The following is a 111,807-nucleotide window of genomic DNA, read 5'->3' on the forward strand; positions in this document are numbered from 1 at the left end:
CCGATGCGCTGATATTGAATACTTGATTCGCGGATGTTCAGTCTCAATTATTTGTTAATTATTTATTATTATTGTAATTAATCGGCATAAGCTTTGAAACAATGAAATTATACAATTCCTCAACTTTAAAATCCAACAAATAGGCCTGATTTTACAAGCCAACAAAATGTCGATGAAACTGACATAACAGTGAATCATAACAAAGTTCAGGTTGTTATAATGTTTTTTTATTGTAGTCTTAATTTATTTCAATTATACCATGTTTTTATATAAATAAGACTTGCTTTGGGAAATGAATGTACATAAATTGTTGTCCCAAATTAGCCTGTGCATTCCCCACAGGCTAATCAGAGACGTCACTTTCAGCTTTTATTGTAATTTGCAAGTCTCCTCTTCTCATAAATTCATTTTAGACAGAAAGTGTTGTCCCTGATAAGCCTGTGTGCACATGCACTAAACCCCATTTTCCCAGAGATAAGCACAAAACGAATCACAAAATTAAAATGAACCTTAAACAGCAAACAAGTGCTGTGTTTGTCAGAAACACAATGCCACCTATTGCGCCGCTTTGAAGCCATATATTTGACCTTTGACCTTGAAAGATGACCTTGACCTTTCACCACTCAAAATGTGCAGCTCCATGAGAGAAATATCAAGTTGCTATCTTCAATATTGCAAAAGTTATCGCAAAACTTTAACCAAGGTTAAAGTTTTGGGACACACACAATGAATGAATGAATGACAGACAGACAGGCCAAAAACAATATGCCCCTGATCTTTCGATCCGCGGGGCATAAAAACAAACAATATAAAGTAGCCCCACTACCTCAGATCTGAGAGCCTGTTGTGCAGCAAGGAACGTAATGCAGAGCTTCTCTATCTCCTTGATCTGCAGGAAGTTGGCCGCCATGAGGATCTTGTCTGCGGACTGTGTATCCACGGTGATGTTGCTAGAGTAGCAGAAGTCAACGAGCTGGCGTACGGACTCGTCACGGAGATGGTTGCCGAGGGTGATGTCTGTCTTGTGCTTGTTGGATGGCTGATGGAAAAGGTCTCTGTAGGCCCCAAAAATTTTTTTTAGGTTTGTAGTCTGATATTGATGATTGTATATCTTTATATATCTGTATATCTCAGCCAACTTTAACATAAACCCCACCCCGTATCACGGAGATATAATTTGTAAGGTTCATGGACAAACAACACTGCAATGTTTGTATTGATGAGGCTGAAATTGTCTTGCACATATACCTTCATGGTGATGACATATCTCAAGTTTGAAAGTAAGCATTGATAAATAAGGAAGAAGTTCACACACAAATTTACTTGTACAATTCTGCCATGCTGACGGCTAAATTCATACATTTCTTGAATGCATGGATCATTTTTAAACATTTTTGCGGGAATGGATCTGTTTAATGGGCCCGTTGATATGACTGAAAGAGGCCTGGTTCCTTAAGGTGCTCACCTGAAGTATGGGCTGAATGCTGCTAGGACAGTCCTGTGAGCGTGTATGGCAAGACTTCCTACGTGCAGCACCACGTCACAGAACTCCCCTGTCAGGTAGAACTCGCGTAGCATTGACACGACCTGCAACATACATAGTCTAGACAGTTTTCATAGCAACAAAGAACTCCCCTGTCAGGTAGAACTCTCATAGCATTGACACAACCTGCAACACAAACAGTCCGGTCAGTTTTCATAGCAACACAGAACTCCCCTGTAAGGTAAAACTTGCGTAGCATTGACACAACCTGTTACACAAACAGTCCGGTCAGTTTTAATAGCAACACAGAACTCCCCTTGTTAGGTAGAACTCGCGTAGCATTGACACAACCTGCAACACAAACAGTCTGCTGAGTGATCTCTCAGGTTTGTTTTCCAGGCCTGTCTTTGCCAAAACTATTTAAGTTTGTCTTCTGTAAAAAGGTTTTGTATTCCAAAAATGCAGGCCAAGGGGATTATACCACAGGGTGAGTGGTTTTTTAGACCTACTCACTGTGCATGGCAAGTGTGTCTATGCATATTTTCAAGGCATGCAAGATGTAATTGGGGTAAATGTTCTGACCAGATTTCATGAAGATTCTGTAAAAAAATGTGGCCTCTAGAGTGTTCACAAGGTACATGTTGATGATGCACAACAGACGAAAGATAACAAAAGCTCACCATTAATAGCACGTTATGCTCAGGGGAGTTTAAAACTTACCACACATTACTGACACAACATGCAAACACATATCGGATAGATTGTACACAATAACTACCATAATTACTCAAGTTTTCGGACACTTAATTTTCGAACAAATCCCTTTTTAGCCAAAATAAATATTTGTTGTGACTCTAAATTTTCGGACATGCAGGTTTTTCGTAAAAAATTAATGACTCTTAATTTTCTAACAGTATATTTTACAGCGCTATTTTACCAGATGTCTATCTTGTTGTCACTTACACTTCAATTATGCATTTATACACCAGATAAAGGTAACAAGAAACCGTCAGAGAAGGATGATGCTCCCCAAAGGTTTTTTGGTCACAATATTGCACTATATATTCAGACAAAAGGAAACGTCTTGAGGGCACAGTAGTTGGGGGAAAAATAATTTTTTTATAGAAAATTTCAAAGGGCCATAACTCTGAGAAAAATCATCCGACCAGAACCCGCTGATAATATGCACATCTCCTCTTGGTAGTGAAGCTTCCCATAAAGTTTCATTGAATTCCGGTCATTAGTTGCCGAGAAATAGCCCGGACAACAATTGCACTGTATGTACAGTTAATGGAAAATTTCAAAGAGCCATAACTCTGTGACAAATCATCCGACCAGAACCCGCTGATAATATGCACATCTCCCCTTGATAGTGAAGCTTCCCATAAAGTTTCATTGAATTCCGGTCATTAGTTGCTGAGAAATAGCCCGGACAAGAATTGCACTATATGTACAGTTAATGGAAAATTTCAAAGGGCCACAACTCTGTGAAAAATCATCCGACCAGAACCCGCTGATAATATGCACATCTCCTCTTGGTAGTGAAGCTTCCCATAAAGTTTCATTGAATTCCGGTCATTAGTTGCTGAGAAATAGCCCGGACAAAATTGTGCACGAACGGACGGACAGACGAAGCGGCGACTATATGCTCCCCCCCAAAAAAATTTGGGGGGAGCATAATAAAACATGGAAGATGAACGCCTGAGTGGAATGGACAATTACATTTGCAATAATGGGTAAATTATCATGTATATCTGTAATAGCAATGGTTTCATCCAACAGCATTTGAAATGATATTGTTTAAGGCTTCAGTATGTTAAATGTTATTAACTTTTTTGTTTTATAACATTTCAAGTAAGAGATAGAAAAGATTTGAAGTTGTATTTATTTCATAGCAGTACAACACAATACTATTTGTGCACATTGTTTTATTGCTTTTAATTTAATACAATAAAGGACAAACAAACCTACCATTCATGTCTCTAAATTTTCAGACACATGTACAGTATTGTTTGAATATTTTTCGTCTCTAAATTTGTGGACACGAAAAAAAATATTATTGTTAAGTGTCAGAAAACTTAAGGGTAATTACGGTATCCACTATGATTGGAATATTACGCTGTTATGTAAATATGTTTCATTTCCTTATATTTCATAATCATTAACTCTCCAACACTGTGAATAATGGACTGACGAACAAATAACAAACAGCTACAGTATTTGTGTCTTTTAGTCTGATATTACAATATATTACTATTCATGCAACAAATAATTATATGTAGTATTTCATAACAATTATATATACTTAAATAAATAGGGTTCAACAATTATGCTAACCTTGTTGTTCAGTTGGTCACTATGGTAACGCAGAGACAGTGGAGCACTGGTAGCCATTGTTGCTGCTGCTGTTACTGCTACTGCTCCTTTCAGCCACCAAAACATTCATCCTGCAACCACATTTATTAAAAATATAAATTAAACAAGAAATGTGTTTGTCGCAAACGCTATGTCCCCTTCTGTGCCGCTTTGAATTTTTTTTTTGTTGTTTGACCTTTTACCTTGAAGGATGACATTGACCTTTCACCACTCAAAATGTGCCGCTCCATGAGATACACATGCATGCCAAATATCAAGTTGGTATCTTCAATATTGCCAAACTATTCATAAAATGTGCGATTTTGGCCACATATACTTGACCTCTGACCTTGAAAGATGACCTTGACCTTTCACCACTCAAAATGTGCGGCTCCATGAGATACACATGCATGCCAAATATCAAGTTGGTATCTTCAATATTGCCAAAGTATTCATAAAATGAGCGATTTTGGCCACATATATTTGACCTCTGACCTTGAAGGATGACCTTGACCTTTCACCTCTCAAAATGTGCGGCTCCATGAGATACACATGCATGCCAAATATCAGGTTGCTATCTTCAATATTGCAAAAGTATTAATAAAATGAGCAATTTTGGCCACATATATTTGACCTCTGACCTTGAAGGATGACCTTGACCTTTCACCTCTCAAAATGTGCGGCTCCATGAGATACACATGCATGCCAAATATCAGGTTGCTATCTTCAATATTGCAAAAGTATTAATAAAATGAGCAATTTTGGCCACATATATTTGACCTCTGACCTTGAAGGATGACCTTGACCTTGACCTTTCACCACTCAAAATGTGCAGCTCCATGAGATACACATGCATGCCCAAAATCAAGTTGCTATCTTGAATATTGAAAAAGTTATTTCAAATGTTAAAGTTGGAGCAAACAGACCAACAGACCAACGTACAGACCAACAGACAGGGCAAAAACAATATGTCCCCCACTATAGTGGGTTGGGTACATAAAAAGAGTGCCATAATCACTAAGATTAGCCTATCAGAATATCTGAAAGCGTTGCTTAAAAACATACGGAAAACGATTATTATAGAAAAAAATCTATTTCTGAGGCTAATAACTTCGCCAAAAATGGATGGAACAGAATGAAATTTACACTTCATCTGTAAGTCATATAGGTATACTCATGTATACAAAAAATCAGCTCAACATCTGAAAATATTGTGTAAAAAACCTCCAGAAAGTGGTTATTATAAAGAACATTTGTAAGTCGAAGGCCCATAACTTGACCCTTTGCATGCTGGGAAATTTGTTGTCTGCTAAAATGTCTTCTGCTGAATTTCAAAAATTAGCATTTTCTTCGATTTTTTTCAAAGAACACCATCAAAATAGCAAACAGTTTGGATCCTGATGAGACGCCATGTTCTGTGGCGTCTCATCTGGATCCAAACTGTTTGCAAAGGCCTTCAAAATTGGGTTCCAGCACTGTAAGGGTTAACCACAAATAATTGAACCAGAACGAATTTCACTCTTTATCTGTAAAGCATGTATGTAAACCTGCATACCAAAAATCAGCTCAATATCTGAAAGTCTTGCATAAGAAAATGTCCGGAACAGTTATTACAGAGAAAATTGATATATCCACTTTTGTCTCAATTCTCTATGCCTTTTACTTTCTATAAATAGAAGCTGATTGTATCGCTTTAAAAACATTACTTCCCTTGTATAAATAACGTGTACCTGCCAAATGATAAATACAAATTATCTCCCTTTAAAGCTTGTTGCTTTATATTTAGATCAGGCAAACGTCTGTATCTTCGTAAACAAAATCAACAGACCAGAACAAATTTTAAACTTCATTTGAAGGTCATGTATGTGGACTCACATAATTAAAATCAGCTCAATATCTGAAAGCGTTGCATAAAAAAACTCAAGAAAACATTTATTCTATTGAATATTTCTTAGTCCAAGGCCCATAACTTTGCCAAAAATCAATGGACTGGAATAAATTTCACAATTCAACTTTAGGTCATGTAGGTTGACTCACATACCAAAAAACAGCGAAATATCTGAAAGCGTTGCATAAAAAACATCTGGAAAACGGAAAAATATTATTTTCCTTGTCAAAATTACCTGTACCTGCCAAATTTTATTTAACAATTACATGTATCACCCTGTAAAGCTTATTACTTCCCTTAGATCAGTAAAGGACGGTACCTTTGTCAAAAATCAGCTCAATATCTGAAAGCATTGCGTAAAATAACCTCAGGCTCTGGAAAACAGAATGCCAGACGGACAGACAGTGCCACTGCTATATGCCACCCTATCTGGGGCATTAAAATGTTTCCTTGTTATATTCGTAAAGAAAAGGGTAAATACCAGTGTAGAAGTGCCAATTAATTATCAACTTCCATTACACGTAACTTGACAGGTTAGATTTGGGTAAGCCAGTAAGCGTTTAAGAGCGTGTTTAACGTACCGAAATACCCGTTGTTGATAGCTATAATGTTCTTTATAAATTTATAGTTTTTTGCGTAATAATTAAATGACACAAACACCTACCATAAAAATCATATGTAATATAAAGTAATCTATAGGCAAAGAAGCCACTTTGGTGTTAGCTTGTCTAGGGTTTCTACTAAAGCCACATTATTAAGTGGGCGGAGTGATCATAGTCCAGACGAGATGTGCAAATGTATCTCAGTAGACTTACAAATTCTGCCAAGTAAAGAGCACCCTGGGTAAGCTTTATAGGATGTTATGACCTTTAATATACCATTGAAATAGGGGCATAAGTCTGGCACATGACACTGTTTCATAATGATTATCACTATAGCTAAATTTATTATCTGGAGTTGTAGCAAGGTTTTTCTAAGATTTTTCTAAGAACAAATGTCATGGCTGTTGAAACAATGGAAGTACAGTTGTCTGCATCGTCAACATAAAGTAGAAACTATAGTCCACCTTTGTCAAAAATAGCATAAGAATAATTGTTATCAGAAACTTACATGTGGATACTAGCAACACTTTAGAGTCTTACACAACCTGAAACTCATTATTCTTACTATTCAGCAATATGAATATTCACTTTACTATTAAACGAAAAAAAATTAATACAAAAGCGAAATTGCCAAGACACTGCAATTATTGCTACAATATGTGTTAATGGTTTAACCAAAAATACACATAGATAAAGTTCACAGTGCTCCAGCCAGCTTTTCAAAATAGAGGGGAGCTTCCCCAAAAAGGGCACATTTCACGTGTAATTTTGGAAAATAGGGCATTTGGTTATAAATATACTTAAGTATATACTTTGGTTATACTACATACTTATTAATTGTAAACACTAGTGCATTGGATGACTTCATCAATTGTATGCTGTTCCTCATTTTGTGTAATGAAATTACAATAAATATATTACTAACTACATTGGCGCTAAGGAAAACAACTTAGTAGCCAATTGCCTGACCGACTTGGGCTAGGGTCTGACTACACGCATAAGAGATATGTAGATATCATATTTCTTTCATGTGTGCGTGTGTTGGAGGGGGGGGGGGATTTTGATGTTTTTTTATCACCTATCATCATTGAACTGCATGTTAATATTTCAGTTTCAAGTTTCAACATCAGTGGCCTTTTAGAAGATAATGAAATGAAGAAAACATGAAATAAATTCAGGGGTTTCACTGGGTCAAAAAAACGTTGTGACTGTCACTACTTAAATTCGTTGGTTTAAATAACTTTGAGCCAATGTTTGTTCACAATAATAATATTAATTAAAACAAAAATCTATATTGACAAATTTAAAGTCTAAACAATGATCAATGTCACCATGAAGTAGCATCCAGTCTGGAGATTAAAATGAAACATTGCTATTGTTAATAATAGGATATATTTATTTCACAACACGTTATTTCAACTAATGTTAACAACGTTGACAGTTTTGTTAGGTTGCGAAAATATATGACAATATCAACATTACATTTTACTTGTAGAGTGATAAATCCTCCTTCAAAACAAGTACTTTATTTGTTGAAATAACAACTGTCTGCTCCTATTCATGTTAAATTTCATCATGATTGAGGACAGACAGTGTATTAAAGTTCAGAAATAAAATCCAAACACAAATATGTTTTCCATGCCGTAATTTCGGACTAAAAATTAACTGCATATTCGCATTAAAAAAAATAATTAATTTTCGAATGTTAAAGTAACAATCACGCTAAAAAATATAGAATATTTCGTTAAATAAAGCTAACCCATAAACAAGATGTGTTTGTGAAACACAATGTCCCCCTATATGATATTTGACCTTGTAGGATGACCTTGACCTTGTGAAGGATGACCTTGACCTTTCACCACTCAAAATGTGCAGCTCCATGAGATACACATGCATGCCAAATATTAAGTTGCTATCTTCACTATTGCAAAAGTATTCATAAAATAAGCGATTTGGGCCGCATATATTTGACCTCTGACCTTGAAGGATGACCTTGACCTTTCACCATTCAAAATGTGCGGCTCCATGGGATACACATGCATGCCAAATATCAAGTTGCTATCTTCAATATTGCAAAAGTATTCATAAAATGAGCGATTTTGGCCACATATATTTGACCTCTGACCTTGAAGGATGACCTTGACCTTTCACCACTCAAAATGTGCAGCTTCATGAGATACACATGCATGCCAAATATGAAGTTGCTATCTTCAATATAGCAAAAGTTATTGCAAAATGTTTAAGTTGGCGCAAACAGACCAACAGACAGACCAACAGACAGACCAACAGACAGGGCAAAAACAATATGTCCCCCACTAAACAATATGTCCCCCACTACAATAGTGGGGGACATAAAAAATCAATGTTCCTTTTAGCAAAATGCAAAATTTCAACATTAGATATTGTCTGGTCGAATTGATTTAACGAGATACAAAATGCTCGTTTTACATTTACGGGCGAACACGAGATTGGATACGGTGAGCGTTGGAAGCATGACGTAGCTCTCATGAATAATCATTCTGTGAAATCAAAATGAACTCTGGGTAACTGGAATTTAGCGAATGCGAAAATGGCTTGTATAAATTATGCAAATGAGCGCAACCCGAATGAATCCGATTCTGACTCGAAAGCAAAAGTAGAATACATCGTGGAACTATATTTAGATGCTTAAAACTTGCCGAATGCTTGTAATATAACGTTTTTACATCAATGTTACTTGTTTTTAGGGTCTTCCTATTGTAATTAACCATCATATGGTACTACTTGTTGTCGAATGTTTTTATATAGCATAATACAGTAGCCGTATGTATTGGTGAGTGTGATAGTGACTTTAATAGGTATTTTGAATTAAAAATCACTATTTTTGCAAACAAAAAATTATAGCCAAAGAATTCAGAAGTTTAAAAAAATCAATAGTTCTGAGTTTGATTTCATTCGAGTGTGATTGTGCCTAACCAAGTGTGACCTCAGAGATAATCTTTCACAGCATGTTACTATCGTCTGCAACAAAAGGCTAATAAGTGATCTGATAACAAACCATGCCCTTGGGGCTTGTTTGTTCACAATGTGTTCACTTAATACACCCCAGGCAGTCATGTAAGTGTGTTATCTGTGTATTCATGACGATGTTTCTGGCGATTTATACGGCCGAAAAGCATGAATTTAGAGATCAAAAGGGCATTTGACAGAAAAATAGAGGGGCGCTTTCTTAGTGGGCAAATTTCAGAGGGGCGCAGCACCCCTCTATTTATTTATTGCTAGCTGGAGCACTGTTAATAAAATCGTTAACAGTAGTCTGCAAGCAAGTTGTGTCAACCGTCATTTCAGGGAAGCAAAACTGCACGTAAAAGAAGTCGTTAAACTTCGAAAGCAGTCCGTTTATCAAATTTGTGGTGGTGCAGATGTGTTGAAACATATTAAAACACTGAAACGAATGTAGGTTGCTTGATTGACATTTGCTCTTTACCATTTTGAAACGTCTTTTCCGCAAAATCAGGAAATTCTCATTTTCCCCGGAAATTATCTGGGAGCTGTTTTTATAACCTCAAAGATAACATTTAACCTAAAGCATGAGTAAAGATTTTTGGTTAAATTCAACTAAAAACTTATCCATTACGTTGATGTCAGCAGATGACAATACATTTTTTTTATACAAGAATATAACAAATGAAAATGCCATATAGTCTTTTATTGTTTGATGTCTAATTTCGGAAATAACTTTGAGACAAATGCACGTATTTGATTGTTTATAGTTCCCAGAAATATACTTAATGTGGGACTGCTATCCTGTTATATCTGGTAAGTTGAGATCATTCTTTCCTTTAGTTTAATCAATTCCTTAAGATTCAGCCTCCCCTTTTTGTGGAATTTATGACTCCCTTGTTATGTGGTTGTTTCAACCTATTTTCTGGCTGGTTATTTTGGTTGAAATACTTGCCAAATCGATATTCATCGACTATCTCCGGAATACTTTGCAAGATACATTGATTTAATACAAACAAATCACCAATCGTGAATAAATTGCCAGTTGTTGGCAGCATTTCGCAGATAATCAATGTATCAAGATTCATAAATTTATGTCACAATATACTAATTTTACTCTTATGTTAGTTAATGTTAACCCTTCAACGTTATCCCTTACTCTCATAGTATCGGTCCCCCTCATAGTATCGTGCCTTTAACGAAGAAGTGCTGGAAAGTTAATTCTTATCAAATTTTAAAAGTTGTAATTTATTTGATGGCTACCATGACTATTACGACGATCATTCTCATGATTTCCGGTGTTCGTTGGAAAGTAGGTCATATTTATTCCATGGTGATGCTATGATTTTAAATTACGTAACACAAAATTATGTTAGTTTGTTTATGGATTAATAATAGCTTCATCAAATGTTTAATATGCCGCAATTTTTCAATAAAATGTTAAAAATATTTTAAGAACAACATGAGCAAGAGTTTCGTTTTTCCATTAAGTTGCTTTTTTAGAACATAGTAACAAATCTCAGCAACCAACCAGAAGGGCCGATTCTATGAGACAATTTTGAATGACACAGATTACTACTTGGAGCTAAGTCTAGCCGGTACTTTGTCAAAACATTGACGATTTCAATGCAGTTTTCGTTGTTATGTCCAAGAATACACATTAAACTATAGATTTGCATAGACACATGCGTGTTTGTGTATTTATTCACATCCAAAATTCGTATGTATTCATTAAGATTGCCGATACTACCGATAGACATGCTAGTCAAAAACAATGTGTGGACCATTCTCTCCTACCTCTGTTGCTCAGTATTACAATTTGAACAAGGCAAAAACAATCCAAAACTTACAACCATTACTATTCTTTTATCTGCTTTCAGCATTCCCGCAACCAGCAGCCTCAATCTTGTGTTGATGTGAAGAAAGCTGATCTTCAACAACGATGACACATCTGGGATCCAACGATTTAACTGCGAATAAATATTCGGCTGTCCCTGTCATCTTCAAGCATTTTCCCATTTAAGAATGATTTCTGAAAGGGCTAGATTTATCTGCTAGTCGTCACATTTCATGATACTGATTCATAATAAACAACATTAGCCCCACCGACAGCAAGCAATTGAGAAGCATGTTCTCCCACTTTGCGCCTTATTAAATTTAACCCCAAAATAAATAGAGGTTTAGTTGCATTTCCGCCAACATTATGCCCAGCTGCTTAAACCCCAGTACCAGCAGGTCGTTGAGATGCATGTACTCTCACATTGCAACTACCGGTAACACCATCAACCCCTCTAAGAAGAGGTTGAGATGAATGTCCTCCCAAAATGTGTCTAATCAGAAAGAGTTGGAGATTTATGTCCTCCCACAAATCAAGAGGATCGTTGGTTTGAACCTCGGCCCGACCACATAACTTGTGTGGGGATTGGTAACTAAATCCTTTCTTATACCATTCTTCTCGTACCTCTGAATCAAGTAGGACATCTGTGAGTTATCAGCATAACTATGCGCACTTAGTACTTGTAAACATGCTTCGCAAGAATAGAGTGCGTATAATAACTGACCTTCGTAATATTACTGAAATACTTTTGAAAACAGAGAAAACCAAACAAAACGAATAAACAAATTCCTCATACAATGCGCCTTATACCTTTAAATCCACCATCAGCATGAGGTTGATGCACATGTCATCCCAAAACTGCGCCTAATACACTAACCCCATCGGCAGGCGGTTCAGATGAATATTCTTCCTCCTGTTCTGCCTCTAAAACGTCTAATCCCACTAATAGCAGGAGTTTGATATGCATGTCCTCCTACACTGCGTGCGCCTAAAGCCATTAACCCCATCAGCAGGAGTTTGATACGCATGTCCTCCTACACCGCTTTTAATACCCTTTGCCCACACGTCAGCATGAGGTTAAGATGCATGTCATCTCGAACTATGCCTTTTACTATTAACCCTATCAGCAGGAGGTTGACATGCATGTCTTCCTACACTGCGTCTAATACACTTTGCCCACATTTCAGCAGGAGGTTTGGATGCATGTCCTCTCACACTGCGCCTAATACCATTTAATTAACCGTATCAGTAGGATGTTCAGATGCATGTCATAGCATGCAACGCCTACCACCATAACCACATCAGCAGCAGGTTAAGATGCATGCCCTACCACAATGCACCTGGTACCATTTGCCCATATATCAGCAGGAGGTTTAGATGCATGTCCTCCTGCTCTGCGTCTTATACCACTAATCAGCAGGTTGAGGTGAATGTCCTCCGATAATGCGACTTATATCACCACCATCAGCAAGAGGTCGAGATGCATTTCCTCTGCCACTGCGTCTAATACCCTTTACCCCATCAGCCGAAGGTTGAAATGCATGTACTCGCACATTGCGCTTAATACCCTAAACCGATTCAACATGAGGAAGAATGTCTTCCCACACTTCGTCTGATACTCTGAACCCCATCAGCTAGTGGTTAAGACGCATGTCCTTCTTAAGTGTGCATAATAACATTAACCCCATCATCTGTGGGTTTCGATGCATGCCCGCACACATTGCGCATATTACTGAGAATAACACCAACGGAAAGTGGTTAAGACGCAAGTCCTACCACACTGAGCCGAATTCTCTTAACCCATCAGCAGGAATTTGATATGCATGTCCTATTCTCCGTGCGCTTTATACCCTCAACCCCACCAGCAGAACGTTGAGATGAATGTCCTTACACACTGCGTTTTTGTGGTTGTTTTTCAGTGTTGACGAACTATCTGTAAAATTTTAAAATATTTAGCTTTAAACATTTAACATTATCCGTGTATTCCCCTTCAAAGAAGCGGGATTATCTTGCTTTGCATTTGTCCGTCGCTCGGTAGGTCTGTTGGCCGGTCGTTAGGTATTTCGGGTTACTGGTATATACCTTTCGTTTTTGTGCGATAAATACATAACACTTTTACCAACAACCGTGTAAATTGGTATGATTGTTACGTTGGGGAATAAGAAAATGCCTATCGACATGTCAAAGATCAAGGTCGCAGATATTTTACAGAGTATTTTCTGCAAAATATTTAGATAATGCTTGACCTTGGATCATAGACATTGGCATAATGATTACTTCATAGTAAGAAAATATGTCAATTGATTTGAGCACAACAGGCCAAAGATCTAAGTAACATGGTTTTAGTACAGGGCATTTGTTTCTGAACTATTTTTAAGACGCTTGAACATACGATCATTGTAATTGTGCATAGTGGTTACATGGGAAGAAAATAAGACGCATTTTGATATTTTGAGTTCATCGTGTCGCATGAGCTTGTATCAAGAATTGGTTTATTCAAGGTATCTAAAGGATGCACTGACAAACCATCATCTTAATTAAAATATGCTGGTTACTTGGAGGAAAGATTGAAACCTTTTGATTTTGAAGCCAGTGTAACAGCAAGTTAACTACGTCGTACAACTTTGTGTAGTGGTTGCATGGGTGTAAAGATGGACGCTAATTAAAAGTGTGTTGATCGGGACAAAGGTAATGGTCAAGAGTGCCCGTATTATAAAAGTGGTTTCCATACAATATCTCCATAATTCTAAGGAGCATACAAATAAGCATGCTGGGTAATCTTGACACAGGAGATCTAAGGTCAAGGTCACAGGACGACGTTTCCACGAGTCGGGGGTTTCATAATTATCATCATCATCATCATCATTATCATCATCATCATCATCATTCACTTGAACGGTCTGTCCATTAGGGGGCAATGTGGGACGACAACACAGACATCCTCCGCCAGTCAGGTGTGTTTTGGGCTGCTGCGAGTAGCTAACCCATGGTGAGGAACGTAAACTCTCTCACATTGTCCATCCAGCTTTTCTCCTGACGACCTCGTCCGACGACGACCTCCATCTAAGCGTGCCCTGAAACAAAGTTCTGAGAGTCGTGCCTTGTGGCGTGTTAAAACCAAGCCAGCTTTCGTCGTTTGACAGTCGCCAGGAGTGGCTCTATTGGCAAAACAGGTGCTTCTTCCATATTCCGGACGTAGGTCCTGTGCTATATGTAGTAGATGTGGAGCAGTCTTCGGAGACACTTGTGTATCCTGAGTTGTGTGTCCATGGGAAGCTTTCAAGTCTCGCAGCCAAACATTCTGCCACCGATGGAGATGAAGGTGTTGTGTTCTTGGAGGTTCACTGCATGATCTTCTCAAGGGAAAGGTCAAACAGGACTGGAAAGAACAGAAATCCCTGACGAAAGCCCACTAATGTCTTGAAGAAGGTCTATTGAGAAGTACTGCGCTTCTGGCGTTTCTATAATGTTTTTTGATGATTTTCACCAAACCTCCGTTTATTGTTATTTTGATGATGGGCTGTATATGCTTAAGTCGTAAACTTTAGTCTGTTCTGTGCTGTTAATTGGAATCCTCTCAGAAAATGCCAAAGGCCATCAGGTCGAAAGCTTTCTTAAAGTTCATGAAGTTCTGGAAGACATTTACTCGGCTTTACTTTTCAGTCGGTTGGTGATTTGTAGCATGGATTTGTTTGGATTGCTGATGAGGCTGATGGTACGGTAATTCTCTCATAGCTCGAGATTGCATTTTTTCGGTATGGAAACGACAATATACTGGGTCTCCTCCTTTATAAATTTCCTTTCCTTCCCGATCTTCTTGCCTAGTGCCGTCATTGCTGCAATCGTTTCCCTTCCCATAGATTTGCTTGCCTTCCGACTGCGCATGGCCTCCTCCACCACGGCCTCTAGTATGGTCTTACTTTCGTCGTCCGCTTCTGGTCTTTTTTCGTTCTGAAGGATATTGGGATCTTGTTGAAGCGGATAATTATATAGGTCGCTGCAGTATTTGGTTTATCTATTCAGACAGAAGCACTCTCGGTCAGGAGGTTTCTGTCAGCGTATGCTATAACACTGGCCTTGGCTGACTGGTGTTTGTTTGGAATCTTGAGAGCGTTGAAGAACTTCTTACTGCTGCCTGTGATCATCTATTTGTCAATGTTGATACTGTATATATTGCTCCTCAATCAACTCCTCCCTTTCTCCTTGCATCTTCTGCCTAACCATGTGTGTGCTTCCTGGTATACTGTCCTAGAGTACAGGGTGGTGGACTTCGTATGCCTTTACTTCCTTCTTTTGTCGCTGAGGCCCATGATCTCGTCTGTCACCCATTTCTTGTTCTTCCTTCTCTTTCTCCCAAGAACTTCTGCGGCCGATCCATGGCAGCATGACTTTGTTTGTAATAAAATGCCCCGTAAATAAAGATTGCGTTTGATGTTTAAATTTGCGAAAGACATTTTCTACACACATATATATACACACATATATATGTATATATAGCCGAACTGTATTTGTACCTTAATTAAAAAAGAATTACGTCAATATATCAAAGGTCAAGGTCTTACTTTGAGTTCAAAGATTAACGAGAGCGCCGATGGCGTTAAAAGCATAGGTGCAAGATACAGGGAAGAATGGCGTCACGTGGTATAATGTAGTTCGATATCGCCATCCGCGAATTTCTCAAATCAATAATTTCAAACAATAACCGACTATTTAAATAGATAATCTTTCCATTTACATCAGTGTTTGAAACGCTTATGAAAAATAATTACCCAACCCTTTCAAAATTTAAGCACGGACAGATCTGTATCGAACTATTCTTTTCACAAATGAAAATAGACGCTGTTTCGTCTGCGTCAAGAATTTGTCGTAAAACTTGTGGTAAGCGTTAGATGCAGATTAGATGCAGACGTGCACAACAGATTGAGTTCTGAATTCAGATTTCTGAATGCAGATTTTTATAGAAACTCTTCACAGCAGTTACTTCCCTTGCTTCGCCCGGTCAGTAACTTCTAGTATAAGGGAGGCCACTGCGTAGGAGATTGAGATTTATAGTGCAGATAGAATTGTTTTACGAACGAAATTTGTTTTAGGTTATAAGAAGATTTTTTTTACATAAAACGGTCTTAGAAAAATTCACTAAAAACGGTGTCAGCAATATTCTTGGAAGAAAACGTTAGAAAAACGTTTCCAAAAAAAAATGTAAAAATGACCATATACTAAATTAAATAGATATTTCGTCTGATTTTTGATCAGGTAAGGCTTCATAATGGGCAACCGATCGATGTGGATTTTCGAAATCTGGTATATACCATAAGCATAGGTGCGTAAATGCACCTATGCTAAAAACAACTAGCAACATTCTCTTAGTTGATAATATTAAACATTAAACGTGTATTATTATCAATAATGTTTCATCGAAATAATAAATTGTGAACCCGATGATGGGGAATGGCTATACGTTACATGTAATTGTTATGACGTGCTGCACATATATACGCTGCAATTCACAGCTTTTCATAGTTTATCACATATTTTGACTGAATTTAGTCGTTCTGAATATACGCAAAAACACACTTAAATCACTTTAGGACGTATTTGTATCCCCCAACCCTCCCACCCCACCCCACCTCCATTAAAATTCGGCCTTATTTCGGATAACTTGTTAACTGAAATCCTGGTGTTAGTGAATTTTTTTACCTAGGGACTATACATATCGTAATGCCACCATATACAGGCTTAGGAACTGCATTGTTAAAGTATATTACGTGCAAAAATACAGAAAGTAAATCTTCCTGGAACCAGTGTAGACGGGATTAGGAGGCTATACTTTTAACGAAAACTACAAAAATAACAGACGCCTTCTAAATTATTCCATATATTCGCGTTAAAAAAACTTGTTGAAATATGCAAGTAATTCAAACAATCATTAACTATAAAACGTACGTGTCGGCGTATCAAGTCATATAAAAATATTAATGTCGCGCGTTTTAGAAACATCGGACATCTTGAAAGTATTTGAATTAATTATATAAGTACATGGTCAAGGTAGCATAGCTTCTTTGTTGTTGCATGTTTATACAAAAAAATATCGCTTTCTATATAAACAATCACAATAGTAATCTTAAAGTCAGGTATATCTTCGACATAACATTTAACAAATCATATTTAATAAGCACGGTGTTATACATGTATCTTAGTTTTTTGCAGTCCGTTTTAGCTATCATCAAACGCTAAAGTTTGTATCAGTGCTGGCATATCGCACCCGTTTTCGATTAGCACATGTGGTAGTTGCGAACGCCGTTTCGCTAAGTTTCCAAAGTTGATAATGATGCGGAAATAAGGAGACAATGCCGATGCCATATCGATATTGTCACCACCGTCTAAGAAAAAAACACGACTGGGCATGGTCCTTCTGCGATAGTCACATTTTCAGGAACGCCGTCCTCATGCTGAGATAGACATTTCGGCACGATTTAAGGATTTGCTCTAGAGGGAATTTTTATTAAAACAATACACGGTACGCATGTTTATTGTTTGTTACCAGCATGAACATAAGATCATTTATAAGCAAAAATACTATATAGTTTAAAAATACTAATCTAAAACTATAAACACGTTTAAAAACATGAGTAAAGATACTGTAGCATATACAAAAAGTTCCGGAAGATCGCAACATTGAATAAAAATATAATTACAATTCTATAGTACAACATTATATTTTATTATATTCTACAATTACCGTTAAATATGCAACAGATTTTAACTGCATATATAGATTTCTCGATCACTTAAATATAAAAATGTAAACTCTCAGAGACAGCTTAAGATGCCGTGGTGGCAAAAAGAGAAGGGCACCATCCACCCTGCAAAGGCCGGGATGCATGACCCCATTTCCGGTTCGATGACGTCACTGTCTCCATCACAACTGAACGCTGCCATCATGGACATGCTGCATACGAACAACACCGGAAACAGGTGCCAGACTGCCTGTAGAGGTGTGCATATATATATAATCATAGTGTAATCATTTTGTTTTCTTGTAAGTCTAAAAGGAAACGTGTTCACAGATTTTTTACAATTAAAAAAAAAACATACTAACAAAACTGCTTAACTACTATAGATAGTTTATAATGATTAGAATGGCAAGAAAAAAAATCTATAGAAAAACTTTGCTTATGTGCACACGAACGCGGGACCACTTTGAGCTCAAACAACACAAAAATAATAATTTACCAGAGTTAAACAAGCGTTTTGAAAACTGGGAAAAATAATAATATGATACTGAGAACTAGAGCTAGTCGTTATTTTATTAACAATTTAAAAGTTTAAAGATCGTCTTTGGTATTCTATGTCAAAATAGCTATAGTTGTTTAAACTACGAGACACATATGTATACATGTACTTTATAATTTAATGTTGGGAAGGTTATCTTTGTATAAGATCACCACTTTCCCGGCAATTCACCGTCCTACACACAGATTTCCGTATCTGATCGCCACTTACCCGGCAAAGAATCCTTCATAAAGATTCCGGTATAACCCCCCCCCCCTTTACCCGTTACCGCCTCGATCATAGATTTTCGTACATAACCACACTTTCCCTTAATTAAACCGTAATGAAAAAATCCGTATATAACCACACTTTCCGATTATTATGGCAGGCGACCCGATCACGACGGCGGGCCAGCGGAACCAGATGATCAAGATGCTGGCGATCATCCTCGTTCCGGTGCTCATCCTGATGGGTCTCACCGGAAACTCGTTCGGGAGCGCCCTCAGCAGCTACGTGTCCTCTCGCCACATCCGATCAACCCTCTTATTCAGGTTAACATTCCACTACGTTTCTCTTTTTTTTCGGCATAGCTGCTTTACCCAGGATTTCGACTTTTCACGACCTTTGTAATTTTCGAATTACTAGTAAATCTTAAGAAAATCTCCCGTAAGTAACGAAATAGAAAACGTGCAATCTAGAACATGTTGACCCCTTTCATTAACACATATACCGGGTATTCTATGTAACAAATTATCATTATTATATAACACGTTATCGTTTTTTCCGTGAATGTGTGTTTCAAAAGTCATCAGTTGAAATCCAAAAAAATATATCAGAAACATTTGTATTTTGCACCCCTCACTGACCCGTATAGAGTTCTGAAGTTTTTAAAGACGAAATATTCGTTGAAAAACGATAAACAATCATAAATTTCATGTGTTGGTGTGTTTTTCTTAGTCTCGACATGGGCATTCTGATCCGTGCGCTGCAGCGGGAACGCGATGCGAGTGCCCTTTACTTGAGCGCAATCCGACCGGAAACGAAGAACTTCCTGTTGCAGCGCTACCAGGAAACGGATGAGGCGACACAGACGCTTCCTTACTGGCCGAACACCCTTAGCGGCACGCACTCTGACTTCGACTCCAGCGAGTCCTTCATCAAACTTCTCAACAGGCACAGGTAAGAATAGGAGATTTATGTGGGTTTTTTTCATTTGGGTGACTTCAATTTCCGGAACCGCCGCGTACATAAATTTCACAAAAGATTACTACAGTATGCAATGCCATTTCGTAGCTTGTTGTTAAAGGTATTTGAGCGGCGCCCGGGGAAAAGGGGCTTAATGCATGTCCAGTCCGCAAAGGCTAATCAGTGACGACACTCTTCGCTTGTATGGAATTTTTCTTGTAAAGGAAGTCTCACCTTAGCGAAATTTCAGTGCAGGCGGTAAGTGTCTTACCTGATTAGCCAGTGCCGACTGCACATGCATTAAGCTCCGTTTAACCAGAGCGCGACTCTTTAATGCATGTAGCGTAACATATAAGCACTGAATGAGTTATGTTACCATTGTGACGATTATTGAATGTCTACTTCCGGCAGGTATGAATTGGACACGCTGCAGGTGACGTTCCGCGACGAGCTGAACACATACACGGCCTGGATTGAGGTCTTCATCAAGTGGTTCTATCGCGCCATATCGGAGGCCCGGGCAGAGCGGGTAAGTGAGGGGTCGAGTGGTCTATGACCTTATCGGAGGCCCGGTCAGAGCGGGTAAGTGAGGGGTCGAGGGGTATATGACTGTATCGGAGGCCCGGGCAGAGCGGGTAAGTGAGGGGTCGAGGGGTATATGACTGTATCGGAGGCCCGGGCAGAACGGGTAAGTGAGGGGTCGAGGGGTCTGTGACCGTATCGGAGGCCCGGGCAGAGCGGGTAAGTGATGGGTCGAGGGGTCTATGACCGTATCGGAGGCCCGGGCAGAGTGGGTAAGTGAGGGGTCGAGGGGTCTATGGTCGTATCGGAGGCCCGTGCAGAGTTGGTAAGTGAGGGGTCGATGGGTCTATGACGGTATCGGAGGCCCGGGCAGAGCGGGTAAGTGAGGGTCGAGGGGTCTATGACCATTTCAGAGGTCTGGGTACAGCGGGCACTTGAGGGTTGGAGTCGTTCAGACTATATCAGAGGTAAATGCACAGCGAGTAGGTGAGGATCGGTTGGGGTTCTATCAGACAATATCAGAGGCCCGGGCAGAGCGTGGGTCGCGTTGGGGTCGGGGTCTATCAGTAAGATTACCGGGGGTTTACGTGGTTGGGTAAGGGGGCGGGAATTCTTTGATAAATATTATTTTGATTGATTTAAAATATCGGTGTTTATTTGTTTTCATGTTTTCAATATGATATATTGTTAATATGTATTGATTAATTTATGCCAATAACTTCTAACCAAACTCGCCTTATCGAATAAACAAATTAAACGATAGCCAAAATCGTCGCAGTGAAATCCCTCGCTATGTATACAGTGTGGTAGGAGAAACAACTGTGGTGATTTTGTATGGTCAGTTTATATGCGTTCTTATGCACATGTTCATAATTGGCCCGTGTTCGCGAAGATTCGTTATACACTGGTAATATGAAAAAAGCAATACAAACATTCGGTTAGATGTAAAATATCGACAAAGGATATCCCATATCTATTTAAACTGTGCGTTTCCCATATTAGACGTATTAGACTAATTAAAAGAAAATGTCTATCCCACCATGTCTCCACTGTCGCTCTCTCATTCACATATACATAGACGTCTAAGAATCATTAAAAGTAAAGGTTTACCCCATAATGTATCCACTGTCGCTGTCCGATTCACATATTAGAACTATAATACTCATTAAATGTAAAGGTGTATCACAAACTGTCTCCACTGCCGCTGTACCATTTACACATAAGACATTTAAGACTCATTAAAAGTAATTGTGTATCACACAATGTCTCCACTGTCGCTCCCCCAGGTGTGGAAGGCGTTTGTGGCTTATCAGGAGCTGTTGGTGGCCAGGGAGTACCTGGGCCGGGAGCGCGCCATGGGGCTCATCTTCTTTGCCCTCGGGAAGTTTCCCACCAGGGAGGAGTACCTCTACTTTGTCGAGAGCCAGGTAACATGCTGCGATGTAGCGCGGTCTGGAATATAATGTTACAGTCTTTTCTAGAACATAAACCGTAATTATTTTAATGGCAATTCTTATACAACTTTTTTTTGGTTTGCTTGTATAACAATAAGAAATGCTGTGCGTTACTCGCGCAAAAAACTTTGTATCAGGCTGGACGACAGGAAATTACTAGGTAATTAAATAACAGCTCGCATTGAATGAAGTACATGCTATTTAACTCCTTAACAATACACATTTTATTTTTTCTATTATAAGTCTATATTATTCCTTGCTTTCCAATTACCGCCTCCTAGATTATTAAAATGCATACGAACCTTGCTCTTGGAATACGGGATTTAATGCAGGTCCGGTAAGTCGTCCCAAATAAGTATATGCAGTCAACACATACTAATCAGGGACGACACTTTAAGCTTTTATGGTGTGTGTGGGTTTTTTTGTTTGAAGGCAGTCTCTAGCAAAAATCTAGTTAAGGTGAAAAGTGTCTTTCCTGATTAGTCGGTAAGAACTGCATATGCTAATCTGGGAAGACCCTTACCGCACGTGCATTAAGCCCCGTTATCCCAAAGCGAGACTCATATCTGTTATTTATGAACATTGCAAGGACACGGCGAACACGTCGTTTGCCACTGCGCGCCAATATTCGGAAATCGCGCGGGATGTTTATGACGACACCATCAGCGACAATCCGGGTATTATGTCGGTCATCCACGGCAAGCGGCTGGAAATACGGGCCCGATATACCGGGGAGGACAATAACACGACCGGCTCTCTCGCGGAGGCGACCTTCTGGTTCGAAAACATGACTTTCTTCCAGGTAAATTGAAGAGTCACAAAGTAAGAACATAAAGATAAGAACAACCATCAAAGCCATCATATTAATTACCTCTTTGTATTTCAGTTTTCAGTCCTTATAATCTTGATCATCATCCATTTCTTCTAAATTATCCTCATCATAACGACCATGATCATCATGATTACGTTCATAGTTATAATAATCAGATTCTTCATTATCATCATGTTCTTTTTGACAATCAAATCACCGTGAATAACACAATCCTTATCCACTATCTAGAATTTACAACTTATTAGTTTGATATGAGCCTCGCTCGGGTAAATCGAAGTTAAATTCATATGCGTAAAGTGTCATCCTAGATCAGCCTGTGCAGTCCGCACAGGCTTATCGGTGACGACACTTTCAGCTTTTATGGTACTGTTCGTGTAAAGACAGTCTCCTCTACGCGAAATTTTGTCACTGATTATCCTATGCTGACTGCACAGGCTAATCGAGGACGACACTTAAAGCACATGCTTAAAACTCCGTACACCCAGAGCGAGGCTCAAAATAAGATGCACCATGGTAGTCTGCGTTCATCACAGGACATAGTAAATGACGCTCAGACGTCGCTGGCGCTGCGGATAGACTCCCTATTGAAAGAGCAGCAGACGACGGACCTCACGAACATCATCGTGATCTGCGTCATCTTCAGCGCCGTGCTGATCCTGTGTCCCGTCATCGTGTACGCCGTCTACAGCCTCACCGTGGAGATCCAGAGATGCTCCATCCATATCGCCGACAGGTACCAACCGCGCTGCTGGTTTTGTTATTTTGTGTTTCTCAGTTTTGAGCGCTGTCCACATTATATGAGGTGGGTATTGCTCCATCCAAATCGCCGACAGGTCACCAACGCGCTCCTATCTCTTTGGTGTTCATTGTTTCGTGGTTTTAAGTTCGTTATATATTATGTGAGGTGTATATAGCTCCATCCGCATTCGCCGACATGCAATATTAACATCGCCGACAGGTCGGTCACATATGCTGATCTCTTTGGTGTTTCGTAGTTTAAAGTAATTTTACATTATAAAGATATCCATGTGTATTGTTCCATCCACATCGCCGACAGGTCACATCCGTGCTGCTCTCTGTGTTGTTCAATGTTTCGTGGTTTTCAGTCCTTTATATATTAAATGATGTGTGTATTTGTCTATCCATATCGCCGACAGGTCAACACCGCGCTCCTCTCTTTGTTGTGAGGTGTTCCATGCTTTAAAGTCCTTATACCGTGATATGATCCATCCAAATTGCCGATAGGTCACAACCGGGCTGGTCTCTTTTTTTGCTCCGTGTTTCTTGGTTACCATATCGCCGACAGGTCACAACCACGCGGCCTTTAGTCGATTTGTTGTTTGTTTTTTCGAGGTATAAGTCCTTATTACATTATATATATATATATCTGGGAAAACGGGCCTTAATGCATGTGCGTAGATTAGCCTTTACAGTTAACACAGGCTAATCAGGGACGACACTCTCCGCGTACACTGTTACAGTTAACACAGGCTAATCAGGGACGACACTTTCCGCGTACACTGTTACAGTTAACACAGGCTAATCAGGGACGACACTTTCCGCGTACACTGTTACAGTTAACACAGGCTAATCAGGGACGACACTTTCCGCGTACACTGTTACAGTTAACACAGGCTAATCAGGGACGACACTTTCCGCGTACACTGTTACAGTTAACACAGGCTAATCAGGGACGACACTTTCCGCGTACACTGGATTTTTGCTACGAAGATACTTCCTTTGAACAAAAATTTCCATACAAGCGGAAAGCCAAGCAGGTGTTCTTTATGTTGCTTCTTAAACGTGTTCTATATGTCGCTACAGGAACGTGTTCTGTATGAGAAGCGTTCTGTGAAAAACGGGCTTTGTGTATGCACGTTAAATTTCATCCCAGATTAGCCTTCGCACAAGCTAATCAGGGACGATACTTTCCGCTTTTATGGAATTTTTCGTTTTAAGGAAGTCTAGTCCTATTGAAAATCCAGTTTGCGTGGAAAATGTCGTCCCTGATTAACCTGTGTGGAGTGCACATGCTAACTGATTAGCCTGTGCGAACGACACTTTAGCACATGCATTAAGCCCTGTTTTTCCAAAGCGTGGATCATGTCTACAGGACGAAGACTCTGAGTAAGGTGAAGAAGCGCACGGACACTCTGCTAAACCAGATTCTTTCCTGTGATAACGGGGCTTTATGAATGTGCGTAAAGTGTCACCACAGATTGTCATCAATCTTTCACACGAAACTTTCTACATAGACTGGATATGCTTCCGCTAGAAGATACTTCAATTCAGCGAAAATTAGCGTAATAGCGGAAAGTGTCGTCCCTGTTTAGCCTCACCGGACTGCAAAGGCTAATCTGGGAGGACACTAGACGCACATGCATTAAGCCCCGTTTTTTCCAACAAGGACGAAGGCGCTGAGTAAGGAGAAGAAGCGCACGGACACGCTGCTGTACCAGATGCTGCCGAAGCAAGTGGCGGATCAGCTTAAGCAGAACAAGGAGGTGAACACCGAAGAGTTCATGAACGCCACCATCATGTTCTCCGATATCGTCGGCTTCACGCAGATCTCCTCGCGGAGCTCGCCGCTGCAGGTCCGTCTATATGTTATGGTACTATGTCTCAATTGGTCGTTGTCGGCTTAGTTGCTATTTAAAAGTACCCCGGATACTTATAAGACTACAACAATGTACGCCGGGTACGGAAAATACGCTTAAAAGGCCCCCGGACATTATCCATGGAACTTTCTGGTATAGGCTCTTTACCCCGGGTACTTTGTTGTATACTTGAGAGTACCCGGGGTGCTTTGTAGTATACTTGAGAGTACTTTTAAGTAATATCTGAGCCGACGATTACCAATCGAGCGGTATTGTTGGGATCTTGGTCCATACTTAAACATAAACACATTGTAAGCTTTCAGTAAGAAGCAAAGGATAGAATACGAAGCAAATAACGCTCAGGTGTTCAAACTATACAGTCTTCCAATGCTATTTATGGCACATAACATTTTGTTCTTGTGAATGATGATAATTAGGATCGAAGTATTTGTAAACATTGCTGACCCGCCGCCATACTCGGAAAACACATTCTATAATTTGAATAAGACTAAAGAAAAAAATTATAAAAATCAAAATGTTCTGGTTTTCAAAGTATACAGGCTACTAAAACCATGGTGTTTATGTCTTTAATAAATTGCTCTAACCAACGAAGACTATTGATTAGATTTGGTAAATCCAGAGTCAAACAACTTTTAAAAATTGTAAGAATATACTTTTGACATGCTTTTATATGGTCGCAACCATTGTGCTGCTATTTTGAGGGGATAATTGATAACAACAAACTTTTCTCCATATCAAGAGTAGCATGATATTCATTCCACGTCTAATGTATTAGTACTATAATTAAAATTTACCATATTCGTTTCAGTAGTTATTATAACTAAGCCGCTCTCAAGAAAAACCGGACTAAATGCATGTATGTAAAGTGTCGTCTCAAATTAGCCTATGCAGTCCGCACATGCTAATCTTGGGCGAAACTGTCCACCTAGACTGGATCTTTGTTTAAAAAAGACTTCCTTTAAAAGCTTATCTTCCCGGAATAGCCTCTGCGGACGTCAAAGGGGCTAGACTTTACTTTACCCTCAAGCACGAAGCCCGGTTTGGCCAGTGCGCGCCTCTTATACATTTAACTCAACGGCTTTCAGATCGTTGAGATGCTGAACACGATCTACTCGTGCCTGGACGACCGGATAGAGATGTATGACGTATACAAGGTGGAGACGATAGGCGACGCCTACCTCGTCGTGTCAGGTGAAGTCATAATTTCCATATTGACGTTGACTCGATTTTGGTTTTAAAAAGCTCTCCGGGGTAACATTAATATAAAAACATATGAGAACGAATTGGTTGTAATTTTTTAAAGTCCAGAACTTTGACTTGAGCTTGTTCGAGAGAATGTGGTTCAGCTGTATTATATAATAATACAGAGTGTAACGATCCCCCGGTATGTTGTTATACTGTTTTCCCCCTTTAATTAATCCTTTGCATGCTGGGAAAATTGTCGTCTGCTAAAATGTCGTCTGCTGAATTTCTAAAATTAGCATTTTCTTCGATTTTTCAAAAAATACTATTAGAATAGCAAACAGTTTGGATCCTGATGAGACGCCACGTTCTGTGGCGTCTCATCTGGATCAAAACTGTTTGCAAAGGCCTTCAAAATTCGGTTCCAGCACTGAAAGAGTTAATGAAATTACTTATGTGATGCAGGGGTCCCCAACCCAAACGGCAAGCGCCACGCCTCGGAGATCGCCTCCCTGTCGCTGGACATCATGGAGCACGTGAACCGGATGGAGATCCCGCACATTCCCGGAACCTACGTACAGCTCCGGATCGGCTGTCACAGTGGTACGTTCCCAGGTTGACGCGCGCCGTATGGTACATTATATGCCCTTTTGGTTTCGAACTATGATTAACATGGGTTTCTATTTTGCCGCATCTGTCTGACCGTTCATCCGTCTCTAGTTGTGAATATATAGTGTGACCATATGTACGGAACCTAAGCCAGGAGCGCGCAAAACAAAGTCAACTGTAAGAGTCCTATCTTACCAATATCCATTAATATGTGATGTCATGCGAATAGCCATGGTGATATCCCCTTCAGAATAGCAATGATATTACTCCCCCCGCCCCCAACCCGGAACAGCCATGATGTTACCCACCCATCACCTGATTAGCCATGGTCTAACCCCACTCCTAGATATAGCCATAATGTGAATATATGGCGTACCATTTGAATAGTTGTGATAGTCGTCCCACCCACGAATTGCTGCCCCCCCCCCCCCCCGAATAGCCGTTGTGTAACCCCCTTCCTCGAAAACAGCCATGGTATGTCACGCGAATAGCAACGATGTGTCTCTCCAAAAAAAAACATGATGTGACACAGCAATATTTGCGAACGTTAGCCATATATGGGTTTGATATTGTCAGATGGTTCCTATCATACGAATACTGATGAATTGAAACGGTAGTTATTTAAGCCAGCGTGAATAGCCGGCGTGCCCCCCCCCCCCCGTGAAGAGCCATGGTGTAACCCCTTCCCCAACTACCCACGGTGTGTCACGTGAATAGCCATGATGTGTTCCGCAAACGGTCATGATGTGTCTCGACAATAAGAACGATGTATCTCACGAATAGTCACAGTGAGTCTCAAACATAGCAATAATGTGACACACGGATGTCCACAAGATTGAGCCAGGTATGCGTATGATGTTGCCAGATGGTTCCCGGCCTACGAATACCGATGAATGTACCGGAAGTAATGCGCGTGTGCGTGTTTCAGGTTCGGTGGTTGCCGGCGTGGTGGGTACCAAGATGCCGCACTACTGTGTGTTCGGGGAGGCAGTCAACGTGGCGTCCAAGATGGAGTCACTCGGAAAACGTACGGTTTCTATTAGGCGTCGGTCTGGGAAAACTGGGCCGCACACGCTCATCAGGGATGACACTTTCTGTCTAAACCGGGTTTTCGTTAAAAAGAAAATCCATAAAAATGGTAAGCGTCTTCTCCGATTAGCGTGTGAGGATTGCACATGATAATCTGGGAGGAAACTTTACGCAAATGCATTAAGCACAGTTTTCCCAAAACGAGACAAAATTTAAAGACGTAAGACTAGTACTCTGAATATTTTAGAGACTGTATTGATCTAACGGTGCTTGAATATTGGGTCGATTGTATATCTTTTCAGCGTGGATAATAAAACTTTCAAGAATGTTTTGTGGATGACATCAGCAACATAATTGGAACCCATTGTATAAGCAAACATAGATTTTCCTTCAGTTAGAGAAAGCTTTTTGTTTTAAAGACCACAATGGGTTTGCAGTGCTCACTTTGGCCTTCAGAAAATAATAGCCATATTTTTTCCTTAAAAAAAATAATAGCCAAAACAGAAGCAGACTTTTCTGCAAAATGGTACTGAAGGTAAAAAGGAAAAAATGAATCTCATGTTATCAATGTTTAATCAAAAGTATATCTATTGGATTTAAGTTATAATATATACTTAAAAACAAGCATAATATCAGTGTCATTTTCCTATAAAATATTATCATGTCTTTACAATAAATAATACAATCAAGGTTGGGGGTGTGACTTAACAAACCAGACATCAGCTACAGTTACATACATGTTTACTTTAAAACAAAAATATAAATACTTTTATTAAAGTACTATTAATAAAATAAGAAAACTGCCCTTTCAAATTGTTCAATTTTTAAAGTCTATCTAAGGTGCAAGTTCTGGTTAGTACACAACGAAATATTGTCAACCAGACCATCCGTAACACCGCATATGTATTCGTCATTCTATAATTTTTTTTATAAAGAATGCCGAAAGTAAACTAAAATCGACAAACCGTACCGTATCCGAAAACGACTGTCCGAAAATATGTCGAGATACCTATTTTGCACATGAAATAAAATATGCATATCGTTTGACTGCAGAAAATAAAACCCCGTAACCTTGCGAATACGCAATCAATATAGGTTGAAATATTATTTTAAAATTATATATTGCAGTGTTTTACTTTACTCATAAAATTGCGAGATGGCGGACATTTGCAACATGCGTTAAATGGTACTGTTTTCAGAAAGTAGCGCAAGCGTGAATAATTGCAACATTGCAAAACTCAACTTTTTATACTACTTACCTTTTGAAAAGTGTCGAATGTTTTTAACGTTAATTAGTATTTTGAGCAACAAAAACACATTAATTATAGAGAAATAACAAAACCGACTTCTTTATTATAAACAAAGATCTATTAATATATCTTTGGGTATCATTTGAGCAACGTTCGTAAACAAAATAATTACCAACAAAATTGAAATCATTATCCCACATCAAGAAATGTCGAAGCAGACGACAGATAGATTAGAATATACAAAAAGGGTATAATTATAAGGGTTAACAATTTATTTTCAGTTAGGATATAAATCATTACTGTCAGTTTCTTTTTATTGCTATTGTATGTTGAGTTCATATAAATTTTCACGCGATCAATACTTAATCCACTTATAACATATCCGAAAAGACACTGAGTCATAATTGACATGACGCCTTATCAGTGATCGCTCCGCCCACTTAATCACGTGGCTCAGCGGGAAGAAAACCTAGACAAGCTAACACCAAAATGGCTTCTTTGACTGCATATAGATTTACGCGATATTCCGGATGATTTTATGGACTTGTTAAACACCATATTACACTTGTAAAGGGGTTGATGCCATTTAGTTATTCTGCAAATGCAAAAAATATACGATTAAAGAGAACATCAGCTATTTATAACGGGTAAATCGGTACATTAAACAAGCTCTCAAACGCTTGCGCGCTTACCGAAATCGAACCCGTTATTACGTGTAATGGTGGTATTTGCAATAAATTAACACTTCACCGGTATTTACCCGTGTTATTAACAAAATTATTACCGAAACATTCCCCCTTACCCGTGTATTTGACCCGAAATAGCGCTTTATAACTGGGAATTCGGTGAAGTTTTACGCGCTTTCTGACGCCGGGTGGGTACCTCATTCCCACATGTTATTGCGTATAAAAGTGATATTAATCATATTAAACATTGCTTATGGGACATTTATCAATCACTTTAATTTAAAGCGCAAAAACAACACAGTAAGTTTGGACATTGTCTGATATAAAATTAGCGTTGTACGAAATGGAATACGGTCAGGCTATTATAAATTAATAAGGCTACCAATATCAGACGCTCGCGCAGGTACCGACTTCCCGAAGTTACCGCATTTATTGGTTAACTAATATCAGTAATAATAACTATTTTACCATAGCATTTATCGATACGTCTTTATTAAAATAATAACAAAATGGTTTTCACTTGTTTCTGACACACACAGAAACGCGATCTTTAACGGGGATTTCGTAAAGTTACACGAATTGGGTACCAACATTCTCAATTATTTTACATGCACACGTGACATAATACATACTTAATAATGCTTAGTTATTGCTTATATGACATTTCAAGTTTGTGAAATAAATTAATGTTCTATAAAGGGGATCTCGGTAATTCTTGAAGCTTCCACTCGCTCTTGTCAAGACCGCATTGCATCTTTTTTCGGCTTAGGAAACGAAAGTAATTCAATGTCACAAACTAATCTGTCTCTGGATATCGATTGTCCGAGTTACATAATCCCTATTGACACCGTTTAACCATTTTTAATCGTTTTTTTAAGAGGAAAACAAAAGAAACTCGTTGGAATAAAAGTGAACCTAAGCATGCAGCTTGTCTAGAAAATCGCGGACAGGTCGTTGCTAACGAGTGCGCCAGATTAATCGATCGCTGATTGGTGGATCAATTCTAGTGGTCGGAGTGATCATAGATAAGGCGTCATGTCAATTTGCAATAATGTTCTTGAGTTGCGCGCTTATACTTGTGTATTTGTGTGAAAATAAAGAAAAAAAGGAAGTTTAAAAATGGTCGTGATTAAAAAAATTCGCATCACAAGAATTACAAGGACAAAATGGCTTTATTTGTTGAAATATGTACATATGTCACCAAAGACAGTATGGTAATATATGAAATATTACAAGATTGGGATTACAGAAAATACCAGCTGTTACAAGTGTTAAGTCTGGTGAGTTTTCTGTAATCACAATCTTGTAAATTGACAAGCGCAAACACAAAGTGCGATAAAAAGACATCAGAAAACAAAACCCATTGAAATATTGGTATTTTTTGTTATCGCGAATTAGCAGTTTTCATGTCCACCCTTTGTAATACAGCGATTATCATCAGATTGTAAAACTGTTTTTGTCTATTCTTACATTTTCTTTTAAAGCAATCTCACATTCTCGATTATTCTACTACCGACGCGACGACTAAGTATTTGCTAATGCCGTGTCATCACCTTTGATCTGCTTGGACTAATCAGCGTTCAATATTAGCAAAATTTGCCTATGTATTGACGATTGTTTACGCCATTTAGCACCTCAATTAATGCGGTGTCCAACAAAGGATGTCAATAACGCAGAATGCAGCCCTTGAGCTAGACAGGTCCTTTGGTGAGATCGCATCTGTTTACCCCGCGGCGTTAACCCTTTGCATGCTGGGAAATTTGTCGTCTGCAAAAATGTCGTCTGCTGAATTTCTAAAATTAGCATTTTCTTCGATTTTTTTTCCATAGAATACTATCAGAATAGCAAACAGTTTGGATCCTGATGAAACGCCACGTTCTGTGGCGTCATATCTGGATCCAAACTGTTTGCAAAGGCCTTACAAATTCGGTAACAGCACTGAAAGAGTTAATTGAAGCGTTGTTTTGATGTTATGAGACGTTGGTATCTCGCGAATTTCTTTAATACAAGTTACTGGAAAAATAAAAATAAACGACATTTCGAACCAATAAATAAACTTTTCCATCACCAGCATAGCTTTATATTTAGGAACAATTGTCACCTTGGCACTACCCGGTATCTTTGTTTCCGAAAAACTCAACAGCTATACCTTTGTGAAGATTTTAATTTAATTTACATGTTTGCTATTGTATACATGTATGTATATGTAAATGTATCCGGTAAATGAAAAAGCAAAATAAAACTTGTATTAATCTAAGAGTTATATGGAGCATGGTATTGTGTAAAACGTAATAAATGTTACCTGTACGGAGAAAAAACATCATTCTTTCTGTTTCTGCCAAAAAATAAAGATGGTTTCCGTAAAAAAAACAACGTTGAAATCCTAATCATATTCAATTATGACAATTTTTTAACCGGACGTCAATGCACAAAAACTACAAATAAATCTCCAGGACTCAAATACAATTAATGAGGATTACATTGTGTTCATATTATACACGCACATCTTGTGGCAATACGTTTTTAATATCTTGCTTGTTTGCTAATACATGTTTTGTTGTTTTAATAATAGAGACATTCATATACTCAAGTGTTCAAGTGCATTAATTCTGCTTCAGCGTGCAAGATTCACCTGAGCGAGACGACGGCCAACATTCTCACCGAGCTTGGGGGCTTCATACTCAGAGAGCGGGACAACTTTGTGGAAAAGGTAGGAGCTATGAAGGGAAAACTGGCAGTCCGGTAAGCGAAGTGGTTGGTACACGCGCTTCACATCTATGCGACCCGGGCTCAATCCCCGTTTCCGGAAGCATATGAGTTAGGTTGGTGGGCCCAATACCGGACATGTGGGGTTTCCCCCGAGTATTCCGGCTTTCCACACAACACAAGACCACAAACAATTATCTTTCAGTAAAAAAAAAAACACACCAAAGAATGTAAATCGCAGCTATAATTCAAAATTCGTCTAAACCTTCGGAAGTCAAAAAGCTAATAAGGTATGAGTGTGGGGGACACACTCCGGGTCGTCAAGAATGCTACTCCTATAAATATGAGGTCGATTTACGTAAGCGGGGTAGCTTACGTCTAATTATTTGGACTACAAGAATGCATGAGGCGCGACAGGGCATTTTTAATTCGAAATACACACATAAACCCTGTGAATATAAAGATCTGAAATGAACACATTTCATGTGACAGTCAGTGTACTTCTAGTATTTGGTTGCGATTTTGCCGAAGACGATACTGGTTACACGCCTCCATCGTGCACTCACAAACGAATAAATGTAATTATCATATTGATTTTCTACATGTATATACATGTAAGTTGTTCCAGTTGTTAAACTCGCTAAGGTGTAAATAGTTGGTCCAAGTCACCAACTTGATACCCGACGAGAAACACACATCGAGGTGAACATTAACATTATATACGGGGGTCGCGCGTTCTGAAACTCATGCATCAACTTAACCCTTAACGCTAGGCATGAATGGGTTATGTACTTTATACGCAGACTGACCACGACCTGATGTTGGCGTTCAAGGGGAAAGTGCGCACGTTCTGGCTGGTCAGTAAGGAAGGATTCGCCCCTGTCGACCCCGAGTACTGCAACGAAAATGGGGACAAGGTTAGACGCATGTTATAAATGTATACATAGAGATATATTTATTTAAAAATATATATTTTCGTTTCAACACTCTAATGTTTTTTTTTCTTGTTTGATAAAATATTTACAGAAGTTGTCTTTATCCGGAACAAAAATACCCTATTTTTAGTGTTTAATTTGAAACAGAACAATATTAATTAATTATTGGAACATACGTGTCGTTACTGTAATTACTTTGTATTGTGTTTCAGAGTCCCTAAACAGAAGCGTGTGAAGTGGATCCTCATGAAAAGGGCGCTAGTCCAGATGAATGACGTGTGTCAACGATTGTTATGAGCCTGATCGGGTCTTCATTGCTTCATTGAGTTACATTTTGTAGTTCTATAGTTATAGATGATAGCGTTTCTGTTGGGATTAACAGTATTAGTAAAAGCGATATACCTTATTAATTTAAATATTATTATTATTTAATGCGCATGAACTTGTTCGAGGCTTAACCCAGATAATTTCGTTTTCTTATATTTCAAACAAACATTTTGTGAATATACTTTTATAGCGTTTAGTTATGTTGTTCTTTGCGTTTGAAAGAATAAATATTGTGATGAAATCACTTGTGTTTCGTCTTTCAAATAATACGGGCAAAAGCCCGCGAAGCGGGCGTTGACCGTTCATACATATGGGAATTTAGACATAAAATTACATAAGAATACTACATATGGATACGTCTCAAAAAAATTTGCCACGCGACATATATTTTCGCGATGCTATTTATGGCCTTGAACAAATCAAAAACACTTTGACATATGCTAAATCACATGTAAATACATACCTCAGGAAAAGTTATATCAATGACATCATAATTGTGTAGCGAATCGCACTAAATATTCTCGCATTATTTGTTTTTCTTCGCAACCGTTTCAGAATTAAGTCATTACTCAATTATCTCCCCTGAATGCTCTTCTTCAGTGAGTATGAGCCGAAGACTGGTTCACTACATATAGTTACAGTCTTTACCAAACACAATTTAAGTGAACATAACCCGTCTTAAATATATTGCCGAATCTTAGATTTCTGTCGAATTTATTTGCTTTGATCTTTTCGATATCTTATTGTTATTATTATCCTGACAAATCACAAACGCTTGTTAAAAAATTATTTGTTTTAAACATTATAGTTGGCATCTCTATTCTTCCAGTATTCTCGCGGTATTTCAATAACGACACCCTACTGTTTATTTGCCAGAATATGTGACGCATTTTCATTCGCTCTCAGAAAGCATTCTATACATAGATGGTGACGTCACTTCGTTATTGTGAGTAAGACCGGTGTGTACACAATGTCTCAGAAAGACGTTTTACGTGTGATTATGAGCAATATTCTGGTAAGTTGTCGTTGTTATCCACCAGAAACACATTTATTCACAAAATTTAAAGATATTCCGATCTAACTTTTTAGTCTTTTAGCTTTAATTTTTAACGTATTTACACCTCGTCTGCTCGCACTTTACCGATATCCCGAAAGGTTACATATCACTATAATTAGTTTAGGCCTAAAACCACAAAATCCGATACCGTTGGATTTTCGTACTACAATCTTACGTAAAAAATCTTCCAGATTCGAAATCAACAAAAAACAAGACATTTATAAATTGTCTGCATTATTGATCAAATTTTACGATATTTGTTGGTTTCCGTTTTTAGAAGCTGTTCTGCGAAGCCGAAGGCAAGAGCTGAGCATCATACAAGCCATTCTATCCAGCAAAACTGACAGTTTTGGTTTACAGAAATCAACAAAGGAGGGATTCCTGATTTATCAAATTTCCAAGCTATACACACAGTTATTATCTGTGGTGATCTTTATTGGTTCTGCTTGTTTGCTTGGATGGAACATGTGTGAACTTGTATAGAACTTTGAAAAGTCTATATATGTCTATCTATAAACAAAAATCAGCTATTGTATAATAAGATCAGATGTGCAAACAATTTCAAAGAGTTGTTAAATTAACAATTTGAAGGCAATTATGCTGAAAAAAAAAGGAAGTTCCCATGCAAATTTTGTCTGTATATCGACAAGTGTCTGCCGATAATTGTCAAACTAGTAATACAAAACTTACCACAAGTATGTAAAAGCACTAAGTACCTGTGATCATTTTTAGTAAGATAGTGTAATTCTAAACAGTAGCAAATAGCTTGTTTAGTAAATGCATAATGTAATTAATATGATTTCCGTTCTATTGTGTAATTAATAAATTGGTTGTTACTTGTTAATCCATGATAAATGTTTTATGGCTAGTACAAAACCAGCAATGTTAATTTTGTAAAAGGTAATACAATAACACCACTTAGTAATTTCATATACGTAAATATTCTTGAAATGTAGGTTGATGATTGTGTTTTAGTTTTACTTATTTTGTAACTATTATTTTATGTGCAAATAAATGATGTGAAGTGTTTTGTATCTCCACACAATACCACATACCTTTTTATATATGTACTGTGTTATGTGTTATTTGAATGTTTAAATATAAAAAAATGGATTATATAACATGATGCATTGCCATTCTAATATTTGCATTCATATTGTAACTATAGAGCTAAGTGTATGCAGTTTAGACTGTGATTTTAGAATTGCTACAAAATGGCTAGTTTTTTAGTGGCGACAAAATTTAAACTATTCAACAATAGTTTGCGAAAGAAAATTAGAAACCTGCAAGATACCTGTATTTATTAAATATTTTAATTGCGAATCAAGTATGTTGTTATGCTGTTACACATAATTATACATTGATAATAAATAAGAAGACAATTAGTGGTGTTAACGTTTCCCAACAGTAGAAATCATTCTTCTGATGAAGTCAGTGATATACAGACGAAAGCTCCAGGTATGGCTTTCAATACGTAGTGTGTGTTATTTGACAGTCTAAAACTTATTGGATTAAACAAAAATCCTGTCAAATTTGTCAATCAAAATTGATTTGACACATCACATGATTTTGATTATGTTAAATCAGTGTACTGTATGCTAAATGCAACTGCTTTAGCAAGCTGTCAAGTTGAATTGAGACATTTGATGAAACAAACTGTTTCCTGAGTAGGACCAGTACTTAGTGTCTATATGACGTACCATGACGTCGAAAGTCTGCAAGACCTACTAAGTAGATCGAGAAATGTACTTCGACGTACAATTTTCACCGACCCTTGAGTGTTAGCCAATCAGAAGACACCTTACATCTGTTGCTTTTAGAGATTTTTGACATTGAACATTATTATTATTATTTAAACCGAATTATGCCACAATCGACCGCTTACTCATAGATATTGTGCGTATTTATGAAACATTATTATTATTATAATTAATACCAAATTATGCAACTATCGACCGCTAACTCATAGATATTGTGCGTATTTATTGACCTGGCGTGGCGGAATTAACCTCTGACTTATGCAAGTTATGGTTATCACAAAATACCACCAACGGGGAGTTTATAATACATTATTTATCCCATTAATGCTTGGTAACTGGTTACCGTTGGGAATTTCCAACACAGTAATGCGCTGGACGGTCGTGATACTCCGCCCCGCATGATCATTTCAGACGCACAATATGCTGAACAATTTTAATTTTAAAAAGGTAACAATTGAATCTTCTTCAAATTTGTATATAATCTATTTCAATGCATTAAATACTTGAAACTTCTATGTGACGTTATTTTGACATTCTGATATTTTTATTCATTTTGTCCTCAACTAAAGTTTTAAACATTTATTATGAATAAATCTGAAGGAAAAGCGGCTCAAGAGACTAGTGTTTTGATTGGCTGTTCAGAAAATGTGTACGTAGAAGTACAAACATGTATCTCAAAGTTCAAATTGTACTTAGTCGTACAAATATATACTTGGAAGTGTATTTTATATTCATGTCGACGTACTTATTGTACTTCGACGTACATTTCTCTTTTTAACGTGTAGGTCTTCTTGACTTTCAACCCAAATGGTACGCCATAGTATGTCTTTAGGGTTATCTAAAGAATGCTCCCACTTAAAGGATCAATACAGAGACCTCCCAGTGACTAAGCCAGTTAGCAGACACCCCATCCACTATACCACAGACATCGAACCAGCTATAAATTCCTGTGGCTAGAAAACAAAAAAATATATATATGATGCTAGATCTTCAAGCTTGGAACATGTAACTCGTTTTAAGATTGATTTTTTTGGATGCATTACTAAATTATTGCAACAATTATCATATTTTGAACACAATCATGTCCATATATTTAATAATAATACCAGGGTTCGACATTAACTTTTTTTACAGCAAGACCGTCGGACCAGCTCCTCTTAAATTAAAATGTACTAGCCCAAACCTGATGTCTACTAGACCATAAATGACATAGTAAATTAACACAATTGTGTCATGTAACTGTTTAATCAGAATTTATCAGTAAATAATCAGTGAACAGATTTTTTTGATGCATAGAGTAAAACAATAAAATAAAACTCTTTTTTTGCTTTTCTTCGTCAAAGTCAAGCCATGGGAGCTGACTCGATTTTCCATCTAGGATACAATTGACGTTTTCTTGTTTCTTCATATTAAAGTTTCATGTCAGTTTAAGCGTCGGATTCTTTTTTATTTACTGATTTGTCGGACGAAAAGCCGAACTTGAACAAAGCCAATCTTTAAATTACATTCTCTTGTCTGCTACGCAAAAATGTTTACATTGACGATACCGATTTTCGATAGAAGTCATAAAATCATGCTCTTCAGTTTTACAACACTGCAAAAAATCATTAATATGCATTACCCCTTGACCAATGGAAACAAGCAATTTCTGCAGGAAGCTCTCCTTTGTGTCTAAAAATAGCGATGAATCATGTGAATGCTCCGCGTTTATTTATATACACTAGTTTTGTTATAATGTAAATAACGGATACGAGAGTAATTTAACCCATTAAAAATAAAGGTTTTCACAGCAATTAGTAACAGTTACATGAATTAGTATAGATTTTTTATGTACGACCAGTCGGACAAGCTAGCCCGCAGTTTTACTAGCCCGACCACCGATCTTACTAGACAATGTCTGTCGGACGTGCCTTAGTGTCGAACCCTGATACATGGTTATCAAAAAAACTTAAAAAGCTTTTGCCCGTAAATTAGGTAGCACCTATAATCATATTACTCGTTTTACAAGTGGTTTTTATGAAATTGACACATAATTACTTGCACAACTCTCCTTATAAAGTAAAATACTGGACAATTGTTACAGTCCGTTGGAACAGTTTTCATTGAACAATTGAAACCCTGTTGAAGCACTCCTTGAAACAAGGGATGCAACGACGTTATAATTTTGATCATTTATAATTGTAGTTAGTTCCCTTTAAAAGGCTTATGACTTGTAGTACAAGGGAGAGCATTCGTGCAACACTTACGGTACAACATTTATGATTAACCACAATTGAAATTCTTCCTTATCAATTATAAATCTCTGTTTGGGTTTTCTTGCATTTTATTGTTTTATAATAACGATTTATTTCAATCCGTGCAAGACAATAAATTATTTTAAAAGTTCAAAACAAGTAACAACGAACGAAAACTCATTTATACCCTTTGAGAACCCCTCTTGTGTACCATATTTCTTCTAATAACGCGATGGTTACAACCAAAATATTCGTCAGGATCATCAGTTTATATAGTTGTCTTAATCAAATGTAATGAACAATTATTTATCTTCTTCGTAACATTTTAGTTTACGTTAATGGATTGTGAGGCTTGAATACACGAAACAATAGTAGTGTTGAATTTGATTAGCGCTCTTAGCTATGTTTGTACGGTAATGACGCAGAAGACTTGACCTATTAAACTGCACGTATTTTTGTTTACAAGTCATAATCTATATTTAGTAACACCGTAAAAGGAATAATTTATTGTGACGTTCGATAAAACCGATGTTTTCATTGGTCGAATCAGAGAGCGTGACTTAGTGACGTACACAAATATCAATGTTCCTAAACAAACGACGCCATTTTACAAGAAGCGACGAACAAAGAAAGTCAACATATTTAAGACACAAAATAGGCGGCCGTCGCCACAGCTTGACAAGAAAAAGAAAATTTAATTAAAGTTGAACTCTTCCTTCTTGTGTGAACATTACACGTTAGCTAATAGCTGTTAAGACTCGCTTTTAGAACAAGAAATTCTGTGTGTAAAAAATCGAAAAAGGAAAATAAGATATCCTACGAAATTATGAAGGAAGAAATTAAAAGTGCTGTGGACTTTCTCACGAACATTCTGCGCTCAAAAAATGAGATTAACCACGACAAGAGTTCTCAGTTCAATGCTGTTTTACAGAATATCTTAAGTGCTCGTTACCAGGACCATTGGTTTCCAGAGAAACCGTTCAAAGGGAGCGGCTTCAGGTGCATTCGTCTAAATCATAATGTGGACCCTTTGATCTTGCAAGCTGGCAAAATATGTGGACTGAATCATTCAATTCTCGAGTCAACATTTCCACCGGAGCTTACGATATGGGTGGATCCCAGGGACGTTTCGTTTCGTATAGGTGAAAACGGAAGTGTGGGCATCCTTTACCAGTCGGAAAATGATCCGTCCGAGCAGTATGTCCAACAAACTCAGGCGAAACAACAGGAAAAGTGTGATCTCTTGGCAAGCCAGTCAAACCACAGAACCTTCAGCAGTACTTTCATGTCCTGCAAGGAACAGTTCATGAATGTTTTTCCAAGTAACTTGCGAGAATCCGTTCACTATCAGCAATTAGCTGGCTTCATTGCGAGCTAGCTTCTTTTAATGAACAATTTGTTATTCAGGGCATTTCACTGGGCCGCCATTTCACCTATTGGATTTACAAATCGCTCATGTATATGGACTATGATATTGTCATTTGTATATTAAATTTTATAGACTTAATCATGTATTATTTGTGATTTGAGCAATCTCCAGATGGATTTGTGTAGTGCTGTTGTAATAACGTGTGATATTGATAATTCCAGGAATGACAGTTTGAATAATACACGATTATTGTGGTTTTATGTCATTGTGCTGTGTGATGTTTTTAGTCTTTATAGATACCATTGTGATTCCCTACCATGTACAGACTTGATCTGGCACAATTCTTACATTTTAAAACATTACCAGTTGATACTCAGGATGGGCTAGATGTATCATGTATTTTACTGTGTAATATTTCATTGCACAAAGTGCATTTATATGTCTTTCATGTACAATTTACGCATCCTGATCTCGACTAGGAATTAATATTTAATAGTTTATAATATTGGATTGCAATGTGTATTTGACCAAAGTTGCGGGATACTGTGCAAAATCCCTCTCAAGGTGCAAATATGACTTATTTTAATATAAAATATGTGCAAAAATATAAAGATTAAAAATATTAAAAAAATGAATGTTAAACACTGGTTTGTGTGTGGTTTCACCCCATCAGTTATTGTACATACTTAAACATTGGTCGGTTCATATCACACTGTGTCCTACTTGGTTTGCCTTGAATAGACGCATATGTAATATTATATTAGGACTCATTTAGTTCACTAAACCAATGGGTAAACCGTTTATGATTGACACATGTGCTTTATGACTATGTCATAATTTAAGGTTGGCAAGCTGAACTTACCAGATCAAAGAACTCCAAAATTAGCTGAATTTTATTCACCATTCTGCAAAATATTTGTGCGCACGCAGTGGCCAAATTTATTTCAGAACGCGTTATAACAATATACTACGATTGTTTATTTCAATGGTACAAGCATGCACGAGCAGTAATGTAATCATCAGTAACATTACTAAAAATAGTACAAAACAAATAGTATGTTAAAAGTTTATATTATTGCTGCTGATGACCTACATGTATTTAATGTTACTTGAAATATTTAATATATATACTGCCTTTTATTGTGACTGTCGTTTAAGATGCTAGGGCACTAGATAGTATGCGAATAGCCGAATACTACTGGTAGTAGATATCAGGACATTGGCTTTAGATGCATATATTTTATAGTGACTGAGTTATTTTAGTGATCTTTTGACATGTGCACTTGATAATATGGGAATGCTGGTAGATGGCATGACGCCGTAAGCCTATACTGCGTTTTACTTTGGAGATCATTTGAGATTGCCAGTGCACTTGATCATAAATGAGTACAAGTAGTTATAACGGCGTGTTGCGCAATTCGCCTATGGAGCGTTTTGTTCTGCACGTACTATCAATGGGAAGATAAAATAAACCACTGAAAAACCAAGAATGACTAGGCAGCTTGGCAGTTTTTTGCGCATGTGTTTATTATTCGTATTGGGCATTTACCTGGCCAAATGTATTCCTTTAAAAAGTAAATGGTTACGCAAGGTAATTATAATAATTTGTATATCGTTATTAATTCCGTTATATCAATACCTAAAATCTGCCAACCGAGGTGTGATTGAACTAAATATGCGTATTTACATCGACAGCATTATTACAACCGCAGTAGGGTGCAAATCATTCGGTACCGTTCGTCCGTTGTCAGATATTCTAAATGCGCATGTATAATGTTTGAGGTTGTTTTGCGATGCTAGTGCACTTGATAATTTGCGACTGGTGGTAAAAAGCATAACATGGGAAGTATATAATAATATGACTGCGTTTAATTTTGGAGATCATTTGTGATGCTAGTGCACTTGATAATAAATTAGTACAAGAAGTTAGCGACGTGTTGCGCAATTTGCCTATGGCTATGGAGCGTGTTGTTCTGCACGTACTCATGGTGCAGGTTCACAAGGGTGTACAATTTGCCTACGGCTATGGAGCGTGTTGTTCTGCACGTACTCATGGTGCAGGTTCACAAGGGTGTACACACGCGTTGAACAGAATGTAAACATACCATTTAAAACTTTATTTTTGCAATCATCTCAAGTTATTGAACTACATTAGCAAAAATCTTAAGTGCATAAAAGACAGTTTTATTGCATTTTGTGCCGATATCGTAAGATACGAGACATTTTAAGAATACATCATTGACAATCGGTGTATTTCACATTGCCATATTGATATGCAGCAAAAAAAGACTGTCTTTTTTATGCACTAGTTGAAATTCTTAAGAAAATTGTTTAAACAAGTTATTTGAAGAAAAGCACCTGATAACGGTGTGTTTACATCGAATAACGTTCAATTGTGCGACTCACTAAGTCACGTGATCCTGCATCCTGTACTATCAATAGGAACACATTGTGAATATAAAACACACCACTGGAAAACCAAGAATGAAGATAAAAGACACCACTGGAAAACCAAGAATGATTCAGTTTTGGAAGTTTTTTTCTCACGTGGTTATTTTTCATATTGGGCATTTATTTCCTGACCAAATGAACTAGTCTAAAAAGAAGGTGGTAACACAATGTATTTCTAATAATTGTGCGACGGTATTAATATTAAAACCGTAACATCCGTACTTAATATCTGCCAACCCAGATGTGATTGTACTCAATATGTGTTTTTATTATATGAGACTTGTTCTGAGAAAACTGGGCATACTGCAGGTGCGTAAAGTGTCGTCCCAGATTAGCCTGTGCGATCCGCACAGGCTAATCCGGGACGACACTTCCCGCTTTTATGACATTTTTCGTTTAAATGAAGTATCTTCTTAGCAAAAATCCAATTTAGGTGGAAAGTGTCGTCCCTGATTATCATGTGCGGACTGCACAGGCTAATCTGGGACGACACTTTACGCACATGCATTATATCCAGTTTTCTCAGAACGCGACTTATATATAGACGGCAATATTATGACCGCAGAATGAATCATTCGGAACCGATGTTCTAAATGCTCACGTATGGTGGTGAGGAAGGGGTCTAGAAAGACTCCAACTAGTGGTTGGAATGTTTTTCAATGGCATCATTTCGACATAGCCATGTCAAAACAGCGCGTATAATTAAATACTAGTAATGCATCACGTTTAGACCGAATTTCGACGTGATTTGTTGAGGAAAGTGACTTGCAAAAAAAGCTATGGTAATTAACCGAGTTTTGTCACATAGATACTCGAAATTAAGATTGATTGGTACGTGAAAAGCAATGGACCGAACTTATGCAATTCCGTAATCGGGGGTTCGTGATACAACTGCACGAGTAATATAACAACTGCACGAGTAATATAACGTATTGATATACAGCCATAAAAAGGAAATCCAAAAGATCAAGGGTAGAATGGAAAAGCCATTAGTTTTCAGCGATCACCACGTATATAAGCATAATGCGGATTTTATGTTAAAATTATGTATATATTGTTAAAACTGCAAACACATTTTTAATCTAGAGGAAAGGATGGAACGGGTGTTCTTCTTTAGAACCATCTCCTGTCCATACAGCTTCTTCTGCAGGCTCAGAGAGTCGGGCAATACATTTCCCTCTATTAATTGTCTCTGCATTCCTTGAGGACATGTTTGGTCGTTTTGTCTGCTTCTCAAAATGGGCATTTAATAAAGGAAGACACGAGAGCGCGTGTGGTGATTAAGTCTGTCGTGTCATGTTTGCACTCGGAAGATTATCTCCTGAAATAGTCTGTATAGTTACTGGTGGCTTTATTTAGTTTCATTAAGCTTAAGATATAGTTCTTTAACTTTGAAATGTTCTATGGTTAGTACAATATTGCACCAAGCACTTGGAGAAATGCAGAAGTCATAAAAAATGTTGTTTTTATAGCATAATTGTATAAATTATTATATAAACTATAACGATATGAGATAACGGCTCATATATTCATGTAAGTCTCGCTTTGGGAAAATGGGGCTAAAATCACGTGCTTAAAGTGTCGTCCCAGATTAATCGGTGAAGCCTGCACAGGTTGATCAGGGACGACACTTTCCGTCTTAATTGGATTTTCGCTGAGAAGAGATTTAAATAACATTTAATACGGAAAGTGTCGTCCATGATTAGCCTGTGCGGACTGCACAGGCTTATCTGGGACGACACTTATCACACAATCAGTAAGGACCGTTTTCCCGCAGCGCAGCTCGTTTATTATTTTCAAGTTCTTCACAGAAATCGTTTGCAAATGTATTAAAAAAATCGAAACATATTCTTGTTCACGTTTGGAAAAAAGATGATTTTTTAAAATAATTGACATAGAATTAAAAAATAGATTATGTTTGAACAAACGAAATAACACTCGTGAGAAAGAACATATTTAAATATATTGGTTCGTTAAATGGATAAAAATAATTCGAAATCGATGAAATTACAAAGCGTTTGTGACGCCATTCCTCGATGATTCGGAAATTACGGGTAGTATTTACATAGCTTTTATAATTCGTTAATAATTAATAAAGCCTCTGTTGCGAAAAGGCAGCGAAGTGGCATAGTTTTGCTTCCAGTGGTCACGGGTTGTTCGTCTCAAGGGGAAGGCAGTATTTCTTATTCAACTTTAGTTTCCTTATGGTCACAAGTCCACGAATCCAGTAGCACCTTATAAGCGTATGAACGAATGCTTATCGACCTCATTTCTGCTCTAAATATAGCTTAGTTACGAGTCATCTAGTAATGACTTATTATTAAGCATGAACTCATTCACTTATAACTGTTGATGAGAAAATGTCGAAAGATGGAACCCGCCCCGACACATTCGGGTTAGTGACGAGAACGTGATGCACGATCGCCGCGAAATGCATGAGTTTAAAAATATATTTGCATGTGAAAAATAACAGAGAAGATCGTCAATACACATACATAATTAAAAATTATTTTAGTTTGAAAACAAGCATGGTTTTGAAGGTTATTTCGGTATTCAGTAATTTCGTTAATCAGAATATAACTCTATGGTCTGCATCATCCGAAAAAATGATCGAAAACAAACGAATTTGTCGATCTCCGGGTTAATAGATGTAGTAGATCTACTGTAGCCATGGATATGTATGCACTTTCTTCTGTGTTCAAAGCAGTGCTCATCAGTTTCAAAATACTTAACGAAGTTCAGCGCATTTAAAATGCAAGATGCAGGCCCGTACCCAGGCCTTGGGCCCAGGGGCCCGGGCCCCCCCCCAGCTGGCTGTCGAACTATGATTTTTTTTGTAATAATCGGCCCACTGCAATTTTTTCTCTCGTGCATGGGCCCACGGTACACTTTCCCTCAAAACAAAAGAGCAGCTATGTTTTATGGTCCCTGATAAACAAGGCGATTAGCGCTCGCCAATCGAGATAAGCCCCTAGGCAATGTTTTATTATCGCCTTGTACACACATCCCCGATCAGTCCCCAATTGTGATCATGAATGCTTCATCTATCGATGGTTGATGTAAAGTCTTGATGTAACATGTATTTTGATTAGTGCAGCGAATGGAAGCAACTGCTACAGGAGGTCGTAGACTATGGTCTGATAATTGCTGACGCAGGTTTTTTTCCCTTCTTTGAGAAGACCCTTTCCCCTAGACGTATTTCCCCCCTCTAAAAGTTAAATTGTTTTTTATTTGGAAACCTTTTATTGGGAATTTTTAGGTCCCAATATATACTTTTTACATTGATAATAGGGCCCTGAATTTGAACCGGAACAAAAACACTGACAAAGGAATTAAAACTGAGTATTTATAATTTTTTAAAGGAAATCACTGAAAAAGACTACGATGAGATAGTTAACATGTTTGTTGAAAAGAAAAACGGATTCATAAATTTGCAGAGCAACAGATAAGAATTTGGCAGAATTCAGTATTTAAAATAATTGAGTGCCGCAATTTTTTTCCTTAAAAAAGGCAAGGTCTTTCCCAAAAATTCCGATTAAAAAAAACCTGTGACGTTATTGATTTGTGTAAAAAAAATGGTAGAAGCAATACGAGAGTTGATGTGGATAATCGTCAGTTTAAACCTAGTTTCGGAAATCTAAAGCTTTTAATATTGTTGTGAATTCACACTCATGTTTAAAGATTCAGACTTCCGAAATGTGCTGATTTACTTGTTATATTCCATTAATTCATATCACAAAATACGGTTTTCATAAGCATTAAAATTCACCTTGCAAAGTGCCAAATTAAAAAAAGTATATATATATAGGGAGGGGGGACTCCTCCCAAACCCTCCTTAGTTGGGCCCCCCCAGTCAAAAAATCCTGGGTACGGCCCTGAGATGGTGTGTTTATTTTTAAGAAAATCAATGAACTATACTGACAAAGCCAGAAGTATATCTATCCATGTAGAATGGTAGGAACCGCAACTCTGTTTTCATTAAAATACTCACCTAAAGGAGGTAATTTGGAATAAACATGGAGGCTGATGAATGGAAATTTCGAGGAGAAGGAAATGCATTTCTGGTGCTAACAAACACAAGGGTAAGTTGTTGGTGCCTGCAAACTTATACATATCACGTCGTTAAAGATTTTAATGCAGGCTTAATAATTTTCTTGTTTGATAAATAATGTAAAGTCTCAATAAAATGTAATGAACTTCCTAGTGACAGCTGCACATGTCTGTTGATGTAGTTCTGGCTACCTTTTACCTTGATTTACCTTGATCTTCGGGCCGTAATAGACAAAGTCTATCGTGGCCCCTCTTCTTTAAAATGTTATACGCGACATAGTGCGCTACACAGTTGATTTAAATTTTTTCTTATTCCAGTTCTCTTTGTTCAAATTCGATTTGAACACATTCAGGGATGTTGAAGAGACAGTTTCTTCTGAAAGGGCATTCCACATGTTCACAGTCCTAGCTCCAAATGAATTTAGCTTTACATTATGATGACACTTTTTTTTAATGAATTTTAGGTGATGACCTCTCAAGTCCCCTTGAGCCAAGTTAAATATATTGCTCCATTTTAGGTCGTCCAATCCGTAAATAGACTTATACAGAGTAATCATATCACTCCTATCTCTTCGGTACTCCAGAGTTGGTAGACCAAGGAATTTTAATCTTTCTTCATATGGGAGGGTAGAACATGCAGGAACCAGTCGTGTAGCTCTCCTCTGAACATCCTCAATCTTTTTAATGTCCTTTTTAAGATATGGCGACCAAACATTTGATCCATATTCAAGAATAGGCCTAACTAATGATTTATAGAGAGGAAGCAACATTTCCGTTTCCATGTATTCGAAAGATCTGTGAATAAGTCCTAGTATTCTCTGTGCCTTAGAAGTAATGTTTGATATGTGCTCTCCAAAATGTAAATTTTCATTGAAAGTCACTCCAAGGTCCTTCTCAGATTGTGCCGAGTCCAGGTGTATGAAATTTCCATCTTTATCGAGCATTGAATACCTATGCCTTTCATTAGTAGATCCTATATGCATGACTTTGCATTTTTTGGCATTGAAAGAAAGCTTCCATTTCGAACTCCAGTCACACAGGTTGTCCAGATCTTGCTGCAATTCATCACATTGAGTAGTGGTATTAACATTTGAGTAAATCTTGGTATCATCCGCAAAAATTTTGACTATTCCATTGACAACATCTGGCAGGTCATTTATAAAGCAAAGAAAAAGTACAGGACCCAGAACGCTTCCTTGTGGAACTCCGCTTATGACTTTAGACCAATTGGACATTGCTGGGCCTATCCTTACACATTGAGATCGTGCTGTTAGAAAATTCTCAATCCAATTTAGGGTAACACCATGCACACCCAGACAATTTAGTTTAAATAAAAGCCTATCATGTGCCACGCTGTCAAAGGCTTTGCTGAAATCTAGATAAATAACATCTATAGGGGATCCTTCATCAACACTTTCAGCCCATCTGTCGAGAATTTCCAGTAATTGAATATTACATGAACGTTTAGGACGAAAACCATACTGATTGTCTGAAAGTAGGTTCATATTTAACAAGTATGACATTAATTTATCCCGGATGATTTTTTCACAAAGTTTACACACAACAGATGTCAAACTCACAGGTCTATAATTCGATGGTTCTTTCTTATTACCAGATTTAAATATTGGTGCTACAGTAGCCTTCTTCCAATCATCTGGTAATTTTCCTTTTATTAGTGATTCCCTAAATATCATATGCAGAGGTTTTAAAATGTGTCCTTGTGTTTCAAATAAAACCTTTGGATGAAGACCATCTGGACCAGGTGATTTATCAGGTTTTAAGGTTTTCAACACTTTTTGAACATCACTAATGGATATCTCAAAATCACTCATAGAAAACGGTATGTCATTTGGCACTTCCTCATTAAATGCTTCACTTCTTACAAACACACTACTAAAAAAAGAATTCATGACTTCTGCTTTCTCAAAATTTGACTTTGCTTCTGAACCGTCTGCTTTTTTTATTATACTTATACTGTCTCTCGTTTTTCTCTTAGAATTCACATACTTCCAGAACGATTTGTTGTTTAATTTTATTTCCTTGGCGATTTTCCTTTCATAGTCTCTTTTAGCGTCCTTAACAGTGGATGAACACTCATTTCTGGTTAAGGCGTAGACAGCATAGTTCTCCCTGTTTCTCGAATATTTGTACCGCTTCCACGCTTTATTTTTCTTTAAAAATGCTTCCTTACACTTTTTGTTAAACCAAAGGGGGTTTCTCTTGTGTTTATCATTCCGTTTTCTCTTAGGTACATATTTATTGACAAGATCATTAAGCGAGCTCTTAAAAAAATACCACATTTCATCAATATCCTTATCTTTCATATTGTCCCAGTCTATTTGAGCTAATTCTCTGTTGATAGCGTCATAATCCCCTTTATAGAACTGATAACTTTCCGAAACTTCCTCTCCTGTGTAGTAAAGGGCTAATTGAAAGTTCAAAACAGAATGGTCACTTAAACCAATGGGTGGTTGAATGCTTAAAGAATCCTGGTCAATCATGGTCTCTTCGTTTGTGAAAACCAGATCCAAACAACTTGGAGTTTGACCCTCTCGATTTCTAGTGAAAGTCTTGATATGTTGATGTAAATAATTATCCAAAGAGCAATCCAAGAATCTCGTTCCAGAGGCATTGATTGCGTAATTACTGTTGCAGTTTTCCCAATCTATATCCTTGTAATTGAAATCACCCAATAACATGTAATGACTGTAGTTAAGTGCACAGGACTGGGTTATAAGCTTTAAAAGTCTCTCATTATTGGCCTCAGTAGATGATGGGTTACGATAAATCACTCCAATAAGTATTTTATCATCGTCTTTCAGGATTATTTCACACCACACATTTTCATCAAAATTTATGTCTTCAAACAAGTCAATCTTTGTAGCCTTAAGGTTTTTTCTCACTAACAATATGACACCACGCTTACCATTATGATTAGGCATGAAAATATTATAATTTAAAAATGACAAGTTATTAATATTATATTTGTCATAACTGACCTTCGGAAATACTTCACATAGTCCAACAATATCCGGATTTTCAGTTGCAAGATACGCCTCAAATTCTGCGAGTTTATTACTCAAAGTGTCAACATTAGAAAAACAAACCTTCAATCCATGATGAAAGTTCATGAAATTGTTTGTTTGTGGATTCAATATATCTGACTGAACAGACTTTAAACTTTTAACAGGGTAACATTTGGAACTGTTAACAATAACATTTAACTTATTTACAGGAACTTGACTATTTAATCATTTTTGATGGTTCCCCGCATCAGGTACTGCATCCGGAGGGACAACTCTTGTCTGCTCCACAATTTTATCCCGACGGATAACCCACATTTGTCCCGGGTACTCTGTTCTTTTTTCCTCCAAAAGTTTCCTTAAATTTGCGTTGTGTTCCCTCTGTTTCTGAGTAAGGTCTCTCCCGATACCAACCTTCGATAGTTTACCCAACCCTTTTAGTTTAAAAGCATTCCTAAGGATCTCACCTCTCTTTCCTCTGTTTTCAATTCTCACCCTTATTGGACATATTTTGGAGCCATTTTCTGTAATTCGGCCCAATCTGGTTATGTTAGCCAATTGTGAACGTTCCAACTCAATAACTTTAAAGAGATACACGTTATATATGAAAAATCAACAATCATTTGTTACATTTAAAAAGTATTTCAATTATAATATTTGTTTAATATCTTATTATCGACAATGTGAAATAATAGTTTTGATGTTTAGAAAAGTTTTGTTAATTTATTTCTAATTATGGTGGACGATCCAGTTATCAAACACCTAAGAAATTACGTTAAATTACCTAGAAATTGAAAGACTTAAATGACAAAAACAATTTGTTTTAACAAATGACTAACAGTTCAATCATTGAATGATTTATCTTTAAAGTTTTCCAGCAAACTACCTTCAAGAATTCATAACAATGATTCCATGATTATTGTCACCTCTAGCAGACAAAACAAAATGGCGGCCGATGTAAACATGACCTATTACCCGATACTTCATAAATACTACTCCAGTATATACAAAGTCACATGACTATCACGTGACCCGGACTCGGCAAAAAAATCTGCGTCTGCTGCAATCAAAATTGCGAACGGAAATATGCTTTTTGGTGTGTAAATGCACGTTTTGATAAATGCATTCAAAAGGTAATAGCAAAAACACACAAAACGGTGTAATTAACAATAAATGCATTCCTTTAACCTATTTTCGGCGCATTTGTTTCAAGCTAAGTAGGCAAGTAGGTCATGATCTTCATGTGCAACCATTTGTTTATCAATGTGATGTCATGCGCACTTTTGCGCATGTGCATACAGAAGCAAAACAAAACGTTCGATAATAGGTTCTGTTCGATAACAGGTACTTACATGATATATTGACTAGGTCCTCTTAAAAAAAATATTTCAAGTAATGTAGTGCACAGTAAATTGTTCTAGGAATGATTTTATATTTTAAGCTATGATAATGATTCTGAATTTGAAAAAAAAAAGTTAAGAATTATGCTTCCCCATTCCCCATAATGAGGCGAAGGTACCATCCCCAAACAAAGGTGAAAAAAGGCCTAAAGACCAAGAAAGGAAAATTGACTGAGAAGTGATATATGTTCTTCATTGAGAGTGCAATACCTTTTATTGGTGATGAGGAAGAAACAATACATCTGACATTTACATACTTTATTTTAGGATGGAATGGTGTACAGGTTTGCCAAAACAAAACACTGGAGAAAGGGTCTTCTTTCAAAATGCAACAAGGTATTGTTTGTTTGATAGTCATTATTTTAGGACTGCATGGGACAGGGCCCTTTCGATTGTTTTGACTAATTATTATTTATTTTTTTTTGCATATAAACACTTAGATTAATAAAAATGTGCTTTCAGTATTAAATTTACTAAGTTTCTACTTGTAATTATTTTTTTATGGGGGGGGTGACTTTCAATGGAATTTTAATCATTTGGGAAATAATATTTTTCGTCATTAGTTTTAAACAACAAAAAAATGTTGGTTTTCTGTTGTAGCAATAATATAGGTCTGTGAAGTCTGTTAATGTTGATTTGGGTTGCTTTGCAGAATGAAAAAAATGAAGTTATCCATGAAGAAATGAAATTAGTAGTTGACTACATGAAAAATGTCATGCGACCACTGCTTGGGTGTGCATTTGTTGAATTACCAGTAAGTACAAAGTTTGGAATTGATGTTCAGCTATTATCAAATACTGTGTCATCATGCATTTATTGCCTTTTTATGTCCCCCACCACTGTAGTGGGGGGCATATTGTTTTTGCCCTGTCTATTGATTTGTTTGTTTGTTTGTGCAAACTTTAATATCTGCCATAACTTTTGCAATATGGAAGGTAGCAACTTCATATAAAATTGGCATGCATGTGTATCTCATGGAGCTGCACATTTTGAGTGGTGAAAAGTCAAGGTCATCCTTCAAGGTCAAATGTCATATATTTCGGGAGATAGTGTTTCACAAACACATTGCTTGTTCTATTAAGTTTTCAACAATGAATCTAAACTACTTCACAGTATCAAACATCATTCTGTTCTTCATGTGTCAATTTGTTAAATATTAAATGGCCTTTTTCAGAGATTGACAAAAGGACAATATCCAACTTTTTGTCACATATTGAAAAATAAAAGTATATTTTAATTTAAGAGCAAGATATTATGATAACTCTTATGTAGACTCGTACTGAAAACACAGCTTCATATATAAATAATATAATCATAATTTTGAAATTGATGAAATTATTAAGCATTAAGAACACAAATTATGATTGACTAATTTGAAGTTAATGTTTTGTTTTGTACAATTTTGTTGAAACACCGAGATCATGTATGTAAATTATAAAATTACTGTAAATATACAACAGTACTGATGGCTGAGTGGCTTTCGCAATGGTCTTTTTATTAACATGACACTGAGTATAGTCAAGCTAGGGACAACAAAATTTTGGACATTCTCATCTAGTCTTGACATCATAATGGAGCTCTACAGTTCTGTTGTTAAAATTATTGCAACTTCCTTTAACTTTGTGCAAGACAATAGTACATTATATTTACGTTTGTTGTATCTCACAGGTATTGAAGGATATAGCAGGAGGGCTTCCATTCAGTGAATCAGAGATAAAAGGCTTTAGACCAGGTCAGTTATTTGAAAGGTTTATACTACATAATTCCTGTAAAGCAAATGACGTAGATTGTATATTGAAAGTACCTGGTTTGGAACATGTATAAAATCTATAATTATGTGGTAAAACTTGGGCCATTTTAATTGCATAATGGAGCACATACATAAAACTGTTAAATTGTTACATCATTGACAATGCTATTATGTTACATGATTTATCACCAGAACATTGTTATTTTAGTCAAAGAATGTGTCAGCTGAACTGTAATAAAAAATACAGGTGCAAATATTGTATTAAATGTATTATTGTTTACTCATTATATAACCCAGGTAAATATTTTACAAGTACTGTAGCAGTTTTACAAATATGCTGCATTTAGTGCATTAATATAATTGTCAACTATTGGGATCCCAGAAGTGAAAATGCCCCTTTTACCAAAGATTTTTGCTGTGTGCACATTTTATGTGTATCGTCATTTCCTGCCAGAAACTGGTAGTGCTAACTGTTATCGACAGAAAGGTGGAACTGTTAATGGGAAACTGTCATAGGAGTGTTCTATTCCTGGGAATGAGCCAAATATTTTCCATATTTTTCCTAACCAATTGTATTTTTATTCAGAATGTAAAAAATTATAATAATTTTTCACAATTTTCATAAAAGTTCTCTTCATATTTGTACACCTGAAGTGAAGATTTCAAAATTGTCGAGTTAACTATCATATAAAATATTTGAAAATAGAGATTTTAAATTTGTTGAGTAAACTACCATTATTTCAGTTTATTACCATTATGCAACCCTGGATCAATCTCTGTTCTTCGCGCTTGTATGGTTGGTGGTAACGATACACAACAGGTGCGGTTTTCTCCTGGTACTCCTTTTTTCCAACAGAACAAGACTACATAAAAATTGAGTGCCTGAAAGAAGAAAGTTAAAATAAGTGAAAATTGTGTGGTCACAATTTGTCCCAACCTTTGTGAGTCTAGTTTAGTTAATACGATAGGAATGATGGGTCTGTTAGCCGACACAATATCAACTACTCTACAGCACCCTTAATAACCATTTAAAAGCAGCCAAGGATTGATATTTTTATGGATCTTTTTGGGAATCTCAATCGGTCAATTATGGAAGCCAATATGGTGCCCGCTTGGCATTTTCTTTAGAACAGATTTTAGAGCGTTATAATAAGCTTTTGGCTTTCGATGCAATAAAGCTAAAATTACAACTCAATTGCTATTATGTAACATTGTTGCAGCCCAGAGGAAGGGCCAGCATGTGAAGCCATGCACCATTCACCCAGCCACGCTGTCAGCTCTAGTCATGCCAGACCTGTGCTTTGTGAGGGGAGGCCCTGCCTTCACATCACCCACAATCAGTGTGGAGATTAAAGTAAGCTTGATTAGTGTTGATGTAAAATAATGATCAACCAATCAGCAATTAATCTATGAGTATATGAACATATGAACATGACAATCCAATAAATGCACTTTATTTAAAAGTCACAGCAATTTTGTTCATAACCATTTGGGAAATCATGCAGGGCTCCCTCTGGCTCAAAATTTTTTGCAGCCAAATTTATCTTTTTATGTCCCCCACTATAGTAGTGGGGGACATATTTTTTTTGCCCTGTCTGTTTGTTGGTTGGTTGGTCTGTTTGCGCCAACTTTAACATTTTGCAATAACTTTTGCTATATTGAATATAGCAACTTGATATTTGGCATGCATGTGTATCTCATGGAGCTGCACATTTTGAGTGGTGAAAGGTCAAGGTCATCCTTCAAGGTTAGAGGTCAAATATATGTGGCCAAAATCGCTCATTTTATGAATACTTTTGCAATATTGAAGATAGCAACTTGATATTTGGCATGCATGTGTATCTCATGGAGCTGCACTTTTTGAGTGGTGAAAGGTCAAGGTCATCCTTCAAGGTCAAATATATGTGGCCCGAATCGCTTATTTTATGAATACTTTTGCAATCTTGAAGATAGCAACTTGATATTGGGCATGCATGTGTATCTCATGGAGCTGCACATTTTGAGTGGTGAAGGTCAAGGTCATCCTTTAAGGTCAGAGGTCAAATATATGTGGCCCAAATCGCTTATTTTATGAATACTTTTGCAATATCGAAGATAGCAACTTGATATTTGGCAAGCATGTGTATCTCATGGAGCTGCACATTTTGAGTGGTGAAAGGTCAAGATCCAGGTCATCCTTCAATGTCAAATATATGGGTCAAAATTGCTCATGTAATGTCACTTCTGCAATATTGAAGCTAGCAATTTTATATTTGAAATGCATGTGTATCTCATGGAGCTGCACATTTTGAGTGGTGAAGGGTCAAGATCAAGGTCATCCCTGAAGGTCAAACGTCATATAGGGGGACATTGTGTTTCACAAACGCATCTTGTTATGTCTTCATTCATATAATATTATTTTGGATATTTTATGGGTGATAATGTAGAAAACCTTGTAGCCAAAAGGATTTTTTGTAGCCAAATTTGCTTTTTTCTAGCCATTGGCTAATTTGGTGAATGGCAGAGTAAGCCCTGAAATGAGACCGGGGCGTTGTTTTGACGGAAATTACAGATGCTATAGAAATAGGAATAGGAATATTTTTAAGATGATATTTTCAAAGATTCAAATCATAGAGATGAATTAGGAGATGAACTGAATGATGTAGTTTATGGAAAAAAACAACTGCCCCTAACATTTACAGATGACATGAGGTTTAAAGCAAATGGCCTGTCAATTTTTCTGTCCATATGTCTAACCATCTTTCTGTCCACACTATGCTTATCTATATATGACACATTTCCTCAAACATCAACTTGAATACTTGCATGGATGGTGTCTTAGAACACTTTCATGTTTACTTTGAAATTCACCTTCTTTTGGACTTGAATTATTCAGATCATTCAATTAATTATTAATGACATGGCTTCCACTGTGGTCATATGCATTTATTGAATACAACATCTTGTTTTAACGTTAAGGCAGTTCTTTGGGAAAACTGGGCATAATGCATGTGCGTAAAGTGTCATCCCAGATAAGCCTGTGCAGTCTGCACATGCTAATCAGGGACAACACTTTCTGGTTTTATGACATTTTTTGTTTAAATGAAGTGTCTTAGCAAAAATCCAATTTAGGCAGAAAGTGTCGTCCCCGATTAGCCTGTGCAGACTGCACAGGCTAATCTGGGACAACACTTTACGCACATGCATTATGCCCAGTTTTCTCAGAACGCGACTCACTTAGTGGCAGTCATTAGGAAAAAATGTGCACTTGAGATTGGGAATGGGGCTGAATGTTTGCCCAAAATTCAGGCCCTCACACTACTTTGGGGAAAGGGGTCCGCAGCACTTAGGAGGGGGAATTTTCGCGGCGTTTCCATTTTTGGGGAATTTACTTACTCTCTCATTATTACATTTGTACATATTTGCACTATATTCATTGCATTTTTCATATTTTAGTATGTTTGAAAAGATTAAATTGAAATAGAATTGAGATTTAATAATCATGAGACACATCTTTCTATTAAAAAATAAAATAAATATATATTTTAGGGGGAAATTTTCCCCCCAAAAGGGGAAATTCGGCGGCAGATTTGATAGATTGAGGGCCCTGAAATTGTACCCCAAAACACTCAGAACAATCATTTAATATAGATCATTAAGGCCAAAATTTTACCCCACTCTCATTCTCAAAGGAGATATATTTTTGCTCTATAATTACTTAAAAATTTCCCTCTCAATGTAGGCTTTTTTTAAAAAAGAGATAAATTTGAGCAGAAATTGACAAAGCTAAAAGCATTTTGTGTGTGTAAATAATCGCATCATAAAACCATTTTTGAGCATAATCTTACTTAGCATTAGTAGCAAAGCGTTTGATTGATGTTTATAACAAAGTAGACTATAAACAAGTATAATCATCATGCTGATCTGATTAAAAATAAATCCCCTTTTGTCATATAATTCTCTGTCTGAAGGGGCCCTTCAAGTTTGGACTTGCTTTCACAAACAAATGCAGTGTCATTGCAATTGTCATTTTAACATTTTTACCACAAATTAATACATCCTTCACCAATCAATTTAACCAAAACATATATACTGTGGTAGTTTGTTACAAGTTTGTACTTTTGTTATTTTATTTTGTGTCATTTCAGTAAGGTGCAAATATTGATTGATATAATTACAATATTTAATCATATTCTGACAACATGTGTTTTTAGGTTGACTTTTGGAAAAAAGGCAAGCTTTTCTAGGTACCTCAGTGTTGGCATTGGCAATCAAGCTAGGTTAAAGTTTTCTGGTATATTAGTTTCTCAGGAATGGCTGGAGAGATTTCATTTAAATTTAAAACATTTATTCCCCATATTAATTTGACCCCTTCTGCAAAGTTTGGTAACTCTCGTTTGAACTTTTGTTAAAATTATGGGCAATTTTACACTCAATAAGATGTACACTATTTAGACAGGTAAAAGTTTTTTCATTAATCTAGTTTCTCATAAATGGCTTGAAGGACCTTTGTTTGGATTTCGTATATGATGGTGGGATGAACCAAGGTTCAAGTCATGTTTGTAAATTAATAAAAATTGTGTGGGTTCAATAACTGAAAATATTGGGTTAAGGTCGATAGTCAAGGTCACTGTAAGTAAATATATAATTATGGTCATAACTTAAAATTCAGGTTTATGTTTATAATTGGATATTTTGCAAATTAGAAAAAACAAACTTAATTATGCTAAAATGACTTTAACCTTTATTTTTGTTTAAAAAAAAGCAAGACAACTTAAGCGCATTGGCCTTGGATAGCTCTTGTTATATGCATCTAATAACCATTTACATTCCAGACTTTTCTGTTTTCATGCAAATAAAGTTGTCTAGGAACTTATTTAAATGCTTTTTCCTTGTGTAAAGTTTTGTATAAATTAGTGTAATGTGTATTTCGGACTATCCATCTCTGATGATTCACTATAGATGTATAATAAATATTGGAAATGCATATCATACTCTATCATAAATGTGGCCTAATTGAAGGCAATTAACATTTGCTTCATGCCTATCCTTCAACATTTATTGTTATTGGTGGCTTGTTCGCGTTGATAACTTCATGACTGCGGTTGACAGATAAACACTTGACAGTTTCCTTGATGGGCTCATAATTATGTTCCCCCGTTACCTAGCCTGTACTCTGACACATGTCTATGCCTACATGCTGTGAGCCTGCGCACTGGAGCCGTCTTGTCTGGGCCTGTCAGCTCAAGGCAGCTCATTAGCCATTAATCAAGAAACTAATACATTAAGTATTTATATGCAAGGCCTGCATAATGGTTGTGTATTTTCAGCTCATATCTAGGCTACTAGATTATAAGCTTAATGTGCATAACCAGTGCATGTTTATTAAGGAAATTGTCATTCATCAGAGAGCATGTTACAGGGTGATCAAATTTGTTTGGGATAACGCAACTAACCCTAGCAATAAGTCCCATTATATTGCCCAACCCAAATTTGTATTCGAGGCTTGGATTTAAAAAAATAATTCCAACTTCACAAGAGAAAAGTTATCATGCAAACACTAATTATCAGTCTTTTCGACAACTCACCATTTCATATTTTCTCTTCATCCAGGTATGAAAGCAAGTTTTTTTTCCTCTCATTTTAATTATTTAAAAAATGATGAAGGTTTTTACTATAATAATTGATTCCATTGTACACTGTCCTTTTACTGTCATCAGCACAGATACTGATCAATAGATCTTCATTTAACCCTTTGCATGCTGGGAAATTTGTCGTCTGCTAAAATGTCGTCTGCTGAATTTCTAAAATTAGCATTTTCTTTGATTTTTTTCAAAAAATACTATCAGAATAGCAAACAGTTTGGATCCTGATGAGACGCCACGTTTTGTGGCGTCTCATCTGGATCCAAACTGTTTGCAAAGGCCTTCAAAATTCGGTTCCTGCACTGAAAGGGTTAAATGAATACCTAAAAAGTACATTAACCTACCTACACTTATGTTCTATTTAGGGTCATGTCATTGCAAACAATCAATTTGTTTAGAATGGCCAAGTTAACATATTTGTCTACCAAATAATTAAGCTTAGTTTATTGAAGTTCATGAGAATTAATATTAAAACCACTCAAGTATTGACTCTTAGTTGAAACATCATTGGTTTGCTCTACTAGTGCTTAATAGCCTGAGATCCTTTGGAAAAATGACATTTAATTTCCCAAAACAATGAAGCAACTTGGGATCTTATGATCTTTTATGCTTAAAATGACCTTAAGCTGTCCATCTGTTGATTAATTCATGAGATACTGAATGGCCTGATATATGTATAATTACTATATGCTTATTTGTAGATTTAATGGAAAGTATTTTTTTATTAGCTTAATAAACTTCTTTTAAGAAATAGTAAACCACTTCTTGTATGTAATTGTACTGACTCCAAACAAACATTCTTGACTTAGTTCTTCTTCAATTTGTAGCTCTTGTATTACATAAGTTTTAGTTTTTGTATGGGATCATTTTCAATTGAAATGAAAACTTTCTAATTTTGTCCATGAACCAATGAGGTTAATTGTGGTGCAAGTACAAAGACATCGGTAAAAAAGATGACTTTATTTGCGCACGATTTACACAAAATATGCAGTGGACTTAATGTTAAAGTCTTGTATTTGCAAAGAAAACATCGGTTCACTTTTTACATAATTCTTTATTTCAACAAACAATAATGTAAAAAATGCTGTATGTTTTCAGACTTAAGTTGAAAATCTTGTAATTGCAAAGAAAACATCAGTTGATTTCTACATTGTTTTTATTTCAAGCATGCCTTATGTTTTCAGCCCAAAAAGGCGTTCATGCACGTACACAGTACGGACACGCCAGAAGAGAAGTCCCTGGTCTGTAAGTTCTGTATGCACCAGCGATTGAAGGTTAGACAGTGGTAGGCTAAACTTTTGTAAAACATGAAATATATGAGTTGCGCTGTGGAAGAAAATGGGTTTAATGCATATACGTAAAGTATCGTCACAAATTAGCCTGTGTAGTCCCCACAGGCTTGTCAGAGACTGAACTTTACTTTTCTCTTGAGTTTTTCGTTTAAATGAAGTCTTTTCTAAACAAAAATCCATTCTTGATGGTGTCCTCCCTGAACAGCCTGTGTGGACTGCACAGGCTGATCTGGGACAACTCATTTTGCAGATGCATTAAGCGCTGTTTTCCCAGAGCTTGGCTCATATGGTATGTTACTATTTATTACATTTAAATCTATATCAGAAGCATTGATTTATGCACGAATGCATTAAGTATATTGACATTACAAATTCCAAACACCTAGGGTCGTATTCCAGAAACATCTTAAGTCATTTCTTAAATAATTTCACTTAAGTTCAAAATTACAATGTTTTTTATTTCTGTACTAGATACGGAATCACATGTTTTTTTTGGTATTCCTAAAATAACATTGACATAATGATGTTATTTCGATGTAAATCTTGATGCCAAACTATTGCAATAGGAAATGAAACACTTAAGAAAATTTCCCAATTTAAGGATAAGAATAAAATCTAACTTAAGATGCTACTGGAATACGACCCCAGTCATCTGTGTTGCAGCACAAGCACATGCATATATTTGATGTTCTTCTGATCATATAATTTAAATTCCAGTTCAATAATTGTTGTTCATTTGAAAAAAACCCATAGAGCATATCTAAGTGTGTTGTATATTAAGCGAATTGTTGTTGTTGCTGACTTACAGATGTACATTTTTTTGCTAACTTGACACTTCAAGGATAGAAATTAGGGTTTGCTTGTAAGCCTTCTAGACCAGAGCATGTAAATATCGATAGATGGTAGTCCAGCTAAGGAACCAGCTTTTAAATGATTTTTTTTAACAGTTTCATGTATCTTATCATTCAATATCTCAACAGCAATGTAAGAAATTAGCAAATTGTAATGTATAGAATAGGGGGCATGAAATCGCTTAATACGAATTGATGCCCAAAATTGGCTGCTTGTATCACTAAGTATAGAAAGAATAAGCACAATAAAGAGGAGGAAAAGCAGAAACTTCAAAATAGTATGAAATGGAAAAATCCTTGTTAATAAAGAATGCAACTTGCACATTTATAGAGTCAGTGAAGTTTGATTATTGCATCTCTAAAGGGATTGTTTTGTTACACTGATTGTATAAGAAGACCAACAGCTTTAAAAAGTACACAAAAATAGCATAATAAGTTGAAAGTGGGTCATGCCAGTAATTCTTTTTCTTGTTATTTTATTTTGTTTTGTTAAAAGAAACATGTTTTGTTAAAAGTAACATGTGTTTGGTTCTATGTTCTGAAGTCATTGGCCTCGCATTCTAAATACTAAGGAAGGTTGCCCATCTGGCTTTTAAACAATAAAACGTCATTTTCTGCCCCTGCACCATATAAATCTATAAGGCTGTCATATTGTCTGTTGTCAATGTAGAATGACTGGTTTATCATGCAATGAATAGAAACATTGACAAGTAGAACGATTGTACACCTATTAGTAAAGATTATATTGATAAAAAATGTGAACAGTTCTTCACTTGTATATAAACTCCTGTTGCCATGATAGTGTTTTACGTCTTTGTTGTCAAGTATTATAAAACAAACACTTTAAGTTAAATGGTTGAGATTTACCATTCTTTTCATTGAAAAAAGATTTCTTTGCAGAATAGAAGATATTTTTTAAGCATGCTCAGAATTGTTTTCTACTGGTATGAACGTTGTATTTACCATTTTGCTAGTGAGAGGAGTTGTTTTTTATGTCCCCCACTATAGTAGTGGGGGACATATTGTTTTTGCCCTGTCTGTTGGTCTGTTGGTTGGTCTGTTGGTTGGTCTGTTGGTTGGTTTGCGCCAACTTTAACATTTGCAATAACTTTTGCAATATTGAAGATAGCAACTTGATATTTGGCATGCATATGTATCTCATGGAGCTGCACATTTTGAGTGGTGAAAGGTCAAGGTCATCCTTCAAGGTCAAAGGTCAAATATATGGGTCGAAATCGCTCATTTAATGTACACTTTTGCAGTATTTCAATATTCAAGATAGCAACTTGATATTTGGCATGCATGTGTATCTCATGAAGCTGCACATTTTGAGTGGTGAAAGGTCAAGGTAAAGGTCATCCTTCAAGGTCAGAGGTCAAAATTATGTGGACAAAATCGCTCATTTTATGAATACTTTTGCAATATTGAAGATAGCAACTTGATATTTGGCATGCATATGTATCTCATGGAGCAGCACATTTTGAGTGGTGAAAGGTCAAGGTCATCCTTCAAGGTCAGAGGTCAAATATATGTGGCCAAATCGCTTATTTTATGAATACTTTTGCAATATTGAAGATAGCAACTTGATATTTGGCATGCATGTGTATCTCATGGAGCTGCACATTTTGAGTGGTGAAAGGTCAAGGTCAAGGTCATCCTTCAAGGTCAAATATGTGGGTCAAAATTGCTCATGATGTGTCACTTCTGCATTATTGAAGCTAGCAATTTTATATTTGAAATGCATGTGTATCTCATGGAGCTGCACATTTTGAGTGGTGAAGGGTCAAGGTCAAGGTCATCCCTCAAGGTCAAACATCATATAGGGGGACATTGTGTTTCACATCTTGTTTTTCAGTGCATAACTTTTGTGTGAAATTGGTTAAGAGATGTTATTTTTCCTTTACAAACAATTAAACCTTGACCGATAAGAATGTCTTACCAAGGCCCTACTTAATACTGTGAAAACATAATTGATCCGTGCTCTGTGAAACAGGGGTTAAAGGCATGTGCGTAAAGTGTCGTCCCAGATTAGCGTGTGCAGTCCGCACTGGCTAATCAGGGACGACACTTTCCGCCTAAACTTGATTTTTGCTTAGAAGAGACTTTCTTGAAACAAAAAATATAATAAAATCATCGTAAAGCCTTGTCCCTGATTAGCCTGTGCAGACTGAAAGATCCACAAAGTTTAACACAACGTCATAAAAACATGACTCATTAAAATTCTTCTTTTTTTCCCAAATCAGAAATATACAAAGGTTTGTGTTGAGAAATAAGTCTTATTTTTAAACCACAGATTTTATGCCAACGAATGCAATCGACTTTACAGTATTGTTCTGTTTATTACCATAAGTTGTCATGTAGAGCAGCCCCCATGTATAGCGCACTACCTGTTTTTATAATTCCAAAAAGAAGAAAAAAAGATCTCAAGTCAAAAAGACTAGTAGATCAGAATGAAAATGGTCGCCATTTTACTATTGCGCAATCAAATAATCCAGGTCATTTGAAAGCTTAATTTTGCATTCAAATGAAAAAGCGTCATTATGATAGAGAGCATGGGTTGCATAGCAATATATTTTATGACAATTTTGTAATAGTCTAGCAACAGATTAACAGTCCACATGCATTTCCTGTAAAGCAATGCGAAAATATGAATTTATGTACATCATGTCATTCTTCCTCGGGAAAAACCTGGGATTTTACTTTGAATGCTAAATAAAAACTTCGTAGCACATGGGAGACAGGGCTATGGTTGTTGAGACGTCAGTATCGACGTAAAACTGTTCATCTTTTATATTGGACAAGTGGGATTATTGTTTGTCACCCTACACAGGCGTGAATGTGATGTACAATGAAGGCACCAAAAATCTGAACCAAACTGAAAAACACTAAGTAGTCCCTGTTCACACCTACCTTTACCTGCGAAAAAGACCTCAGTAACACCTACCTTTAAACCAACCCAACTAAGCTGCCAATGTAGAAGTGCTCAAACACAAACAAAGACATTTTTCATACTTTATTCAAACATTTTAATTTTTATTACAAAATATTGCTACCCCATTCATATCTGCTGTAAACCACTTTTTGTTGTTTCCCCTTCAGTCTGTAAGCATACATGCCATAATTTTTCAGACCAATTCCGGGACATTGAGTTAAATTGTCCGGGACTTTTGCCGATTTTCCGGGACATGTATAAAATGTACGTAGCGATATTTATAGACATATGCATTTTTGGTACGTTTTTTTTGTTTCGCATCGTTAATTGCAAAAGTTCGAAAGTCTATCCAAAATACACTTGATCTATTAACGTCAAATTAAACATTACTACTTCCGTTACTAGATACAAGCCACGTGTTTTCAGTGTAAGCGTTCTAAACATAGATGGTGACGTCACTGCGTTATTGTTATTAAAACCGGTGTGTAACGCGTAGTTGTTGATACGCCTTTATTCATTTATAACATTTATATAATAAAAATACAACAATACAGTTCCGTTAGATCGTCAACTCAAATCAATTCACAATACATACAACCAATCACAACATTTTTATATGCTTACTTTTTTACTCAACTTCTTTGTCGGTTAAACGTGCGAACATAAACTGCTTTTAATTTTTTACTCAGCGATGTTGGACTTCAGATGTGTGAACAACTTTCTTTTGCCCTTACGCAGTGGGAAATAATGACGTAGTAGATTAAAGTCAATTAACAACCACATTAAACAATGCCGCCTTTTCGGTTTGATCGCGAACGTGAGACAATCGATTTGATAACAGGACCCCTGTTAATTGATTGATTTTGACACGTAGCGTTGTCTGCCTATTCGGGTAGGCAATGTCATGGAGACGCTGCAGATATACACAGATTCGAGGTGCAGTTAAGCCTAAGATAAGGTACATGTATATATGGATTTTGTAAATTCCGGGACATTTGACAGATTTCCGGGACGTATGGCATGTTGCTTTAAGCCTGTAGGGTTTAGTTTTCTGGAATACAAAAAAGGCGGCTATTACTTATATTTACACAATAATTTATTTTGCAGTTAAGCAACCTGGATAGTGTTGTATCAATGTATAACGCCCACTAACTTTGAAAATTGAAATAAGGTAAACAACTGGGCGGTATATGTGACAACCTACAGTATTTTGGTGTGTAGCCTCCTTATCAGCTTTATTCACTAAATAAACTTTGTCTCTGATACCAACCAGGACAATTTTAATCATAAGTTTGATAGGACAAAGTATCTGGGTTATCAACAAAAGCAAATAGAACAGTGTTTTATGCATTATCTGTGTATGCTGTATCTAATTGAGGTCATAAGAGAACAAGGTAATGAAAGGTACCAGTAGTTTTTTAACCAGGTTTTCCTAAGGAAAACACTGGTTATTAGATTGGGAATGTCGGCTGGCGGGCTGGTGGGCTTGCAGGCAGGCGGAACAAGCTTGTCCGGGCCATAACTATGTCGATCATTGTGAGATTTTAAAATTATTTGGCACATTTGTTCACCATCATTGGACGGTGTGTCGCGCGTAAGAATTACGTCAATATCTCCAAGGTAAAGGTCACACTTTTAGTTCAAAGGTCAAAAATGGCCATAAATGAGCTTGTCCAGGCCATAACTATGTCAATCATTGTGAGATTTTATAATGTGGCACGTTTGTTCACCATCATTGGACGGTGTGTCGCACGAAAGAATTACGTCAATATCTCCAAGGTCAAGGTCACAATTTGAGTTGAAAACCTGGTTTTGTGACAATTTTGTCCCTTGTTTGCTATGCAATGTTTCAGAATCTTACCTGGTCTAGCTGGAAAAACCTTACTTGTCATGAAAACCCCCAGAAGTTTTCTGTGTTACTTTTCATAGAGAGCATTATAAAACAATGTCTAAATCACCTTAAGATATTTCTTTTAACCCTTTCCCACTCAGAAGCAAAGTGAAAATGGCTATGTGCAAACAGCATATAACCAGAACAGCCTGCGAGTAACTCTCAGACTGTTCAGGTTTTATACTGTTTGCTGCTCATTGGTATCTTAAGGTTGGAAATGTAGCCTTTAAAACTTGAATTTAGTAAGAAAGGTCTTTAATTAAATGTAACTTTCTAAGGGACAACAAATGCGTAAAATACGTATCTAAGTGGTAAAGGGTTAATACATTTTACATTTTTAGTTTTCTCTTATCAAACATGTATATTAATAGTTTAGGATATTCAATGCTTTAGGGAAAGTATGCATACGTTATACTGCTTATATTATACTTATTATTTCTATGAGATGTATACTTCATTGTATTTAAGATGTGGCCTATTCCATGAAGTGTTTGATTACTGTTGATGATATTGATGAATATTTGGATGAAAAACATTGTCTGGCCTATAGAACGAAGGTGAAGAATAGCTTGCAGTTATGTCCCTCTTTTGGTTTGACATTTAAAATTCTCCGATATCTTCATGAGACTGCGCACTTAGGCATTATCACATTATCTTCCTTCGTATTCTGTAAAAGTAGTTTTTTTGTGTGGACACTCAATGGTATATTATTAATTATTAAAATAAAAACAATAGTGTTCAATCATGTTATGTCATGAGGTTTTACAGAAAAGTAACAACACTATTGATTTATATCAGTTACAAAAAGGTATTTTTGCCTCAATAATGTTCTGTGTCCGATTTTTCCAATTTTTTTGCAAAACTAAGAAATTACTGAGAATGAAATATAATGGTTACAGATTGTTTATCCACTAGGAATCTCCCCATGTTGGTATTTATCTACATCCATGATATTTTCATGTCCATTACGCAATGATTCTGACAGGACACAACTTTCACAAGTATTGACTGGTGAGAAAATTAATGTATCCACTGACATCACCTGAATAGGTTGCTAATCAATATTAGCAGATTTGCTTCAAAAGCTTGCATTGACAGGAATGGCACATCCACAGGCTGACTGTTGGCATTTACAATCCTTTGTATTGAATACGTGAGATGAAAGTCTTTATTTGGCATTCCGCTGACGTTAGTTGCCTACGCAGTATTGCTATTACTGATGCTGGTCTTATTTGGTGTACTGTACCTCATGTCTATGGCGTCAAATAAGCTTTATCATAAGGGTAAAAGGAAGGAAAGCAGGTCACATATATAGACATCATTTTTCTTTAAGAGAAAGTATTAGTAAGATTATTAACCCTTTGCATGCTGGATAATTTGTCTTCTGCTAAAATGTCGTCTGCTGAAGTTCTAAAATTAGCATTTTCTTCGATTTTTTTCAAAGAATACTATCAGAATAGCAAACAGTTTGGATCCTGATGAGACGCCACGTTCTGTGGCGTCTCATCAGGATCCAAACTGTTTGCAAAGGCCTTCAAAATTCGGTTCCCGCACTGAAAGGGTTAAGGCAAAGGTTAACATTTATTAATGGCAATCTAGGTAATGTAATTTACAATAAATAATTAGCTAGATGTCATTGATGTTTTGTTGGGAAAAATATCAGTCTTATATAATGTTATTTTGGTTATACAAATATTTCCAGGTAAAATATAGTGGGGAAAAACATAATTCTTGCTATAATAAATTGTGTGTACCGGTACATCTCAACCTTTCATCTGATATTTTATATATATATTTCACCCACTATTATATATATAGTTCATTAAGGTCATTTTAATTACATCTATATAACCTGGACTTTACTTATATGTATAAGGTATGCAGTTTAAGTGTGTTTGAGTATTTTGTAATGATCACTATGTAGGCATTACCTGTCAAGTATGGTATTGACATCAGGGATAGGCGAGTTAAGGTCTTTAAATAATTTTATGCTTTCCGGTGGTTTATAGAGAAATATCAGTGAATTAAAACTGATATTTCACTCACCGTTTCAAACAGTGAAAAATAACAGTGAAAATTATCTATAATTTTCACTGTTATACTGTGAAATGAGGTCATTTTTTGACAAAATGACATCATTATCCCAGTGTAACTCTCCAGTTAAACTCTTTTACAATGTAAACAAATGGTGAAAAAAAGCACAAAATAAAAAGAAAATCAAGCTCAAAAAGTCTAATGTTAAATTTTTTCACATCACTTTAATTCTCAATTTTTAAGCATTTGTTAAATAATAAAAATGATATAGACACTAATTTCCCAATTTAAGCCAAAAGAACGCGATTTTTACCTATCCAAAGGGGCCCGGTCCCATTCCCAAAATGCTGGGAAAAAACACTGGGTATTTTGTATGGGTATGTGTTGTGATGCAGGTTTACACAGTTCACAAACTACATATTATAGATCGTTTTCTGTTTTACTGTAAATGGAAAAATAAAAAACAAACTACAGTTTTAATTGTTAAAAAATAAAATAATGTTGGGCTGCAATTTTTGTTTGTGTGTCTGTTTTAAGAAAAATCCAGTTTTAGTGCTTATGGATGTTACCAAGTATCTTCATTTGCTTTGATTGTTAGATGAAAGCATCGAAGTAAATATTGGGGGAAACATAAATAATTTACAACAGCTGTCCTTTCATTGTCTAATGACTTTAACTCATTAATATTGTGATTTGAGGTAATAAGGGCAATGTCCGGGTTCAGTTATGGAGGCGTGTTGACATGATGGGACTCTGAACTTTAGTGAAATTGTTTGCCAGTACAAATACTTGATATACTGGTCATGATGGAACAATGACCTGTTGTTCATATTTTCCATTTGTCACTGTCATCTAATAATTGTCAGAAGTAGTTTATAGATTAAACTTGTACTGGTTCACTATAATTGTCAACACTTTAAAAACATTGATCACGGTATTGTGCCATTGACCTTGACAATCAGTTTCGTGACGTTGATAACCTGGTTTTGTGTGGATTCTAACCACAATTAGTTGACTATAGGACTCACCTATTTCTATACAGGACTTTTGTTTCCCTGTACCGTCATAGTCACAGGAACATTCTTTCAATTCGAAATTGACAAAGTGAACTTTTAGTCTTTGGAAATATCATAAACCGGTAACCACGATATCATGTTGTTGTGAAAACTGCAAGTGGGTTACAATATTTAAAAGCAAAAATTACAAGCCTAGACAGCAAGTCCGACAATCTTGCTTTTCATTGTTGGCCTTTGTAGCTCACCTGAGCACAACGTCCGTCGTCTGTTGTGCGTTGTGCGGCGTCATCATTTGCCTTGTTAACTCTATAGAGGGAAGATTTATTGTCCAATCTTCATGAAATTTGGTCAGAAGATTGGTCTCAATGATATCTTGGATGAGTTCGAAAATTGTTACGTTTGCTTGAAAAACATGGCTGCCAAGGGGTGGGGCATTTTTCCTTATATGACTATATATGGCTATAGTAAAATCTTGTTAACACTCTAGAGGCCACATTTATTTCTGTTCTTCATGAAACTTGGTCAGATGATTCATACCAATAAAATCTTGGATGAGTTCGAAAAATGATGCTGGTTGGTTGAAAAACATGGCCGCCAGGGGGCGGGGCATTTTTCCTTATAAGGCTATATTAAAACCATGTTAACACTCTAGAGGCCGCATTTATTTTCTGATCTTCATGAAACTTGGTCAGAAGATTTGTCCCAATGATATCTTGCATGAGTTAAAAAATGGTAACCTTTGCTTGAAAAAACATGGCTGCCAAGGGGCGGGGCATTTTTCCTTTTTATGGCTATATTATATATAGCCATATATATTATGGCTATAGTAAAATCTTGTTAACACTCAAAAACATAGCCACCAGGGGCGGGGCATTTTTTCTGATATGGCTTTATATGGCTATAGTATAACCTTGTTAACACTCTAGAGGCCACATTTATTGTCCAATCTTCATGAAATTTGGTTAGGAGATTGGTCTCAATGATATCTTGGATGAGTTTGAAAAGCTTCCAAGGGGCGGGGTATTTTTTCTTATAATGCTATAGTAAAATCTTGTGAACACTCTAGAGGCCACATTTACTGTCCGATCTTTATGAAACTTGGTCAGAAGATTCATCCTTATAATATCTTGGACGAGTGTAAAAATGATGCCGGTTGGTTGAAAAACATGGCTGCCAGGGGGCGGGGCATTTTTCCTTATATGGCTATAGTAAAACCTTGTTAACATTCTAGAGGCCACATGTATTTTCTGATCTTAATGAAACTTGGTCAGAAGATTTGTCCCAATAATATCTTGTTATCTCAGGTGAGCGACTTTGGGACTTTCAGGCCCTCTTGTTGTTTTTTTGGGTTGAAATTTTGCTTATTGCAGCTTTAAGGTACATTGATTTTTTATGTGTTAATTTTATTTTTGTGAAAATACTGTAAACAATTTTCCTTGATTTTGAGTATTTATGTTAACCCTTTGCATGCTGGGTAATTTGTCTTCTGCTAAAATGTCGTCTGCTGAATTTCTAAAATTAGCATTTTCTTCGATTTTTTTCAAAGAATACTATCAGAATAGCAAACAGTTTGGATCCTGATGAGACGCCATGTTCTGTGGCGTCTCATCTGGATCCAAACTGTTTGCAAAGGCCTTCAAAATTCGGTTCCCGCACTAAAAGGGTTAACTTGTTAGAGTATGAAAGTTGTTTGTATTTTGTCTACAATTTCCAGGAATAAATGTCAAGATACAAATACTCAAATCGTTTCTAAATTGGTATTTTGCAAGTTTTAGTTCTTGATGCCACATTATCGGATATGTGAGGACCTAATAGCTGTAGTGACTGGCATAAAAACTAGGAAATTCAGTCATTTATTGCATAGACTTAAATATATACATGTATATATATTTTTGTATTATTATTTGCTTTATATATATAAACTTAAGGTTATTATTAAAATATGGATATATGACTAAGTATATATTGTTAATTGAATTACAGTCACACAGTGCTCATTGGAAGGGACCAATTACAAAATACCACGTATTCTCTTAAGATTACAAAAAAAGCTTAAGATCTTCATTGTATGTATTCTGTAGATAAAATACAATCAGTCCCTATTCAGTACAAATATGAGTTTGCACTAATTACGGACTTGATCAATGATCTATGAAACAATGCCCGACATTATCCTGATATTATCTAGATTGATAGCAAAGAGTTAAATGACTGACACATGACCGCCCTGTGATCGTAACACAAGTCGTGTCTTTGTTTTTCGGCTCAGCTACTTGACTAAGGAGCAAATATGTTTGCCAAGTCTGCCAACTTTGTAATAGACACTGGAAAATTTGACGCATTTAACAGTCGCAATCAAGCAAACAGATCATTTGTTGAATATCACATGGTTTTATGCTGTTTATTAAAACAAAGAAAAATGTTCTTTCAAACGTAGCCAGACATAGACAATGGTGTATAAAACAATTGCAAATTATAAGGTGTGACTATATTACATGTACCTTACATAAAATATGACGTACCATTTGGGTCAAAAGTCATAAGACCTTCTAGGTAAAAAGAGAAATGAATGTCGATGTACAATATGTATGTCGATGTAAATTATTTTGTACTTCGATGTACAATTTTTACCGACCCTTGAGTGTTAGCCAATCAGAAGACCCCTTACATCTGTTGCTTTCATCCGCATGTTAAACATTCACTGCGCTATTTACAGACTCTTTATAAATTTTTATTTCAAAATTTGATTCTATATTATTTTGCCTATGCTTTCTAAACAATCGTATTACCACAATAAAACAGCGGAAGTCTACACTGTGTATTAGCAACCTGCTGTTGTGATCCTTATCTTATCCATTTGAGCATAAAGTAAAGACATATAGATCAGACATCGGCCGGCTGTCTAATAAAGTGTATAATATTTATTACTTAAACCAATTTTAAAAGAAATATCGTCAAGAAGCCCCCCTTTTTTTTTTCAATTTTGATATTTTTATCCATTTTGTCCTCAATTAAAAAAGAGATTTGAAACATTTATTATGAATAAATCTGAAGGAAAAGCGGCCCAAGAGACGAGTGTTTTGATTTGCTGTTCAGAAAATTTGTACGTCGGCGTACAAAAAGGTACGTCGAAGTGTATTTCATATTTGTACGTCGAAGAACAATTTACCTAGTAGGTCTTGTTGACTTTCGAGCCAAATGGTATGCCATAATAAAAAGCTGGTGTGAAATCATGGGGCACATACATGCAAGAGTCACCACTGACTCAAGGTGTATGTGTGTGTGTGAAATCTACTGGCTTCTGTTGTGTCTGGTGTAGAACTGTAAAAGCTGTTATTTACAGCAATTTCACACTCAACACTTGACCTTTTGTTTGCCTCTCATTTTGCCTGTGGAATACATTGCCATACAATATTGGTAGAGATGTTTTTATCTGTGTTTGAAAGGTTCAATAAACGTTCATTCTGACAGCTTGTCTTTGAGTGATAATGAATATTCTTGGTTCTCCATAAAACATAATAGCAGTGAGATCTATGAACAGATAGTTGGTGGGTAAACATGGGGAGAAATCTTTTGGCAGTACTGACAGTTTGATTTTAGAGAAAAATATGAGCTTCAGAGTTCAAGGTTTGTTCATAAAATACATGCATGGTCCATGAATCAGTCACCTCTTATTCCATGTTCAAATCAATCCCTGTGTAATTTATTAATATACTTTGTAGCATTTATGTCCAGTGAAATTATTGTTAAAAAATGAAAAAAGGTAATCATATTTGCCAAAAATTGTGCTGAGAAAATCAGTGCATTTTGTGGCTTATATTTCTGACTTTGAGTCCTCTCTTTCACAACTGGTAAATGTGAGTTAAATCATACTTCTGGTATTGGCAATATTGATTGAAACCAGAGAGCTCTCTCTGGCTTTACATTTTGCAAGTAGCCATAACATGTATTTGTTTTTTGTACTAGCTAATGTAAAGGTAAGCAATTTTATAATGTCAGGGACTTCCCTTATAGCACGTCTTCTTTTATCTACAGTGACGTCAATCCCTGCCAACACATTTTCTTCAGAATCTTAAAGTTCTGTACCTTTACAACTAATTAGTATTTTACATAATTCAATTGAGGGTCTATGCTTATTGTATGGCCATTTGAAGCTCAGGATTGTTTCATTGTTACATAAGCAAGATAGTTACAGTAATTATACACTCATGTATTTGTTCCTTGAATTAGTTAGTATCAGCGGTTGATAATTTACCCTCTATATAAAGTGCCCGTAAAAGGTACTTTCCCAATTGAGGAAAAACTACAAAATTCCCATTAATTGCTGTCTAAAAATATCCCAAATGCAAGGAAAATTGTGTCAATTTCGTTTCAAAGTGCATAATTTGCAATTGTACAAATAAAATGAGCACTGGAGCTGAATATATCAAACCAAAATGCATGTAAATGAATATTTTAATTGGTTTGATCAAATTTATACCAAGCAATTAAAAAGACCCATAATTCCCATTCTGAAGATTTAACGTTGCAAATGTTCCAAAAGTTTTTTTTGCGCCTTATTGTTCCCAATTGATAGGGTACAGGTACATTCCCATTTTGGCAATACAATTCACTGTTAGTATTATTTATGTTTTACATCAATAAATACATTGTACCCTTTTCTTTTTCCAGGCAAAGACGAAACAGTGGTCGGAAACCAGTAAATACTGTCCATTAGACCTTTTTTCTGGGTGAGTTATGAGTTATATAACATAATACCCTTCTCAAAAAGTGTATTGCATGCAAATTAAACACAGCCGTATTGACACCTTATTTTTCTGCAATCAATGCCCATAAAAAGCGCCTTAAATACACTTGAAATTGAAGAAAAAAATTCACTTTCAACAGAAAAAGGTGCGTTTTTTTTCTGCATTTTTCCTGCATTAATATACTTAAGTGCCACTAAAGTGTAAACCTTCTTGTGAAAAAGACACTTTACTATAAAATAAGTATGCTTCCGTGCATTGTTATTGTATATTATTGTATATTATTGTATATTTTCCCAAGTAGAATGTATCATTGACTTGTGGCTGCATGTATTAAATATTAAAGTTTAACCCCTCACCACTTAGAAACAAAGTGAAAATGGATATGTGCAAACAGCTTTACTCTTTCAGTGCGGGAACCGAATTTTGAAGGCCTTTGCAAACAGTTTTGATCCAGATGAGACGCCACAAAACGTGGCGTCTCATCTGGATCCAAACGGTTTGCTATTCTTAAAGTATTTTTTGAAAAAAAATCGAAGAAATGCTAATTGTAGAAATTGAGCAGACGACATTTTAGCAGACAATAAATTTCCCAGCATGCAAAGGGTTAAAACCAGAACAGCCTGCAAGTTACTCGCAGTCTTTTAAGGTATTATGCTGTTGCTGCTCATCAGTATCTAATTAAGGGTTGGCAATGAAGCCTTTGAAACTTGAATCTAGTAAATATAACTTTCTAAGGAATTACAAATGTGTGAAAATACGTATCTAAGTGGTAAAGGGTTTAATATTCAAGTTTAAATGGTTAAGATCTGGGTATACAAGCATTAGATTATTCATGTTAACTATAGTCAGGTCGATATACAATTTGACCCCCCCCCCCCCCCCCCCCACCCACCCCCACCCACACCCCAAATTGTTACAGAAGGTATTTAAATTGATCTTGGTAGGTTAGTAAGTACTTTATAACATGGAAATCTGACCTCCTGAAAGTTTTTTTTTCTAAGATGGCAACAAGATGGTTGCCTAAACCTATTAATGTTCATAACTATATCTGTACTAAAAAGGACTTTGATTTTGAACAATCCAAGTGAATTAGTTAAAATCTGTGAATATATTACAACATGGTGTCATACTCAATCAGTGGTAAGCTTGCATCAATCTTTTTTCAATTTCTCACATTTAAAATTGCCTTATCGATTAGAAACAATTAATTGTCATGTAATAAGCTCATTTAGGTTATCAAAAATTTCCAGAATTAACATATTTTCCCTATGAAAATATATATATCAAAGTATCTATGGTATTAAACTTCCTGACTACTGGTAATAGTATGAATAGTTATAATTGAAAACTGCCAGAGGTTATGTCAAGATTAAAGAATTGAGAAGTGTTTCTGAGTTTCATTTCCTTATGACTGCAATGTCAATAGTTTTAATTTCCTGGGTTTCAATAGTCGTTATCATACGACTGTGATAAATACTATTATTGGATGTCTGTCATTCAGTAGTTATAAATAGGATGTTGGAAATTTGGAAACAGAATCAGTTGCCTGATAAGTGTTTGTTTGCTCTTATTTAAAGTATGTTGTACAAATATTCAAGTGGGAATTCCCGGATGCAAAAAAAAATTTGGTCAAGTAGATTGTTCTATTTAAAACTGGTCAAGTAGATTGTTCCATTTAAAATTGGTCAAGTAGATTGTTCTATTCCAAATAGGTCAAGTAGATTGTTCAATTACAAATTGGTCAAGTAGATTGTTCTATTCAAAATAGGTCAAGTAGATTGGTCAATTCAAAATTGGTCAAGTAGATTGTTCTATTCAAAATAGGTCAAGTAGATTGTTCAATTACAAATTGGTCAAGTAGATTGTTCTATTCAAAATAGGTCAAGTAGATTGTTCAATTCAAAATTGGTCAAGTAGATTGTTCTATTTGAAATTGGTCAAGTAGATTGTTCTTATATTCAATGCCAAGAGTAGTGGGCATAATGTGATGTTTTATAAATGGGCCACTGACGGTGAAAAGATGGTTAAATGAATGTGCGTAAAGTTTCGTCCCAGATTAGCCTGTGCAGTCTGTACAGGCTAATCAGGGATGACACTTTCTGCCTAACCTTGATTTTTGCTAAGAAGAGACTTTCTGTAAAAATATCATAAATGCAGAAAGTGTCGTCCCTGATTAGCCTGTGCGGACTGCACAGGCTAATCTGGTACAACACTTTATGCACATGCATTTAACCCCCTTTTCACAGAGCACGGCCCAAATAGATGATAACACAGTGGCCTGCTTATTTCAACACCCATTAAGGGGTATTTTTAACACATTTTTGTATTTTTGAAAAATGCTATTTTAATGAATCAAGTAACAATTGAGTAATTGAGTAACTGTAATATTCTGGAATAGTTTCAAATAATTAAAATAACAAAAAAAAACGAAAATGCAAAATAAAAGGTGTCTGCCTTGTTTCAAAGCTGGGACATCAAGAAACAAAAGCTATTGCCCTATACCACTTCATCCCTTAGGCTTTTTAACAGGATTTGTTGTTGAAACGCTATGTTATTTGCCTAAGTGTCTATGATAAACTGTTACAAATGATTATAATTTTTGTCCAACGTTATTTATATTTTAAACATTTTTCATATTCAGAAATGTTATTTAACTTATTTTGCATGTTTCAGTATAGAGTATACATTATTTTTAGACTCACAGACATTGTTTTTGGATATTTGTTTGTGGAACAATGAACAAAACCCTTGCATTTCTTTGTTTGTATGACCTCTTAAATATTGGGGGATAGTGATACAGGAGGCCTTGGGATGTATGAGCTGTTGTGAATGATTCATTCTCGGCTTCCCTTGTCTTCCCTCCTACTTCCCGCCATGGAGCGTATATTGACAGGAGTTGAAACGAGTATTTGACCCTTACTGTAGTCAATTCAAATTTATGCAAAAACTAATCATCCGATTTTATTGGTTTATACGTTATCTTGTTACCTATTAATTCCTCTTTCAAAAAAATATAAATTTTGGTATTTTTCCGTTGTTATTAATGGATGTATAGTGAGTTAAACACGAGAAATACACATTTTATGTTTTACCCACGCGTGTTAAACCTTGTCGATACTTTGTTACGTAACCAGTAGCTATCGATTAGCGTAAATCAAAGAGCCGAGGTTATACATTTTGATGTACCCACATTTGTCCTGAGACACAAAAAATCATACCAACTTCATCTACATTAAAATTGAATAGTCAGTTTACAAGTTGCATAATATCTATAAATAAAACAGTAGTTTTGTATAAACATGCTTTGGATTTTAAACTGGTGTTGAGACCAATTTTCTGATGTCTTTTTTCTGATGCTTCAAAACCTAACAAGCTAACTCTGAGACACAAAAACCCATACCAATTTTATCTACAGTTGAATAGCATAGTCAGTTTACACTGCATAATATTTATAAAATCTATCATTTAATACCATTGTTATGTTGGCATTAACATGATTGCAATTTTAAGAGAGTTATAAGAGTAAAGACCTATTTTCTCATGTCTATTTTCTGATGCTTCAAAACAAAACAAGCTAACACAAACTGGTTTAGCCCTCAGCTGTCTGCAGCTAAATATAGGTCGGTTGTTGTGGGGATTTCCGATAAACTGCTTTTGTTGGGAACACGAATCTGTGAAGCGGAACACAAATCAGTGAAGCAGCTGTACAGACAGAATACTGCTGGGTTATGGCGTTTTTTATTTCCATTCCCGTGCAGTAACAGTTTATCAAGTGAATGTCTTTTGTATGAGATACAGCTTTTTAACGGCTTTAGTACACTACTGGGTTATAGCCTTTATTATGACCGCTCTGACAGGTCTGCCCCGGATGATAATTGAATGTGCCTGCCAGCCAGGGGGCCTTTCATGGGGTTTAACAAGGGGATTTTGTGTATTCAGGCCTGCTGGGGCATGAATTTATGAGCCATTGGCCATGTTTAAGCAGGACTATATTTGTTTGACAGCTTTGCGGTGTGGAAAATCCATTACTTTATTGTCAAAAAGGAGGGTTGTTGAATCTTTGCATTAGAAATGTAAAAAAAAATTGAATGTATTTTTAATGAATGGTTAAGGTGAAAAATACTGGGTTTATTGTGGTTTATTGCAATTTGGACAGTTAATTGATAGAAAATAAAGTTTTTATTAAAAAAATGCTTTTCTCCTCAAAAGGAGTGTACCAGGCCCGGAAACATGCTTACAAGATTTATGAGAAAGTCATGCATAAATCAAAATTTCTGTATTTTTTTTTTTTGTCAAGTAGTGTAACTAACCTTTTCCCACTTAGAAGCAAAGTGAAAATGACTATGTGCAAACAGCATACAATCAGAACAGCCTGCGAGTAACTCGCAGTCTGTTTAGGTTTTATGCTGTTTGCTGCTCATCAGTATCTAAGGGTTGGAAATGAAGCCTTTTAAACTTCAATTTAGTAATAAAGGTCTTCAATTAAATATAACTTTCTATGGGACTACAAATGGGTCAAATTACGTATCTAAGTGGTAATGGGTTTAATAGATTATTTACACATGGAAAACTGTCAGAGAGTGATGGCAGCGCAAGTGTTTGCCTCTTATCTCACTCTGCTTGTCATGATCATTGATTGCTTGATGATGGCCAGTGTCAAGCCCTGTTGTGTATCTGTCCAGGTACCCGCCCCCTGGCCAGTAAGTACCATGTGACACTGGCCACTCAGGACACTTGGTATGCAAACAATTAGGCAGATCATAAACAAGAAGGATGTCAGGCCCTCCAACATCTGTCTCTGTTAGCAACAAGGAAATCAGCTGACATGTTACGCTATGGCTGGAAATCGGACCTTGACAAGTCATCTTTCAAAAATGTTTTTTTTCTCTTAACCCATTTATGCCTAGCGTCTAGAAAAAAGGACTTGGCAAACAGCGTAGACCCAGATGAGATGCCGCATGATGCGGCGTCTCATCAGGGTCTGCGCTGTTTCCTTAAAGGAATTTCTGTAAGAAATATTCTAAATATAAAAATGATTATACTAGATATCCCAAATTTTGGAAATAAATTAACCCAATTTAGAAGGATGGGAGAGTCCACTAGGCATAAATGGGATAATGAAGAATAAAATTGTTTTTCCAGTTTTTAAGGTCCTGTGCTTTGGTTACTTTAAGGTCAGTGGGTGCTTTTTGGCCATTACAGCAAACATTACATCAATGTAATAAAGGTTATTTTAGTTGTATAGCTTATGGAGCAGTTTGTTTGAGCAAATGTCCATCAATGGAAATAATTTAAGTTGTTTTAACAAGCCTTCAGTATAATATAGTTTAAAAGTGTTCACATTTTTCATTGGAGGAAAGAGAACAAATTCCATTTATTTTGTAATTCAAAATTGAATTAATTTCAACATGAATGGGGAGCAGAGGTGCATGTCAAAATAAACATACAATAATATTATGTTGATGCCTGATAATACAATTATTTTTATCCCCCCCCCCCCCCCCGTATCGATAGATCGGGGGGTGGGGGTATATTGTTTTTGGCCTGTCTGTCATTCTGTCCCAAAACTTTAAGGTTACAGTTAAGTTTTGGTTTTGCAATAACTTTTGAAATATTGAACATAGCAACTTGATATTTGGCATGCACATGTATCTCATGGAGCTGCACATTTTAAGTGGTGAAAGGTCGAGGTCATCCTTCAAGGTCAAAGGTCAAAAATTAAAAACTTTTATATATTAAAGTTTTGCAATAACTTATGAAATATTGAACATAGCAACTTAATATTTGGCATGCATGTGTATCTAATGGAGCTGCACATTTTAAGTGGTGAAATGTCAAGGTCATCCTTCAAGGTCAAAGGTCGAAAATTTAAAACTTTAATATAGTAATGTTTTGCAGTAACGTTTGAAATATTGAACATAGCAATTTGATATTTGGCATTCATGTGTATCTCATGGTGCTGCACATTTTGAGTGGTGAAAGGTCAAGGTCATCCTTCAAGGTCAAAGGTAAAAAAAAGCGGTGCATTAGGGGGCATTTTGTTTCTGACAAACACATCTCTTGTTTTTACATTTATCATACTACCTAAGGATGTTGAAGACTACTGGTTTTAAAAGTTTAGATAAATAATAATAATAAATCTCTTAAGATTGTCCAACTTCTCATTGCTTTCTTTTCTCCAACTTACCCACATAGTTGTCAACAACAATTATGTAATTGACAAAAATTGACAAGATTGGACAATCATTTTCATTTAGCAAGCTATTGTCCCACTGTTGGCAGGTTTCAGAACAATATGTCCTGTTTGTTGTTCACACTCAGTTGCTGTCAGTCCCATTTTACCAGACATCAAAGCTTGCGGTAAGCTGATATTACCAAAACAGTGCTTTCAGGGTTTATCCAAATAACAGTGCTTTAATTGTGTTTGTTTAAGATGACCTAATTCTCTGTAACAAAGGCCCGGAGATTGTTTACCAGACATCCAGCAATCTGGACTTAATTTGTGTGAAGCCAAATTAAATAAGATTTAATCAGTCCTTCATACCCTTATCTAGACTAATCTCCTGTGCATACAAAACATGTTATTGTTCAGGTATTGGTCATTGGTTTGAAATTATACCAATAACACATCTATACATTTAAGCAATTTACCATTTTGAAGGTCTGCAAGAATTGTAAACCATTGTTACAGAATGAAACCATGCATGCACAATCACCTTTCCTGTGCACTGAGTCAGCCAGAGTTTATAGTCCATAAGTGTATTGCAAACAGTTATTTTTTGACAGTCTGCAAAGAAGTTTAATTATTTGAGATAATAATGCATGAAAACAGAGACCTAAATACTGCTACAAATAGCCTTTTCTCCGTTCCTTTTTCTGCAAACACATTCTTTTACAAAAAAAACAATCAAACAAAAAACAAATAGCCTATTTATTCATTAATTGGCAATTCACTTTCTAATTACAAGGTATGGTTTAATTTCTAATCGTGCTATTTTCCCACACTCAGAAACAAAGAGCTGCTGCTAGCCACTGCTCCCACCGGAGCCCCTTTAGCAATACACAAAGGGTAAACCTGACCTCTCCACTCATTGGAAGAATGTTGAGGAATTTGAGAGCCCTTTAATTGCCCAAGTGTGCCCTTGATGGGATGTTTTCATTGAAGCCTGAATGAATGTTCTTTGTCAGGTGCCCAGGTTATCCAGCTACTGTTGGGTTTTACTGTTAACCCCGTGATTTAAAGAGGAGAGAGAAACTCTGCACAGGGGTTGGCATGATTTTTTTAAACCTTTTCCCACTCGGAAACAAAGTGGAAATGGCTATGTGCAAACATTATAAAACCAGAACAGCCTGGGAGTAACTCGCAGTCTGTTCAGGTTTTATGCTGATTGCTGCTCATCAGTAATTAAGGGTTTGATATGAAGACTTTTTTGTTTGCTGTTCATCAGTATCTAAGAGTTGGAAAAGCTGGTTTAATGCACTTTAAAACTTGAATCTAGTAAGAAAAGTCTTTAATTAAATTTAACTTTCTAAGAGACTACAAATACGTCAAAATATGTATCTTAGTGGTAAAGTGTTAAATGCAATGTAAACCAAAGTATTGTGTATCAAACATGTACTATACTCACCCCTGTGTCGCCTTCAGGCCATTTGTCACCCACTTTAAGGAGGGTAACAGCTGTATGCAAATGAGGCCGGTAACAGATGGTGGGCGGAGATTGGCAGCCTTTGTTGTGATTCAGTCCAATACACAGGAATAAACGGTGACATAGTCCGCTGGAAACACAAAAATTGAAATAATTTGAACATTATGAAAATTGCAATCTGAATTGAATACTTCAAAGATTGGCTCAGGGATTAAAACAGAATATGGCTGCAATTAATGTTGTGAATATATTAAAAGGCCTTCTGCAGAATCAGGTTGAAACTGGCGGTTCAATGTATCAAAATTTCCTTATTTCGATGGCCTTGGAAACTAACATTGCTGGCATGTTACAGTATTTAAGTCATATCATGGAGATCAGTTGAGCTTCTAAAAAAATATGGGTCGCGCTCTGTAAAAAGGGAGAGTCCATGCATGTGCATAAAGAGTCGACCCAGATTAGCCTGTGCAGTCCGCACAGGCTAATCAGGGACAACACTTTCCGCCTAAACTGGATTTTTGCTAAGAAGAGACTTTCTTTGAATGAAAACTATCATAAAAGCAGAAAGTTTCGTCCCTGATTAGAATGTGCAGGTTGCACAGTCTAATCTGGGACATCATTACTTTGTCTGTATAAAAATAGTGATTGCAAAGGTTACGAAGCACTATATTTGTCATGCGTAATCAGCTTCAAAATCATTTCTGCGAGATTGTTTTTTTATGCCCCTGGTAGGGTGGCATATAGCAGTTGAACTGTCTGTCAGTCAGTGTGTCTGTCCATCCATCCGGAAAAAACTTTAACATTGGCCATAACTTTTTAAATATTGAAGATAGCACCTTGATATTTGGCATGCATGTGTATCTCATGTAGCTGCACATTTTGAGTGGTAAAATTTCAAGGTGAACATCATCCTTCAAGGTCTAGGGTCGAAAAAACAAAGTTAAGGGAAGTAATAAGCTTTAAATGGACATAGTTATCTGACCTGCCCACGTATATATTTTTGATAAATAAATCAAAGCGGTGCAGTAAGCGGCATTGTGTTTCTGACAAACACATTGTGGTAAAAGGTCAAGGTCAAGGTCATCCTTTACGGTCTATGGTAAAAAAATACAGATTTAAGGGAAGTAATAAGCTTTAAAAGGGAGAAAATTATTCAATATTGAACATAGCCACTTTATATATTTGGCATGCATGTGTATCTCATGGAGCTGCACATTTTTAGTGGTGAATCTACAGTCAGGGTAGTGACTTTTAATTATTTGCTACTAAAAATTGACATTTGTTACATACAATTATTTTCAAGGGAAGTAATTTATATAATTATAAATCTCATATCATATATTTCCTTACCAAGAATTGAAGTTCTGTTCACAGTTACTGTACAGATTTATTATTTTGATTATTTAAAAACCAAATGATTGATTTGTCAAAGTTTTTTTTTAAATAATATAATTATAATTTCTTTGATGTTCATTACATACATGTGGACTTATGTCCATAGATACATGATCAACTCATGAAAAAGAAAAAAAAAACTCAAGCTATGATCTTTTTCAAACCACAGGCCTTGGTTGTCAGTGATGTCTGACATGGTCATAATTGACTGTGAGGTTTTTGATTTATACAAAATGTTGAACATTGGCTAGCACTGGTTTCATGAATATTAAAAAACGGGAGACTCTAAAATGGGAGACTCTTTCTTGAATTGTTTGATAGCTTGGACATTGATCGTTCATTTATTATCTTTTACAGCCAGGACAATTGTTAGATGCCACTGCTGTTTATACATTGCGGAATATCAAAATTCACAGTCGAGGCTGCCATTGTCTTATTCCCCCAATGTCCTTGACCCTTGCTGAGCTCTATTCTAGGAGGGAAGAATAGTGACACTTTGTCAATGGAGCGCCATGGAAACAGATGATTCGAATAGCCCTGTGTGGCTTTGTTTGTGGCTGGGGCATGTTGTGAATTGATTTGTCCTTAACTATCCAAGACTGATATTGAAAAATTGATTTTATCCATTCTTGTCAAAATGAGGCTATGTGATGTTTGGGAAAAAACTGTTAGCAACACACCAGAAAGAAATTCAGTTGTTTGTCATTAATCAACTCAAATTTGTTTATCTTTTGCCTGTATCCTGCAGCTTGCAACAATGTCAGATAAAGTTTGAAAAGCATGTTTACTCAGTTAAATTGATTAAATTGTGTTAAGAAAGACAGGTTTAGTGTCTGGTAGAATATATTTCCAGCTCTATTCAGCTTTCGGCTTGGTACGTGACAGGTTGCAATTCATGAAATACTTGCTTCTTTTATGCTTGATAATAGGCCATTTTGCATATTGAACTGTCTCAGGTTTTGCAAATGTGTAGTTAATGACAGTTTAACAACCACTATTAAAGTAATTGTCAGGCCTTATATATGTGTCGCAGCTTAAAATTACGTCAAACCGAATCATATGGTTGTTATCTTGATTAGAAACTGGGAACCCTTTGTTAAAATCTGTACTTGGCTAACGCCCAGGGGACCTATGGACGGGACAATTTGTGGTATAATGACACACTTAATTTGATAGCAGTAGGTATATGTGTGTGATTATATGTATACCTGTAGAAGAAGACTACTTTTATGTATGTGTTTTAATTCATATATTCATTTTCTAAATCCAGTCCAAAAGTTCTCAATTGATGGTTTAACTTTCAGATGTTTTGAAAAAAAGAATATAAGTCTTGAAATATAGTGGTTTGAATTTGAAATATATTTTTTTACTGTTATGTTTAAGTTTTATTACTCATTGTTCATTATTTAAAAATCATACATAATGTTTTCCCCCAATTTTAAGAAAATTGATACAAAAATTCCTTATTTCACGTGTCATGTTCTCAAAATGATGTGAAAAAGCCCTGTGTAGGATGGCTGCTTACTGATAACATATGAATACATTATAAGATAGCCATTGTGCTACTTCTCAACAGGAAATTGTTCACATAATTGGTCCGAAAGTTGTGTATTATGGTCCTTGAGTTACTCCTGAGATTTCAACTTACTTGTCTACTAGACAGGATCTCCCACTCTACCCTTTTCAAGTATTCTGTCCGAACTCAACTTGCTGAAATGCTCAGTACATCAAACTCAACTTGCTGAAATGCTCAGTACTGGTACATCGGAACTGTTTACTTTATGACCAGAAGACCTAGTGCGCTCAGGGACTTATTTATCTTCTTTCTAATTATGACAGATCCACGCCTGATCCTTGAGGATGGGAATTTTTTAATGTTTTTTTTTGTATTAAAGACATTAACCCGTTACCACTTAGATATGTATTTTGACGCATGTGTACCTTAGAAAGCTATATTTAATTTAAGACCTTTTCTTACTAGATTCAAGTTTTTAAGGCTTTAATTCCAACATTTAGATACTGATGAGCAGCAAACAGCATAAAACCTTAACAGACTGCGAGTTACTCGCAGGCTGTTCTGGTGTCATGCTGTTTGCACATAGCCATTTTCAATTTGCTTTTAAGTTGGAAAGGGTTAAGTATGATTTATACTAGCTGTGTTTATCACATATTTTACTATCTTTCACAATTATTTTATTTTCTGTATCCATCAACAGTGGAGAAATTTGACAGTTTAGTAGAACTCTTTTTTTTTAAAGGGCTGTACATTTTTGTTGAACACTTAAACAGTAAAGCAAATACATACCAGAGTAAAGAATTAATTTTATAAGAGGACATTTTCATCAGATTATCCACTTCAAGGTCTACAAACTTTCAATGTTACATCCATGTGTGTTTTGTACTGAGAGTAAACTGCTAAACAGCTTTTTATTGGGCCAAACCAGTTCTGACATCAGCAAAAACTATTTTACCTATTAATAGACCGGTTTAGGCCGTCATAGGTTTAATCGTTCATTCGTTCATTTAAGAACTCTGCAATTACATTAAGTCGTTCAGGTGTTTCACTATGTATGTATAGTATTGCGTGAACCTGTTTTGAAATTGCGATAACAGTGCATTAACCGATAATTGCTAAGCTAGATGGGGCACTCTGAGGGGGTATTATTGCTTGTTTACTGTAACCACAATTGTTAGGTTTGTGAATAATTGTGAATAATTACATTGACGCAATTAACTACAAGTTAATTGTATGTGTGGTTTGTCAGGAAGCAGAGAAAGAAGTTCACGTCAACGTCACTGTAACCCATTTATGCATAGTGGACTCTCCCATCCTTCTAAATTGGATCAATTTATTTCCAAAATTAGGGATGTCTAGTATATTTATTTCTATATTTAGAATATTTCTTACAGAAATACCTTTAAGCAAACAGCGCAGACCCTGATGAGACGCCGCATCATGCGGCGTCTCATCTGGGTCTAAGCTGTTTGGCAAGGCCTTTTTTCTAGACGCTAGGCATAAATGGGTTAATCTAGATGATACTTGAAAAGTGGTCTTGAGAAGGAAACAAAACAATTGGGTTCTAATAATTATTAATATGAAATTACAAAAATGTATTGTCCTCTTCTATTGGAAGTTAATAAACTCAACTTCCGCCTCCACCTGCAATACCAATACAGTTGTTGACCCTAAACAAGTATGGATGTAACCTCTCTACTTGATAACCTTTACCAAGCTGAACATATTGTAGGAAGCAAGAAATATCCTTGTCCTCCAGAGATTTCTCCTTGACGACAATTATTGTTTACTGATTTCATTCCAGCTCTGGCCTTGCCATTGGTCAATTGGAATCTACATTTCAGTTTTCATGTAGTCATGTAATTAGAAAACACATGCACCACCATAGAAATAGTCTCTTATTACTGTGAACGCATGTGTTTGAAAATGTGACAGTGCTCTTGTTACATGAGTTTATAAACGTGATGGAACAATTGTGTTTTTTTCAAGAGATTCTGATTCCATGACATGTTTGTTGTAGTCCCTGTAGATTTCTGCCTTAAGGGCGTGGGCTCTAGGCCCTAGAAAATACTCAGTTGTGTTAACACTAGAATTGTTCATTATAGATAATGATTATTCTATAAAAAAAAGAAATTTGGAACATTTGTTGCTGTTGGTATATTACTTTTTGGGGGGTAAGATATACTCTAAATTTGCAGTTAAATAGGCTATAAATTACCATAATGTGTCATAATATATTACGCTGTTTGCTTATAGCTAGAGTCTGGAGGAAGGGGGGGGGGGGGGGTTATTACACTATGGCAACATGATATGTGTCCTCTAATGTTAACCATAAATTTTTCATGTGGAGAGGATATTCTCTTTCCAGTAATAGGAGGAGGATGAAACAGGCGCTCATTGCATTGGCGCATACACCACAAAACAACCTGAGAATCTGTCAGGTATGTCATGGCTATACTCCAGTTTGAAATGGTCTATTTTAGTCTCCACATGTCACACATGTCACATGTTTGCAGCATTTTACACTATTTCTGCTTAATGGCTAAAACTGAGTATTGGGTCAATTTTGCAAAAAAATATATGTGGTGTTTTTGTGTTGTTGTTTTTTCCCCTACCGGTTTCACCGGAGGGGATTTATGGTTTGCGCTTAAATTGTGCGTCTGTCTGTGAGTCTGTCTTTCTCTCTGTCTGTCTGTCTGTCACACTTTTCTGGATCCTGGGATAACTTTAAAAGTTCTTCATATTTTTTAATGGAACTTGAAACATGGTCGTATGGCAATATGGAGATTATGCACATCTTTTCATTTTCCTACGCCAAGAATTCTGGTTGCTATGGCAACAAATATATATTTTTAAAATTCTGACAATGGTGGAGCCGGTAGGGGACATATATTGCTTGGCAATAGTCTTGTTATAAATGTTCCTATATATTAATAAAAACAAAGACTCCAGAGTGATATTATTATACAGTGATGTTGGCATAATACAAATGTATTTTCATTTTGACAGTCTTTGTCATGATCTTATAAATCCTTAACATGTATGTTCTGTGATATTTAGCAAATTGTGTCTCAGTTGTAAGATCAATTTGACTTGAATTAATTGAACAATTATAAATTTATTGTTACGAGTTGCCTGGTGTTCAGTGCTCCCAGTTATCGATGATGTTACAAAGATAACCCATTTACAATGCAGGTGGCATTAGTCAATTTCGCCATTTAATTGTTTTCCGTAATGAGATAGTAGTACAGTTTGGCCTCAGGGTAACTAGTACTACCATTTGATGTGACAACATTAAAGTAACCACATTTGTCCATGAATTAATCTGATCAGATTGTTTCTGTGTTCCTGGTGATAAGCATACTTTGCCTAAGGCCCTGTCTCATTTTGATTGGTATAGTCTAAGGGAGGTAAGCAATTTTTTTTTTTGGTACAAATATTTCTACTTGTGTAAGGGAGATAACTGAATAAGATTGTTTTGATTTACCAAATTCTATTTACATGTATATTATCTGTAATAATTAAAATGAGGCTTATTTACATTTATTTTTATATTTAAATACTAAAAGTTAAATTGAATTAGAATAACTGATTCAAGTGTACAAAAAGAAGAAAGTTGTATATCAGAACTCCTTTTCAAATATGTCATTATGATATCAGTTAATATAAAGGGAAAAAAACTCTATTTTAATATTATTTATATCATGTACAATATCATTTTGAAAATAGCATTTATGACAAATACTGGCATGCACTGAACCATTTCCTAGCAGTCCACACATACCTCATTGAAACTTAATTGTCAAGTTATATCAATTACATTGAGTACATTTTGTTTTCCGCTTGCATGGTGATATATTGTTTTGAGTTGTGTCCCTTGCAGGATGGAGAGGAGGTGCATGGAGCATGCCGGGACGGGTTTCAGGGCGGAGAACTCTGTCGTGTGCTGCAGGAGGCTCTGGGAGTCTACTCCCCTGTCCTAAGACACAACGGATACAGCAAGTCAGACATGTGGGTAGCCTGCGTAATACTGGTCGCACAGCATTGATGAAAAAGATTTAAGTAGACACAGTTTTCATGATCAGGGCTTCCTCCAGCTAAAAAAATTATGTTGCCATATTTTTGCCTGGCTATGGCTAACTTTGGGTAAATTTGACTATTTTCATGGTTTTTATGATGAAAAAAGTTGTAGCCAAATATTATTTTCTTAAGCCAAATGTGTCTATTGTAGCCATAAGCTAATTAAGCCAATGGCAGAGTATGCCCTGATGAAGTGTTCAGAAATGTTGTAGCTGTCTAGTTGTATTAATTTATTTTACAGCAAATGACGTGTATTTGGCATGTGATTTTGGTAAATTCACCAATTAAAATCTGTCAGACACCCATGATTTTTGTCAAACCATTATCTTTTCTTTTTTTTTTGATGGTTTTAGTTGGTCCACTCAAATACAAAATCTAATGTTCAATGAATGTTTATGTCCTTTGAGATATACCTAAGACATAATAATAAAAAAATGTATTGAATAAAGAATACAATTAATAGATATGCCTGATAACGAATCAATGAAATTTCATGTCAATGAATCAACAGAAATAATAATAATTATGAATAAATTGATGATAAAATATTGCTCTTTGAATCTTTTGTACAGTCAAAACTCTCTTTATGACCACTTGGGTATTACAACCAACTCGCTTTGACGACCACCATTTTTCAGTCCCGATTTTATCCTATATTTCAATGGTCGTTACACTCACTAATCCGACCAACTCGCTTATCCGTTATCATTGTACTCTGCATAAATTAATTACTGTTATATTTTATGCAAAATGATTACAATTCATTGAATATTAACGTTTTAAGCTCGACTATTATATATGAAATATATATAGTGGAGCTATCTTACTCACCCCGGCGTCGGCGTTTCTGTTCCGTTTCCGTTAGCGTTAGTGTGCAAATGTTAAAGTTTGCGTACTACCCCAAATATTTTCATTGTCCCTTGACATATTGCTTTCATATTTTGCATACTTGTTTACCAACATAACCCAACCTTTAAACAAGAGCAGCCAACTCTATCAAGCATTTTGTCATAATTATGGCCCCTTTTCCACTTAGAATATGCAGCAAATGTTAAAGTTTTCGTACTTCCCCATTTATTCTCATTGTCCCTTGACCTATTGCTTTCATACTTTGCATACTTGTTTACCAACATCACCCTAACCTATAAACAAGAGCAGACAACTCTATCAAGCATTTTGTCATAATTATTGCCCCTTTTAAGCATTTTGTCATAATTATTGCCCCTTTTATACTTAGAATATGCATATTATTGATAAATCTATGTTAAAGTTTGCGTACTACCCCAAATATTTCCTATATCCTTTGACATATTGCTTTTATATGTTGCATACTTGTTTACCAACATGACCCCAACCTATAAACAAGAACAGACCACTGTATCAAGCATTTTGACATAATTATGGCCCCTTTTACACTTAAATGATTGAACATTTTGCTTAATTTGCCATAACTTCTTTATTTATGATCACATTTTATTATTACTTTGACAAAACAACTCTTACCTCAATACCACAATGGATTCCACCCAAACAATACCCCACGCCCCTACCCAGAATCCCTTCGCCCCCCCCAACCTCCCCCCCCCCATTTTTTTTTTTAAAACGTCATCTAATAAATTACCAAATCCACATTATACCCCTCTCTCAACCCCCCTACCCCCCCCCCCCCAAAAAAAAAAATAAATGTTTTTTTCCTTTTTTTATTTTTGAAAGATCGTCTAATAAATTATTGAATATGAACAATATCCCCATGATGGCTTATGTTATACTGTCAAGCACTTGAATAGTCGAGCGCGCTGTCCTCTGACAGCTCTTGTTGTATTAACTTGTCATCAAATTCATGAAAACTCAAAATTAAGACCACCTCGTTATTAAGACCACTTTTCAAAGTCCCACAGGTGGTCCTAATAGCGAGGTTTCACTGTATTTGCATTGTATAATGTAATTTTAATAATGATTCTGTCTGAATATTCTTGAATTTATGCAATAAAAATAAACCAGGGCTCAACATTAACTTAAAAACCTCTAAGTACTTAGAAAATCTACTTGCCCTGAACGTAAAGCCACTTGCCCAAACATGAAATATCATCGAACTGTCAATGTTTCCAGACTCCAGTGTACGAGCAGACGACAGTTTGCTTATTTTCTTTCATGAGCAAAATCGTTTCCTTTTTACAAGCAAGCTCATGTGAGGAACTGTTTTCATGCGTTTTTTTTATAAATTCAAGGGGAAAAGTAGTGCACCCAGAAATGAACGATGAGCTCTTGTCATAACTGAACTGTTCACAGGGTTTGCAAAACATTGCTTCTAACGATTCATCATATCTCAACCATTCAAACTCACTTTTCCATTTTGGTAAAAAGTTGCGTTTTCGCTTCAATTCGTACTTCTTTGGCTTTTTCGGATGATTTTTCTGTGCATTTTTCAATGGATTTTGCAGACTTACAGTTACTTCTAAAGCCAAAGCTAAATAAACTTGACATTTCTCGTCTGCTAACAGTACTGTAAAGTTTGTAAACAACATGTGAACCGTAACAAAAATGTCAATTGATGTAAAGCAAAAGATTGCTGAATATGTATGTCGCAAAATATTAAATATATATATATATACTAATATAGCTTTTTGTTGTTGTTAGCTCACCTTAACACAATGTGCTCATGGTGAGCTTTTGTGATCGCCTTTTGTCCGTCGTCCGTCGTGCGTTGTGCGACGTCAACATTTGCCTTGTTCACTCTCTAGAGGCCACATTTATTGTCCAATCTTCATGAAATTTGTCAGAAGATTGGTTTCAATGATATCTTGGACGAGTTCGAAAATGGTTACGTTTACTTGAAAAACATGGCTGCCAAGGGGCGGGGCATTTTTCCTTATATGGCTATATATGGCTATAGCAAAATCTTGTTTACACTCTAGAGGCCACATTTATTGTCCGATCCTCATAACACTTGGTCAGAAGATTCATCCCAATGATATCTTGGATGAGTTCGAAAATGATGTCCGTTGGTTGAAAATCATGGCCACCAGGGGGCGGGGCATTTTTCCTTATATGGCTATAGTAAAACCTTGTTAACACTCTAGAGGCCACATTTATTTTCCGATCTTCATGAAACTTGCTCAGATGATTTTTCCCAATGATATCTTGGATGAGTTCAAAAATGGTAACCTTGGCTTGAAAAACATGGCTGCCAATGGGCGGGGCATTTTTCCTTATATGGCTATAGTAAAATCTTGTTAACTTTCTAGTTTGCTCAATCTTCATGAAATTTGGTCAGAACATTGGTTTCCTGTGTAGTAAAGTTTGGTTTTATTATGTCAATATTATGTGACATTTACTGTGTTATGTAATTTATCATAACACAGAATTTTCATAGTTAACATAACTGTTTAAATCATTAACACTTATGATAAGCCTTTCAAGTAAAAGATAACTGAAAGAAAGACAACATGTACATGATTTTGCAGTATTTATGCAGTATTAATCTCCCTTGTTTAACCTGGTTCAGTAATCTATTTTTAGTTCTGCTCTGGAATTTGGGAAGATAGTGATCATTGATAAATTCACTGTTCTGAGGGAAAATTGACTACTCTGCCATTGATCTCTTCTGAACTGTATAAAATAAGGTGTTTGGGCTGATTTAAACACCTCTTGATGCTTTCTTGAAAAGTTAACAGCTCTTGAAAAAGGTTGGAATTTTAAAATAATTTAACTCTAAATTAATTTTAACACCAGCATCAAGACATTTTGGCATTATTTTCTAAATTGTACTTATTATTTAGATTATTTTTATTTGGCATTTTCTAAATTAGAAAGACTATTCTACTTCAATAACTGTAGTAAATTTCTTATTTTTACATTTGATTCACTGAAGTTTCCTAATCTCCATAAATATTGTTCTTTAGATTAAATTAGACCTATTTTGTAAACTAGATTTCGAAGCACTTTCTAGACTAACAGTAACTTATGTTCATATCAGTTTTCTTTTTACAGATTTTGAACTTCTTTTTACATTCATTAAGGTATTTGCTGTATGTTGTTCATTTTTGTAACGATACTTAGATTCTTTAGACTTGGCTTGTACCTGTTCTTAATTTTCTGTCATTGTTCTTCATTTTCCGAGTTCTTGGAATAAAAATTAGTTATTTTTGTTAAAGCTGCCTTGGTTTTCACTTATAAATAAATTCTTTGAGTGTATTTAGGCGTCCCTGACTGAACACCGTTAGTTAATTGAATTACAACTAGTCAGTATAGTCATCCTGACCGGAAATAAGAGTTTGTCAAATAAATATTTTCCGCATTACATAAGTGCTGACAAAGTTACATAACTTGTAACCGTCCTGTGACCGGTTCATTTGCGTAAGCAAAGGAGATAGGATAGTTGAGTTCGATAATGGTTTGGATCGGTAAAAAAACATGGCCGCCAGGGTGTGGGGGGGGGGGGGGGTCTTTTTCCTTATATTTATATAGTAAAAAAGCTTGTGAACACTCTAGAAGTCATATGTTTTGCCTAATCATAATGAAATTTTGTCAAATTATTAGTTATGTGGATGTCTCGGACTAGTTTGAAAATGGTCGTGATCATTGAAAAAAACATGGCCGCCAGGGAGTGGGGCAGTTTTCTTTATATGTATATAGTGACAACATGTGAACAGTCTAGAAGACACATTTTTTTTCCCAATCTTCATGAAATTTGGACATATCTTGGAAGAGTTAAACAATGGTTCAGGTCTGTTAAAAAAACATGGCTGTCAAGGGGCCATTTGTTGTTCATTCTTCATGATACTTGGTTAGAACATTTGTTCCATTGATATCTTGAACTGCAAAGAACAGGTCATTTGTTTTCATCTCAGGTGAGCGACTTTGGGCCTTTCAGGCCCTCTTGTTTTTATATAGTTATATAATTTTAGTAGTTTTCTTCATGACTGAAAACACGAACGATGTTATTTGTGACTGAACAGTAATGAGAAAGATAAACACAATAGCATTTGAAAACCGATGTTTGGAATCCTAAGCCATTTACGGTGTTTCTAAAAATAATTTTGGAAATGCATGCGCACCATGCGTAGTTAGTTTGGACACCCGCAAACAACAATCGTGGAGGTAAATTGGTGCATTAGGCAAATCGTTCGTGATTATTTGTACTATTTAACCACAGAAACACACATTTTCCTTTGTTTTTTTTTGCACTTGCCCGGAGGGACAACTAGATTATAAAATAGCTTGCCCCGACCCAACTTTTACTTGCCAGGGGCAATCGGACAACCGGTAATGTTGAGCCCTGTGAGCGATAAATATCTTACGGCAAAGAACAGTTCTGGTCCTCCTATGAAGGCAAATACTGTTTAAATATCCCAGTAATGAGTATCCATACTATTTGTTGTTTGCTGTCAGGTTGGTGCAAGTGTTCATGGACCTGATACTTGAGACCCTGCTGTTTGTACCAGACCAGCCCGACGTGACCCGGAGTCAGGCTTGGTCCCCCAGGCCAGCCAACGTCCAGTCATGTCAGAACAGCCTGTCACAGTCAGAGTCCTTAAAACAAGGTAGGTGTCATCACCTGTTCGAACAGCCTGTCACAGTCAGAGTCCTTGACAGAAGGTAAGTGTCAACTCCTGTAAGAACAGACTATCACAGTCTCAGAGTCCTTGACACAAGGTAGGGGTCAACTCCTGTCAGAACAGTATGTCGAAGTCAGAGTCCTTTGCAAAAGGTAGGTGTCAACTCCTGTCAGAATATTCTGTCACAGAGTCCTTCAAAGAAGGTAGGTGTCAACTCCTGTAAGAACAGTCTGTTTCAGTCAGAATCCTTTACACCAGGTAGGTGTCAACTCCTGTCAGAAAAGCCTGTCACAGTCCTTGACAAAAGGTAGGTGTCCGCCAGCCCATGTTTCACACTTCAAAAAGTGAACGTAAGAACAGAAATAATAAAATCATTCTTGTCCCTTCTGTAAAAATCCAGTAAGCGTTGTATCCATGTATAAAATATTAGATTAAATTAAATATTGACCACCATCATTCTACAATCAATTTTTGGTGTGCTGTGGTAAAACGAGGTTTAATGCATGTGCTGAAAGTGTCATCCCAGAACGTGGCGTCTCATCAGGATCCAAACTGTTTGCTATTCTGATAGTATTCTTTGGAAAAAAAATGGAAGAAAATGCTAATTTTAGAAATTCAGCAGAAGACATTTTAGCAGACGACACATTGCCCAGCATGCAAAGGGTTAAACCATTTTTTTTCCAGAGCGAGGATCATTGGTTGTTTACCATTTCAGATGAAGTATATAGCATACCAGAAGGTTGCGTGCTGGAGCGTATTCTCTCAATCCAGCGCAGAGACAGGCTGGACATTGATGGTATCTACCCCATCTACACAGATCTGGTCAAACAGTTTAAACAATCACCTGGCAGCAGGTACTTCAAGAATGGATTTTATCTATTTGAATACATCTTTCTGTTATTGACATTGTGTTTAAGAATATGTTTAGTTTTCGAAACCCAACTCAGTTTTAGCAAATCAGCAGTGTATGTACCATGTTTACTTGTAAAATCATAATTGTTCATGGGACTTTAGTTTTTGTACATTATATGGGTTGACCAATCCACAAATGTTTCACAAACAAATTTATAAAATGGCCAACGCAAATATCTCTCCTTTTTTAAAATGAGAAAATCACGAATATACATTTGAAATCTTTAAAGGGATCTTTTCACGCTTTGGTAAATTGACAAAATTGAAAAAAGTAGTTTCAGATTCGCAAATTTTCGTTTTAGTTATGATATTTGTGAGGAAACAGTAATACTGAACATTTACCATGGTCTAATATAGCCATTATATGCATCTTTTGACGATTTTAAAACCTATAAATTATAAAGCGTTGCAACGCGAAACGATTGAATAATTTGGAGAGTTCTGTTTTTGTCGTTAAATTTTGTGAAACTACGAAGATTGCTTATTTAAGGTATAAAATACATCAACTAAGTGTACTCGGCGGAATAGCTCAGTAGGCTAGAGCGTTTTTACTTCAGGACTCTGGCAGGACTCCAGGGGTCACTGGTTCGAAACCTAGTCCGGGCAATGTTCTTTTCCTTTTTTTAATTTTATTCTTGATTTTTTACTGGAGCTTTTACGATCCAATGTTTACATTTATCGATATAAAGCATTTAATGAATAAGTTAAAAAATGCCAAAATCTGTGAAAAGGCACCTTTAATTATATGCAGACAAATGTAAATGATTTAACATTATTCCTAAAAGGATTAAACAATAATAATGAGGATTTGAACTATCAATTAATTTACATTTTCCCTCGCAATTAATTAACATTTTCCATAAACAAAACCACAAATTTCATTAACAATTTATCAATAAATCAACTTAAAGTTTAACAATTTATCAATAAAAGAATCTAAAAAGGGAAAATGTCTCTTGCACGAATTTTTACGCACATACATGACGTCTGGTGAGGTACAATTAACACACCTGTTGTCTCTTTGCTTTCCAGTATCACGTCTAACTTGGATGGGCCGTATGACCAGGGAGACTGGCTTGCCGCGATGTCACAGGATGGTTGCGATCTGATCATTGAACAAGAAAACCCAGTCAACAAGGTGCTCTTTTAATACTGCTCAAGTGTAGCTCACTCAATGGAAATAGCACTGGACCTGTTTGCTCAAAATTTGAATGGCCATTTAAGCTTAAAGCTGTTTCATTTTAAGTCCTTTAATATTTGTGTTAATTGTAAACAAGTTTTGCTAGAATAATTTGCATATGCTTGATAATTAGATTGCTTTTAATATGAATTTTATTTGGGTCTGAATTTAACAGGCTATTATTTTAACTGGCCGTTAGAGTGTTGACCAACCAGGCCCTGGCTTCAGATGCTCTAAAGGTTAACCATTGGTTAATTATAACTATGCTTAACCTTCTAATGCCCATATGTCTGATAGATCTTGGTAAATTTATCTCTGTTCAAAATCAGCAGGAAGTTATAATAGGTTCTACAGGTTTTAGACAACATAGCAAAGCATATGCTGTTGAGAAAGAGAGATATGTCTCAAAACTTTGAACATTTTAACATCTGCGTCCTTGATGTTCTAGACTCTTTCAGATTAACGTATATCTTAAAAAAATGTGTAGAATTATTATGACACATCTAGTAATTACTATTCACTAGATCAGCATTCCATCAATAAAATAATATTTTAGGTATTTCAATTGAAAGAGAATTCTACTTTTTATGCCCTCGGTAGGGTGGCATGAAGCAGTTGAACTGTCCGTCTGTCAGTCTGGGCGTCCGTCCGAAAACTTTTACATTGGCAATAACTTTTGCAATATTGAATATAGCAACTTGATATATGGCGTGCATTCGTATCTCATGAAGCTGCTCATTTTGAGTGGTGAAAGGTCAAGGTCATCCTTCAAGGTCAAAAGTCAAAAAATACAATCCAAGGGAAGTAATAAGCTTTAAAACGGAGATTATTTTTTAAACCTGCCAAATTATATATTGAATTTTATTTTAAAGCAGGGCTATAGGGGGCATTGTGTTTCTGATAAACACATCTCTTTTTGATGCAAGCATTAAGAAATTTTCTCACTTGGGACTCCTGTTAATTATCCACCTTGCATCATTTTGATGCAAATGTAACCGGAAAGCTCAATCAATAATATACTTTTATATAATACAAATTGTATCAAAGCTCATAGTTTTTTACTAGAATGTAAACTATGGAACATTTACATAACCTTTAACTAGTATGCATAAACAAAATAATTTTCAAGCACGGGGTCATTTGACTTCCAGTTTTCAAAATCTATTGAAAGCCCTGCGCAACTTATTGTGGATATTTTCAGGTGAAGCAGTTTTTCGTTTCCAAAACAGTACAGGACTGTTCAATCATGGTCGCTCTGCAAAAAGTACCGGCAAGGTGAGCTTGAAGCGCAAAAAGTCAGATAATTAGAGCAGTGGTTTAAATGACATTTTGTATTTCGACCTTTTTTTTTACACCGCAAAAGGCGGAGGGATAAAGAATTGGCGTTGTCCGTCCGTTACTCCTTCTGTCACAAAATTTTTTAATTGGTGGGGATATGCTTGATGTTGATTTACTGTTTTCAGATAGTTTTATTGTTGACATGATGAAAAAGGTTACAAGCAATACATAAAGCTTTTGGATTTATAACAGCACCCTCCTTGTTCGAATGGCTCAATATCAATTAAATCTCTCCACTCGTTCAATAACTTGTGGTCAGATTTGCTTAAATACCTGTGGGCATCTCATTTGTGGTATCCTGTATATTCTGCAGCATTCCATTCTATTGACAAAACCACTTTGGAAGAATCCAACATTTGTATGCCCCACTTCTTAGAATTGCGGAATATAGCTGTCACACTGTGCAAGTGTTCAGATGTCTGTCGGAAAATATGCTGCAGCACTGTATATAAAAAATTACTGCCCCATTTATAAAAGTGCCATATATTAATATATTGCCAAATTGGTGCAAAAGACGTACCATGTGCCTTGGTATTTCGATGTCACATGGTACCTTTTTGCACCAATTGGGTGATGTTTAAAAATAACTTGACATAAATGTAAACCATCATAAGATGACATGTCAAGTGTCACAGAGATCAAAGGTCAAATTTGGCTGTGAAACATATTGAAAATTCCTGTCTCCGCCATTATGTTGCCCTATATTGATTGATGCTAAAATATCCTGGTACAAATGTTAACCATCAAAAGGCACAGGTGTGTGTGACACCACTCTCTCTACTTTAAAGGTAAAGGTCAGACTGAAGGATAAAATTTGGTCATAAAACATCTTAAAAATTCCTGTTTCAGTCATAGGTTTGCCTTATATTGCCCAACTGGTGCAAAAAGGTATCATATTCCCTCTGATTTCAATGTCACATGAAACCTTTTTGCACCAAGGGGGCGAATTATATTGTTGATGTTAAAATCATGTGGCACAAATATAAATATAATCATAAATGTGTTGGTTTGTATACTAACTGTCTCCCTACCTCGTAAGGTAAAGGTCATTAAGAGGTCAAAAGTCACATTACAAAACAAAAGTGGACTCTTAATGCATCTGCGTTCTATTGGCACATATCTTTTTCAGATATATTTACATATTCATTTGCAGTTGCTTCACTCTTAACCACTCAGATGCAGATTGAAAATGGCTATATTCAAATAGCATAAAACAAGAACAGCTCTGCGATAAATTTGCATGCTGTTCAGGTTTTATGCTGTTTGCTGCTCATCAGTATCTTAGGGTTGGAAATGAAGCCTTTAAAACTGGAATCTATAAAGAGAGTTCTTTTAATAGAATTCGATTTTCTGAGGGACCACACACAAGTCAACATTTGTATCTGAGCACTAAAGGGTTAATGTACATGTTTCAGCTGCAATGAAAAGGACGTTGGACCATGTGTGACCCTAGATGGCGGCCAAAGGGTACGGTTCTCGGTTACTGTGGTGGATCTGGATCCAAAACCATTCTGCAAGATTGAGACGTATCATAACCAGGATGAAGAAATCGTGAACGAATACAGAGAGACCTCCAGAGATGTTACATAAACATGATCATTTGAATTGTGTTCTGAGAAAACTGGGCATAATGCATGTGCGTAAAGTGTCGTCCCAGATTAGCCTGTACAGTCGGCACAGGGACGACACTTTCCGCCCAAACTAGATTGTTTTCTTAGAAGAGACATTATTTAAACAGAAAATATCATAAAAGGGGAAAGTGTCGTCCCTTATTAGCCTGTGCGGACTGCACAGGCTAATCTGGGATGACACTTTACGCACATGCTTTAAACCCCGTTTTCACAGAGCGAAGATCATTTAGATGATATTTTTGATAGAAAGCCAATTAAGCCACTCTAGCTTTAAGCATTATTAAAATGGTACCTTTTAGCGATTAGTTTCATATACAACATGTGTTCAGTATTAAACATTTTCATCATTTAATTTCCATTGTGTAGGATCAAGTTTTCATGTATTAGGCCTAATGGAATCTTTTTTTAAAGCATTTTGTCTTCAAACAAGTTCATTTACCATGTTTATTGATGATATATAATTTTGTTTTTGGTATTTACAATTTCGTATAGGTTACAAAAGTCTGATAAAGAATTTCTCTTAATTTGGAGAGTTTCAGTTGAATTGAAACTTTGCAACTTTGTTATTATTTAAACACAAGGGTGTCCAACAAAGTTCCGAAATTTATGGTGACCCACTTGGCTACGAGATGAATTCTTGAAAGCCAAACATTTTTTAGCCGGTTAAAAGCATACCTGCTTATTTTCAAGAAAAATAGTGTGTTTCGGAAAATAAATATTCTAGAGGTCAACGAAACAGAAAACGGTATGAATGTGGTATAAACATTAAACATATAGTATCATTGTGCACCAGACTATAAGGGAATTAGTGAATTCCCTTAACGTACATCCACAAGTATTATTAAACAATTGCTGATAAAATCATTAGCTAAAACAGTGTGGAATTTTAGGTACGAAAACGAAATTAACAGATGCCCGTCTGGCATGCATTTTCGGTAGCTCTTGCTCCGGGCTTTTTTGTTGGACATTGACCTTACATGTCGTCTAATATTTTGGTAAAAAAGTGCTTGCTTGCTATTTTGCCTGAGTGGTTTTAGAGCGAAGTGTATAAATTGCATATGTTTTATATTAATAACTTTTTGATGTTTTGCTATGTACATATATTGGTAGATCAGATTTTGAATGTCTAGACAGGTCATGTGTTTGACATTCTAGCCAAGCATTTGTGCCAAATAATTTAATATTGTTGCTGTACGTTACCGTCTTGCCTTGTCATTAAAATGGCTCTCATTTTCATTATCAGAACTGGGGCTTTACTTCTGGACAGCTTGATGTCTTGAAAGCTGAACAATATTTGCATAATAATGATTTTTTTATAGAAACAATTACATTGACCTGGTGACAATATATAAATGGATATATATGAGCTGCGCTCTGTGAAAAGGGGGTTTAATGCATGTGCGTAAAGTGTTGTCCCAGATTGGCCTGTGCAGTCCACACAGGCTAACCAGGGACGACACTTTACACTTTCATGGTAATTTTCGTTTGCAGAAAGTCTCTTCTTAGCAAAAATCCAGTTAAGGCGGAAAGTGTCGTCTCTTATAAGCCTGTGCCGACTGCGCAGGCTTATCTGGGACGACACTTTACGCACATGCATTAAACCCCTTTTTACAGAGCAAGACTCGTATACTTGTATCAGAAAAATGGTTTAAAACCTTAATAATTGTTCGTACATATGAATCTGTTTCAATCTTACATGGATTTTCTTTCTGTTTTTTTATCTCATGTTATTAGATGAATGTTGTTTCATAATTTGCAATATCTGTGTACTGCAATTCCATGTATGTATATTGATGTAGTATGCTATATCACTTTTGAGTCATGGTTAATTTTCATAAAAATGTTACATCACAATTTTTAGATAGATATATGACTGTGAATCATTATAAACATAATTATTAACCTTTGGTCTTTATTTGTGTTGCTTTTTTCAAATGTTTATTGTCTGTAATAATGATATATAATCAATTGTGTTGATAGTGTCGTATCTCTATCTTGAAAATATGTTCTTCTTGAGCCGTGTATTCTGATTGTCTATTCCAATTTCAAGATTTGGTTACTATAAATATCTTAAAACTTTCATTGCAGGGGAGGTTATTTTCTTTTGAAAAAATGTCAACAGACGATGTAGTATCAAAAAACTCATAAATAAACAAATTTGTGTTACCCAGGAACACTATAGGAACAATACATAAAAGAGGAAATATTTTATAAGAACGTATTGATTTCTGATTAATTACAATATTAATCTGTTTTTGTCTCATTGTTTATCAGCAAAACGATGTTGACTGTGTGGAAACTTTTTACCGTAATGACTGCATCACGTGGGAACTTTTCTATCAAGTGATTTAACGCGATCTCTATAACCATGATTCAAAAAGAACCTTCCATATTTTGATTTTATCCAAAAATATTATGCATGTTTTTACATTTTCACATTTGGCATACTTTTCTTTTCATTGTATGGTTGGTCCTTGTGATCAATTAATATTAATGGCGTGGTTTAAATGATATGTCTTTATGCATCATTTGTCTTGTACCTTTAGGGTAACAATTTCCTTTAGAAAAAAAACATGCAATAGCATTCTTTATTTAGTTACTTTTTAAGTCTTTGTATTTTCGATAGATGCTAAAAATGCAATTCACAAGTCAGAATCATCTTGAACACAAATAATGAGCCAAGTGTTATAGTATTTGAGGTATGTTTTGTATTGTCGGAATGTTGATATGTTTTTAAGATTGCAGTGTTGTAAATGTTGGTATTTATAATTAAAACATGTCATCGGTTTGCATATAAGGATGTTATCGTTTTAAGGAGAGTTTGTTGGCTTGTATTGGTTTGTATGTTCCAAATGATACCTTCAGAGAAGGTTATATGCATATTGTAACACTTGTTTTTAACTTACAGTCCATTTTATATCTGTTATTAGTAAAGGCTTGTTAGATATTGATGTTATAAGGTGTGTCTTGTAAGACTTGAGTCTCGCTCTGTGTAAAGGAGGCTTCATGCATGTGCATACAGTTTCATCTCTGTTAAGCCTGTGCAAAGCGCACAGGCTAATCTAGGAAAATGCTTACTGCTTTATGGAATTTTTCTTTTAACCCTTTCCCACTTAGATACATATTTTGACGCATTTGTACTCCCTTTGGAAGTTACATTTAATTAAAGACCTTTCTTACTAGATTCAAGCCTTAAAGGGGTCATTTCCAACCCTTAGATACTGTTGAGCAGCAAACAGCATAAAACCTGAACAGACTGCGAGTTACTCGCAGGCTTTTCTGGTTTTATGCTGTTTGCAAACGCCTTTTTTTTCTGAGTGGGAAAGGGTTAATGCAAGTGCATAAAGTGTCATTCAAGGGCCGTATTCACCAAACAATTCCTAGACTTAAGTCTAAGAATAAAGAAAATTCTTTAAATTATAATATTCAAGAATTTCTTTAATTTTGAGTCAAATTCTGCAGTAAACATCCCTATCTATATTATTCTTCATATAGAACATTTTGTTAATGACATAATCACCAGTGGAGGCCTGTATATATTCAAACACTGAACACATTTTTCTTGGTTCTAAGTCTATTCTTTATTCTTTAGTCTAAGAATCGGTTGGTGAATACGGGCCCCAGTTAAGCCTGTGCAATTCCCACAGGCTAATCTAGGAAGACACTTTCTGCTTTAATGGATTTTTCTTTTAAAGGAAGTCACTTGAGGCACATGCCTTGAGCTAAGTTTTCCCACATAGAGTCTAGAACGGATCAGTTTTTTTGTAATATTGGATACGGCTAAGGTTTGCCGTAAAGGGTTAGGGTCCGGTTGGATCTGTTGTCACAATTTATTTTGTATCCAATATAGACACGACTGTATCCAATATAGACACGACTGTATTCAATATAGACACGACTGTATCCAATATAGACACGCCTGTATCCAATATAGACACGACTGTATCCAATATAGACACGCCTGTATCCAATATAGACACGACTGTATCCAATATAGACACGACTGTATCCAATATAGACACGACTGGATCCAATATAGACACGCCTGTATCCAATATAGACACAACTGTATCCAATATAGACACGCCTGTATCCAATATAGACACGACTGTATCCAATATAGACACGACTGTATCTAGTGTTTTTCCCAGGAGGGCAAAGGGGCATGGCGCATTACTTTCAAAAAGGGCATTTTAGCGCGCAGTTTAGGCAAAAAAAAGGGCAAAAACGTTCCCTGAATACCTGAATTACGGGGAAACATGTAATCGCATCAAAAGCAGTTGTGGAAAAAATAACATATAAACAAGCACATTTAATGGTAATAGATGTATTTAACTTACTATGATTTATATTAATATATTTACCTTGCAATGTACATTTAAGTTCCATACTGTTTCAATAAACTGTACAGCACGACAAACATAATGAAGCAATATATGCATATGAATCTGATTATACACAGATTCACTAACATATAAATGAAACCATGTTAAAAGTTTGTCTTATCCCATTTTCTAACAATAATCTCGACAGATATTTAAAATAACATTGCAAGTAAATTGATTGCTAACAACATGCAAACACTCGTTTCCGTGACATACATCCACCAAGTAGATTACAAATAAATAAATAATGTTGTTGCTATCTAAAACATTTTTATGCATCGTTGATTATCACAGACATTTCATTAATTCCTTCTTAATGTATAATCTCCATCGTTAATTCGATCGTTTATGACATTATTTGCCATTTTTGCCGAGTCACAATTTAATTCTGTATAGTCCGCCATGTTGATTAAATGTCAAATGATGTAAGCGACAGGTGCGCATAGCAACGTTAAATCGTATACGCGATGAGCATTTTGTTAAATAAGTATAAGTCTCAGTAATTATTTCAATAATTAGATCTAATTATCTTAAAGACGAAAACGATAAAAAATAAATTTGTTTGTGATTTTAAATGTAATTATGCGTAAAAATATGTTTTGATATAACTGAATAATGCATGCAATGCACAATTGCCACGAGAATAACATCGAGTTTTTCATCAAAAGAGTCCGAAGATAACATAGCCTCTGGCATAATTGATTGATACTGACACGGGGTTATTCACGCATGACTAATTCACAGCTTTGGAGCAGTCAGTAAGACCTACCTATAAATCGAGCACCGTTATAGATTAAATCTGCTCAATTAATTACGTCGATTAGACGTTGACGTCTCTCGAGTAAATCAAGCACAGTCGGAGCGTCACGGACAATCAAGGAAGCTGATTTTGCGGACCAAGTTATATCATAAGGCAATAAAGATGTTTTCGATAAGGGCGCGTGGCGAAATTTGCCTTTGAAAAAAAGGGCGCGTGGCGAAATTTGCCTTTGAAAAGGGCAGCGTGGCGATCTGGGAGGGCGGCGTGGCTTTTCGCCACGCTAAAATGGCCTGGGAAAAACACTAGTATCCAATATATACATGTTTGTATCCTATATAGACATGACTGTATCCAATATAGACATGTTTGTATCCAATATAGACACGACTGTATCCAATATAGACATGTTTGTATCCAATATAGACATGTTTGTATCCAATACAGACATGTTTGTATCCAATATAGACACGACTGTATCCTATATAGACATGACTGTATCCAATATAGACATGTTTGTATCCAATATAGACACGACTGTATCCAATATAGACATGTTTGTATCCAATATAGACACGACTGTATCCAATATAGACATGTTTGTATCCAATATAGACACGACTGTATCCAATATAGACACGACTGTATCCAATATAGACACGACTGTATCCAATATAGACACGACTGTATCCAATATAGACATGTTTGTATCCAATATAGACACGACTGTATCCAATATAGACATGTTTGTATCCAATATAGACACGACTGTATCCAATATAGACACGACTGTATCCAATATAGACACAACTGTTTTCCCAGAGCGGGGCTCATTTGGTTTATTTTCTTTTGTGCAATAAATCAGTTGTCTCTTGCCTAGGATGTTTTTTGACATGTGCTAAAATCAAATGATTTTTTGTGCTCATTTTTGTTATGTTGGGATATTTACGTATGTGCACAGTGTGACAGAGTACTTCAGATAGTTTTGCTCTACTGTTTTTTATTGCAATATTTTTTACCCGGCGGTGCAGATTTTTTTATGTTTGCCAGTTTGGTGGACATGTATTTAAATAATTGTCTTTGAAGAAATAAGACACTGTGTTATATGCTTTGCGGACTGATTTCTGTTTGTCCTGGATTTTTAGTCCTCTTGTTGTGTTGTATTATCTTTTCCTAAGATTCTTTGGTGACATTATTTTTTTTTTAAATGTTGTTGAGTATTATGTTCCGCAATATTTTTCAAGGAGCAAATCCAGTGAATATGGTTTGTGTCAATTAAAAAACATGGCCGCAACGTGATAGGGAGTGTTTTATGTGGCTATTGTTAAACCATTTGAACACTCTAGTTTTCACATATCTGACACACTAATCATTAACTTGCTCAGAACATTAAAAAGATAATTGTGTTGTGATGGTGTCAGGGCCAATTACAAGTGTTGTTTGTTAAAAAACATGGCTGCCAGGTGTTTGGTTAGTTTTATTACAAGTGTGGTTTGTTGAAAAGATTGGCTGCCAGGTGTTTGGGTAGTTTTATTACAAGTGTGGTTTGTTGAAAAACATGACTGCCAGGTGTTTGGGTATTATTCTTTAAAAGTAGATTGTGAATCTCTGAGAATAATAAAGTTCTTTGGATGGCAGGCTAGCGGAGTAGGGCCTATGGCCCTCTTTTACATTTGTGTCATTCTATTCTAATGAAGGCCAGTACCAAATGTCTATACCAGATCATTTTGATGCCAGGATGCCAAGTATATTGCAGGAAAGCAGTTATCTGTAATTTTACTTCTTTAATCTTAAATTTCCCTCCAGATAAACCATCACAGTCTGTATGTTAACCCTTTACCCTTTATAAATGCATTTTGAAACATTTGAAGTCCTTTCGAAAATTAAATTAAATTCAAGTCCTTTCTTAATATATTAAAGTTTGAAAGGCTTCATTTCCAACCCTAAGATAATGATGAGTAGCAAACAGCATAAAACCTAAACAGGCTGTGAGTTACTTGCAGTCCGTTTTGGTTTTATGCTGTTTGCACATAGGCTGCGATTTACTCGCAGTCTGTTTTGGTTTTATGCTGTTTGCACATAGCCATTTTAACTTTGCTGCTTATGGGGAAAAGGGTTAAACATTCTAGACCTATTAATGAAAAAGAGCTTCCTTCTGATATTATATAAGATGCTCTAAAAAACTGACATCGAAGTCTATATTGAAAATGGACCAAAACTGACATATCTTAAGTATAAAATATATACATATTTATATTCTCTCAACATTTGCCAATACCTTTTTTCAATATTTATATTATGTTAATACTCATTGAATGGCAATTACAATAATATAAATTTAAGATTTGTGCCTGTAGTTGCCAGTTTGTGCGATTTTTTAATGTATTGTCAATTTAAAGATATTTGAACATTAAATTATTTAAAAAAGTTTTCATGACAGTTTAAACCCAAAACAATTGTGAAAAAAGATTTTGTACTTCACAGTTCTGAAGCTTTGCTAATATTATTAGTTACACTGTTCGTAACTGATGGTGTATGGGATATACACCCTCAGTAATTTCATACCATACAATTATATCTCAACCGACTACACTATTACTCCGGATGTATGGAAATCACTTGGGTTGTATGGAAAATACACCATGGGCATGTGACCATTCTTAGCCAATAGGATTAGGTCATTTTTGTAGGAGGTGAGATATTGGAACATATTGCTATGCTGGAGATATTTCCCTTTGATTCATATTCAGTATTCAATTAAAGCATTTTCATTACTTTTTAATTGATTATCTCATTTAATAAAAAGGTCATTTATTGTGCTTATCAATATAATTGCATTATCTGGAATAATCTTAAATAATCATAATATAAGGACCAAAACCATTTTTCTTTGCATTAATATAAACCACGGAGCGTATGTTGACTAATCTAGAGTCCGTGTATAGACACAGGATCTTTGGAAGCCGTATTTAAAATGCTGGGCTTCTAAGACTTAAGAAATTCACAGCAAATGTTTTTATATCTTATGTTACTTATGGTACACATGTTTTCCAAAATGTTGGCGATAACCATCACAAAGGGTGTATAATGTTGTATGCTTTTATGGAAGATAAAATGTAGGCGATAACCATCACAAAGGGTGTATAATGTTGTATGCTTTTATGGAAGATAAAATGTAGGCGATAACCATCACAAAGGGTGTATAATGTTGTATGCTTTTATGGAAGATAAAATGTAGGCGATAACCATCACAAAGGGTGTATAATGTTGTATGCTTTTATGGAAGATAAAATGTAGGCGATAACCATCACAAAGGGTGTATAATGTTGTATGCTTTTATGGAAGATAAAATGTAGGCGATAACCATCACAAAGGGTGTATAATGTTGTATGCTTTTATGGAAGATAAAATGTAGGCGATAACCATCACAAAGGGTGTATAATGTTGTATGCTTTTATGGAAGATAAAATGTAGGCGATAACCATCACAAAGGGTGTATAATGTTGTATGCTTTTATGGAAGATAAAATGTAGGCGATAACCATCACAAAGGGTGTATAATGTTGTATGCTTTTATGGAAGATAAAATGTAGGCGATAACCATCACAAAGGGTGTATAATGTTGTATGCTTTTATGGAAGATAAAATGTAGGCGATAACCATCACAAAGGGTGTATAATGTTGTATGCTTTTATGGAAGATAAAATGTAGGCGATAACCATCACAAAGGGTGTATAATGTTGTATGCTTTTATGGAAGATAAAATGTAGGCGATAACCATCACAAAGGGTGTATAATGTTGTATGCTTTTATGGAAGATAAAATGTAGGCGATAACCATCACAAAGGGTGTATAATGTTGTATGCTTTTATGGAAGATAAAATGTAGGCGATAACCATCACAAAGGGTGTATAATGTTGTATGCTTTTATGGAAGATAAAATGTAGGCGATAACCATCACAAAGGGTGTATAATGTTGTATGCTTTTATGGAAGATAAAATGTAGGCGATAACCATCACAAAGGGTGTATAATGTTGTATGCTTTTATGGAAGATAAAATGTAGGCGATAACCATCACAAAGGGTGTATAATGTTGTATGCTTTTATGGAAGATAAAATGTAGGCGATAACCATCACAAAGGGTGTATAATGTTGTATGCTTTTATGGAAGATAAAATGTAGGCGATAACCATCACAAAGGGTGTATAATGTTGTATGCTTTTTAGCCGGATTTTTTTCGAAAAAATCTCGGCTTATAGATTGATGTTGTCGGGGGGGCGGGCGGGGGGGCGGGCGGGCGGGCGGCGTGCTCGAAAATGTTAAAGTTCTTATTTCATGGTATAACTTTGGTATGCTTGGACCTAGAGTCTTCAAACTTGACATGAAGGTTGGCCAGGATTAGCAGATGACCACTGGTCATTTCAAGGTCATTCATTTGAAGGTCAAGGTCACTGACCTTCAATATAAAAAATGTTAAAGTTGTTATAACTTTGGTATGCTTGGACCTAGAGTCTTGAAACTTGACATGAAGGTTGGCCATAACTAGTTAGTAACCACTGGTCATTTCAAGGTCATTCATTTGAAGGTCAAGGTCACTGTGACCTTGAATGTAAAAATGTTAAAGTTCTTATTTCATGGTATAACTTTGGTATGCTTGGACCTAGAGTCTTCAAACTTGACATGAAGGTTGGCCAGGATTAACAGATGACCACTGGTCATTTCAAGGTCATTCATTTGAAGGTGAAGGTCACTGTGACCTTCAATATAAAAATGTTAAAGTTGTTATAACTTTGGTATGCTTGGACCTAGAGTCTTGAAACTTGACATGAAGGTTGGCCAGAACTAGTAAGTAACCACTGGACATTTCAAGGTCATTCATTTGAAGGTCAAGGTCACTGTGACCTTGAATGTAAAAATGTTAAAGTTGTTATAACTTTGGTATGCTTGGACCTAGAGTCTTGAAACTTGACATGAAGGTTGGCCAGAACTAGTAAGTAACCACTGGACATTTCAAGGTCATTCATTTGAAGGTCAAGGTCACTGTGACCTTGAATGTAAAAATGTTAAAGTTCTTATTTCATGTTATAACTTTGGTATGCTTGTACCTAGAGTCTTCAAACTTGAAATAAAGATTGGCCAGTACTAGAAGATGACCACTGGTCATTTCAATGTCATTCATTTGAAGGTCAAGGTCAATTTGATAATGAAATTGATGGAAACTTCAAACAATATGTTACTAATTTGCTAATAAAAAAATTGAGATCAAACTTTCCTAATTGTCAATTCAAGTTCATATTTGTGACCTTAAATGTTATTGTTGTTCATGTATATGCATGCATTCAAAACATAACACAAGGTTTGCTCATGCCTTGAAAAGTACTTACATTTCATTTTGACCTTTGAACAATATTTCAGTAATTTAAGTATTGCATTGACAAAAACACGAAAGGTACTTTCCTGTCATTTAAATCAAAAATCCGGCTTCAATGCGGTCATCTCCGACCGCGGAACTCTTGTATGGAAGATAAAATGTAGGCGATAACCATCACAAAGGGTGTATAATGTTGTATGCTTATATGGAAGATAAAATGTAGGCGATAACCATCACAAAGGGTGTATAATGTTGTATGCTTTTAGGGAAGATAATCCATAGACAATTTTTTTTTACATTTTTACCATTCATGAGTATTATTTTGCTTGTTCGAATGTAATGTATACATTCTGCTTTGAATAAATGTATATGACAACTTGTTGGAGATTTGTCATATTTCAAAGTAGTGGACAAGTCCCTTTAAGTTAGGTGTCATAATTATGTGCACGATTTTTGTGTGAACACTCGATGTCAATTTTTGGGGGGGAACACTCGATGTCAATTTATTTATTTTTGAACACTCAATGTCAACATTTTTTTGTGAACACTCAATGTCAACATTTTTTTGTGAACACTAAATGCCAACATTTTTGTAAACACTCTATGTCAAATTTGTTTGTGAACACTCAATGTCAACATTTTTTGTGAAAAATCAATGTTGACTTGTTTTTGCTATATCTACCTCTAATGCTCAGCATTAATGTGTGTATTAAGAATTTCATATAAAGTCAATTTAAGGAGAAATGCACACATGTGTGAAGATATTTTGCATTCTTGTATTATTTTAAGCATCAACATGTACATGAAAACAAAAGAATAGTCTCTTAATAATTTCTGGAAAAATAACACTAAAAATAATATTGTTTTATGCAAAGTAGTCAATGTTATTCATTTGGAATTTAAAAATAATTGTACACATGGTTATAAGTCTATTGATTTTGTACAAATTGTTAGATTTACTATGCTGGTACTGTAAGTGCTTATTGTTGTTAATGTCTTTTCTTATAAAAAAAGTTGGTCATAATAACATATAAAAATCAAAAGTTGTCTTGTTAGCAGACTGATAACTTGTCACAGAAGGCCAATGTTTACAAGTTGTCAATTATTTCAGCTAATTGCTTGTATAATTATTAAATACCAGTGCAATACCATCCCATGTAAACATTGTGTAAGGTCATATTGATGTCATGGATATGGTGTCAGTCGTGCAATGGGAAGATTTGTAGTCTAACTAAAACCTATTTATTTTAGACCGATTGCATAGAAAGCCAAAGGCTTATTTGAAACGCTCTCAAGTCTTTTTCCTGGGACTAGAACCAGTACTTGGTGTCTATGGGAGAGATCTAAAGAAAGTTCCAACAGTGCCAGTGGAGATCGAACCTGTGACCTCTGGTTTCAAGGCGGACACCATATCCATAACGCCACGGATTTTTAGTTGGATTCCTATCTGGGTAATATCAAAGGATCTCTAATACTGGTAACACACAATTGACTGGTTCTACCAAGTAAACAGACTTGAAAGCGTCTTACTATGCCACAACATAATTACTGTACTCAATTGAGGTTCGCATCAATATTAAGGTACTCACCACAATTAACGTAATAAACATCGGGTCAAGGTAAACCTTCACCTACTTTTCTAAGCCAACACATGTATTGTTACTAAACATATACGTTCAAAAATTAGTTAAATTAATTGACCTTACTTAACACAGCTGTTAAACTTCCTTATCAAAAATTTGACACAGTAAATAGCCATTTTGAATGAGGGAGAATAATTATGATTACTTGAATAATAGTTATTTTTGGAATGAGGGAGAATAATTATGATTACTTGAATAAAAATCATTTGGGATGAGGGAAAATAATTATGATTACTTGGATAGTAGTCATTTGGAAGGAAGGAGAATAGTTATGATTACTTGAATAATAGTCATTTGGAATGAGGGAGAATAATTATGATTACTTGAATAATAGTCATTTGGAATGAAGGAGAATACTTATGATCACTTGGATAGTAGTCATTTGGAAGGAAGGAGAATAGTTATGATTACTTGAATAATAGTCATTTGTAATGAGGGAGAATAATAATAATTACTTTAATGATTGTCTTTGGAATGAGGGAGAATAATTATAATAACTTGAATAATAGTCATTTGGAATGAGGGAGAATAATTATGATTACTTGACTCATAGTCATTGGAATGAGGGAGAATAATTATGATTACTTGAATAATAGCCATTTGGAATGAGGGAGAATAATTATGATTACTTGACTAATAGTCATTTGGAATGATGGAGAATAAATATGATTACTTGAATAATAGTCATTTGGAATTAAGGAGAATAATTATGAATGAGGGAGAATAATTATGATTACTTGAATAATAGCCATTTGGAATGAGGGAGAATAATTATGATTACTTGAATAATAGCCATTTGGAATGAGGGAGAATAATTATGATTACTTGACTAATAGTCATTTGGAATGAAGGAGAATAAATATGATTACTTGAATAATAGTCATTTGGAATGATGGAGAATAATTATGATTACTTGAATAATAGTTATTTGGTTTTAGGGAGAGTAATTATGATTTATGGAATTTTTCTAATACTTTTAATAGTGCCTGCAAATTCCATACAGCCCTTCAATGTATAAAATCACAAGATATATATTTATATAGTGTGTTCACATTAAGGCTGAATGTATATTTATTATTCACAGTAATTACGAGTAGGACAACATGAGCATATAATGGTATTCACAGAGCTGATCAGATTTAATGGATTGTGCAGTGTGGGC

General features: G+C 35.9%; 4 protein-coding genes and 1 long non-coding RNA gene across 9 annotated transcripts in view; 4 read left to right on the top strand and 1 right to left on the bottom strand.

The window, feature by feature from the left end:
- Positions 1–9,869, bottom strand: part of LOC127881631 (zinc finger and BTB domain-containing protein 14-like) — a 19,275-nt gene extending 9,406 nt beyond the window's left edge. For 2 of the 3 annotated variants that reach the window (XM_052429707.1, XM_052429705.1), the window contains exons 1-4: positions 9,795–9,869; positions 3,821–3,930; positions 1,466–1,587; positions 827–1,055 (exon numbers count right to left, since the gene is read on the bottom strand). In XM_052429707.1, the coding sequence (XP_052285667.1) occupies positions 827–1,055; positions 1,466–1,587; positions 3,821–3,925 (456 nt within the window). In that variant the 5' untranslated portion in view covers positions 3,926–3,930; positions 9,795–9,869. Of the gene's footprint in view, positions 1–826; positions 1,056–1,465; positions 1,588–3,820; positions 3,948–9,794 lie in introns of those variants that run through there. The other variant, XM_052429706.1, reaches the window with a different exon arrangement.
- Positions 9,870–17,973: 8,104 nt separating this feature from the next.
- LOC127881702 (uncharacterized) lies at positions 17,974–33,648 on the top strand. Its single transcript, XM_052429808.1, has 14 exons — positions 17,974–18,142; positions 18,808–18,970; positions 19,377–19,598; positions 20,016–20,133; positions 21,413–21,553; positions 22,170–22,382; positions 22,946–23,145; positions 24,820–25,006; positions 26,116–26,221; positions 26,678–26,815; positions 27,750–27,848; positions 32,405–32,496; positions 33,296–33,409; positions 33,640–33,648. Exons 1-14 carry the CDS (start codon positions 17,974–17,976, stop codon positions 33,646–33,648), a joined length of 1,971 nt encoding a protein of 656 aa, XP_052285768.1.
- A 5,735-nt stretch (positions 33,649–39,383) lies between these two features.
- Positions 39,384–40,816, top strand: LOC127881690 (protein BTG2-like). The gene has a single exon (XM_052429797.1). The coding sequence runs from the start codon at positions 39,632–39,634 to the stop codon at positions 40,181–40,183; it is 552 nt and encodes a 183-aa protein (XP_052285757.1). The 5' UTR covers positions 39,384–39,631; the 3' UTR covers positions 40,184–40,816.
- A 5,771-nt stretch (positions 40,817–46,587) lies between these two features.
- On the top strand, positions 46,588–107,851 carry LOC127881646 (inositol-pentakisphosphate 2-kinase-like). Of its 2 annotated transcripts, XR_008050177.1 has the most exons (15): positions 46,588–46,707; positions 51,366–51,434; positions 51,751–51,852; positions 52,767–52,830; positions 54,069–54,202; positions 59,657–59,746; positions 73,160–73,218; positions 86,159–86,231; positions 87,674–87,801; positions 93,262–93,413; positions 94,144–94,282; positions 95,373–95,478; positions 96,722–96,795; positions 98,274–105,094; positions 105,148–107,851. XR_008050177.1 is itself a non-coding variant. In XM_052429731.1 (14 exons), the coding sequence occupies exons 1-14, from the start codon at positions 46,642–46,644 to the stop codon at positions 98,446–98,448; spliced, it is 1,431 nt and encodes a 476-aa protein (XP_052285691.1). In that variant the 5' UTR covers positions 46,588–46,641; the 3' UTR covers positions 98,449–107,851. The 2 variants fall into 2 exon arrangements, 1 of the variants encoding a protein (XP_052285691.1); XM_052429731.1 differs by having other exon boundaries at positions 98,274–107,851.
- Positions 107,852–107,936: 85 nt separating this feature from the next.
- LOC127881709 (uncharacterized) lies at positions 107,937–109,381 on the top strand. 2 transcript variants are annotated; one of them, XR_008050205.1, is made up of 2 exons: positions 107,937–108,057; positions 108,357–109,381. It is a non-coding gene; the product is annotated as an uncharacterized LOC127881709 (long non-coding RNA). The 2 variants fall into 2 exon arrangements; XR_008050206.1 differs by having other exon boundaries at positions 107,947–108,057; positions 108,202–109,381.
- The last annotated feature ends 2,426 nt before the right edge of the window (positions 109,382–111,807 follow it).

The sequence above is a fragment of the Dreissena polymorpha genome, chromosome 5 (genome assembly GCF_020536995.1).
Source record: "Dreissena polymorpha isolate Duluth1 chromosome 5, UMN_Dpol_1.0, whole genome shotgun sequence".
NCBI classification, from domain to species: Eukaryota; Metazoa; Mollusca; class Bivalvia; order Myida; family Dreissenidae; genus Dreissena; species Dreissena polymorpha.

What these genes read in the sequence shown, in the direction of transcription:
- LOC127881646 (XM_052429731.1), top strand. Translation starts at nt 46,642, where the DNA reads ATGGAGGCTGATGAATGGAAATTTCGAGGAGAAGGAAATGCATTTCTG. An exon ending in GTGCATTTGTTGAATTACCA is followed by an intron (nt 51,853 to 52,766) that starts GTAAGTACAAAG and finishes TGTATCTCACAG; the next exon opens with GTATTGAAGGATATAGCAGG. An exon ending in GTATGCACCAGCGATTGAAG is followed by an intron (nt 59,747 to 73,159) that starts GTTAGACAGTGG and finishes TTCTTTTTCCAG; the next exon opens with GCAAAGACGAAACAGTGGTC.
- LOC127881690 (XM_052429797.1), top strand. Translation starts at nt 39,632, where the DNA reads ATGAAGGAAGAAATTAAAAGTGCTGTGGACTTTCTCACGAACATTCTG.
- LOC127881702 (XM_052429808.1), top strand. Translation starts at nt 17,974, where the DNA reads ATGCCGTGGTGGCAAAAAGAGAAGGGCACCATCCACCCTGCAAAGGCC. An exon ending in GTGCCAGACTGCCTGTAGAG is followed by an intron (nt 18,143 to 18,807) that starts GTGTGCATATAT and finishes TTATTATGGCAG; the next exon opens with GCGACCCGATCACGACGGCG. An exon ending in CGCGGAGCTCGCCGCTGCAG is followed by an intron (nt 25,007 to 26,115) that starts GTCCGTCTATAT and finishes AACGGCTTTCAG; the next exon opens with ATCGTTGAGATGCTGAACAC.